Source organism: Cygnus atratus, chromosome 16, assembly GCF_013377495.2.
Source record: "Cygnus atratus isolate AKBS03 ecotype Queensland, Australia chromosome 16, CAtr_DNAZoo_HiC_assembly, whole genome shotgun sequence".
NCBI classification, from domain to species: Eukaryota; Metazoa; Chordata; class Aves; order Anseriformes; family Anatidae; genus Cygnus; species Cygnus atratus.
This window is the reverse complement of record NC_066377.1, coordinates 82,946-222,501: the sequence shown is the minus strand read 5'-3', so window position 1 is coordinate 222,501 and position 139,556 is coordinate 82,946. Positions and strand designations below refer to the sequence as shown.

The 139,556-nt window shown below is 45.8% G+C and overlaps 8 protein-coding genes across 19 annotated transcripts; 3 read left to right on the top strand and 5 right to left on the bottom strand.

Annotated features, from left to right (window-relative positions):
* Window positions 1–39,757: 39,757 nt before the first annotated feature.
* On the bottom strand, window positions 39,758–46,509 carry SLC35C2 (solute carrier family 35 member C2). 2 transcript variants are annotated; one of them, XM_035567194.2, is made up of 9 exons: window positions 46,372–46,509; window positions 46,150–46,300; window positions 43,184–43,247; window positions 42,890–42,962; window positions 42,539–42,707; window positions 42,168–42,251; window positions 41,649–41,824; window positions 40,807–40,936; window positions 39,758–40,660 (listed from the first exon to the last, which is right to left on the bottom strand). In XM_035567194.2, the coding sequence occupies exons 1-9, from the start codon at window positions 46,480–46,482 to the stop codon at window positions 40,542–40,544; spliced, it is 1,077 nt and encodes a 358-aa protein (XP_035423087.1). In that variant the 5' UTR covers window positions 46,483–46,509; the 3' UTR covers window positions 39,758–40,541. The 2 variants fall into 2 exon arrangements, with proteins under 2 accessions (XP_035423087.1, XP_050570012.1); XM_050714055.1 differs by having other exon boundaries at window positions 41,760–41,824.
* Window positions 46,510–46,715: 206 nt separating this feature from the next.
* Window positions 46,716–71,417, bottom strand: ELMO2 (engulfment and cell motility 2). 8 transcript variants are annotated; one of them, XM_035567185.2, is made up of 24 exons: window positions 71,312–71,417; window positions 70,542–70,620; window positions 69,893–70,048; window positions 64,885–64,987; window positions 64,164–64,289; window positions 63,981–64,021; window positions 63,435–63,507; window positions 63,058–63,108; window positions 62,096–62,277; window positions 59,098–59,197; window positions 58,721–58,872; window positions 56,040–56,118; window positions 52,325–52,375; window positions 51,870–51,992; window positions 51,082–51,216; window positions 50,595–50,699; window positions 50,398–50,506; window positions 49,634–49,770; window positions 49,143–49,306; window positions 48,948–49,060; window positions 48,525–48,632; window positions 48,097–48,179; window positions 47,687–47,764; window positions 46,716–47,131 (listed from the first exon to the last, which is right to left on the bottom strand). In XM_035567185.2, the coding sequence occupies exons 5-24, from the start codon at window positions 64,239–64,241 to the stop codon at window positions 46,931–46,933; spliced, it is 2,163 nt and encodes a 720-aa protein (XP_035423078.1). In that variant the 5' UTR covers window positions 64,242–64,289; window positions 64,885–64,987; window positions 69,893–70,048; window positions 70,542–70,620; window positions 71,312–71,417; the 3' UTR covers window positions 46,716–46,930. The 8 variants fall into 8 exon arrangements, with proteins under 8 accessions (XP_035423078.1, XP_050570011.1, XP_050570010.1 ...); XM_050714054.1 differs by having other exon boundaries at window positions 64,866–64,987; window positions 71,312–71,389; XM_050714053.1 differs by lacking the exon at window positions 64,885–64,987 and having other exon boundaries at window positions 71,312–71,389.
* A 486-nt stretch (window positions 71,418–71,903) lies between these two features.
* Window positions 71,904–74,675, top strand: SNRPB (small nuclear ribonucleoprotein polypeptides B and B1). Its single transcript, XM_035567228.2, has 7 exons — window positions 71,904–72,067; window positions 72,171–72,322; window positions 72,869–72,980; window positions 73,251–73,403; window positions 73,825–73,963; window positions 74,123–74,248; window positions 74,493–74,675. The coding sequence occupies exons 1-7, from the start codon at window positions 72,065–72,067 to the stop codon at window positions 74,528–74,530; spliced, it is 723 nt and encodes a 240-aa protein (XP_035423121.1). The 5' UTR covers window positions 71,904–72,064; the 3' UTR covers window positions 74,531–74,675.
* Window positions 74,676–74,927: 252 nt separating this feature from the next.
* DDX27 (DEAD-box helicase 27) lies at window positions 74,928–81,646 on the bottom strand. The gene is given in 22 exon segments (XM_035567227.2): window positions 74,928–75,283; window positions 75,538–75,612; window positions 75,823–75,907; window positions 76,184–76,310; window positions 76,414–76,508; window positions 76,609–76,714; window positions 76,883–76,989; window positions 77,133–77,310; window positions 77,384–77,465; window positions 77,575–77,728; window positions 77,803–77,944; window positions 78,057–78,156; window positions 78,310–78,460; window positions 78,787–78,960; window positions 79,056–79,161; window positions 79,917–79,961; window positions 79,963–80,004; window positions 80,166–80,215; window positions 80,591–80,744; window positions 81,043–81,102; window positions 81,201–81,335; window positions 81,492–81,646. Coding segments are annotated over 22 exon segments (2,274 nt in total). The 5' UTR covers window positions 81,582–81,646; the 3' UTR covers window positions 74,928–75,267.
* Window positions 81,647–81,710: 64 nt separating this feature from the next.
* On the top strand, window positions 81,711–94,601 carry ZNFX1 (zinc finger NFX1-type containing 1). Of its 4 annotated transcripts, none has more exons than XM_050714089.1 (14): window positions 81,711–81,819; window positions 82,378–82,470; window positions 83,176–85,269; window positions 85,786–85,917; window positions 86,165–86,313; window positions 86,519–86,662; window positions 87,079–87,196; window positions 87,416–87,660; window positions 87,804–87,943; window positions 88,268–88,422; window positions 89,063–89,208; window positions 89,577–89,687; window positions 90,400–90,495; window positions 92,057–94,601. In XM_050714089.1, the coding sequence occupies exons 2-14, from the start codon at window positions 82,416–82,418 to the stop codon at window positions 94,487–94,489; spliced, it is 6,018 nt and encodes a 2,005-aa protein (XP_050570046.1). In that variant the 5' UTR covers window positions 81,711–81,819; window positions 82,378–82,415; the 3' UTR covers window positions 94,490–94,601. The 4 variants fall into 4 exon arrangements, with proteins under 4 accessions (XP_050570046.1, XP_035423113.1, XP_035423114.1 ...); XM_035567220.2 differs by having other exon boundaries at window positions 81,711–81,826; XM_035567221.2 differs by having other exon boundaries at window positions 81,711–81,830.
* Window positions 94,602–94,695: 94 nt separating this feature from the next.
* CCNDBP1 (cyclin D1 binding protein 1) lies at window positions 94,696–103,685 on the top strand. The gene is made up of 11 exons (XM_035567151.2): window positions 94,696–94,844; window positions 94,966–95,025; window positions 95,600–95,679; window positions 96,359–96,440; window positions 96,884–96,980; window positions 99,624–99,697; window positions 100,005–100,081; window positions 100,539–100,792; window positions 101,748–101,808; window positions 102,849–102,895; window positions 103,285–103,685. The coding sequence occupies exons 1-11, from the start codon at window positions 94,778–94,780 to the stop codon at window positions 103,391–103,393; spliced, it is 1,008 nt and encodes a 335-aa protein (XP_035423044.1). The 5' UTR covers window positions 94,696–94,777; the 3' UTR covers window positions 103,394–103,685.
* Window positions 103,686–104,003: 318 nt separating this feature from the next.
* On the bottom strand, window positions 104,004–115,806 carry LOC118258431 (protein 4.2-like). The gene is made up of 13 exons (XM_035567226.2): window positions 113,876–115,806; window positions 111,879–112,064; window positions 110,956–111,186; window positions 110,231–110,349; window positions 109,400–109,522; window positions 108,826–109,003; window positions 108,308–108,446; window positions 107,829–107,932; window positions 107,356–107,598; window positions 106,045–106,362; window positions 105,547–105,704; window positions 104,983–105,116; window positions 104,004–104,412 (listed from the first exon to the last, which is right to left on the bottom strand). Exons 1-13 carry the CDS (start codon window positions 113,883–113,885, stop codon window positions 104,262–104,264), a joined length of 2,094 nt encoding a protein of 697 aa, XP_035423119.2. The 5' UTR covers window positions 113,886–115,806; the 3' UTR covers window positions 104,004–104,261.
* Window positions 115,807–120,345: 4,539 nt separating this feature from the next.
* On the bottom strand, window positions 120,346–134,691 carry LOC118258430 (protein-glutamine gamma-glutamyltransferase 6-like). The gene is made up of 12 exons (XM_035567225.1): window positions 133,924–134,691; window positions 132,900–133,139; window positions 132,298–132,416; window positions 130,856–130,984; window positions 129,419–129,596; window positions 128,443–128,578; window positions 127,388–127,491; window positions 125,313–125,555; window positions 124,290–124,634; window positions 123,150–123,307; window positions 121,310–121,443; window positions 120,346–120,499 (listed from the first exon to the last, which is right to left on the bottom strand). The coding sequence occupies exons 1-12, from the start codon at window positions 134,129–134,131 to the stop codon at window positions 120,346–120,348; spliced, it is 2,148 nt and encodes a 715-aa protein (XP_035423118.1). The 5' UTR covers window positions 134,132–134,691.
* Between the last annotated feature and the right edge of the window lie 4,865 nt (window positions 134,692–139,556).

The window sequence follows — 139,556 nt, the reverse complement described above, 5'->3', positions numbered from 1 at the left end:
CCAAACCCTCCCAGGAATACTCAGCTTTTTTGCTGGGGTGGAGCAGGGGCTGTGCTTTACGAGCAACACGGCTCACAGGGACAAGCAGGCATGCAAAGACAGAACCCTGCAAATGCTAGAGTAGCCCAATGCAAGGGGCAGAGTTGTGCGCCCCTGCCTACAGCCCAGGGCACAGCCACACAGACATCACCGAGGACAAGGTAACATGGGGGGAGCCCTCTGGATGGAGCGCAGAAGCTGGCAGGTGCCAAGGGTGCAGGGCAGGATACTCTTGGGGCTACAAGCAGGGTCCAAGGCAAAACTGGTAACATCCCTCCTTGTCAGTCACCCTTCTCTGTAATGGACATGCTGCAGAATAAAGTGGTGGTAGAGACAAAAGTGATCCTGGGAACAGCAAGGTGCTGTACACCACGTCCACCTACTACCTCAGGCAAGGAATCTTGTTGGGACTCACACCCACCAAATTTCTACATGCAAATTTACAAAAAAGCAGATCATTCAAAATGGGCTGTGCCTCAGGACATATGTGGACTTATCTGCAGAGAAGCATCATTCCTTGTAAACCTAAATACAGTTGCATAACCACATGGTTAAAGGATATTGACACATTCATATGTGGTTGTATTCTACATACAAATGCTGCTTAGTGACCTGATGGCAAAAGAAAACAAGTATCACCACACTATTTCTTCTTCAATGTGTTTTACTTTAGTGTTCAAATATGGGCTTTCAGAATATAAAAATAATTATTTGAAAATTATGTAATTATATTTCAAAGGAATAATGTCAGATTGAATCCATCTAAAGTTCAGTTTTGTTTCAAAGCTTTTATGAACAATCTAATCCTTCTAATAAAATAAAGTCCATGGGTAGCAAAAGGGATTGCAAACAAACATTCTCCCACTGTCTTTGTAACCAAATTTTACTACCATGGGCTAGTGCTGAAGAACATGAAAGTAAAAACTGCTAGGAAAAAAGCCTGATATCTTAATATCATTGTAAAAGTGAAAGGAAAAAAAGACTCAAAAGACAACATACACAAAATATACAGCAAATTATGCCCCCATTCTGAGGATCCTTACACATGAGCAAGGAACTATGAATTCTTAGATGTTATTACATTTTAAATTATGAAAATATCATGCTATTTGATAATGAGCTAGGAAAAATAGAATTTTACATTATTTTTAACCTAACAGTCTTTTTTTTTTTTGGAGACCTGCTAGCTTCTTTTTAAAAAGAGTTTTAAAATTGACCTTGTTTCAGTAGCCACTTGTCTGTTCTAGGTATGAAATCACTGTATCATATCATAAGGTGTCAATGCACCAAAAAGCAAAGTTTTTTTTTTTTTTCTTTTGACAGGAACAAAGCTGGTTCTTTTTTGCCTATGAAACAGCACATACCATTTTCTTTCACAAGCCCACCAAGTTCGATGTTATATTATTCAGCAACCAGCATTTCAGAGTCCAAGTCCTACTTATTCTGACCCCCCCCACCTCACTGGAGCAGAGAGATGTACGCAATACAAAAGCCAGTATAGAATCTGGGCCAGCTTATTCAGATTTTAGTTGACTCTACCTTGTGCTACTCTCAGGGTCCTGTCAACATTTCAGGGATTTCATCAATGAACAGCAGAACCACCTTTTGGCCTTGAACACAAGTAAACACAGTATCAATACACAAAAACCGTTTCAGACTCTTGTTTCCATTTTCCCCTGCTATGTGATACCCAAAGCCAGAGAAGCAATTTATTCTCAGCCTTTGAAAACTGATGTGCCAGGATCATGATCTCCAACCCTGATAAGTGTTCACTGCACATACTCCTTACCCAGTGCTCATGAAAAAAGGTGGCCAGCATTCACCAGCCTTGTAAGGGAAAACGTGGCAAAGCCTGGTCTCTGAGCTGGGCAAAAGATCTGCCAGTGCTGAGTCTGCAGGCTTCAGCTGTTGTCTGAAACTTACGTTCTCTGAAGGGATAGAAACAGGTCCCAAACTAACAGTCATCACCTGAGATTTCCTTGGTGGCATGCAAGACTATAGTACCGGCTGTTGCTGGAACGTATGGTATTATAACAGCATAGTACTGAGCCAGCAGCAGGGACAGAGGGAGGCACATCTCATTCCTCAAGCCATGCAAACAAGCTCTGGAGAACCAGAGCTTTGGTGGAGCCATTCTTCTTAGCCATCTCAGGTCCAAAGCCTTCCCTGAGATGCGTTGTGCTGTCTTAGGAAGTTATGTCTGAACTCTGAGCCTGCCTCTCCTTGCTGCTATCTACACCATCATCCCTGTAACTGGTATTGCTCATGCATAAAATGAGGTTAGACGAAAAGACAGCACAGATCTCCCCAGATTGCACAACTGAATGTTACAGATGTCAGAAATCAAACAAAAGGAGAACGGAGGCATCTACTCTATCTTTCCTTCCCCTGCTCGCACAGAGAGTGACTGTGGGAGCCTGGCTGCCACAGGATGTGCTCCTAGGACGCTCGGCAAGAAGCATTTAGTGCTGGCAGCTCTGGGCCTGGGCGAAATGCTGTGGAGGAGCAGACGTGGCTGCAGCACTTGCCCCAAGAAGGCCTGTGCACAGCCATTTGGGAAACGTTTAAATTAGGAAAGTGCCAGTTTTAGCACAGTTATTTTTAATTTGTTGTTAGAAAAAAAAACGGGGCTCCGCAAAGAGAGGTGTTACCCTGCCTGCTAAAAGGACTTGGGCAGGACTCCTCAAGCATCTCAGCTGCATGTTCACACACATCTCTGAGCAAAGCCTCTGTGGAAACTAGCATGGAGGGCTCGGTCTTACTAAGAAAAACTGTGGAGATCGTTCTTGGGTAGGAAGGAGCCCAGAGAGGCCGTTCTAAGATACCACCGGTTTGAAAAAAAGAGCTGCAGCGCTTTAAGCTCCCGAGCCCTTTATCGAAAGGTATGCTGAGCCATGCAGCTGACCGAGCTGGTGCCACAGCCCTGGGTACCACGCGTTAACCACCCCGGCAGGGATGCCCCAAGGCGCGTAAGATCCACGGCTTCGCCTGCCCTCCGAAGCCGAAGCCAACGCTACCGTCCCAGCGCGAGCCCCGGGGCAGCCCCGGGGTGCTGGCGCCGAGCGGCCCGAGGTGGCGGACCCCTGGCCGCAGCCCGCGGCCCCGGGCCGCCGGGGGCAGGGCCGAGCCCGCACTCACCTGCGGGGAGCGCCCGCCGCAGCCCCGCCGAGCGGCACCAAAGTTTGCGGCGCGGCGAGGGACGGGGAAGTTGGACGCCCCCGCGGTGCCCGCCCCGCCGCCCGCCGAGCCCCGCCGCCCGCGCCCGCTCTTACCTGGGGCGGCGGCCGCGGCGGCCCCCCCGCGCGGGGCGCTCGGCCTCCCGCGGCATCCTGCGCGGCGGCGGCGGCGCGTCCCCCCGGCACGGAGCGGCTCCCCGGCAGCCCCGCGCGGAGCGGAGCGCAGCCTCGGCTCCGCGGGCAGCACGGAGCCCCGACCCGCGGCGGCGGCGAGCGGAGCCGGCTGCTGGCACCGGGCGGGCACGGCGCGAGGCGGGGCGCGGGCGGCGGGGTGTGTGGCGGGGGATGCATGTGCGGCGAGAGCCGCCTTCCTCCCCCTCGCTTCCCTCGCTCCTTCCTTCCCTCCTTCCCCGCCAGCCCTGCCCAGCCCAGCCTCTGCTGGAGACTCTGAGAATGCAGCGCCGGGTCCCCGCCCGGGACCGGCCCCGGGGTCCCGCCCCGAGGACCGGCGCGCTCCTCGCCTCGGGAACCTGCCCCGGCTGCCCCAAGGACCCACCCCTGCCCTCGGGGCCGGCCTTTTCCCGGCCCTGGGGACCAGCCGCCCCCCCCCCACGGGCTGCCGCGACCCTCGGGGGGGCTGGGGGACGCCGCCCGGACCGCGCGCCCGTGCCCCCACCCTGCGGCCCCGGCAGCCCTGGGTCCTCAGCCGCGGGCACCCGCATTGCCTCCCCCGACCCCAGTACTGTGCCTGCCGGTGGTGTCGGGAGTGACTGGGGCCATCCCCAGGGGCAGGGGGCAAGCCGCGGTGCCCGGGGCACGGGGCTGACTTTGCCTCCCCGGGCTCCAGCCAGGCCCCACCGCACTCCAACGCCTGGCAGCGCTTGCGTCTGCGAACACACAAACTTGGTGCACGGGAGCATAGCAGTGAACACCAGGGGATCCAGCAGGTCAGGGTGACCCCAGCCCACACTTCCCCAGCCCTTGAATGAGGCCAGATCCCTATGGCCCAGTGGCAGCTTGGAGAGGTGCTCTGACAGGGGCTCTGCTGGGGCTGGAGCTGGCAAATTCCCCCCGATATGTACCTGGGCAGCCCTGGCAGCTGGCATCCTCAGCACCCACCTTACGTCTCAGGTGCCCCCTCCAGAGCCCTGCCCAAAGTGTGGCAGGCAGCACCCAGGCTCAGCAGCACTCTGGCGTCATGGGCGGTAGGAACATCTGCACTGCTCAGTGCCTGCAGTGGGAACCCATGTGCCAGCAGGATCCACAGTGGGGTGCCAAATTTATAGGCCACTCTGGGCATTATTAGGACAGGTAGAAAGTGGAAGCAGGTGAAAAGATCAAGGCTGGTGAGACTGCAATATCATTTTTGGACTGATAAATCTGATCATACAAGTCAGGGTTTAGCCACAATTCAGGCAAACAGCCCCCAGTGGGACATTTTTCAGTCTCCACTGTTCAGGGCCTCACATCTTATCTGAAGAAAATGCTCTCTTGCTTTCACATGAACCACTGGTACTAGGCCTTGGAGTTTGGCCCTTGAAGGAACAAGACAGAGCAGCAGAGAACAGAATGCCCTTTTGCTCCATGTGTGCAGTGCCTTATACAAGGCAGATGAATCCTGTGCTTGGCCAATAGGTGCAAGAAGCCACGGTAACCCAGCTGCAGAGTGTCCTACTCACTTACCACCAGGGTATGTATGGTGCTTCCTGCAGAGGCAGGTGATCTGCAGGTCAGGGAGAGGTGGATGGTAAGCAAAAGACAGAGGTTTATAATCACAGAATGAAGCCGGGATTGACTTCTCCTTTGCAGGACCAAGAGATGAGCAGGGCACAGATCTAGCAGCAGGCTCAGGCAGATGTCTTCCAGCCCTCTTGCTCTGGCTGGCAAAAAGCTTCCAATCCTCATTCTGTTGCTTATTCCCACCCTCAAAGGCCAATAAGGCCCTAAAAGAAGACCTAGAAAATGCTCCTTGCCAGACCCTTCAGACAGAGAAACATCTAGAAAAGTTCTGAATCCCTGTGTGAGTATGAGAAACCTTCCAGTTGCCAGCACTGCTGCCAAAGGAGATCCCACTCGTGCCTGATGCTCTTACAGGGAAAGAAGCAAAGCCTGGAGTGCAGCTCCTCCACTGCTAGCACTGTCTGCAAACAGAGACTTTGCTCAATGTTGGTGTAGCCCTAGGAGAGCTGCTGGGCTCTTGTGTCAGCATGAGCACAGTCACTGGCAACATCCAGATCTTTTCGCTGGGACAGCCCCTCACAGTGCAGCTGCAGCCCAGATGCAGTTCAGCCCACCTAGCAGAAAGCAGCCAATTAGCTGGCGACAGTTCCAGCACTTGTCTACATTTGTGCCCTTTTCCAATCTGCTTTTGCTGAGACCTCCATACCCCAGAGCTAGGGAATGTTTGTCTCTCCTGCCATCACCCCCTCTCCTGTGTCACGGCTGCTCCATGCCCTCTTGCTGCTGTCCTGCAGGGTGCCGATAAGCCCAGACAGCACTGTAACAAGGCATGTTATGACAGTCGTTCTGTAAGAACTGAAGCCAGCAATGCTTCAGAGTATGCTCAGAAGCACAGGGGGGAAGGGATGACGGTGGATGCAAGGCAGGAGAACATGGGCCACCCATGACATGATCACTCCCTTTGGGAATGTGGCTCCCCGTATGTATGAACAGTGAACACAGCTCCCACAGCTCTGTCCCACAGCCTCTTGCAAACATCAGCATGTCACTTTCATGTCATGTCTCGCATTTTCAGTGAGGCAGGGATGGATTGGTTATCCTTTGACTTTGCTGGCTTCTCCTTTATCTCCATGGCAATTTAGTCCCCATCTGGCTTCTCCTTTCCTCTTATTCCTATCATTGCTTTATCCCAGCATTCAAATAGCTCTTTTGTATGTCTTAGCTCTCCCGTACCTGCAGCACTCTTCCCTTATGCTGACGTACTCTCCCCATCTCATTGAGCTCCAGGCTCCTTTGCTTTGTTCTATCCCTATCCTCTCCATTTCTTTCTGTTAGTGGCTTGTTCCTTTTCTATCTCCCATGTTGTGATTTGTCTTCTCTGCTCTCTACCTTTCACTCATCGTTTCTCCTTATCTCTTTTTGCTCTTTCCTCTTCTTTTTCCCAGCCTTTGCCTTCCCCCCCCCCAAGCCTTTTTCTGTAGAAGCTGAAAGTTAAAAGCTTTTCCAACTTGATCCTGAGCAGCGTTCCTTGGTGCTTTCATCTCCACAGCAGATTTGTAAAACTGCTCAGACTGGAGAGCCATGACATGAACTAAAGAAATATCAGGAAAAACAAAACAAAACAAAATCAAATAATAAAAAAAAAAGATTCCCAACATAGAACAGAAATTTGCCTTTTCCATTAAAATCTTTTTGGTTCACTACCACTGAGGTTCCCTTTTCTGTTCCTGTAAACACAACATAAAAGCAGTTTACTGAAATTTCCTCTTCTTGGCCTCATCTTTCTCCCTGTTTAGTTTGGTGTTGGGAGAGGCAGAGACAGGGTTACTGAGCCCTTCCCATCACTTCCTGCCAAAAAGAGGTAGCCATGACCAACCCGTTCTCCCTCCTAGCAGCTCTCACCACATTTGTCATGCCTGCTGTGTCAGAAAATGCTGGCCAGAGGGAAGAGTAGATCTCACCAGGGAAGATGCTCTGGCTATTTATTGCCCAGGTCTGCTCCCTGCTCCTCCTCTATATGAAGATGGCAGAGGCCGAGTGAACTCTCCCAGCTGATGTGTCACCCAATCCTTCCAGCTGCCCAAAGAAGTTCTTAATCCTTTCTCATGTGTTCTGTGCAGGGTCCAGCATTGTTTGGGGCAGAGCAGCTGCAGACAATGACTTCAGGAAAAAATCAGGGAGCAAGTGCTCTCAAGCCACTGCTTTCTTGGTGCTTGTGTGCAGACTGTGCTTTGCAGGGTTCATGTTTGAGTGGGGAAGGACAGTCAATCCTACCTGTGACGAGTGGCAGGGAATTCCAAAGTTACCAGTACGGATCTATGCTCTGTCACACAAAGCAAGTCAAAATGCTGTCTGCTTACATGGAAATCTGTTGCTGAGAAGCACATGAATGCTGGCTATTCTCACAACTCTATGAGGGATTAATCTTGCTAAATCCTCCTACTTCTTCCCTATTGGAGAAGCAGATTCAGCACAGGACAGGCTCTGTGACTCACCTCTCTGTTGGCAGAGCCAGCTCCCATTAATCTAACTCCCTGTCTAATGTCCACATCTGGGTGGCAGGCAATCCATCTCCAGTCCAGCTCTCTGTCCAGGACCCAGCTCCCCTGTCAATCACAGCCCACCTAACACTGGATGCCCTGCAGAGCTTCTCCCTAGTGGGACAGGGGCAGTCTGCAGCCCACTACACAGGATGACAGCAGGGGACAGAATCTGGGATGGACATGTCCTTGCTAGGCAAAGCAAAATCAGGCCGTGGTGAGAGCTGGGCTCAGCATCTGCACAGCAGGCCATTTTTCATTCTCAGACCTCACCTGACACCATCTCAGAGGAACAAACAGAGATTCACATAACTCAGTCCCACCAGTCTCGCTCTTCACAGGGTGGAGGATTCAGTCTTCTGCCCTCCAAGTTCAGCCTGAACTTTTTTTGGGTGGTCCTTTGGGGACCCAGGAGTTGGACTCAATGATCCTTGTGGGTCCCTTCCAACTAAGGATATTCTATGAACACTGGGTGTTAGAACTGGCAGTGAAGGCTCTGCTCCCAGGGCTGCAGCTCAAGATGAAGGCCATGAAGTAAGTCCCTCTGTTAGATTCCCTGCAGAGGGTCCCTGGGTGCTCACATTTGCTCCTGCTGTGCTTAGCAGCCATCTTCTGCAAAGCACTGCATCACACTGCCTGTCTCTCAGGGACCGTGATGCCACATTACACACCAAGATTGCCTCCTGCCTTTCCCCAGACACTGCCCTAGTGCAGGTTTAGAAGGATTGACTCCACGGGCTGGTTGCTCCACGACTAGGGGCCTTTCTGCATACTAGGGAGAGGCCTCTGCACACCCAAAAATGCCCAGGAATCCCATGACTCCTGCTGGAGATGGTGGAAAGAGCTGAAGGCAGCAATTCTGTGTTCACACAGGTTGAGCCTCTCCTTAGCATACCACAGACCATGCCCTACATGAGGCCAGAGCCAACATGACATGGTTGGGATGGACACAGACCAGCACTGCCTAGGTCTTCTGGGCACACACTGGCCAAAACCCCCAATCTGTTGCCCAGAGCCAGTTCTCATATGCCACTCTACTTCTGCTAGACAAGCGGCACCACCTTGCTTAGGCTTGTTGGTGCTGCTTCCAGTCTTCTTTTGGGAGCATTTCTACTGTCCCACACAGTCAGGCACTGTGTGTCACCAAAGCCTGGAAGCTCTCCTCCATCTTTATTCTCCCCAAGTACTGTGTCATTTGCACACTCCACGGTGTCAGCCTTGTGATTAAATTTCAATGCCTTTATGAATAATTTGTTGCGCAATTATAAAGCAAATATTTAATTGAACTTTATGTAAAATTGCTTCTGCCTCTGAGCACTGAACCACTGGTTTTGGGTAGGGAGTCATGCGACTTCACATCATGCACCAGGAGCCTAGTGAAGAGCCCAAAGGCAAATTGGCAGACACCCTCCCCCGCACAGCCCCTTTGGCTGCGTGCAGACAGCTGGCCCGAGTCTCTCCCAGCTGAGCCAGTGGGCAGGAATGTGCAGGGGATGGCTCTGCTCTGGCCCCAGGGACTGCAGCAGGTGCACCAGCCACAAGGCTTCAGCAAAGGTCCCTTCCCTTGGGAGTGTGTCCTTGGGCACAAGCAGGAGAATGCGCCTTCCTCAGCTGAGGTGCAGCAGCAGGAAAAACCACCTGGGGCACGCCCACAGCTGTCAGCTGCTGTGTGACCAGGGTGACTCTGGAAGAACCCAGCACGAAGTACTTTATTGTAGGAAATGTCTGTGACAAGCTGGCAGTCAGGTTTCAGATCAAGGATGAGGACAGACACAAAGAGACTCGATTTCCGTCTCTCCAGTCCTTTTCCTTCCAGGCTAAGACTGGACTATGCAGATGGAAAATTTGCACTGCAGCTGACTCTGCAAGGGAGGGAATGCTTTTGCTCACTGGACACCTCTGAATAACACTGGCCACCAGTCAGAATTTATAATAAGACGTTTGTCACCAGGGTGGCAATCCTGGGAGCGGCTCCTCAGCCCACACTAGGACCAGCGCTCTGTGCAGAAATATTCTCTGTACCATGACATCGGCTACAGGCCTGGCTGGAAAAGTTGGAATGGAAGGGTCTGGACACAGCTCAGACTGGCCATGGCTTTGCCTCTGTGGGGAAAAACATATCTATCAGCAAAACCAACAGAACTGGACGAAATCCTAATTTACTACGGTCTGTAAAAGAAGCTGAAGTGCCTATTTCCAGTGAGGCGAATTTGAAATCGAAAGAGGAAAATGAGTGCATTGAAGATATCAGAAGCTCCTCTCCAAGTGCATATCTGGTGCAGGTAATTGCTAACTGACCTGGAGGGGCTCTTGAAATAGACCTTATGCAGTGGATTCTGCTGCACAGAGCAACTCCAGGACCAGGGACTGGCATGCACATGCGGCACCCCCGGCTGAGAGGCTGGCATGAAAGGACAGGCCGTTATGTGGTGGGGGTCTGGCAGGGGAATGTGCAGGGCCTGGAGCTGGGGATGTGTTGTGGGAAAGGACAACAGTGGCCCTGTGTAGTCCACCCCCGTAAGTACGCTAAGCATAGGCAGTCTGCACAAGTAGAAGGAGGGGACTGGTGAACTGCTTGAAGCTGGAAACCGGTCTTTACAGAGGGGCAGGCCTATTTGCAGTGAGGGCGGAAAGAGGGCTTGGAGCCTGGCTTGAAGCCCAGACTGTAGAGGCTGCGCTGACACACTGGTGTGGGGGACATACAGTCTGGACTCAGCTGAGCTCAGCAGCTGAGGCAGTGGGTCTGGACCAGGAGGTGGGAGCTGGTCCCTGCTCCAGTGCTGAAGGGGACAGAAACACACTGTACACTGGTGACAGCGGTGCATGGTGTTAGCTTCTATGCAGAGACCACGTTCAAAAGTAGCAGTTCCCTGTGCAAGCCCAGGAATATCCCCTTCCCCGATGGCATTTTCTTGCCTCTCAGCCCAGCTTGGGCAGTGCCTATGCTCAGCTTGATGACAGTCCCTGTTTGCTTTGCTTTTATGGCTACAGATGAAGCAGCACAACTTACCCTTTGGCTCCCTGCCACATGCTCCCTGCTGCCAGCTCACCCCAGGACCAGGTCCATCAGCTGCTGCCTCTGGCAGCTCCCGTTGCTTCACAGTCCTTGTTACTTTTCACTCTTAGGTGTTAAAGGTTCCTTTCAAGACACGCCCCTCTACTTCCTCTGCAATCCAGGCATTTCTTTAATAAATAGCACTTGTGCTGGTTCTGTGATGTCTGTTTGGCTTCAAGCTTTCATCTCTGTCACTGGTTGTGCCCAGCATGAAGTGCTGTCACTCAGACTATAAAAATTAATGGTTGGAGCAGTTACTTGTATCAGTGACTCAGCATTTGCCCTGCTGGTCCAGTACCAGACTGTGGACTGAAGAAAGCCCAATAGCAAGAGTTTGGACCTGCTAGTGGGCAAGCAGACAATGTGACTGAGATGTAATCTGGGGAGGGGGATCCACTGCTGTGGGGTGTGCTCACACAATATCCTTCTGCAGGCAGTGCAGGCACTCTATTCCAAGTTGTGTTTGCTCCTGAGATTTACAGCTGGATGCACAGCTCGCCACCTGGGTGGAGTAACAGAGTGGATAACTGAAGCCATCCCCTAGATATGCAATATAACTAACCAGAGTAAAGAAAATGGAGGAAAGGCAGATGTCTGGGCTATGGAGTCTGGGCTACATACAAGGGTCCCAGCTAGATGCAAAGCTTAGAACAGGGCTATGTCAGAAGAAGCATGATACAATTTCCTCTTGTCATTCTCTCCCTAGTAAACAGAAATGCATGCATACACACATGTTCATATTTGTGCTCGTCCATGACCCTGATGCCAGCTGAGAGCAGACAGAAACAGGGCTCAAAGCAATTGTAATCTTCCCATACAGACAGTAGGAGAACTGTGGTGCAGTCACACGCAGCGAAAGCCAAAATTTGGCTGCAAAAAGCTGTGGAGAGTATGTACGTTGGAAAATAGTAGTTGTTTATTTCTGGTACTAGAATGCTTTTTGGACTCACATCCCAGAAAGGCACGGCGATCTGACCACTTCTGGAATACACTGGTGCTATAATGGCTGAGTCCAGCACCCTGAGGAATAACGTGGTTGGGAGGGACCAGCAAAGCCCTTCTGCACCGCAGGGGAAGGGGCCTTCATCCAGTGGCCACATCTAGAAGGTGCAGCATCAGACCCACCTCCGCTCATCCTTCATCAAGTGTAGTCCCCTCTCATGCAAATCCTGTTGTCACCACCATCAGATCCACTGCCTTTAACAGATGACATCTGCGCATGTCCAGTCAGCCCACTGGCTTCCATCATCCCCCTGGTAGCCCTTGTTGTACCGAGTTCTCTTTAAACTTATGCTTTTCTTCTGCATGTATTGTTCTTCTGTTGTCAGTAGCAGGTTTCTTTGTGTATCGTTTCATGATAAGTGTCTACAACTTTTCCAAAGTACAACTGCAGGAATCTGAACCTCCCAAAAGACATGGTGCAAGCACATCATGTTGAGCTCCTCTGCTCACGCGATTACCAGGATCCAGAGAACGATCCTAACTTTCTAAAAATGTTAGTATTTCCAAACTGTGAAATTGTGTACATAGCCAAATATTCACCTGTTTAGCTGTTGTATGTCTTCCTCTCCTTTTTCCAGGGATACCATCCTACCAACCCACCTAACCCTTTGTCTTGAAGCTAACTGTTGGCATCTCTTGATTGTTTACACCACTTCACAGGGTAAAGTCTATCATATGCTTTTACTGGAAGAGAGCCCTCCAGAGGCTGCAGCCTTTATGAACACAAATTCTGAATCACATTTTCAGGCTTTTACAAGGATATATTTTAAGGCTACATTTGTTGCAATTTGGGATTTTCCTGGGAAATACTTCTACTTTCTGTAGGTGCTCAATATTTGCTACCAGTGATGGCTTCTCCTCTCCAATGGGTCCTCCTCTGGGTGGGCAGAGCAGTTCTCTTATCCAGAAGGCTTCTGCTGTTGCAGCTTCTGTCTCTTATTCATCATATACTTGCCTTTCCTTTCATGCTGTATGTAGAATTTCAAAGATTATTCTGTGTTCACAATTCTGTCAGATACTAAGCTCCATGGTTGTACTGCAGGTCCTCAATCCTGTCACATATGGATTGACTGCTTCTGCTTGCATGAAAAGGATGGGAAAGGTTAAAATGATTCATTGTTTTGTGGGATACACAACCACATTTTGTCATGTTTACATTTTCTCTTATACGTTCCTCTCCTCCTCTCACCCTAGGCGCAGAGACTGAGGCTTTCACGTTAGTGCTTCTTTCATCCACACTAATTGCTATTAAATGGATCTCAAACTGTTTGACAGTTTCTGTTCTCTACTGCATCCCAGCAGGGAAGAGTTTAACGCTGGACCCTGTGATATGCTTGTTAGTTCTTCCAAGAGCTCCTGGAAACCATGAAAGATCATACTTAAATTTTGTGAGCACCACCTTGCAAAAAGATGTGTATATCAGGAAAAGATTGCCTCCACAGTGGCTGCTACTGAACCAGCCTTGACAGACGTGACTTACCTTTCTGAACAGTAAATTGCAGGAGGTTAAAAATAATTTTCCAGCATATCTTTCTGTACCCCTTGTCTTGAGAACTAGCAACACTTGGCACTGTGCAAACACAGACCACAGAGACCACTGATGGTCTGACACGTACCCTGGGACCCGGTGAGGGATGTCTCTTCTGCTTCCTTACCCTGTGGAGTTCAGGGCACACTGGAAGAGCCAAGCAGAGTTCTGCTCTGCACTCAGCAAACATAAACAATACACCCGAATGCTCTGCATCTCCACCTCTCAGTCCACTGCAAACACTTCCCTCCTCCACCCGTGCCTGGAGACAACAGCACGATGATCCTGGAGGTATATCTTCTCGCCCAGCAGCAGCTAGCCACCAAGTCAGTTCTCCAGTTCAAGTCTGGAAGCATAGGAAGATGTGCCAAGTGATCTTCTCAGAGTGAGCAAGAAGCCACTGGCTGGACAGTAGCTCCCACTGTCTCATACCACCTGGTTCTGCCATCACTGCCACATTGCTAGCAGTTTCCTGGCAGTGAAATAGAGACACGTGATTCAGGAGTCCCACTTCCAAAAAGCAATGTCTGAGCAGTTCTGCAGTAGGGTAGGAAAGCACTGCCTCTTCCCCAAGATAGACTCCCCAAAGCCATTTCCCAGCGGCAGGCACCACTTGAGACAAACCTTCTTTACAGTCTCTCTGTGACCACCACCAGCCCTGTCAAAGATCCCCAGGATCCTTTCTGAAATCCAAAGAGGAACTTTGCAGTAGCCCTCCTTCTCCCTGTCTTAAAAACAGCTTCTGCTTGCAGAGAGTTCTCTGAAGACCACTTGAGAAGGGTTTGCTGCCAAGCGCGAGTGTCTGTGGATGTGGCTCCCACCATCTTTGTCAGGGAAGAATTTTCATTTTCTGAAGGCCCTTCAGCTTTGGGTTTATGTTCTACTGTAAACTTGTTTACAGCAGGTCATGTTTGCCCATTGCCTTCTTCACTACGCTTCAGAGCTGCCAGGATACACACATTGGTCTGGAATTTAACCCCTCCTGGACCTGGGCTGCCAAGCAGGGTGCTGTGGTTCAGTCCACAGCACTCTCTGGCCTTGCAACATTCTTCCAGTGCTGGTTCCAGGGAGCTGCCTCCCTGAAGAACAGCAGCCTGTACAAGCAGCTGGATGAAAACAAGCCTGCTGCCCTGTGGTGGCCTGGCAGCCTTAGCCTCCAGGCTCCAGGATCTGGAAAGGCCATGTCCGGGTAGGGCCAAGAAATGTTCAGTGTGGCTCCGTAGAGTATCCCTGAGATTGCCTTTGGAGCAACAGCATTGCACCACAGCCCTGGGACAGGTATGGGGGGGGAGCAGGCTACACATGCCACTTCCTTCCCTGAAACTTCAAATACATCATCAAACCTGAAATATTCACTTGTAATCCCTGGAGCTGGCAGCGGCTCAGAGAGGATCCAGTTCAGGTGCTAAGAAGGAAGAAAGAAAGAAAAAAAAAATGAAGAACCCATTAAATTAAAAAACCTCTGAGAGTCATAAGATGTAAAAATAAATTCAGGATGAGAGCCAGGCCAGGCCAGGGAGCCTGGGTGCAAGCATTGCACTGGCAGCTCTCTGAACGTGAGGGGTCATTACAAAGGTGGGGAAAACTGGGGCTGAGGAAGGTGCTGGGCTTGGTGGGCCTGGGTGCTCAGCTCTGTCATCTCTTCTAGTGCCTTGCAGTCCCTTGTCCTCTATCTGTGGTGTGGATGGGGTGAGGAAAGAGCAAAAGACAGACACTGAGGGAGCAGAACTGGGCAAAGTGTCCAAACTCTTTGAAATAGCTGAAGAGCAGAGTTCTCAAAGTGGCAGAGTCATGGGACTGCCCTCTCCCTTGCCACAGCCAGATTCCTGGCACAGTCTCTCCAGAAAATGTGTTGGGGGGGCTGGGGGTGGTCCCCAAAGCCAAGGTGCAGAGCAGCTGTCACTGTGCCAGAAGCACCCAGCAGTGGGTGCTGTGGGCACCTGCTAGCTCAGCCCTTCCCAGAAGCTCTGGGATAGCTTCAGGAGACACAAGAGAAACCTCAGTGTCCTGGTGCAATCTCAGTGGCTCCACAGCCACAGAGTTTGAAAACACCCCAGGAAAGGTCTTCAGGGTCTTCAGTCTGGACTCCATTCAGGCAGAGGGTCAGCTTTCCCTTCACCTGCTGCCAGTGGCACAATGCAAACAGTTGTGGTCCAGACTGGAGAGCCCCCAGCATCTTGCCTTCCCTGGACCACCCTTGCTGTTCATAGACCTCTGGCTGCAATCTGCTTGCTCCAGAGTGCTACAGGAGTGAGGAGGATAGTCAGAGAGCAGTGACACAGACACTGACCATGTCTGCCAGCAGAGCCTTTATCCCAGGTGTTTCCTGCCCTGGCAGACCTCTCAGAGAGGACTGTGCCTCATAGCAGTTGGGAGAAATTGTGGCCTTGGAACCTCAGCAGCTTTGTGCATCCTCTTGCTCCATCTCTCCATTCCCAGTGCTCTGAACCCAGACCCAGTCTGAGCTTTGTGTTTTCAGCCTCCTGCAACATAGGTCAAGCTGCCTGAGCTGACACAAATCCCAGGACTCCATACCAGCTCCCATCTGCATATCCAAGGTGAGAAGAGAGGCCACAGGCCCTCCTGGGGTTGCAACAAGCTGGCTTGGAGGGGTAAGGCTGACTCTGTCACTAACCAGCGTCACCTCACAGCCTTTTCTGCACCAAGACTTTACAGACAGCGCATCTGTACCTCCTGCCTCAGGAGCACCTGTGAGCGCTCCCTGGCACCTACAGGCAGTGTGGCTCACTCCTCAGAAGAGCAGCCAGATGGGAAGGGCTGTGTGAGCCCGATAACAGTTACTGCTTGGCTCCTCTCCCTGGCAGGCCTGCACGGGGCACACAAGTGCCAGCATCTGGGGCTCCAGAAAAAGGGGGGCCAGGTACCCCAAGGCCAGCCTAGCATCTTTGTCCTTGAGAGTACCTACCACAGCTCCTCCTGCCAGAACCTCCCCAGGGAGTGCTATGGCCGCGAATGCTCACCACCATGGCGCGAGGGCAGATGGGATGTTCATACCCTCAGTGCGGTCAGATGCTCTACAGTTGCTGAGCCAGGCTCCCTGTGCCTGTGTAAGCACAGAACTGGGTGCTGCTGTACAGGGAGAAGCTGGCACCTCACCCCTGCCAAAGCTCAAGGAATTTGTCCCTGTCCCAAGGCAGAGTGAAGGACACAAAACGAGCAAGTGTGGCTGGCTCTGCACCACCCAGGGCAGTATGGCAGCCCAGGGTCAGGCAAGTGCTTTGCTTGCTCTGAGGTGCCAGCAGAGAAGCTGTGGGTACAAGAGGAAAACCAGGTGAGAGAGAAGAGTGGCCTGGCTGTTAATGGCAGCAATGCTGAAACTCACTATTAAACTGCCTGCTAAACTGATTTTTAGTTCTCTTTTCTCTGGAAATAGTTAAAACACAATGACAAGTAAGCTGCCCCACTTTTCTACACTGCAATCAATAACCCATCATCGCATCAAACTAGATCATATTTGGCACCTTCACCCAGCACATGGCAATTCCAATTCATTCACCCCCCCAAAGGCATCTCAACAAGTAAAGCAGCTCTGTGCTTCTTCACCTTATGAACCAACAAAGCACCAGAGCAAAGCCAGGGTGCTGAGCAGGCTGGGGCAAGTAAGCAAGTATGGAGGATTTTTCCTGGGTGTGGAATGGAGAGGAAGGCCTGGGAAAGGTCTCCTGCTGCTCAGGAACCTCGGAAGACACAGGTAGCAGGACAAGCAGGAAAGTCACGCACTCAGCTAAAGTGCGTGCCCCAGTCAGACTGTTCTTCCCACTCAAAGCAAGTGACTTGGTTCTGCAGCAGCTCCATGCTGACATCCAGACCCCAGCAGAGCTCACCCATCTGCTGCAAATGGTGTAACAGCCCCCCCCCCCCCCACCCCATTACACCCTTATAACCCCCTCCTTTGCCAGTTCTTTTTGACTTGAGGGTATGTACCTCCCAGCACCCCATCCCACCCCAGCTGCTTGGTGCTGCAGAGCAAAGCCAGGCAAATAGCTCTTCAAGAACAAAGCCCTTTCCTGAGTGGGCTTGGCTGCCTTGCCTGCGACTAAATATTCAGAGGCACTGTGTGATAGCCCTTTGATCAGCAATTTATCTCTCCATGCCACAAGTTTCCTGGAACCTGGCGTTTCCTCCCCATGCTCAGCCAGGCTCCCAGGAGCCTGGGAGACAGGTGTGAGGAATTAGCTATAGGGACTAATGCTGTGACGGGAACCAGCACCAAAAGCAGAGGACAGAGTGTAATGTTTATTACACTCGAAGCAAAGCAAACGTGGCCTACTTATGTATCTACAGAGAATTAATTGGGGAGCTCCACAAAGCAGCAGATTATAAATTAGAATCATTTTCACCAACTTCAGCCCATTCATCTTATTTCACATCGGGCCTGTCAGCTCAGCCTGACATGGCCATGTGCAGCCCTGTCCCACAGGCTGCTGCCTGGTGGCAGAGGGGGGCTATCAACAGCCAGTCCCATGGGCACTGCATGCCTAATCCCACAGGAAGCATATAGGGTTGAGCTGAAGCACGGGCCTTGAATGGAAAGCAAAGTCAGAGCCTTGACAGCCCTAGAGGTGCTGAGTGCCACCAGCTCTCATCTGCAGGGGTATCCAGAGTACACTGCTCCAGGAGCTGGCCCCAGGGCCAGCAGAGGCACCACTGCCTGTCCTGAGCTCCTCCATTCGCCTTCACTCCCAGGCAGCCAGCAGAGGCAGCGGGAGTGGTGGGAGTCAGCAGGGCTGTGCGTGCACATCCTCATCCTCCCCAACCTGGTTAGCATCAGCTCTGGTTAGACCAGGCTTTGGGGATGTGACGTAACGGGCAACTTCAGGCTAAGGTCAGGTGCAGACCCCCTTTGCACAGCTTAGGGAGCCACTCCTGGGGATATCATCCATGATGTGCCCGATCCCTACCCAGAGCTGCTGGGAGTGCAGTGCCCAAGGCACTGGGGGCCTTGGACTCACAGCTCACTGGGACAGCAACTCATTCACAGTCAGGTTTCTGTGCCCAGAGCAGCAGCAGTCAGAAAGTGTCAAAGCAGCTTGTGTCTGAGGCACTCTAGCCCTTTACAGCCCAGGGCCTGGTAAGTGCCCCAGAGGCATTTCAGGGATTCTGGTCTGAGTCCAAAACAACCACTGTCCAAAAACAGCCACTGACCTCCAGATGGTGGGATCTTGCCAGCACATCACAAAGCAGGGGATTAGAATAACTCAGATGTGGCCTATAAATACTTACAGATTCCCAAGGGGTTAGCACACAAAATATCACATTGATGCTGGGATCATTTCTCTTCAAAAGGTCACTGGCTGCCTTGATGGAAGGAGCAGTAAAAGAGCCAGTGGAGAGGGATGGGCAACACCTGAAGAGCATGATCTGTTCCTGAAGGTGCAGTTTGGGGTCTGGCAAGCACAGACCACAGCCACTCCTGCCCTTCACAGTGATCAGAGGTGGACAGAATCAGAATTCTTCCTGACAGTCTCCCTGACTCCAACAATTTTCAGCTCAACAAACACCTGCCAATTTGTACTCAAGTCTTTTCCACAAAGCTACCCAAAAGCAGGATGCCTCAGGAGCTAGCGTGCTGCCAAGGGCTTCAGAGATACAGGTAACAGCCTTGCCTCTACTAACATGGCCAGATAAGCTCCTTCCCATGGCAGGGACTCATGTCAACCTGTTTTTAGCAGCTGTAGCAACTTACATTACATATGAGCCATCTGGTTCAGCAAGACCACAGGAGCCTGCACCATTAAGGGTGTGCAATCAGGACAGAGCCTCCCAGACACCCCAGCCTGGATGTGGCACGCCACATGCACCAGCTCCCCTCCCACTGCAGCACCTAGCTCTGAGCGTGCAGGGATGCCCAGCATGCAGCCAGACGAGGAGCACCGGCCCGCCGCCCGGCCCCATGCCAGAGCAGCCTCCCACCCCGTAATCGCTGCTCTCCACTTGTCAGCTGCAGCCCCCGCTCTGTGCCTCTCTGACTGGTAATTTGTATCATTAAGTGAGAGTTCGTTCAAACAGCATTACTAATTAGTACAGAAATACTATTAGCATTGCTAAAGCATTCCAAACATTTCTATTAACGCATCCTGACACCAGTAAAAGCAGCACTGGGGCAGAGACCAGGGTGGGGAAGCCAGGCCAAGACCTGGACTGAGCCCAGCTCAGTTCTGCTAATGCTGAGCAGTGAAATGGCATTGTCTCTGCCCCAGCACTGCTGGCCCTGGTAGAGCAACCAGCAAATGTTGGACTAGGACAGATTTATGTTCCTGTGTGTGCACAAGCACACGTGTGGTAGGGAATCACAATAACAGAAGCTACCCAGCAAGGGAATTTCAGGACAAAAGAGGAAACAGAAAGGAGCTGAGGCAGGGGGGTGGGGGCAATAAAAAAAAAAAAAGTGGATAAATTATTTACTGCAAGAAACAATTGTGAAGTTACTTACTCTGGCTCTGTGCATCCTAAATGGGGTTTGCGGCATTTCTCACATCTCCCTAGTGTGCTGAGTGATTTCTTACAATTGGATGCATGAGACTGGGGTAATCTTATAAAGGACTCCAGAAGATCAGTTTAGTATTGATCATGTGCTGAATTTAAAGGCTTTCTACATCCATCTGCTGCCGCTCTTCAGCTGGGACCTGGGTGCTCACTGGGTGCCTGCACCCCAGAGCCAGGTCATTCAGCCGCATGCTGTGGCAGGGCTGGTGCACAGCACCATGGCAGGGGCAAGGTGTCATGCTGGAGACCAGGTTATGGGCCAGAAGAGTCACATGGCTGCTCCCCACTGAGCTTTTTGATGAAGTCCCTCCATGGACCAGTATGCTGTGTTTTTCTCATCACTGTAGACAGCTGGTTGTGGACTGTACTGGACTGTAGGGTCATCTAACAGGCGCAGCAACTGCTACAGACCAACAGAAAAATAGTGATGTGGTACAGAGAACCATTTGCATGGAGTAGGACCTAACAACACCACCCTGTACCTGAGTGACAGCACCTGGCACTGTCCCATAGGAGGTGACACTGCAGGACAGCCACAGCACCCATTCCTCTTCGGCAGTCCCTCACCAACTCTCATACAGGTGCTGCTAGGAGCTACTGCCTCCTGCACAGAGCAAACAGTTGGTCCTGGGCACAGACAAAGGGGCTCAGAGCATCTGGTGCATCTCTGTGTGCAGCAGACAGGGACTATAAACTGAACAACCCTTCCCTAGCAGGCAAAGGCCCCTGTGCACTCTTATCTGTCATGACGTGATCTGATTACGGCTGAAGCACAAAGAGCCCTATAATTGCCACACTGTGTCAGCAACAGCCTGGAAGAACTTCCAACTCTCAGCAGACAAGGTGATGAGAAAATGCACAGAGAGAAACAGATCAGAGGGAGGAACAGACATAGAGCAGGACCTCTGCCCATCTCTTGAGAACAGCGTATCCTGGTGTTTGCCTTGGACTCTGCAGGTGTGGGGCTGCAAAGGGTGGGTGGGACCTGACTCCAAAGACAACAGCCTGGCAGCAGGATAGTTTCTGTGACATGCTCACACATCTGACAGGAAGAGACAATCCTGGAATTATGGGACTATTAAATATATTGCATCAGGATGTGATTTTTTAAAAATAATATGCATATTGCAAGTTGTTACAAAGTCATGAAAATTGAGAGTCATGACGTCCAAAATGCAACCTGCTTTATGATGCTAAAATAATACCTTATGAAGTGATTGTTTTGCAAAATAAGTTAAATGTATGAGAACTCTACTGATTTCCTGAAAATGGGGATGAACAAGGTAGGAAAAAAATGACTCTTCCAGGTCCATATTTACTCAACAGAAGACTTATATTCAAATAACTCTTAGAGTAGGTCACTGGCATTCTCACAGAGGTTGAGTGGCTGAAAGCAAGGCTACAACATGAAGAGGCCCTCTTAACCAGCAGAGAGAGCAGAAAAGTATGGTCGTGCTTTAAAACAGCAGGAGGTTCTTCAAAAATCCCAGACAAAAATTTGAGTCCAAAAATCTGTTTTGCAAAGCTGTCAACTGTGGTGAAGTGGGGCTGAGCTGACACACAGCTGCCCACAGGTGAAAAAGTGCTGAGAGGCAGCACTCTTGACACAGGATGCTGTCCAGTGCAGAGCTCCATGCACTGTACCTGAGAGACGCTTAAATGCAAATCTTAAATCCAGGCATTAATGAGGCATCCACTGCTTTTGGTGTTGTTGTTGCTGCTGCTGTTGCTTTGTTTTCAATAGCTGCAGCTAAACATTTAACCTTTATGTTGATGGAATGACCTGAACATGTTCTTCCAGCCTTGTCAGCATAAGACTGTCTTGCAGCAAGCAAAGAAATGCCTTTCCTTTCAGCCTGGCAAATCAATACACTGTGTGACTGGCACAGTTGCAGGTGTCTCCTGTTCAGAACAGGTGGAAGGGTCTCAGAGGCAGGACACAAGCATTTGACAACATTGCCTAGTCTAACACAGAGGTGGGCACAAAATTCCACATCCTTGGCAAGCAGGAGAAGAGCAGCTCACAATGTGGAAAATACGTAGTTATTCCAGCGTGGAGGCTGGTTCTGGCAGTTGCTGCCCCAAGCCTGTGGCTCTGCTTGCAGCTGAGGCACTTACTTTGCATCCTAGGCTTTCAGATGGCAAAGAAGGAGTTACAGGAAGGAGTAGCAGAGTAATTGTGTGTTAATATGGTCCCATGTTTTTTATTACACTCAGAGTATTAAATTGATAGCCTGGTACCAAAGGCCAGAAGTGCCACCTCTCAACTTGATGAAATCTGTGTAGCCCATGGAAGGGGAAAACTGCAAGATTCATAAAGGTGTCCATAAAATTAACATTTGGATGAGAATGGGAGAACAGAGACCACAAACTGCAGCGGCAGACTGGCAAGTACTTGTCCCCCCTACACTTAGAGATCTTTCAGCTCAGCAGACACCGTTGCCTGGGTGCATTCTCCTGCACTGATGCTCAGCTGGGTGAGGCCTCGGAGCCATTCCATTGCCAGGAAGGAGCTGCCAAGAAACTTTATGGAGAAAGGGGCATTTTGGCACTGCCATGGGGTTGACGGCCAGCTCCAAGAGTGGCTGGAGCTGGTAGGTCTGACTGAGAGGCTCTCCTGCTGAAAAAGCACTGCATCATTGCTCTTTACACAACAAACACAAACATAAAGCAACAACATGTCTCGTTCACAAATACACAGGTTTGCTAAACACATCGGTGTGCCAGGCTTCCTGTGAGCCTCGCAGCACAGCTGGAGCACTGCTTGGCCAACATTGTCCAAAGAGTAAACACCTGCACGCAGCTGCTTGCTGAGCTCCCTCTCCTCAACACGCGTCAGCAAGAGATAACACCAATGGAGGAAAGAGGGCAGAGCATGGTGAAACAGCCACACTTGCCTTGCCAGGGCATGGTCCTAGACAGCCTTGCCTCAGTGTGTGAGGGAGCACCAGAGGCTCCTCTCCCTTCCTCAGGCTCACAGGAAGCCTGGCGGTAGTACAGGCGAGAGCAGGCCACATCCCAGATCCCCTTGTGAGATTGCTCCCTAGCCCCAGCAGTGGAAACATCTCACCGGAGATTGGCTTAGACCAGACAAGAAGGCTTAGCTCCTCTCTCTACCCTCAGCTTTCTGTGCTGAGCAAGTACAAACACCGGCATGGCATTGGGAACCGGGGAACACACTTGTCCGTGCATCATAGTCCAGTGAGCCCAAGATAAATACTGCCCTGCCAGGAGCCACAAAGCAGGACCCTAGGCATACCCCACTGCCCGAGACCAAGACCCCCCCTCACCTATCTCTTGCTGCCCCAGAGCTCCATCTCACCATCCAGGGCCTGAGAGCTGTCCCTCAGCACAGCAGAAATGCAGGACACCCAGCTTCCAGGGTACACAGCGAGGTGACACGTCTGCCCACATGTCACAGTGCAGGCACACACCGAGGGGTAGAGTGAGGAAAGGACTGTGGACACTTGGGCCCTGTTCCTCCTCCACTGCTTGTGGAATCAGGGTCTCAGTACCTCTAGGCCTCCACCCTTCCTCCACGCAGCAAGGTCTATACTCCCACGCTCCCACAGGACTGGGGACACCACAGACCTGCTGGGATGCCACCACGCTCAGGGCCACTTATCCAGACTGGTTGATCCTGAATTGCACAGCACACATGTAGACACTGTGGCAAGTAATAACTGCATGCACTCAGCCGCATGCCATATGTACTCTGCTGCAGGCTCACACACCTGGCACACTGTCTCAACACCCAGTGTAAATGGAGCCATTACTACCACTGCCTGCAGTATGACTGCTTTGCAATTAAAGCAATAAAATGTTTATACAGGAATAAATCTATGTTAATGAGGTGAGTCCTGCTACTGCCCTGACAGGCTCTAATACGAGACTAGGAACGTGCGGAAGGTGGCTTTCAAATGTGTACTGTTCCCAGAAAGTACCTAGGTTTGGGAAGGGGAGTGGGGACTCAAAGGGGAACAAGTTCAGGCAGGTAGTTGGTTGTGCACAGGAGCCACCAGATGTTTGATTTCCATCTGTTTTCCCCCACAAAGGGATTAGCAGGAGAGATCAGACTATTGTCAGGCTTGCCCATGCTCGGAAGTTGTTTGAGCTGTTTTCTTCCCTGGGAAAGAGACTGTACCTGGCTCAAAGAATTATGAAGAGCATATGAAATTTGGGCAGCAACGCTGCCACAGAATGGGGACATGCTGCACCTTGAAAGCCTGTCCAGAAAAGTCCTATGCTGAGGCTAGCAGCAGGGGTTATACAGGAGGAAATCCCCATGCGGGCCATCATCCTCACTCTCCTCTGTTCCTCAGAAACACTGCACTAATCCCTGTCACCTGCCTACACAGGGAACCACAGAGACACAGAATCCAATTAGCTTGAAATCCTGCCCTGGCTCCTACACAGCATCTCCCTTCTAATAAAGCTGTGGAGCTGCAGAGATAAATGGTGCATTAGGATTCCAGTGGGGTATGGCATGCAAGGATAGCTTTGGAGCTGCAGCACCAGCCCAGAGAATGAGCGAAGTACCAGTGCAACTTTTCTAAGCATCTCTCCCTACCTCTTCCTCATACCAGCTCTTCCTCACTTGTCCCTCAGCTGAATTCAGGTACATGTGGTGAAAGCTGAGGACAGGGGCTAAAGCCAGCAGGTCTCCAGGCTGGCTTACTTACCAAGAGGCTTTCTCAGGGTGAGGAAAACCTCCTGGGGGCTGAAGTCTCAAAGTCTCTTGGCTGCAGGGGATGGCCAAGGTGGCATGAAGGACAATGCCAAAGCCCATCTCCTCAATGCTGCAACCCCCCAGGGCATCCCTGTGTCCAAAGGTCCCCACAGCACCAGCAGGATACAGGTGGCCCTCAGCTAACCTGTCCCTCCTCCACCAGGGGCTGGCTCCGTAGGGCTTGGGAGCCACTTCAGGCTGGCTCTTGAGATCAGTCTGAGGCACAAAGCATGTCCCACCCCCACAGAGACAACAGGGAAAGGGACTGAAACAGATAATCTGCCCCTGGACAGCCTCTATACCATGGCCAAGCAGGGTCCAAGGAGTAACTGCTGCTGGCCCCGTGCTACAGCCTGCTCTGCCTGCAGTAACTAGTCTCCCGTGCCTGATGCTACCACGCCTGCTGCACTCACACCCTCCCTTGCACCCGCAATAAATTACTTGCTTTGCATTTTGCAGCAACAACTTAACAGTATTAATTTATTGTGTCCTGTCTTTAACAAACACCATTATCATATCACCACCCAGGATTATGCAAATCCTGAGAAAGGAATTATTTCTCTCCCCAAAGTCACCTTGATTTATCAGTTTTAGCCCAAAATGAAATAGATGTTACTCTAACAGTTGCTAAACACATGACCACACACAAGGGGCTGTGACAGCCCCAGAGGGCAAAATGCACATCCAGGTCAGCTGGGTAACCCTTTGCATCCACAGGTGATGCAGGGACAGCCCTATGCTTGTCCCTGCCTTGACTGCCCCTGAGCTGGAGTGCAGATGGACCTGCACCCTCACAAACATGGCCCTGGACCAAGAGCAGGGCAAACATCCCCCTTCACAAAATACTCCTGGGAAAAACTCCACAGCTCCACTCCCTGGGGCCGTGGGGCACGTCTGCAGCTATGCAGAAGCATGTGGGGCTGAAAACAATAAAACTTCCCTAAACTATGTTAAGGATTGCTCTGTGGCTGCTACTGGGCTGCCCCCATCCCTGTCCCAGCTTTCCCGGCCACCACATAAGGTTGAACATGTGTCATGTAACAAAACTGGTGAGTCCTCCCATGCAAGCGTGGATGCTGCTAGGGATCAATGAACAATCCTGCATCTCACTCCAGGAATTAGCTCTTTAATAAGGTCCTCAAATAACAAAATACACTTGTCCCTAATTTCCTTTGCTGCAGAAAGATTGAGGCTCCCCACCCCTCTGATGTGACTAGGCCTGGCTGCAGCTGCCCCTGGGCGTGTACGGAAGCACTTGTATGATACGGGTAACATTTTTCCCATTATTTGTCAGCAATTTAAGTAAGTCCTTCAGCAGAGAGCAAATACCAGTACCCTAATAAGATGGAAGGACTTCAGCTCTTTCTCAGGGCAGACAGCAAGCTCTACAGCCTGCTCTTGCAAGAGGAACCAGGCCCTTGGCTAGGGCTTTGCCCTGATGGTCAGCAATTACTTTACATACTCCGGCTTAGTGCAGAGGGGCTACTCAAAGAGGGCAGTTTTGCTTCAGGCTTCATCAACCACAGATGGTAGCTTTGTCAGAGCAGCAAAAAAAAAAAATTAAAAAAAAACAACCCTCCGTAATAATTTTGTCCTAGTATTTTTCGTTTGCAAACTCCGCACGTTGTGGCAGACAAAGAAACAAGGGTAGCAACCATACCTAGGCAGAGCACCATGACTGCTGGTTGGTCCACTGAAAAGCCGTCAGCATGTGTATGCATAGCACCTCTCATGCTTACAGTTCACACATAACTCTAATACAGATGGGAAATTCCTCAAAAAAAAGCCTGTACTGTGACAGAGACAAAGATGAGATCAGGCACTGGTAAGCTATGGTCAAATACAGCTCAGGAAAATGGAATTATCCCCAAACCAAACACTGGAAACAAAAACCTTAAAAGAAATGCCTAGCGCTATGCCTGGACACTTACAGCCAGCACACCCGCACCCCTCAGCTGCAGCCTGCAGTTCTCACAGTGAGAAAGCGTCCAATCTGCATTCAGCCTAACCTGCTCCAGGCCAGGGGGGCAATTAACTGCCACACTCCGTGGGGACACCTGAGGCCAGCACAGAGCTGTGTACAGGCCAGCTGGTGGCGTGGAATGCTTCATACCACAAACAGACACGCGGCAATGAGGAAATGGCAGGAGCCACCTTGGCCATCCCAATACATAGCCTGAGTGCCGATGGGAAAGCCATGCCTCCACCTGGCACAGCAAAGACCTGGAATTCAGGCTGCTCCTTGTCTCACAGGAAGTCAGTCTCTTTCCTGCTCCAATGTGTTCAACCTGTTTTGTCCCCAGTCTGTTCCAGCTGCTCTCATCTTTCCCTCTGTCAAGCCCCTCCTACACCCTGGCTCCTCTTCACCACCTCTCATTTCCAGTTGTGCCCGTTGTCTTCTGATCATTTCAAGCCTCCACTCATGCTGCCCTATGACAGGCTCTGCCAGGCCACCAGTCCTTGCAGGGTCAGAAGGAAGCTTAGAAAGAGGGTCTACATCTTCCTGGCCTTTAGAGACCAGAGGATGAATCCTCACAGATGCAGCCAGTCCTACCCACCTTCCAGCTGTGGCACTCTCCACATACACATGACCCACTCATAGACAGCCCCTGCTCTGCTGAGCATGGGGACAAGGGAGACCAGAGACAGGGAAGGCGAGCACAAAGCTACAGCACGGGAGGGATGCAATAGCAGAGACAGAAACAGGGAAGCCAATTCAATTTTCAAAGGCTGTCCCACCAATTCAGCTCAGAGAGACGATAAGAAACCCATTTCCAGCGATAGGCACCCTAATCCCCAGCCATCCTGGATTTCCATTTCCGAGAGGTGCTGTTTCCAACAGGGAAGCATTTTCCCATCTAAGTTTGCTAGAAGAGACAGGACTGGATTAAATACCAATTTTCCCAGCACTATTTAACTCTTTCTGTGCCTACTCTTGCCATTTTTGCAAGCACTGTGGGTACATGGCAGCAGAACAGCTGCTGCAGACACCCAGAGCAGACAAACAGAGCTGGGGGCCTCTCACAGTCTTTTCCCAGAGGGCTGCAGCTTGCAGAGAGAGATAAGAGGGCAAAGGGGAAGAACTGAAATGCATTGGCAGCGTGAATTTAGATACGGAATTTTTTATTGCTCAAGACAGGACTCTCAGACACAACTGTGGGACAAGAGTCACATAGGAAAGCCTACATCCAGCGTTAAAACCATGAGACAGGCCCAAAGTATTGCACAACTAACTTAAAACTACAATTGCAAGAACACAAGCACGTGGAGGGAGAAGGAAGCAAACCATGCAGTGAAGGCCATTCCCCTCAAATGCCCACCGTGTACCCCACATCTTTTCAGCCTAAGCACTGTGGTGCAGGTGCAGCCTTTGACTTGAGATTACTGAGAACAGTGAGCACAAGGACAAAAGCACCACAGATGCAGCAAACAAAAGGGTACATTGGCTGAACAAGGACTAACTGGCGTAGCAACGCATACAGATCTCACTGTCTTGAAGAGAACCATTCACAACACTGGGCAATGGCTGCAGTCTCAAACATGTTGTGTCTTCCCTCATCACTGTATGCTGGAGCTGCTCAGGGATAGCCTCCCCCAGAACAGTTGACATGTGTTTCCAACAGTCCTGGATCTTACTATTAGAAATGGCTAGCTTAGAGGAGCCTTACCTCCACCATGAAGAAGGACTTCTCTGCCACCTGCAAGACAGTAGGCTGCTCCATTCTGTAGATGCCAGAACAGTTTTTCCCCAGGTGCCTGCAACCAGTAGCCCTCCGTGCTTCCATCACCCAGCCCAGCACCCTTCCTCTGCCATCCTCTCCTGAGACTCTCCACCCGTCCTTCTTTCCTGACATTAGGGCTCCTAACCACAATCTGAATCAGTCCCTCACAAGCAGCTGCAGGGCCTGAGGCTCCCAGCCCTGCCTCTGCAGCACAACCAATTGTCCTGGGCTTGGCACCCGACATAGCAGCTCTCTCCCCCCTCCCTGACATCAAGCGCAAAAATGTCCCTGCAGTACAGGAATAAAGACTGGATGTTCTGATTCAGCCTCTACAAAACCCTCCTTTGACCCATTATGAACTGAACCATGGAAAGGGAAGCCCCAGACAGCTGGTGCCTCACAACCTAACAAGGCCTCCAGTGCAAGGCTTGCCAAAGGGAGCACAGTCACTGTAACGGAGCTCTCCTATCCCTCTGCATGGCTCGACCACCAGTCACCCCTGTCCATTCATCATCCACTAAACAAATGGAAATTGAAGGACTCATGGCTCTAAAACACAGAAAACAATTCCCATTGCATTTTAAAGGTGTAATTTATTGGATCAGAAATGATGAATGGCAACATAAGGTGGCTGGGCCCAGTGCACAGGGGAGTGCTGATGCAGCGGGAGCCAAAGGAGATGTACAGCAGAGGGGAGACCCTGGGAAAGCTCCTAGGATCGATGTTGTGTGGGGCTGAAGGAACAACACTATCTACGTGGACCAATTCCCTCTCCCACTTTCACCATTCAATATAAAATTTGTAGTAGAGGCTTCTGTAAGAAGCATCCACACAAGAAAGAGTAGAGTTGAGCCCTGTGCAAGCTATGCCTGTTCTCTGTACTCCTGAAATACACACAGTTACACTTCCCATGCAGCCCTTGCTGGTGCCACTGCAGATCCAAGGCGCAAGCAAGAAACACCAAAACCATGTCAGCCCTGGGGGAAGAGGAGCACCTGGTGGAAAGACAGAGTAAACATGAGCATTACCGCTCCTCCCCCATGTAATCTCCTAGCTCTGGAGAGTTTGAGCTGTATTCAGCAGTAATTTAAACCAGGCTCTTTAACACAGGTGGCCATTACTGCCTATTAATGCAAGCAGCTCTGATAGATAAAGCAATCACCCAGTCCTGCTAGGCAGAGAAGCATAAGAGCAAACAAGATGGTAGGGATACCCATGCTACTGTGGGTTTTGTAGGACAGCTCCATGTCCCGGCAAACCCTCTTGCAGTGCTAGACAGAATGAGTTCTTGCACTTATGCCTTCTAGCTGCATAACTCACTGCATTTCTCACCTTCCTTGTTTTCTACATCCACTTTCTCTGCCCTTCCTGGTAAGCTGCCTTTTCTTCCTTTTCTCTGCTTAAAGCTCCCCTGTTTGCTTTCCTGTGGAAGATATAGCAGCTGGGAAGGTGGCTGATCCGCCTTCCCAACTGAAGGTAGCTTACTGATGATGGAAACAATGGTACATGCAATTCCCGGCAAAAGCTCACTGCTCCTCGGTCTTTTATTCTCCAGCAACTGCCAACCTGGACGGACAGCACTTTGGGAGAACCTCAGTGGGTATTGACGAGAGGACTGGCCCACGTGGACCAACATCAAAAAGAGGGGAAATTAGTCATTCATGGAACCAAGGAGTCTTTTTTGCTCTACACAGAGCACCCTTTGTCCCCTGTTCACACCCTCAATAGGGCAAGTGCTGGTAGCAAGCTCTGAGGTGTGGACAGGGAGCAGTGAGTGGGAGCAGGCTGGCAAGGTTCCCCCCTAGATGATACTGTCAGTCAGTTCTGGAGCCCACTCTCTAAAGGGATTTTGAAAAAAAACATAAGATGTGCAGAAGAATGACAAATGTGATTTGGAGGCTGGAGAAAACACTTGCCAGGGACAGAATGAAAGAGTTCAGTCTGTTATCTCACCAAAAAGGGAGCCAGAGAGGTGATTTGATTGTAAGCAGTTCATAGAGAGAAAATACTTGGTGTGAAAGAGCTCTTTAACTTGGTGAAGAAACAGGCTGGAGCCTGTAGTCAAGCAAGTGCAAATAGGAAACACGGCACTGGGCCACGCTACCAGGGAAGTGCCATCTGCTCTGCCTCGTAGCATACTCTACCCTGTCATGGAAAATACATCAACTGAGAGATACTGGGTTCATTACAGGCAAAACAGGATAATGACATTTCTCACTTGGAGATACACAGGGGCCATAGATATCTGAATAGTCACTTCAGGCCTTAAAAATCTATGAAACCAAGGGCACAAGCAACAGATGGCACTGCGTAAGGAGACATCCCTGACACCTGCAGAAAACAGGGAGCTTCCCTGCATGATGTCCCCATGTGACTGGACTAGAGTAGGGACAACCCCAGGCATCCCAGGTCTTCAAGCAGCCACTGGTCTCATCTGACAGGTGGGGATGGACCCAGGAATGTCAGCGCTTCTTAGTTTGGGCCCACCTCTGCCCAAACCCACAGCAGACAGTGCTAACACATGGGATGGCTACTGGGATGGCCAGGGTCACCCCTGGCTGTAGCAATGTCTCCCTTCCCTCTGAGGCTGGTGCAAGGAGAGGTATCAAGAACATTCCCTCAGGCCGTCTCCCCACATGTGCTCCTTTCTTATTGTGCTGTTCCTGCTGCCCACACCAAATCCCATCAGTCTGCCAGTGCATAACTGCCTATCCTGGCCACACAACCAGCAGGGAAGTGCAGCTGCAGTCTCTGATACCAGTATTAACAGAAAGGGCACAGCTGCTTCATCTGCAAAGAGCAGATGTACATCAGAATCAGAGCTGCAAGAGGAAATCCAACCCCACCCTGCACATGTAGGGGGTCAGATGCTGCAGCCACTGAGGGAGGTGCTGGCAGGTTGAGGGCAAGTGTCTGCGGAGAGACAGGGCATGTGGGGAGAACATCAGCAGTGGGCTTGTGCCAAGGAAGCCAAAGACCTGTGTCCTACAGCAGAAGCTATGCTAGGTTTGCAGGATTCAGTCTCCCACAAGAAATGGTTTTGGAGGACTGCTGGGCAGGAATAGCATCCATTTCCATAGAATATGCAGAGGTCAAGAAAAGGTTCACGACCTGCAGGCCTTTGAGACCTGGGAGAAGTCCCTTCCCGAAGAACTTACCAGCAAGGCCAGCCTGCACCCAGCTGAATATGGAGAACTGTCAGCCATGCTTATGCACTGTACGGTCTTGCAGACAAACCCTCATTTATCAGTCCTGGTTCCAATGTCACCAGGCCTAACTCACTGACTTTGCAAACCAAGTCCTCCAAAACCACACGCTGTTTTTAAAATCATGCCTGTTTTCTTTCTTTTGCAGGGAGATTACAGCCTTCAAGATCCTGTTTTTCCCCACAACGTGGTTTCTAGAGCCCAGGATCTTCATTCCTGACCTAACTCAAAGTTGAGATTCTCTGTGGGTCAGAAACTCCAGCACCTGGGGCTTGGATGGTATTGCTGAGAATTCACATAGGCTGCAGTTACTCCAACTGGTGCAAACACCCCTGCAGTGTCTGGGCTGTGACAGTAGCCTAAAACATGTACTGGGGCAGCCAAAGGCTCTGCGCAAGTACTTCCAGGACCATCCTTGCCTCTCCAGCTCTTCATCTGAAAAGAACCTGGGCACCTCAGTAGACAGCACATTGAACACAAGCCAGTAGCATGCACTGGCAGTAAAGGCAGCCGGCAGTATCCTAGGCTGTGTTAACATGAACGCAGCTGGTGGTAGATAAAGGAAAGTGACTATCCCTATCAGTGTTTATTAGGCCTCACGAAGAATACTGCATCCAGTTTTCCTCCCAGTACAGGAAAAGACATGGACAAATTGGAATGATTTCAACGGAGACCACCAAAGTACTCAGGGCTTGGAGCACTTGGTCTGTAAGGAAAGGCAGAAGGGCCCTGGGCTGGTTCAGCCTGCAGAAGAGATGGTTTCAGGGGGACCCCAAAGCAATCTGTCTGTACCAACACACAAATTACTCAACAAGATGGAACCAGGCTCTTACCAGTGGTGCTTGGTGGGAGGATGAGAGACAACGAGCATAACTTGAGAGATATTCAGACTTGAGAAAAGGAAAAACCTCTTCGTTATGAGAACAGTCAAGCACTGAGCAGGGGCCATGAGAGGCTCCCACCAGAGAGGTTTTCAAGATCCAAGTGGATGAAGCCCTCGGCCACCTTGTCTGATTTTACAGTTGACCCTGCCTGCATAGGGAACTGTTGAGGTACTTTTCTACCAGAATTATCCTGTGATCCCTAACAACATACAAGGAGAAAGGGTCTCTTAACATACCCTTTGAGTGTCAGCTGCCTGCCATCAGCTACACAATCCCTTCCTAGCACACACGTTTCTGCTCTCCCATACCACGCCATTCAGGACAACTGAACATCTGCTTCCCCAGCCTCATGCTTTCAGAGTCCAGGAAACTCCTGCTTGGCCAAGGCTGATCCATCTCATCTTCTTACACAGAAGGAGAATGCAAAAGCTGCAAGCAATGTGCTGTGCAGCGCAGTCTCCAACACCTGGCACCAGCTCCACCTCCTTCTCCCCGGGGAGTTCCACTGGAAACTTTCAACATCTAAAAACAAAGAAGCAGCTCCACAGGACAGATGACTCACCAACTTTCAAACCGATTATGTTTACCAGGCAGGTGGGTCTGCCTTGTGCAGGATGGTGGAGGAGAGGCTGAAATGTGACATTAGAAGAATTACTAGGCTGAGACCAGGAGAGTGGCTCTTAGCACATTCATGAGGAATGCTTCCAATTACTGCAATTACAGGGCTTGGACATATCTTCCTGCTTGCATTTTTCATTAACAATTGTGTGGTCAATTCTGCTACTTTTCACTGGGCAAGCAGCCAGAAGATGGCAGCAGCCTCTGCTCCTGGCAAGGTCCAGAGGAAGGACAGGTACAGGCTGCTCCACCAAGAGACCAAGCTGGCAACACAGGTCCAGCCAGACATACCAGCCAGTCCTGGCTCCTGACAACAAGACCACCATCTTGGAAAGAGGAGATGAGTGCCACAGTTAACTGTCCTGATGGAAGAGCACACTCCTCACATGAGGTTTAGCAGCACTGAGCACAGCTGGTTCCTCAGCAGGAAATGCCATCACAAACACTGCCAGTCTCCTAAGTCCCAGACACAACTCAGTTTCAGCTACATCAGCTTTCCTGACACAAAGCAAGACAAACAATTCCGTCCACAAGGCTATTCCCAATCCATGACTCCCCAGGCAACTGCAGGACACAACCTCCCAAGGTTAGCGTGGCTCCAGGAAAAGACACATGCTTTTCCATGCACAGGATGCAGACTAGAAGCAAATGTTCTTTCAGCATCCTTGGAGTGAAGAGGGTTAAGACCGTTAACATCAAAAACAGCACATTCCGGTGATTAAAAAAAAAAAAAAAAAAAGAGCCTCAGTGCAGAAGCAGGGGGTGGAGGTAGGGGGCAAGGATTTCCCACTACAAAGATCATGAATGTATGCAAGCCCTTTGCAGCCCTGAGTTGGGTGGAAACCAGCCCCCTAGCCATCTGCTCTCCTTCCCAGCTCTCCTTCCCCACTCTGTCATGCTAGTCCTGTATTTTGGAGCCAGGCTGGCTTTCCCACTATGAGACGGAGCTGCTGTAACACTACAGTAAGCTTGATGATGACGCCTTGTCTTCTGGACAGAACTAGGGAGTGCAGAGGGGTTTTCAGGGACACCTCCTTGCCCTCAGGGCGTTTACTATGTTGAAATTGCGGCAGGAAGGCAAGCAGCTGTTCCTCAAATATAGAGATCTCCCAGGGGAAGGTGGGGGGCAAAATCAGCACACATGTAAACACCTGGTCTTACAGGCAAGAACAGAGTTTGTGGAAGGAGTGCAGCACCTCTGAGATCCATTCAGCTTTGTTTCCACTGGTTAATTAGTTCAAACATCAGTAATATTCAACCACAGCCCGCTATTTTCTGTATCTGCCTGCGTGTCAAAGTGTGTGTGCACTGGCCTGCACAGAAAGGGAAAAGCCTCCCCAGTACAAACACATATGTGCATGTTCTCCCTCAAAAGATGCCAGTGTATCTGCGTTCCTGTACTTGCCTCTTTTTCTATTTCTGGCATTTTTGGTGCACACTAGGGTTTTTTTCCTTACAGGGGAGAAGGTGGGCAGGGATTCTTTTTTCCTCTCATTCAATTTCAGTGCCTACTCAAGAAAGAGGGACATTGTTAACAGACATGCAGGGCTCTTAGACACTGTTGCACTACCCTGCACCAGCACACAGCCCCTCCTGAGCTCCCCCCAAAGCTCTGCCACATTCCCGTTCACGACTAGCCTGCAGCCCTGCTCCTGAGCGAGACCACATCCAGGTACAGAGTGACTCTGCCTGAAGGAAGGGCTACAATTTCAGCAAACGCAAAGATGAGGTCCGTCAACTTCCTTTATAGACCTATTCCAGCATTTTACCCAAGAAGGTAGCTTCTGTTCCCTCACTAAGTCCCATCACCTCATCCTGAGGCTTCTGGGGAGGAAAGACAGAGTATTCACAGTGAGAAAGGAGCCGCACACCATGCCCCAGCAGAGCTGCCTAGACAGGAACACTGCCATGTTCCCAGAGAATCAAAAAGCTCTTACCCTATCCTTCTTGCCAGTTCGTGCATGGACCCCTGCCAAAGTCTGTGGCCACATTATAACTTTCTTCGTTGATCTCCTACACTCACAAGGCACTGCTTGTACTAGCCAAGCCTGCAAAATCAGGTACGTCTAACTGCAAGCAATGGAGATTTGCTCTGAGAGCAGAGATGGAGCACGAAGATATGTTCTCAGACTCACAGGGAGTCAGAGTCCCAGGAAAGAGGCACTCAGGAGAGCATGAGGCGCTTCAAACATGGGAGCACCCCTACCAGCTCCATGGTGGGTTTAAACAGGCTCTTCTGGGGCTCTCCATGCAGCTAGTGCTTCCACTTCCCAGAACATCTCTAGCTGAGAGAGAGTACTAAAGCAGTCAAGAAGAGGGTGTTCTGCCCAGCACCCTATGATGTCCAGCCAGGAGAGCTAAGAGCCAGCATTGCTCAAGCCTGTCGAAGCTCTGGAGTACAGGGAAGTCTTGCAGACACTGCAGTCAGACGTGAAAGAAAATGCAGAGTGCGACTCTATCCCTAACTTACTACTTTTCTAAATTGCAACTGCCTCTGGAAGGCTCTGAAGTGCAATGGATAGGCAAAGAGAACTGAAAAAAGACACCTCTGGCCAACAGGACACGTGTGCCTCACTGCTTTGAGTCATTCATTCAGTCCACTTCCCACAAGTGCCAATAGTGCTTCCCCATTTGGTTATCTCTGTATCTCCTTTATCCAGAGCCTCAAAATTTATGAGGGAGAAATAGTCTCAGGTCACTGTTCCACTCACCACAAATCACAGGATTTGCCCATCCTCCATCACAGTGCTCCCGCCATTACTGAAAGAGTAACACAGAACAGATGGACACAGTGGATTCAGGTGAACAAAAGCAAAGCAAGCAAATCTGGGACAAAGAACAGCAATACTGCCACAGGAAGCGTGGGGAATGACGAAGAGGGAAAATACAAGCTGTGCTCCCTCCCTTGCAAAGTTGAGGCTCTCCCCAGAAGCTGTTACAAAAGCAAGATAAACCCACAAACAATAGGATCCACTCATTTTCCTTCTATGTTTCCCTGGCAACACCAAGCACTCAATGACAGTTTAGAGTGCAAAAGACCCATCTGTTTGGTCAGTTAATGGCAGGAAGACGAAGAGACTTAAGCAGAGCTTCTCAGCACTTGTTGTTTGGTAACCCCATTGAGGCAACCTGCAGTACTAACATTTATATTCAACATTACCCTGTATTTAAATCCAAATCTCTATGCTGGAACTCTAAAACTCTAGTGAAGAACGTGTTTTTTCACTGATAATTTACAGATCTACAGCTACTCCTGCACACATAGATGGGAATGCATGACAGCATCATGAAGGTAGATGCACACAGATCTCAGTGGGAGTGTTCCAGGCAAGAGAAAGTAAATTCCAGGACTGTTGCCCAAATACACTGATGCGCAGATGCTAAAAGAAGCCCTAGCTGGACAAAGAGGTCTCAGTAGACCCCCCCAAAATGGTCAAGCTGCATGGTTCCAGACTGGACTCTAAGAAGTTCCTCTCTTCAGTCAAAGGGCAGGACCATGTCTTCACTATATAGCTAGGCCCACCTATTTAGCATTCCTGCTAGGCATGTGGGTTTGTTGGCATTTTTGTTATGGTCACTTGTGGAATAAGGTCCTGAAGGGCCAACACTGTCCATTCTCACCTCTTTATAGGATGCTGGGGCTGGCCAACGAGCCTTCACCTCACACAGCCCTGACTCAAGGCTAGTACGCAGATGGACCTCTGCTTGTCATACTACTCTTGATATAGCTGTTCAAGTAGAACCTTAGGCAATGAACCTCTATTCCTTAAATCACATGCAAGCTGACTTGAAGACTCTTAGCACAGGCCCCCAAAGCTATCAGGGCTCAAGAAGAAATTATGCCCACCCAGGTGCTTGTGTCTTCTCTATCTGATGAGTTATCACACAAATTTTTTCATGCCTCAAGTGTGTTCCAAGCATGCTATCCCAAACAATGTTATCAAATCAATGTGACATTTCACCTGAATGGTAGGAGTCACTCTAGCATAAAACAGACAAAAAAGAACTTTTAAAGCAGTAGAAAGGAAAAATAAACAAACAAACAAAAAGGATTCTGCCTATTCTGCACACCAGCAGTCACGGCATAGTCAACTCTACCCCAATGAGATTCCTGTCCTGCTGAGAGAACTGCACAGGGAAACATCATATAAAGACTGCGAAACAGCAGTGCTTTCCCAGAACCAGAGGTAATCTTGTGGATTAGTCTCAGGCAGGAATCCTTGCAGGACCACCTTCAGCAATTCCCAGCCACTCACAGAATGGAAAAACCCTTTCCATCCATCGCACTGCAGACCAAGATAAATAGCAAAAGTATTTCAGCATGAGCTGGATTAAGGCCTCCTTCCTGTGTAACAGAAACACCTTTAGAATACGACCTACCACGTACGTCCCTGCACCACAAGATCCCGACATGTATTTATTAGGCTGAGGAAAAAAATCTTCCTCCAATGAATCTCAAGGAGTAGTTAATAGTTAATTATCATCAAGCAACTCACAAGGGGTTTTTATCTTCCTGGGCAGGAATAGGACAGAGATCCTCTGCCATTCCTACCTGTATACTAGAAGAAACTAGAAAACTAGAATAGGATTTTTTCCATAACAGACAAATGATGCTCAGTCAGTCCCACAAGCAAGCTGAACTGACTATCCATACCATATACTGTGACAAAATCATGAAGCAGTAGACACTTTCACGTTCCTACTTTTGTGTTTCTCTTACCTTTATCTCCAAAAAGAACAACATTTTACTGAACAAGAAAATAGATCACAATCACAGAATTGTAGGGGCTGGAAGGGACCTCAAGAGACCACCGGGTCGAACCCCCCTGCCAAAGCAGGTTCCCTAGAGCAGGTTACCCAGGTAGGCGTGCAGACAGGCCTTGAATATCTCCAGAGAAGGAGACTCAACAACCTCCCTGGGAAGCCTGTTCCAGTGCTCCATCACCATAGATACCTACCAATCCCCACCAAAAGCAAGTGGTGACAGAGTGTCATATCTGTCACCAAAAAGTTGCGTTTAGATCAGAAACGCAAAGTATTGGGACACTAGGTTCTAGGGCATCCCCTTCACCTTAAAGAATCAATACCAGAACCAAAAGGCTACAGGGCCTTACAGTTCCCAAGCAGCAGCATTTGCACTATTACATTTCATCTTCCAGCACCATATAGGGTGCAAATCCTTGCCTGTGAACAAATTTTGCCTTTACCTTGGATTTACAGGGACCAGAAATCCCAGTCTAAGAGCTACACAGCAGAAGAAGCCTAAGGTTCAGTTCTAGGAGAGTGAAAAGTAAAATGCAAAGAGCAGTTGCAGTATTGCTAAACAGAGATCGCACACAGAATCACTGCCTCAGATCAAGTGCGAGCAGCATTCAGTGCTTCACCAAAAACGATGGGGCTTACACGTATCAGTACGGCAAACAGGCTGAATCCTGATGGAAGCATCACGAGTCCTAGCTATTGGAAAATTCGGCAAGGAACAGACCAAGCCATTCTTAGCTCCAGACAACATCCTGCTGATGCACAGGATCACTTGGTATGCCAGCCTGGCCGATAATTACTGGTTCAGAAGCTTTATATGAAGTAGTTGCACCACCTGCTGTCTGCTCCAAGAGAAGCAACCAGTGTTCATTAGATTCACAGAACAGTTTGGGTTGGAAGGGACCTTAAAGATCATCTAGTTTCAATCCCCCTGCCATGGGCACGGATGCCACCCGCTAGATCAGGCTGCTCAGTGCCTCATCTAGCCTGGTCTTGAACACCTCCAGGGATGGGGCATCCACAACTTCTCTGGGCAACCTGTTCCAGTGCCTCACCACCCTCTGAGTGAAGAATTTCCTCCTAACCTCTAATCTAAATCTCCCCCTTTTAGTTTAAAACCATTCCCCACTTGTCCTGTCATTATCTGTCTGAGCAAAAATTTGCTCTCCATCTTTTTTATAAGCTCCCTCTAAATACTGAAAAGTTGCAATGAGGTCACCCCCAAGCCTTCTCTTCTCCAGGCTGAACATACCCAGCTCTCTCAGCCTTTCTTCACAGGAGAGGTGCTCCAGCCCTCTGTCATCTTCATGGCCCTCCTCTGGACCCATTCTGACAGATTAGCAAGCATCCTTCATGTGCTGGGGGCCCCAGACCTGGACGCAGTAGTCCAAGTGGGGCCTCACGAGGGCAGAGTGGGGAGGGACAATCACCTCCCTCGACCTGCTGGCCTCTTCTCTGTTGATGCAGCCTAGGACGCAGTTGGCCTTCTGGGCTGCAAGCGCACGTTGCTGGCTCATGTCAAGCTTTTCATCCGCTAGAGTAAAAATCAGTACTGAGGAAAGCTTTCTTTAGAACCAGTTCTTTGTGGAACATGCTCTTGATTAAAGTCATCAAGAAAGACTTTATATCTGGAAACTAGGAAGCAAAATCAACAGAGGGACAGCTCTAGTCGAAATGGTTCAGGTTCTCAGATTATGAGAAATTCACTTTAACGCCCAGCTCCTCTCAGGAGAAAGACTGCAATGTTAACTCTTTGGGAAGCACTCATGTCATTACCACCCCAGAACTCTAAAAGCTAACATGGAACAAAAACTTCCAAAGAAATAAAAATTCTGCTGAGCAAAACAAACAAACAAACAAGCAAAAAAAACAAACAAACAAAAAGCAACAGCCATCACCAAACCCCACTTTTAGCTAAGCAGAAAGGAAGTAGACACATCTTAAATCCTGCACTATTCCACTTTCCTGGACAAGACTACAGCTCTAACTGATCCAAACCAATGGGGCAAAGAAATGACCCCTACAGCAAGACACAATACTAAAAGTGTTCTTAGGGTACAGGGTCTTGTGGACACATCCAGGCAGACAAGTCAGTCTGCTCTCTCAGCTGGCACAAACATAACAGATTGCAGGAAGATCCCCCCTAATCCTAAAGGTCAAGGAACCTGTTCATGGGCAAGTATTTGTGTACCTGGCCTCAAAATTAATTGGGCATGCAGTAGCAAGGTAGTGTGGGTCTAAAACGAATTCAAAAGAGAAACGACCTCTGCTTGCTGAAGCACAGGTGTATACTGTGCAGAGAGAAGGAAATCAGAAAATCAGTTTATTTAAAATTAAAACCAAACTACCAAAAACAAACAAACAAAAATACCCACATACTTTCTGATAAGCTTCCTGCTCAAGCTAGATCTCCCGTGATACTACTCTCTCCTCCCATGGCTGTGTGGCCAGCAGTACTCACGTGTCCCTGTTCTTCCTCCACCCAGCATCATTTGGTTATGTTCGATTGGTCCCAAATACCAGCAGACATTTACGTCTTCCCCTTATATGCACACATAGAGGTCACTAAGCACAAAGGCTTTTTCTTGCTGGGACAAGTCTTGGGATTTATGTGCAATCATCTGCTTCCATGAAGAAAGGAGCTCTCACTTGGCAGAACCATAAAACAAGCATGAGAAGATATATCTACCTTCTCCATTGAAGCCAAAGCCTAAACACCACTAAAATCATCCTTGAACCATTCACCCTGCGGTCCAGACATGTCCATGCTCAATCTACAGCTGATGGTCTACCCTCTCCATGTACATCCCTCAGCATTCCCTAGAAAGTCTTCCGTAGCATTTCCCAGTCTCACCACTCCATTCTACTTCCACTGAACTGGGGCTCATCTTCCAAGTTCACTCTCTGGGAAAGGGGTATTGCCTGTTCGCTGTGCAGCATCTACAGATCCACATTGCAGTAGAAGAGCAGGACTCTCACCAGGCACTGGCTTTCCTTTGGGAAGTCACAGAGTCTTGGACCTTCCTCCCAGACAGTTGTCAGACAGGTCCGGTTAAGAACAGAGAAGCAGCCTTTCTTTGTGCTTCATGTTCACTCAGTGTTGTTGTATGGTTTCAACATCCTCTTCCTCCTCCCCATGTTCAGTGTGGTGCAGCAGCAGCTCCAGGTCAGGGTCAGAGCTTGCCTCTTCATTTAGATTCAGTGTTTTTTCACCTGCATGCAGACAGCCCATTTACTAATAAGCTAACTCACTATAGTACCCATCAGTCCTGAACACTGGCAACGAGCTGGAAACTCGAGCTCAGTGAAACTACAAGGATGCCTACAGAGAAACAGAAAGGCATTTAAAACAGAATCACCTTTGGTATTTATGGCTTTGAGAATGACATGAAGGGAGATTCCTGACAGACAGACAGCAAAACCCAGCCAGTTCAAGAGACTGAGGTGGTCTCCCAGCAAACGTGTGGCGAGGAGTAAAATGCAGATTTCCTGTGGAAAGAAAAAAGATGACAAGTGGCAGGGCAGGACCCAGTGAGATACGCATGAGATGTTTTACAGCTCAAGCCTAAATCAAGATGCCAGGCTGCTAATTTCCACCAGCACGTTCTTCCATGTGCAGAAGTTCTAAAAACAGATTCCAGAAACAGAATGACCTGTCAAACTGGAATTGGGGATTTTAAGTCTCCTGACTGCACAGCTTGGCTACGTAGGATTAGACAAGTTTCACATGTCACCAATCAGCTCAAAAGTACATGTCCTGGACCCCTCAAAGAAGGGGAGAATGTGCCAAACCAGATTTACAGTTACCTCAAACCACTGGTTTGTCCTTATCCAGGTCTGATGCAAGAGAGTGCCCTTCTTAACCTCTCTTCCCTCCCACATCATCCGTTGCTCATGAAGCCCATATGCTTTAGTTTCTCCCACATCCCACCAAACTTTGGACTTCAATGGTATTTTTATAGAACAGCCATCAGACTCTGTCAAGCAAGGACCAAGGGCTCTGCTACTCTGCTGTCAGAGTAGCAGGGATCAAGGGCCTTCACTGCAGAGACTGCAAGGAAAAGCATCAAGCTCCTGTGCAAGGAGAATAAAAATCATAGGAGATTATTTATAAAGCTGTAAGGAAGTTCCCACCACAGGAAGCCCATTAGGGATAACTCAGTACTTGCCTTCTAGTATTAGCACAGGAACCATGCCTTACCTTAAAAATGCCAGCAATGGAAAGGGTGAGGCTAGATGTTCTGGAAACCAAGAGGAACTCAGAAAAGCCTAGACCAAAGGCAAGAATTCCACCCAAGAACAGCTTCCCTACCAGACAGAGCAGCATTCCTGCTTCATGGAAATGGAAGAGCTTCTCTGATACGGACAAAGGCAGGCCTAGGAACAAGAAAGTGAGTAGCACAGTACCCTTCCCGATTCCCAGGACTCCCCACAACAAGATGGGGGTGAGCTGCTCACATTCCAGCATATGGAGAACATGGAGCCAGTTTTTCACAGCCCTTACTTCCACAAGTGTGGCGGGCTACTATTCTTACGCACTCTATAATGTTCTGCCAGCATAAGTTCTATCTTGGTCCTTGTATCTCCAGGTCCCCAACTGCTTTGTAAAGTTCACAAGTGTTCACTTATCCATATGAATCACCTTTAACAACAAACAGCTGAGCACTCTCCCCAACCACTCTCTAAAGCTACCCTTGCTTTCTCTAATTAACTCACGCACCCTCAAACACTGCAAACAGAGGGAAGAGCACCAGGAACATGAGCGGCTGCAGGTGAAACATGATATCAATGGGGTTCTGGAGCCCTGAAAGAGGAGAATCAATAACAGACCGGGTAACAACAAGCCATGGAATAACATAGTTCCTTGAGTTTTTATTACCATATGTAGATGTAAACCTTATTTGAAATGCCCGTACCTAGGCTGCTGCAGAGGCCAAGCCATCTTCATTACCCACCAACAGATGATCCCCATCCCAGATTTCAAACACTGTCCCTTACACAAGAAGTTTTGTTTCTGCAGCAACAGTTACCATTTTCTTATTCCCCTCCCCATCACCAGCAGGGTGACCCACTTCTTAACTCCGTACATACCCAGTTCAGCCTTCTGCATAAGTATCTGCGTGAGAGTCCAGCGAATACCCCCAAGGAAAGAGGCACAGAGCACCAGCATGAACCCTTGTGTGTTGAACTGTGTGGACTTGTAGGTGAACATGAAGAGCCCCCCAGCGATGAGCAGAACCACCAGCACCAACGCTACCCTCTGGGCGAGAGCAAACACAAAATCACTACAGAGACTCCTGAAGATGAACCCAGACAGGCACCTCTTTCGCATTCATCCGCACAATTGCATTCCTCCTCTACTTAAACGTATCATGTACATGTACTGCCTGTTTCCCTAGGCCTAACATTTTGCTTCCCTAAAGCATTGCATTGGACCCTTACCATTTCCTCCAGCTTGAAGAGCAGTGAAAAAAGCAGGATGAAGAGAATGGCAGAGGATTTGGTCATCGTGTAGCTGTAAGGACCAAAGTACATTATCAGTATCCTCTAATACAGTCCTTCCCAATAAAGTACCTTCAAGAACTAGATCACCCACTGATACATAGCTACCAGCCAGGCTATCATATACCCTGCATGCCAACCCCAAGCCATATGCCTCTTCAAGAAATTGACCCTGACAAAGCATTTTCCAAGCCACACCAGAGGACTCCCAGGGAAGATGAGATTTGTACTCACAGGGAGACAGTGACATACAGGAAGCTCCAGTTACTCAGTCCAATATCCAATGAAGTAGACAAAGCTAAAGAATCAAAGAAAAATCCTGACGTTAATTGTCTTCCACCATGTAAAAGAAATCCCTGTTACTTGACCACACAAATAGGAAGGAGAGCAGATCCAGAAAAAAAAATTGTTTTCCTCACATTAACTCTTCAATACCAAAATGGCTCAGATAATCTCAGTTTGTTTCTATCCTGTTCCCTGTGATTCAAATTTGGCCCAGCACCACCCTTATTTAATATATGCCATACAAAAAAAACAAAACAGAAACCCCTTTCCCCCTGCTGTGACTGGAAGCCATCACAGATTTGCACCACTTAGTCTTTTCTGAATGCATCAGAGCATGATAACTGTTAAGTATGAAGGTCACTTCAAGAAACCTGAAGAGGCAAGCCCGGCAACAATCCTCTGCGTGCACCCTTAATCCTCACAGAATCATAGAATCACTCAGATTGAAAAAGACCTCTAAGAGCATCTAGTCCAACCTTTCACCTAGTACTAAAATCCACCACTAAACAATGTTACTAAGTTCTATATCTACATGTTGCTTGAAGACCTCCAGGGATGGTGATTCAACCATTTCCCTGGGCAGCCTATTCCAATGCTGCACAACCCTTTCAGTAAAGAAATTTCTCCTAATATCCAACCTAAACCTCCCCTGGTGCAACTTGAGACCATTTCCCCTCATCACGTGGTACTTGGGAGAAGAGTCTGATCCCCACCTTACTATAGCCTCCTTTAAGGTAATTGTATAGTGCGATAAGGTCTTCCCTGAGCCTCTTTTTCTCTAGCTAAACAAACTCAGATCCCTCAGCCGCTCCTCATAAGAATTGTTTTCTAGACCCCTCACCAGCTTTGCTGCCCTTCTTTGGACATGCTCCATCACCTCAATGTCCTCCTTGTAGTGAGGGGCCCAAAACTGAACACAGAATTCGAGGTGCAGCCTCACCACAGCTGAGTGTAGAGGGACAATCACTTCCCTAGTCCCGCTGGCCACATCATTTCTGATACAAGCCTGAATGCTGTTGGCTTTCTTGGCCACCTGAGCAGCCTGCTGGCTCCTATTCAGTTGGCTATTGACCAATTACCCCCTAGTCCCTTTCCACCAGGCGGCTTTCCAGCCACTCCTCCCTCAGCCTGTAGCACTGCACAGGGTTATTGTGCCCCAGGTGCAGGACCTGGCACTTGGCCTTGTTGAACCTCACACAGTTGCCCTCGGCCCACCAGTCCAACCTATCCACACCCCTCTGCAGAGCCCTCCTACCCTCGAGCAGATCAACACTCGTGCCTCATTTGGTGTCGTCTGCATGCAGCTCACTAGCTTGCTACTACAGAAAACAGTTTTAGTGATCCAGTGGCATGCTATGCTGAAAGGGAATACTGCTACAGAAATGTAGAAAAAAAATTTCAAGAAAGCACGGGACATGTTATGCAAGGTATTACAAATCTCACAGAAATCTTGAACCAGAGGCTCCGTATGAGACATTACAACTACAACTAAACCAAGATAATATACAACCAAGGAATTGCTAACATAGCTAGAATTCTGTATTCTTGAGTAGGAGCTTTGCTTCTCAAGATCTACTACAGCTGCTTTGTGTGTTATACATAAACTTCTGTATCGCAAAGACCAAGTTCTAACTAGAGAAAAGGGTTAAATTAACGTAAATGCATGGCTTAATATCAACATTACAGAAAAGAAAACTGGGAGGAGTGGCTCATTCACCAGACGGTCACGCTGCCGTCCAGAAGGACCTTGACAGGCTGTAGAGGCAGGCTAGTTCAACAAGGAGGAATCTCAACAAGAGGCTGGAGTTCAACAAGGAGAACTGCAGAGTCCTGCACCTGGGAAGGAACTCCAGGCACCAGGGCCTGCTGGGGGTCACCCAGCTGGAAAGCAGCAGAAAAGGACCTGGGGGTCCTGGTGGACACCAAGTTGGACATGAGCAGCTGTGTGCCCATGCTGCTAAGGAGGCTAAAGGTATTCTTGGCTGCATTAGGCAAGGTATTGTCAGCAGGTCAAGAGAGGTGATTCTTCCCCCTCTGCTCAGCTTGGGTGAGGCCGCACCTGGAGTGCTGCATCCAGTGATGGGCCCCCAGTACAAGAGCAACATGGACATGCTGGAGATAATCCCATATAGGGCCACCAAGATCATCAATGGAGCACCCCTCCTGCGAGGAGAGGCTGAGAGAGCTGGGATTGTTCAGCCTGGAGAAGAGAAGGCTCAGGGGAGATCCCATCAATGTCTATAAATACCTGAAGGGAAGGTGCAAAGAGGATGGAGCCAGGCTCTTTTCAGCGGTGCCCAGTGCCAGGACAAGAAGCAATGGGTGCAAACTGAAAAAAGACAGGAGGTACTGTCTAAACGGCAGGAAACACTTCTGCGCTGTGCGGGTGACAGAGCACCGGCATAGGTTGCCCATTGGTGCTAGAGTCTTCTTCGGAGATGTTCAGAATCTGTCTGGACATGGTCCTGGAGCAGGGCGACTTGCTCCTGGTTGGAGCAGGTGACCTCCAGAGGACCCTGCCAACCTCCTCTGCTCTGTGATTCTGTGAAACAACTTGCAGAGGTGCCTACAACACTCGTTGTATGTTTGCACGTGCCAGTTGTTCCTTAAAAAAAATACATTCCGAAGGGCCCGCCTGCGTTCTGACTAGCTCTCGTTATGACAACAAACGCAGCAGGTCTCAAGGAAAATCTGCGCCTGAAGCGCCGTTAAGGAAACGCACCGGACGCCAGCAGCAGTGCCCCGGCGGAGCGGCGGCGGCTGCTGCTCCCCGCGGCTTTGCGCCTACCCCCGGGAAGCGGCGGACCGCCGAACCGCCGGCCCCCGGCCCGAGGGGACGCCGCGGCTCCTGAAGCGGCCCGGGCCCCCCCCGAGACGCCGCCCGGCGCCCCCCGCCCCGCCGCGCCCGGCCGTACCTGCGGGGGCCGCCCGGCGGAGGCAGTCGGCCCAGGAGAGCGTCGCCCGCGGCCGCCCGGAGCGGCAGCGCGCCAGGGCGCGGAACAGCGCCGAGAGCGCGAAGATGAGCAGGAGGTGGAGCAGGGTGGCGAGCAGCGGGAACGGGAAGCTCTGCGGGACCGACAGCCGCCGTCACTGCCACTGCCACTGCCGCCGCCCGCCCGCCCGCCCCCGCCCCGCACCTTCACGAGCCACTTGTTGTAGAAGGTGATGCCGATGGAGAAGCCGTAGTAGAGCAGCACCAGCGCCGCCGCCAGCGCCGCCCGCCCCAGCGCTGCCGCGCCCGCCCCCATGCGCGCCGCCCGCCCACCCGGGGCCCCGCGCCGGCCGTAAAGGGGTGGGGGGGGTGGGGGGCCGCGTTCCGCGGCAGAGCCGCGCCCGGAGGGGAAGCGGGGGCGGCGGTGACGGCGCGGCGGAGGGCGGGGCCCGAGCAGGGCGGGGCCCGCGCCCGTGGCGTCACGGCGCGAGGCCGGGCCGGAGCTGGCGGCCGGAGGGCGCGGCGGCGGAAGGAGGGAGGCGCGGGGAGGCAGGGCCGTACTACTGGTTATTATTGGGACGCGTACAAAAGGCGCACGGGCGCGAGGCAGCTGCGCAGCCCGCCCCGCCGCGGGCCGGCGGCTCTGCCGCGAAAGGAAGGGGTGCGGGCCGGGCGGGCAGGGGGGCGCCCCCAGGCGGCTGCGCCCGCCTCAGCTCAGGCGCCCGCCGGCGGCCCGGGCCGGCCCAGCGCGGGCAGAGCCCCCGTCAGCCGTAGTGGTACACGAAGTCGTAGCTGCTCGGCTCCTTGGGGATGGGCGGCGGTGCTTCGGGGATCTGGATGTTCTCCAAGTCCAGGAGCCTCAGCTTCATTTCCATGCTCAGCAACGTGTCCAGGTCACTCTTAGTTAGCTCACTGGACATGTCCTTCCCCAGGAGAGCATTAAGCCCATCGATCCAGATACAGTACTGTAGAGAGGAAGGGTAACTGACACCTCCATACATAAGCGATAGATACTCCTTATACAGCTCCAAAATAGGTAACATAGGAGGGAGTTAATCAATGGGGCAGGGAAAAAAAAGGGGGGTGAGCAGAGATGCCCCATGTAAATTAAAAACTGAGAGGTAAGCACGAGCTTATGGCTTCAGTGAGAGGGCCAAGAGTTGTGATCGTAGCGTAACTGCAGAGAAAGCAAATCCATTTTAGGAATCGGTGTCTTACAGAACAGTAAAGAACGAACAACTGACCAGGAAGAAAGAACTTTTCATCATGCCTTTTAAAAGCAACCAATCCTTCTCAGTTTCCTAAAGTAGACCTCATTGTTTTTTATTCTATTCCTTCACGCCCCAGGGCAGTGGTCACAACATCAAGTCTGACAGCATTCAAGTGTTTGGACCACACTCAGAAATATGGGTTGATTTTTGGGTGGTCCTGGGGGAGCCAGGAGTTGGACTCAATGATACTTGTAGGTCCCTTCCAACTTGGGAGATTCTATGACACATATTAACCACTATGCTTCTTACCTCATATTTGTTAGGTGCAATGAAGTTCAAGGTCTCATCAGGATCATATAATATCGAGAAGGCCAATTCTAACACTTCCTGAATGGAAGAGAATCTTTCGCTCGTTAACTGAACAAAATATCACAGCACCTTCAACCTGCTAACACAAGAGCAGCTGTATTGCTGCAGCTCAGCGCACTTTCCCATAATAGTATTTTTAGTCACTGTGGCCTATAGCAAAACCAGACTATGCTCACGGCACCCTGCAATCACAAACTAGAACTAGGAAAAGGCAGAGATATTAGATGGATTTTTGTAAATAATACACCAGACAAGTTGCAGTTTGGAAAACAATTTGCTCCTCTTGCTTACTCCCAGTCTTCATCTCTATAACATTAGGTATTATGTATAGGCAAAAACGGAACACTTACCTTGTTCTGTTTCAACGCACTTTTCTCCTTCATGTGTGGACAATCCTTCCCTGTGACAATGGCTTTGATGTCTGCAACTGGAACTAACAATAAAAAAGTAAAACTTGCACACAGGAAATCCTAACCAGGAAGAGACAGAATTTTGTCTTTGCAGCTGTGCATTTTTCCTGGTTTTGTAGTTCATTACTGCAGTTTTCCAAAATATGTTACTCGTAGCACATCCCTACAGTTGGCTGTCATAAGAAATATCAAGCAATTGCCAAGACAAAAAGAATTTGTGCAAGGATCGAAAACTCATCTCATTGCAGTTAGGAGCTTCAGCCACAGCTCTTCTTCTCTCTTCTCTGAGATGGTACTCAAAACAGCCTCTAGATGGCAGTGCACAGAACAAGACATAGTGGGCTCAGAACATAGTAATTAGGACTTACTTTTTTCCTGCAGTGATTCAAAGGTCACTTCCCCCTGGGCGTTATCTTCCAGATCCCCATAGTGCAACACCTTGTGATTCAGAGCCAGGCGACAATACCAAAATCTTTCTGGAACACATAGAAAGTAGACTAAACTGAGCAAGATCATTCACATAAGATCTTATAGCCACTATGTTGTTACGGTCTCCCCAGCCCAACCCCTCTACTCCAATTCCTCAGCATTACTTCCTGTTCATAAGGGGATAGCTGTATTCTTAGAAATTAACTTCTGTTCCATCCCAAACTATTGGCTGCTACAGGTAATCAGGTAAGACCAGGTAATCAGCTTCCCTCTCCAGCAACATGTTACTCTCAGGTTAACCCATTAGGTATTATTTGCCTACAGTTCTTCACATGAAGAGATGCAGTAGACACTTATCTTACCTTGCCTTCTGCGATTTCCAATTTTTCGAAAACTACTTCCCTCACAAAGCCTGTTCAGGCGCTGTTGTTTTATCAGCTCCAAGATCTCAGGCTGGATTTTCTCTCTGAGCTCCCTGGTGATCAAATATGGAAAAGTAAGCAGGAACTAGAGATAACAGCAAGCATAGAAGGCAATTGTTTTTGTTAGACACTTACACAATAGGTGGTGACTGGAAGTCATCCTGGCTCATTCTCTCAGACTGGCGTAGTCGCAGGATCTCAGAATAGCTTAGGCTGCGCAGTTTGCTCTTGAACTGGTCCAAAGAGTTGGGTTTGGAGGGAAGAGCCCGTGTGATCTGTTCCCTCACAACCTGCATAACCTAAAGTGGTTGGGCAGGGTGAAAAGCAAGTCATATTCTTGCTGTTTAACAGCAGCAGAGAACCAGGGCAGAGCTCAGTGTCAAAGAACAGACATGAAATAACCATGGCCAGGAGTGTCAATATATCGGTGACTTTGAAGATCCAGATGAACAAAGGATGATCTCGGGTCATACCAAATAAAAGTTTGGACAATCCTCCCTTACAGCCCACATCAACACCCTGTCATACCCTTCTCTTTAACCAAAAGCATTTGTCACTCAACCAAGGCTGAGCAAACACACTGTTCTGCAAAAAAAATCTACAAAAACTGCTCTCCTCACTCTGACCTTATTAAAATCTTCTGCTGTTGCCCTCATTTCTTTCCAGGTCTTGTTCAGCAGCTGGATGCAGATGGCAAACAGCTCCTCAAATGCACGGTCATGGGTGAAAAACATGGGGTGATAGTCATTCCGGCCTTCATTGGCTTCAGGAATAAACAGAAACCACAACCATGTGAACATACAGCACACAAGCTACTAAGAGCATCTAAAATCCACTACAGTGACAAGAAGCCAATGGTGTACAATAGTACTTACTCAAAAGAGATGAAGACAGTTCAGTGCTTTGTCTCCCCATAGACAGTCCCTGTTGGGAACGGCAACTAGCCCCACACTTCATCATACAAGCCTCTGACACTAATGTCCCCTTTTCAGACTAGTCCCCCCAATGACTGCTTGCAGTTTTTACTGGTTTTCCTCTGACAAAATTTCTTCCAGTTGCTAATCGTCTCCAAACGCTTTTTTGAGACCGTCTGAGCTACTAAACATAAGTTTATTATGGTTTCTAGAATGGTTTTTATACAGTGCCCTGCTGAAGCCTTTCACTTGTGTCAGTTTTTAAGGAGAACTAGAGTCCACACAACAAAATTTCTTATTTAACTTCAATACTGGTATTATCATGGGGACACTGACAACGCAATTCCAAGCTCCCACTGTCCTAACAAGACAGAAATGAGACCAATGTATAAATGCTTGTGAATCTTGGTCAGCCTATACGTTACCCCAGCAAGCCTCAGCCCAGCAACTCAGGAAGATGAGGTAATGTTACTTACGGAGCTCCCCAACTTGCAGAATCTCACAAAGCATCCTGGTAAGCTCAATGGCACTGCGTCCAAAGGGACACTCATGCTTATCTTCTCGACTGCTGTTCTCCAGAACAATCTGCAGAAAGAGGATGCAACAAACAGTGAGCCGGAGGAGTTGCCAAGGTGTTCAAGGTGTATCTGCATAGAACAGCAGTTTCACTTACCCGGATATAGGTGTCCTGATGAAATTTGGCCAAGTACAGCATGTTATCCAATGCCAGCATCCCTGGAGGAGTCTGAGTAAAATCCATGGCTGGATTGATGTGATTCTGTGAAAAGAGCGTGCAGAAAGAACCCAAAGAAATTAGCCCAAAGAAATGTTGTAAGAACCTTTTCTGAATTAATTTTACAACAACCTGTCCATCAAGCACTCCTTCACATCTATCCAAGAGGTAACCATGGACATTTGCTGACAATGCTATCTGAACTTCCTAGAAGAGAGGCTGATTCTGAGTTCTTCACAGAATGGGTATGTAAGTGTCTTCAGAGGATGTGCCTAACAAGCCCTGGCATTTATCCAAACAACAAGTGCATAATAATCTTCTCTAGGAGTCTGAGTTTAGCTGAGTTTCTAAAACTCAGATAACAGAAGCATGGTGAAGCAAACAGCTGTTTGTTTCTTTTTCCCCACCACTCTCTCTAAATGCATACAGTGAATCCCAGCATCTTGTAGTCCTTGGTGTACATTGCTTTGCGTTTTTCTGTTCCGCTGCCAGGGATGGTGTTGCTGTCAGATTCTGCATCAAATGCAATTCTTCTCAGCTCAAATATGATGTCTCTCTGTGCCTGAGGGACAGAAGGGAGGGAAACAGTAACACGTAAGCAACCAGTAGGGCAGTGTTTTCACATAATGCACAGTCCCACCTCTCTCCAGAGCTCATGTACTGAACACAGAGGTGCCAAAGGTCATTAACATTACATAAAATAAGGCAATCCACTTCAAAATGGCAAGTTTAAGTATATTGGATAAAACAAAATGTTCGTTTGCATTTTCTTTTAACTGACCCAAGCTTACTTAAAGGCAATTTCTAGGCATTTCATTTAGATAACGTTAAGGTATTTTTCATTCAAGACTACTATGCATATAAGAACTAAGTAACAGACACTTTAATAAGTGCCTGGCTTCCCTGCATATTGCAAGGGAAAGTATCAGGTAAAAGCAAATGCCCTCAATAGAGGCAGAGGAATCAGTTTGACAGCTGGCATCACAGAGGTCAAGAAAGGAATACATGGCTTCCAGCGACCACTTATAACTAAAAAAGCCCCACAGAATACAGCAAGTTAGTCATGAGCATACCGGAATCTCAACGACCACAATGTGAGGAGTAGTTTCAAAACTATATGCAAAGTCTATACAAACTCCATGGAGCAAAGCATCCTAGGAATAAGGCCCCTTATAGCTTCTATTCTATCAACTCTTACTCAGCTCTAATAGTGACCTGATCATTGGGATCCATCTTGGTCATCATTCTCTCTTCCAGGAGATTAAAAGTCAGAACCTGTAGCACATACAGCTGATGTGCCATTTCTGTTTTAATTGGGCGGTTTCCTCTGATCACATGCTGCAAAATAAAGGATAGGGTAGCAATGAAAATAGTACAGACCGACACTGAGGTGTTAGCTGCAAGCACATGGCAGGTTGCATGTACATCTCTGTATACGAAGATTCAACTGTTTAACTTCCATATTTCATCAGAAGCATAGTGTTAATGCTCTCTAACAGCAGGAAGAAGCATGCTGATTAACTCTCTTTTGAACGAGTGACTCCAATTTCACCTTTGAAAGAGTCACTTTTCTGGAAATGCCCTGAGGGCAGCAGAATTTACACTCTGCACAAGGGACACTTTTATTGAGAAAACATTAGTAAGTACTCTGTCATTTTGGACATACTCACGTTCAGGATTATAGACCTCAGGTGCTTCTGGGCAAATGCATTAGCCATTTCCTGATGGGGATTTAAAGATGAAACAACAATGAGTGAAATATAAGAAGTCCACATCATATAGAAAGGAGAAAAAGAATGACACCTATGAATTGGAGACAGCACTGACAAATAACAAAGTGCTTTCACCACAGATTGTCAATTTAGCATGGGGTCTCACCACAAAGCAAGCATTAAGTTGGGACGCTAGGGTCATCTTTACCATGGCCGAACTCATGGATGGGCCTACAAACATCATTAATATGAAGGAAGGCTCTAAGGTAACCCAAGAATAGAAGAAAATTTACCTTAAGACTGGACATCTAATGATACCTCAGCATCAGGACATATGGCTGCAGGGAGTACACTATGGGCTGCCCAGAGAATGTGATCTATAAAAGGTTCCTTCCATGAGTGTTTTGCAGCTTTCTATAGCTAGATTCTATTTCTACACTCAAGAGAACCAGGACTGGAGGACATAGTGCTCAGTTCTCATCTATCTCAAAACCCTTCCTCTGAAATTTATATTTCCTTTTGTCTCAGTTCCTAAAGAGATGTTTAGAAATCAGTTTAAGGACAATTTTCAGAACCACTCCAGTGAACAACAACAAAAAAGAAATAGAGGAGGGGGGTAAGTGAATTTCATGCTTAAAGAAAACCTTCCAGTTACCACTTTTATTGTATGGCTTCCTTCCCCAGATGAGGAGGGTTTCCCAACCATCAAGTTGTGATGTGAAACAGATGCAAATATCTGCTGCTAGCTTTCAATTCGGGGACCAATTGCACGTGCACTTGCAAAAACCTAAGCAGTTGGACTTCCCTTGTGAATTGTGAAGATGCACTTTCTGAAATACCAGCGATCTCATTACACCTGCAAGGTGAACAGCGCAAGTGCTGATGTCAAGATGGAACGTTATCTGAAGGTTGCTGGTGTAAGCAACATCTTTGGGTAAGAAAAATCTGTTGGGTGATATGTCATCTGGAAGAAGTCCAAAAGAACTATCAGTCCCAGATCTCTTCAGTCTCATGCAGCACAGATTGAGAATTGGAAACAGATGTGCAGTCTTAGTCAATTCCATTCAATCAGCAGAACATTCTGAGCAACCCAAGACAGTTCCAACTGCTCACATCAACCCTGCTCTTCACAGGTTGCATAAGGAGTATGGTTAAAATACATATATTGACCTCATTCTGAGTCCCTATGATCATTTTTGCTCCAGGAAGAAAACTTTGAAAAGAAGAGTGCTCTATGCTGACTTATAGCCAAGCCATAGTGGCTGCCAAGTTAAGTGACACTCATTTTACAACCAAAATGAGTCAGTGCTTGGGTGGAAGATATCTAAGAAGCATCTAAACGAAGTAGGAAGCGATTTCAGATTGCCTTCCAAGTCATCATTTTTAACTATGACTGATAGGAAATATTACTCTAATAGAGTAATGCCTGCTGTTAGAATTTGTTCATGCATGCAACACAATTCTTACCCTAAAGGAATTAGTTTGCACATGGGACCAAGTAACAGGTGACTGAAGCACAAACAGTGGGAAGGATGAAGACAATTAAATGATTCTGAATAGCATAGTAAGAAGCATGAGGACACACACAGCCTAACCACTGCCAAAGGATCTATTTTTAGCAGAGTCCAATAATAACCATTTACTGCCTGACAGGGTCATGGAAACACAAAATCATTTACGTTGGAAGGTACCTATTGAGGTCATCTAGTCCAATCCCCCGGTTCAAGCAATGTCAGCTCAAGATCAAGTTGCTCAGAACAGTGTCTAGTCAGGTTTTCAGTATCTCCACTGACAGAGACTACACAACCTCTTTGGGTAACCTGTGCTAGTGTTTGACTACCCCCACATTAAGATTGCTTTCCCTTGTGCTCAGGTGGAATTTCCCGGGTTTTAAACTTTGACCATTGCCTCCTGTCTTGTCAGTAAGCACTAATGAGAAGAGTCAGGCTCCCTCTTCTTTATTCCCTTCCATCTGATATTTATACACATTGATAAGATCCCCTCAAGCTTTCTCTTCTTTAGGCTGAGCAATGCCAGGCCTATCAGCCTCTATATGAAAGATGCTCTCATCATCTAATAGTCTTCATTGCCCTTTGTTACCATGTGGATTGTGTTCAAGGGAGGGAAAGAAAAAGAAAAAAAAAAGATTCCTTGGAATTTTGTTTGCTATGAAGTTTATTATCTGGGCCAAATTACTAACAGAGGAGTAGTATGTTCTTCCTCATTTTCATGTGTTAAACATATCGATTAATTTTGGATATTATGTAAAGTTTACTGAGGCTATAGTTTCCCTTCTGATGGCACTCATCTTCGGCAAAAATAGAGCATTCTCTATGCCACCCAGAAAACCTAAGAAATACGCCAGAATCTCAAGATACAGAGGGTTTCAAATCAACCTATTAATGAGAGTGGTGATTCCCCTGGAAATGGAATGAGGCCAATAAAAAAAAAAAGAAACAACCCAAACTTTCTCATAGTACAACCCCCATGAAGGAGGTCATAGATTAGGCAGAATTTATGCTCTAGCCCCCAGAAAATTTTGTGACTGCTCTGCAGTATATTTTGTGACTGCTCTTCACAGTTAAATATCTACCTTCATAAAGAGTCAGGTGGATAAGAAACTAACACTAAGGCAGGCTAGATTTGTGGTATAGACTCAGGCTTTAAGTTTAAAGAGACAGATGTCTACAGAACTGTCTCCAGTTTTAAAATTGGTTCATGTGATTAGTCTTATTGTGTGAGTTTCCAAAGTAAAAGCAAGCCTTTCATGATCATCTTTAATATTCTGTGCGCACAACAGGTCATTCCATTTTCTCCTGCCACTGATTCTTCTTCCCTCAAAATCTGAGTCCATTCCCAGGAGTCCTCCCATTCTTTTCCCTAGGCTCATCCACTATCTGAAGCTTTTATGCATGGTCTCTATGACACAAGGAGGCATAATTGGAGAAAAGCTATCATGCCTACAGTTCCACATGACCAGCCCCCAGCCTCGAGTTACTTACAGTGATGGGCAGGTCTAGAGGGTTAAGCAGCTTGTCCTGCTGGCAGAAAGCAAAAAAGGCACAAAGAGAAGCAGACAGGATTTAGCTCAGAGTCGAGTCCAGAAAAAAAAAAAAAAAAAAGACACAAACAGGGCACTAGAGAAGAAAGGCTTAACACAGAAAAGCTACACAATACAGACATATGCACATCTTGCATGTAGCTGAGATGTCAGGGGTTTCCTCAGAGCAGGTGTTTCATTTCTCACATTTGCCAGCAGGAATATCCCCATATAACTTAAGAAAGGATTTTTTTTTTTTTTTGGTTAAGTAAGCACCTGGAACACCAAGGACACTACTCACAACCTCCCTCTTCCTTGGTCTCCCATACAGAATTCAGTTTCTTCAAGAAGTTTCCATGCTGCATAGATTTTTTTTTTTTCTGTCTCAAGGCCTTTCAAATCCCTTTCTGAGCATCTCCTAAACAAAAATGTGCAGCTTGAGAACACATTATTAATAGGATAGCATTTTTTACCCCTGTGCTGCTACACTGAAATAGCTGTTTAAGTGCTTGGCAAGGTCTGAGGCCTGCCTTGCCCAGACAATTCAATTTCTGAGGCATGAAGGTAAACCAGGAAGTATGAAGTAAGCTAGGAACCATCATTCAGGTTTAATGTCAGTTAACAGCTACAAACCTGTCTCTTGTCCTCAGGTGCCTTCAGAAAGAGGGCATTAATCAGGGCAATGGCATATGTCTGGATCTCTTGGTTTGAGCTGCAGAAAACAGTAATGGGAAGCTCATAAGAGGAGAACATACAGTATAGAAAAACTATAGCTTGCTGCTTTGCCTTCATGTAAAAACATTTACTGCAGCTCTCTTGCATTTCAGTGGACAGGCAGGATTCAGGTAATCTACTTGTATGTCATCCAACCTTTCACGAGAACTGCAGAGGCTCAGGGGAGACCTTATTGCTCTCTACATCTACCTGAAAGGAAGTAGTGAGGAGCTGAGGGTTGGCCTCTTCTTGCAGGTAACCAGCGAGAGGACTGGAGGAAATGGCCTCAAGTTGTGCCAGGGAAGGTTTAGGTTGGAAATTAGGAGACATTTCTTCTCAGAAGGAGTAGTCAGACATTGAAACAGGTTGCTCAGGGAGGTGGTGGAGTCACCGTCCCTGGGGGTGTTTAAGGCAAGGTTGGACATGGTGCTTAGGGACATGGTTTAGTGGGTGATGGTTGGACCGGATGATCTTGGAGATCTTTCCCAACCTTAATGATTCTATGATTATAAAATCTGACAGAAATTGTCAACTGAATAGAATAATTTATTTGGAAGGGACCTACATCAAGCCCAACTGCCCGACCACTTCAGGACTAACCAAAAGTTGAAGCATATTATTACGGTCATTATCCAAATACCTCTTGAACACTGACAAGCACAGGGCAAACACCTCGCTAGGAAGCCTGTTCCAGTGTCTGGCCACACTCACAGTAAAGATTTTTTTCCCCAATATCTAGATAGCTCCATTACTCAAAAGATTGTGCAAACTGCAGCCCACCAGAGCTCAGTGTCTATCACCACCACCAGTTAATTTTCTGTGCTGAAATTATCTCTGTAAAACCTAGCTATACTGCAGTCTATTATATAGCTACAGCTATAAACTTAAGTGGAGCACGTCATTTTTCTCACTGTGTTGATGGAAGCCACTGAACACTTTCATCTCTGCCAATGTAACTAATGTAGAAGCATGCCTCTATTTATGGCATTGCCCTCCAACCTCATGTCATGGGCCCAACCCATGCCTTTTTCTTATTGTCACTGAAGAGCCTCTTGAGGTAAAGGTTGCTTAGTCCCCTCCCAAATCACGCACAGCGTGTGGTTTCACTTGTAATGTTTTCAATAAGTTTCTGAATGCTGATCACACTGTTTTTCACCCTCATCTTGATTCAAGATTCTCGATCAAATTCAGTTTTGTTTTCAGTTTTCTATGACTCCTGGGAGAGTTCTGCAGAACTTCAAGATCTTTTGATTAACACAGGTCCAGTACACCACCTAAACAAATACACACACACATGCCTTTTATAAAACTTCTAAAGCTAAAACATCTTTTAGCTTAAATACTTATTTTCCCACTTTGGCATTTATCCACGGTATATCTGTGGATAACAACCATATTGTCTTTTCTACTGTTCCCTCCGAGTCTTCCTCATTCTGATCAATCTGCCGTATTTCAAACGGGCAAATGTTCTTGCATCATTCTAGGTTTACCCTGGGCCTCCAAGATCCGCAGGTCTCTGAAATGTCACTTCACCTGTTCTACCCTCCTTTCTGGGGCTTGCTTTCACCACACAGTTTGCTTTTTAACATAGCAAAACAATTTTTAAATTAGGTTTTCCTCTTCTAACTCAACCCTTTCAGACTTATTTCCATGGACCTGTTCTTCCAGAATCTATCCTCCGTTAAGTATTCTTCCCTATTCATACTCTTGCCAAACAAGCACCGCGAATTCTGGCTCACTGCGCATCCTCTTTCCACAGTACTCCACACACAGAAGCTATCTTCAGCAACCTACTTAATACTTCCCTAAGCTTCTGCATCTAGTCATCTGCCACCTTCACCCATCTTTAAACTGTGTCTACTAGAATCAAAGAGTTAATCATCCATTTTTCATCCCACATATCAAGGAAGAGAACATTGGCTTTTCTTGCTTTCTTCCCTCCTTCTCTTCTCCTCTTTCCAAATCATCTGTTTCTGACCAATGAATATACAGCTTTTACAGTTGTTTATCTAGTTCAGTTCTACTCTTCCACAAAACGAGAAACATGCACTTGATCTAAGTTAGTTTGTTTTCTCAAACCTTTTGACTTGGAAAACGTAGAAAACTCCATTTGTGAACATAATTAATAACTCTTAATCAAGGAACTGTATTTTAACTAAACTGTAGTGCAAATGATGTGTCACTGTGGGCATAAAATGCTCATACATTTGACCTTAGTTAACAAACAGAAAATTTGAAGAGGTTCTCATGAACACTTTGTTCTGCAAGGGGTATGCTATTTCAGCTTTTTAATTTCTATGTTAGTAAAACACTGAGGGGTTTGTTCTAACACTGAACATACCTTTGCTGCTGTTTAGGCAAAATATCTTTAAGACATATACTCATAAGCTTAAGTGCTTACAGAACACATTTTTCTAGGACCATCTCTTTTTTTTCCCTATTTTAAATGTTAGAAATCCTCAAGTTCAAATAAGACAGCATATCAGTAATACCTTCAAAATAGCACCTTTATGTATTTAAAACATAAAAGGATATATTTTCAAATTAAAAGAGATTTGTAAAATTGATTTAGATCACACCACTGTTTGGTGGATACTCACACTTGCAGATGAGAAATGAGCTGCCCCACGGTGATCTCTTCTGCTATCTTCTGATACAGAGTCTGACTGTTCAACACCATGCTTTCTAGAATGGCTAGGGATCGTTGGAGTATGGAGACATCTACCATAGGCTGACTCACATACCCTGCAATCTAAAACCAGATAAACCATCAAGTCAACACATGCCCATCCAGGAAATCTTGTGGTGAATGAGACAAGCTGAGAGAAACATGGTTCAGAAAGCTGGGCTAAAATTGTAAGATTGTACTAGGCTCTCAATCAATACTCAGCTTCTCACAGTCACCATGTAGGTCCTGGATGCTTCATTAAAGCTCGAAATGAAATAGCACGCACTCACCCCCTTGACCCAAACTCACCTGTTTGATGAAGGTTATTGAAACCATGTCCCAGGAGACAATACCATGGTCCATGAGCTCCAAGAAGGCAGTCAAGGTGAAAGCCAACATTTCACTGTAACTAAGAAAATGAAGAATGCAGTTACAAGCAAGTTAGTAGTTTGGTAGCAAGGAAGAAGCCTGTCCAAGTTGAATAAGTGAAAAACGCCACCATCTTTTCCTAATACAATAGACTGCAGTTTGTCAGCTAAGGGACCGATAAAGCTTTGCATTTAAGAAGAGAATTTTATTGTTCTGTGTAATCCTATTTTATTTTTTCTGATTACAATCACAAATTAAAACCAGCAACAATAAGTCCCTAGTCCTGCCACCAAAGACTCACAATCACCTGGATCAGTACCCGGCTAGTCAAAGGAATAACAGTAGCGATGCAAGAACAAAAGAAAGAATGCAGTATTTATTCCCGAGCAATGCACAGAATCACTACTCAAATTCAACATTTTCATGGGAGGAAAAGAACAATAAACAACAACAAAAAAAAAACACAGGATATTCATTATAGGGACAGACAGTGAAAAAAGACCAACTTGAAAAGGAGAAAACTTCTTAAGATGATCAACTGAAAATTTAAACCACCTGTAAATATTATATTTTTCAACAGTCATCATATTTGAGCTCCAGAGAAAATAATTGCATGAAAAATGCAGAAGTCTTTGGAAAGGATAAGCCCTTCACAAACGCACAAAAAACAACCAAAGTGTTTTAACACCAGAGAAAAAACAACAAAAAATGTCATGCTGTAAATAGTGGAACCTGGCTTCAAACAAAACTAAAGCACAGCACAAATTGTGGAAAATTTGATACAAAACCAGAACAGTGAAGGGAAAAAATGACCATGAGGTATGCTGAAAACATTAGTTGCTAATATATCAAAAATAGACGATCAATAAGTGTAACAACAATAATTTATCAAGACTTTTAAAGTGCTTCCAATGAAAGAACAACTAGAGTGGAAAAGCCAAGTAAAATTATTTGCATCAGAGTTCAGCATGAATGTGCTTGGAGAAACCTCAAGAACAAGCCATAAAATATGAAAAACAGATGTACAGGAACAGTCAATATTCAAAGAATTCCAAAAGAACTAAGATACACTACTGTTAAACTACCTGTTGTGCTGTACAGAAAGCAGAAAATAACATTTTCTAATAACACTAATATTTAAAGAGGACTCCAACAGGAACATGAAGGACGTATCAGCTATTTGTAACTAAGACGATATGGGGAAACTATAATAAAAGAAGAGAAAGAAGATATTTCACAGAAAGGAATTGCCACAGCTCTTCTAGAGGGGAGTTATGTTTCACATGTGTATGTTTATTGGGCTTGCACGGCAAGGTTTTTGGAGCAAGGGGGCTGCAAGGAGAGGCCGGGGCTGCTTGGGGTCAGACTCGGCCAGTCCCAGGCAGCTGTGTGATGAACGTGACGCTAGCCAAAGCTAGGCTGTCAGCAGCACTGGTAGTGCCTCTCTGGAAGCAGATGTCTCAAAGGGTATTAAAAACAACAACAACAAACCAAAAAAGCAACACTGCATGGCAGCTGAGAGGGGAATGAGAAAAATATGAGAGAAATAACTCTGTAGACACCGCGGTCTGTGAAGGAGGGAAAGGAGGTGCTTCAGGCACCAGAGCACACTCCCCTATAGCCAATTGAGAAGACCATGGTAACGCAGGTTGTCCCCAGCAGCCCATGGAAGACCATGACAGAGAGGCTACAAATACTACAGCCCACAGAGGACTGCACACCACAGCAGGTGGAAGATGTGTCCTAAAGGAAGGTGCAGCCCATGGAGAGCCCATGCTGGAGCATGCTCCTGGCAGAAACCATGGCCCATGGGGGACCCATGCTGGAGCAGTCTGTTCCCAAAGGACTGCACCCTGAGGAAAAGACCCACACTGGAACAGTTCTTGAAGAGCTGCAGCTCCCAAGTCAAGTCTGTTCTGCTCATGACAGTGACTGGTAACCTGTCTTTATCTCAACGCACAAGCTTTTTCATCTGATTTTCTCCCCCTGTCCTGTAGGAGTGGGGGAGTGAGAGAAGCTTGGTGGGCATCTGGCTGCCAGCCAAGGTTAACCCACCTCATAGTGAAGCACAGAAGAAATTGTAAGACAGGATGAGAACAGTTAAGTTTGACTCCGGACTTCGAAAAAGATTTTTTAGGAGGTGCTTCCATTAACAGTCCCAAAAACAAAACAAAAGCAAACAAAAATACCTGTTAGCAGATGGGGGTTGGTGAAAACAAAGCCCTTTCTTGCATTAGTAACTGACTAAAGGACAACAGATAAAAGGGTAGAAATTAAATAGCCAGGTTCCAAAACAATGAAAAGTTACAAACAAATTTCCCAACTAAGAGCCAGTAACAAGTAAACGTGAAACTTCCTTCCACACAATACTACTATAGATGCCAAAAGATGGAAGAAACGCCCAAAGGTTCTTAAGGAGATAAAAATTCTGCTCGGAAAATTCAGAACTTGGAAACTGTTGAAGATGGAGGAGTTATACTTTCCCTTATATACATTTCTTAGTCCTTTCCATTTCCTGAGATAAACAAACCTTTGGCCTTTATGTCAATTCTTCTGATGCAGATCAAAAAGTACCAACCACATATACAAGAGCCAGCAATGTGCTTGCTGCTGACTGGAACGTAAATACCGCCAGTTCTAAAGGAATGTTCTTGTGTGCAATTGTATGTGGGTTTTAAAATGGACTACTTTATTCATCTGCAGTCTGAAGCAGAACTGCTCTAAGAGATTATAAGCATAAGAAAGGTAATAAGAGTCTTTTAGTCATTACAAGGTTTACCAGAAGACTAAAAAAAACTTTGTCTATATTACTACACCAGCATTTGCTATGAGGTTAGCTGCTCAATGCCACTTCAGCAAGCAAATTAGCCCCTGATTGAGGCCTTGTTTTATTAACTCAATAGCCCCGTTCCAGAGTCCTGGAATACAGTAAACTTACTGGGACAGAAGCTTGGTCCCGCTCTCCACCAGCCGTGTCAGCACTGTAATCCCTTCCATGTTGATGAACTCTGTGGCAAAGGTCACATCTGCTGAAAGTTTAGCCAATTCCTTCATGGCATCCAGTCGAGTGTCCATATTGTGTGACTGGATCCTCTCCATCAGCTGGCGAGCTGCCCTAGACTGGGAAGATACAGGGATGATGCTTGTTACAGACTGCAGACTGAGTCCTGCCAACATCGGCAACATTCTGTGAGAAGACTACAGATGGGCAGAGCACAGAGCAAAGCTAGAGAGATACAAGCCATTGACAGAGTAAGTAGCAGGAATGATCACCAAGTCTAAGATGAACTAAGAAAAGGATGTTCTTGACAACAGTTGCGGACAGCCAGGAGATAAATAAATAGCATTTACCCTAATTACCAAAATAGCATGTTTTTGTTCTTCATGAGGTGATTGGAAGTGGATACAGAAATCTGGACTGAAACCATTAAAGAAATATGTTTTAAAAAATCTCTCTCATTCAAAGAGAAACACAAGTTCATTTTAGGTACCCACATGACATTCTGTAAGATTTCTCAAACACAGATCAATTATGTCCTCTCAATCATCTCTTGCCAAAGTAACTTCTTCATGTTCTACCCACTCTCAACTAATGACAGTTGCCCAAGAAGGTTTAAGAATTTTCTTAAAAGGAAGCTACAGCAAGTAAATAACATAAAATAAACATACTTTTTGGATTTATTTACAGAAAGACCTATACGAAGGCAGAGCATCCAAAAGAAAGATATGCACCACAACCAGGAAGGAAAACAAGAGCGTATGCTTCACTGAGCAGAATGGCCCACAATAAAGGTAAGCCCCCAACAATTCTGGGAGAAAAAGGAAGAAGAGATGAGAGGCAAGAAGAGCCTACCATAGTAGGACAGCTACTGAGAAAAAGGGATGTGAGGAAGTGTTTACCGGGGAGACTGCCAGCTGTAGGATTGTTCCATTCTTGATGTCACAGCGAGTCTGAAAGAAAACAGAAACTACAGAGAACTGGCGAAAAGTAATGTAACTGGATCTACAGCGCACATTTGCATGCACAAGTAAAGGGGTTCCTATACCACATAGCCCTGGTGAACATATTGAATTGGACCACTGGGTCCTTGCACCTATAGGCATTCAAAGGGAGAAGTGCAAGGTTCCTCAGATGAATGACACCATTCAAGTCAGTATTTTTGATAGTGGAGATGCTGCACCTCCAGGATTAGTAACAGTATTGCTCTGTGATACTAGTCCAGTGCATCTTCCACTTTTGCCTTGAATATCAGCAAATTGCTCTCTCTCAGACTGACCTGCTCTGTGATGTACAGCTGAGGACCATCAGCATATCGTAAGGTGTAGTATTCAGGGTTTGGCAGTGACCACCTGGAAGAGGAAGGATATGTGAGTTTCTTCTTCCTCTCAATTAGGAACAGCAGCTTGATTGCAGGAGGGTGAAAAAGAACTTCCAAGCAAAACCTTAGTACAGGAAACTAAGACTCCCAAAGGGAAGAGAAAGGATATTACTTTTGGGGAGAAGGGGCTTCAACCTACTCTAAGTCACATTCTGTGGAACTTCCCAAGATGCCTGCACTTGGGCCAATCTTCAGAGATGCCAAGGCTGGGGGCACACACATACACTCAGAAGTGGAATAAAGATGCAAAGCCTCGGTTTTCCAGGAGTACATTTCTTCTGACATAAACCCAGGCCCATTCTGCGGCCAAAACTGCAGCAGGCAGCATGGATCACACTAGCAGCACATCGACAACCATCAGCAGAGACATTCCACAGTACCCCAGCAAGACTTGTCAGAGGAACAGACTTTCTCCACAAGGGTTCCCAAAGGAACTAGACTTACCCATCACAGACCTCCTTGATGATGGATGCAAGAGGCCTTTTCTAGAAGAGAAAGAGAGAGTTCTCAGCAGCCATGTTCCTCTCAACCAGAAAAGAACTATTTCTATGCTTTCCGCATTCCAGTGTCAAAGTTGTAGTGCATGGAAGAAACAGATTCCTCCACCATCTGGTTACCGTGTCTCACCTGATCTATTTCCAGCAGCTGAGCATTGGCACCTGGCCACTCAACAGCTACTTTCACAATGTCTGAAGGTGGTGGCATTGCTCCAGACTCCTGCAGATGCCTTTACAGCAGCATACAACTCCACACCTGTTAAGAGAAAAGACAGTGAGAGCTCTCTGATAATTATTTGAATTGTTACATTGCACCTGACATCAAGTTTCAAAGAGATGCAGAAGACCAGCATTATAGTTTGCTGGGCCTGATCAATATGGACAAAACATCCAGTGTACCTGGGACCAAGGCCTCATACTAAAACAGTACATTGTGAAATGTTATGCCTAATGTTACCCCCTAAAGAATATTTCTGAGAGCTTGTTAGGATACTCATACAAGACTGAGACTAACTCTCTGATTAGCAAAGCCCCATCTTCCACCCTCTCTCTGCACTGCCAGGTCAGTTTTGAGGACTAGTAAAGCAACAGCTCCCTAAACTCAGCTACTACCTGTATGTGAGAGAAGGAGCACACAGACCAGGTAGCCTCCCTCCCATGGGCTGGTGATTTTTGATGCCCTTATCACATTTCTTAAGATACCTTGATCTACTCAGGATACCCAAACAGGCTCCTATGCAGAGTAGTAGTAGTTAGCTTTATTCCTTTCCCTTTCTATAACATCGTATTTTCAAAACACAAATATTCATTACAGAAGAAAAGTTCACTCAACATTTGCTCTGGAGGTCTACCTTTCACTCCTTTATCTGCCTTAGAGTACAAGCTTGCGTTCAGGGTTTGGTTCCAGACAGTTGTCAGACACGCTGGTTTGTGCTTCATCTGGTAGTTAAGAGGCTGTAAAGAAATGTACTTGTTCAGTTCCTTTTTAACCCTCTCCTAGGCGGAGGGAGTTGCCCTACTGTCTCCCACAGAGCCATGGAGAGAAAGTCACATTGGAGAGACATGACCCTTACCACCAGTTCTCAGGTGCAACAGCTTCACTCTTCCAAACATGAGAACTGACTGGCCGCAGAAGTCCTGTCCTTAAGAACTCTTCCTAAGACTCAATTTCCAGCATATCCAGATGGAGATGATAAGCATCTAAAGTACAATTCCACAGCTCCTATGGGAGCTGCTGTTGTGACAACTCAATCCCCCCTTTCCCAGAACAGAGGTGAGACGATACAGAGCAGGGACGCTGTTTCATGATTAACATATTTGCCTGACTTACTCAACTGGGAAAGAGATGTTAAGACAAAGGTAAAACAGCCACCTTTGGAGCTTTCCTGATGTGAGGCAAATGACTAATAGAAGGGAGTGCAGAGGAGAGACCTTTCCATGGATCAGAAAAGACCAAGCAGCCAGGGATACCTGGCCAAGGAAGCTGGTCTACATGACTGTCCTGAGACACAGCACTTCTAAAAAAATTTGCTGAGTCTACCACAGAAGGTGTGTATGCCTAGCCCACATAGGATGTTAGCCTAGAGATCCACAGATGATCTCAATTAACGAAGCTCACGTGCCTCTTCCTTCCCTAGCACAGACTGGTGTAACTCCACGGACAGATATAAAAACTCATGCATGCTAATGTTTCTCTGCTTCCATGCACACACAATCCCCCGTGACTATCTTCTCACTCCAGTTCAGGAAACTTCCTAGCCACAGTTTTAAGACAGTGTGCAAACTGTGTCTTTCCTTTCTCTGTTTCCAAGAAAAGAACATTACAGCCTCCTGCTGCAGTCTACTTAGATGGTCACAACATTACCATCACTCCAACCTGCTGGAATTGAGGACGAGGGGTGCAAGTTTAGCATTTCTTTCACAGCACCTCCTGGAAATGCTCAGTGTTACCACTGCAGCTAGCCTTACCCTCAAGTCCCCACTAGATCATAGATGCTTGCTTTACAATGAAGGCACTTTCTGGTGAGAGTTATTTTCCTATTAAACCAAGCATTGTTTACCACAAGAAACACTTCTGAAGGTCTCTGCAGTTCCTGCAGGACACAGGAATCCTGAACTCCAAAACTACCTGGGTCCTCAGCCATCCCAAAAAGGAGACCAGAATGACATGGGTACAGGAATACCATCCTCCTCCACTCTTATAACAGCTGGATCTGGTCCACTACCATCCCACCCATTGGAAACTATCTGGCAAACCAAGTTCTAAATTTCATGTTTATTCTGAAAATGCAGTTTAACCCTACTCACAGAGACGAATACAGTCACTGCTCCTTCCAACTTTCTCCTTTCTTTTTAGCATCAATGCCAAGAGCCATTTACATTTTCTTAGAACCCAGAAAATGACTAAGACTAAACGCAATTCATGTGGAAAAGTACCTGTCAAGTTGAACCACCCATAATCCACTCAAGTTAGGTTCAACTTTGCCAGTATCTCAAAATAACCTCTCCATCCTTTGAGACAAGCAGCACAGGACTAGTTCAGGCTAACTTTCAGAAAGAGACGGCCTTCGAAAAGCAACAGACTCAGTGACCCAATCAGGCTGAACAGGTAGGCATTAATGACAATGAGAGAAAAACGTTCATGATTCTTATCATACAAAATTGCGCATTAGAGTCAGCCAGTTGCACAAACAACACCTGGTATTTGACTTCCTAATAATGGAGGGAAGACAACCAAGCCATCTCCCTCTACAAGATTCTCTCTGGATAAAAAAATTACCCCTCTTGACAATGAAGGTGTCCCTCAAAGAAGGTACACCAGGTAAAAAACTCTAGCTTGAACAAGTTGAGGTCACGCAAAGGAAGACTGCTCAGCTGAGAGCTCAGTTAGATTAGTATTTCAAAGGAGCCTGTGCAGCCCTAGAGCTAGGCTAGTTCACAAACAGAAAGCACTGACTGTATGCTGTCCTTTGTAAACGTTGCCTCCAAATCTCATGAGCACACGGCAACATACTCCTGTTTCTTCATAAATTTTGATTATCATTGTCCTAGTCTCTCACTCCAGGAGGGAAACATACAGACATTTTACTCTTTGCTAAGAGACATGTTAACGTGTAGCAAACACATTCTCAGGATGCTTCTAACCGTAAACTCATACACAGTTGCTGGGACTATTTTCATGCCCATTGCAACCAGTAAATTGGACCCAACTCCTCTCTTCTACACTCATTCTTGAAGCAGATGACTTCTTTTGTCCAAACTAAATTAAGAGTTCAGGGAACAAAAAAGCACTAGGAACCCAGGACCAGAATAGCCCCTTGCCTCATTGAATAAGCAGAACAAAGCCTGTAGGGATCTGCAGAACAGGAATGCTTTGAACCCAGATATATTTAGAAGACTGCAGCCCTCCATACAGCACTGATTAATAGGGCTAGTATCCACAGCAAGCCTATGCTATACCCATACCCTATCCTCACTCTGTTCCTAAGTCAATGCCCAATACCTGCTATTTCCGAGGACATAAAAGGTCTCCCAAGCATGCCATATTACAACTGAGGAGTCCCTCCCGATCCTAAAAACATGACTTTCTCTAACATCCGAGTACACTGTAATAAAACAAAGTAGAACCAAGAATGTCTGCTGAAGCAACAAAGTCTGTAGCATCAGCCATTTCGTCCCAGAAATAAATGGATGAACCTAATAAAAACTGATTCAATCTTTCTCACTTCCTTTCCCTTAACCTTCCCTCGCCCCCACATCATTCAAACTTTCATATGACTTTTGCAGCAATAGCTAATGAGTTACACCTGTTTGGGGCTAATTCTTTAAGTCCATTATGACAATTACTAGTATACAAGAAGTAGCACAGCTCTGTACAGATTCTCTAGACAAAATACCCAACTTGCATGACAGCTCCAGATCTGCAGGACATACAGCTTTCTACCAATGAAGTATAGCAACAGACAGACAATTCACAAATGATTGCAATTTCCACTCACTGATCTCCATTCTGCAACTAAACCCTGCAATGACTTAAACCTGGAAGCCTGAAAAATCATAATTGCACACCATCTCTAATAATCAGAACCGCTTGCAATAACTGAGAGATAATTACTTCTTCCACAAATGAACTAACTCATGACTAGAAACCATCTAAATGCACGCTTGCAGCCCAGAAGGCCAACTGCATCCGGGGCTGCATCAACAGAGGAGTGGCCAGGAAGTCGAGGGTGGTGATTGAGAGCTGGGGCTGTTCAGCCTGCAGAAGAGAAGGCTCAGGGGCAACCTTAATGCATCTTTTCAGTATTTCAAGGGGGCTTATAAAAAAGATGGAGAGCAACTTTTTGCTCAGGCAGATAATGACAGGACAAGGGGGAAAGGTTTTAAATTAAAAGAGTGGAGATTTAGATTAGAGGTTAGGAGGAAGTCATTCACCCTGAGGGTGGTGAGGCACTGACACAGGCTGCCCAGAGAAGCTGTGGAATGCCCCAGCCCCATCCCTGGAGGTGTTCAAGGCCAGGTTGGACGAGGCCCTGAGCAACCTGATCTAGTGGGTGGCACATCTCTGCCCATGGCAGGGGGTTGGAACTGAGTAAGCTTTAAGGTCCTTTCCAAGCCGAGCTGTTCTGTGATTTTATGATTCACCATTCAGCTTTCAAGGCACTGCAAATGTGAAGAGGCAAGGCTCAAAGATCACTTACTTCCTCCACTATTAAGAACTGAATCTGCAACACTCAACTAATATATCCATAATTAATTAGCATCTGACTAATTACCACTTCTCCCTTTAGCCTCTTGCAGTACAGTCATAGTCCTTTATTTATACTGCAACTTACATTGCAAGTTGCTACTGAAGACATCCGCATAAGGAATTCAAGTTATAACAATGCCTGTCACAGAACGCAAAGAAATACAGTGTTTTATACACCAAAACAAAAATACCCAGATTACTAAACACAGAAGCCTTTACAAATCTTTACAGAATTTATCTATCTTCTCTCTTGTGAAGAACACGATCATTCAGGGAAAAGAATTGCATATTAAAATAACAACATTGATGCTCTGGGAAATTCTACACAAAATCTCCTGTTTCACTAGAAAAAGTACTACAGAGGCTACCTCACAGCTCCTACACACAACACACTCTACCTGCAGCTCCTTCAGTATCCTTGTCACTGAAAACAGAAACCAAACAAGTTTTAATACACTACTTTCATATCTCAAAAAAAGCTTTAAGCTGCATACAAACTCAGAAAATAATTTACCATGATATATTAAGACTGCGTGTGCCCCTCAGTTCTTCCATTAATAAGAACATACTCATAACCAGAATTCCTTATTCCAAACAGCATTCAAGGAGCAGCAAACAAAGTGAATGAAACATAGCTGACAGACTATTTCATTCAACAGCAGCACCACGGAACAGATACCACAAGAGCCTACCAAAGAGGAGATGCACACATCAAAACGAATCAGCTAAACAGAAGAACATAGAAAAGTAGGAATTAAAAATTCAAAAAGGTACAAAACACTTCAGACAGTCAGGTCAAACAAACTCTTGCAGGACCTACACAGATCAGTGGCTCAGCAGCATCTGCTTTCCGGAGAAAAGGAGAGGAGAATAAAGACTAGATTAAAAAAAGTGTACTTCAGGCCAGTCTCTGAACAGGAGATGGTCTGACAAGAGTGCTTTGAAAGATTTTACTGTATGTCTGCAGACGTGAGAGGTGACAAACATTAAACATTAGAAGAGGTATTCTGCAGTATCCTAGTGACATATCTGATAAAACAACTGTTCAGAAGCTCTGGGGAAGAAGCAGAGGTTGCAATTTTGCATAATTATTGTGATCAGTTACTTACTGGTCTCTCACAGCACACTCTTTTCAAAAACAGCATGTAAGCAATTCTCACAGTTTTATACTGGGGGAGAGCAGCCAAGCTGAAATCCATCAAAGATGAATTCACTCTGCTTCTGCAGAGTGAGGTCCTTCATACAAATCAGTGGTGTAGGGGTAGCTGCAAGGCAAGGAGAAGTCAGCAGAGCCACTCATAACACACTATTCAAGAGACTTCTGAGAAGCTGCAAGCTAAAACAAGTGGAGTATTTTAAACAGACTTTCTCTATTCACAAACTCAATCTTTTCGTTACAGATAGAGAACGAAGCGTGCTGCACACAGAATAAAAATGAGGAGGATGAAAGAACATTCAACGAAAAAGAAAAGCTGCCTGGTAGAATCCCCCAGTTAACTAGTGAATAGCTGCAGCTTCTGAATCCTGCAGATGCAAAAAGACATCCTAGTCAGTTTTCAGCAAGTCTCCAGATGGTGGTACCAACAGGTCAAACATGAGGTGGAAGTGACATTAGCAGAGTGACCAACTGGACGAGCAAGCAGAGAAGACAGCTTCCTTGACCAAGCAGCAGGAGAGGGCAGCAGACAGCAAAGTCCGACTTGAAGACTACATACAATCTCATAGGTTATTTCGTCTAAAAGGCAAAGACAAACGTACTCCACTAGAGAAGCCAACGAACCAGGTGGCTCAGATCCAATGCCTCTGGGGTCCAAAGCTGCCCACAGCTGCACTTCGGCTGTAAAAAAACAAACAAACAAAAAAAAAAAAAAAAAAAAAAAAAACCACTAAACTAAACGGTCTATGACACTAGACCCAGTCTTGCAACTTCCAACACAGTTGGAAGATCCGCTAGGAAACACGGAAACAGACAGTACCAGGCAGAAAGAAATAACCGCTTTTTTATTATTTTCATATCAGTCAAGTGAGCTGAGAGAAGGCTGCAAGGCCAGTCAGCAACACCCGGATCTTGGGCCCAATCCCCCTGTAAGGAGCAGACTATTTCTCCAGACGAGCCGCTGTCCCTTTTGTATTTCGGGTCCGCTCGGCTCCCGGGAACCGCGAGCAGCGCCCTTCTCACACGGCTTCTGGGCCCGCGGGCTGGAGGCAGCCGGGCGGGCACGAAGGCCCGGTGGCCCGTCCCCGGACTCACCAAGAGCCAGGGCGGCGCGGCCCCCTCGCGGCTCCAGCGCACCGGCCCCCCCGGCGGCGGGCACGGGGCGGGCCCGGCGGCACTGCGGCGGCCGCCACCAGGCCGGAGCCTCGCAGCAGGGCCGCCGGCTGGAAGGACCGCGGGCAGGCCCCGCAGGGCGAGAGGAAGCAGCGGCAGCGACCGCGCCCCCCCGCCCCAGCCGCCGCCCCAGCCGCCGCCCGCCGCCCCGGGGCAGCTCCCGCCCCCGCCCCCGCCCGCACCCGCGTCCCGCGCTCACCCGGCCCCGCCGCGGCCGCTGCGCGCTCCGGCCGCCCGGCAGCTCCGGCCGCCCTGCCCAGGCGCTGCAGGCCACTGGCGCCGCCAGCTGTCACTCAGCCGCCTTCACCGCCCATTGGCGGCGCGCCCACTAACGTCACGCGCGTCACGCGTCCGCAGCACGGTGCCATAGAGACCGCGGCCGGCCCCGCCCCGCCCCGCCCCGCCCGCCCCGCCGGGTCCGGCCGCCCCGGCGGTCGCTGCTCGACCCCGGCGGCCACCGCCCCCCGGCGGCCTGCCCGCGGTACGCGGGCCGAGTCGCCCTCGCCCCGGGCCCCTCCGCCCTTCCGGGACCGCGCGGGACAGTTCGCATCGGCTGCTCGGGCCAACGATGCCGGTCTCCGGGAGCGGCTCCAGCAGAGCAGCCTCCCCGCGGCCGTGCCGGCCGCCAGCCGCAGGGCTGGCAGGGAACGCCCGGGGGGCGCCACAGCCGAGCACGGCCCCGCCCGCTGGGAGCGACGCACGCCCCGTCGCCCCCCCACGCCCACCCAGCAAGGGAGCCCCGCCAGCCCGCCCCCGCCGCCGGCCCGCCCCCGCCGCCGGCGGAAACGCGTCCATCGCGCGGCGGAAGGGGCGGTGCTGGGGGCAGCCGCGTGCGGGCGGGCGGGCGGAAGTGGCGGCCGGTGCGCGGAGGTGCTTCCGGTAGAGCGGGGGCTGCGTCGGGAGCTGGCGGCGGCGGTGACGGCGACGGGGACGATCGCGGAGCGCCGCAGCCATGGTGAGCCGGGCGCGCGCGGCGCGGGGGGCGGTGGGCCCCGGCCCCGGCCCCGGCCCCGGCCCCGGCCCGCCACCGCGCTCCGCGTAACGGCGGTCTCTTGCAGACGGTGGGAAAGAGCAGCAAGATGCTGCAGCACATCGACTACCGCATGCGGTGCATCCTGCAGGACGGCCGCGTCTTCATCGGCACCTTCAAGGCCTTCGACAAGCACATGAACCTCATTCTCTGCGACTGTGACGAGTTTCGCAAGATCAAGTGAGCGGCAGCCTCGCGCCGGGTGGCGGGAGCGGCGAGCGGAGCCCCGGGCGGCGCCTCGAGAGCCCCTCACCGCGCTGCTGCGGCGGGGGCCCGCCCGGCGGGGCCGCTCCGAACGGCGGGGGTCGGCCGCGGCGCGCCTCTGCGTACATACCACCCTGCGCGAGTCTCGCTTCCCAAATCCCGCTGCCGCTGGGGCCTAACTGGCAATGTTTGGTTCTTACTGTCCTGTCCAAAGCGCTCGTTTCTGTTTCAGTTCTTCCTAACCAAAACGTACCCTTATGTGATGCCATTGTAGTCAGTGTAACAACTAAGCATCATGGAAAAGCTCATGGAGAAAATATGCATCTTTTGTTTGGATTTCTCTATGTGCGGGGCATGTAAAATATAGCTTCTCTATAGCTTGGGGCATGTAAAAACACTTTTTTTTTTACAGTAGGTTCTCAGCTCTGGAATAGTCAAGTCATATCTTCAGTTGCAACTTTAAAGAACAATGTGGATTTTTTTTCTTTGTCTTGTAATGTTTTCTTTTTGTTTTCTCCTTAGACCTAAGAATTCAAAGCAGCCAGAGCGGGAAGAGAAACGAGTCCTTGGTCTCGTGTTGCTGCGAGGAGAAAACCTGGTGTCCATGACAGTTGAAGGGCCACCTCCAAAAGATGTAAGGAGAATGAGCGTAGATCTAAGGAGAAAGGGAAGGGATGTCTGATAACTTTGTCTTCTTGCAGGAGACTGCTGCTACACCATTGTCCTAGATTTCTAGACACTGTCGTGACTCGAGGTGCAGCAAATTTCACTGCAGGAAGTTCTAGACTATTCACTGCCTCAGGCATTCACTGGACAGAGGAGGACTGTTGGGATTCCTAAGACCTGAGTATTTTTGTTTTGATAATTTTTTTTTGCGGGGGGGGGGGGCGGTATCTGTTTTCAGACTGGAATTGCCCGTGTGCCTCTTGCTGGAGCTGCTGGAGGACCTGGAGTTGGGAGAGCAGCAGGGAGGGGAGTACCAGCTGGTGCACCCATGCCCCAGGCTCCAGCAGGGTTAGCTGGCCCTGTCAGAGGAGTGGGAGGACCGTCCCAACAGGTGAGATGCTGTGGCCTGTTAAAAAAGATCTATCCAGTATTTTCTAGGGTGGTGTTTGCTTTTTGGTGCTAATGTGATGGAAAAAAATGGTGGAGTGAAAGAACTGCATGCAGTCTTAGCTTCTGGTACCAGGGTGCTTGAGGTTGCTTCTTTTTTTGTGTTTTTTTTTTTTTTGCTAGATCCTCCTAGGAACTCTGTATTTTATCTGGTAAAAGAAAATGCTTGAAAAGTACAGCTTCCTGCACAGAATTCAAGTGGTATTAAGGGACTTGTACTATAGGTTTGGGGCATTATTTAAAATGTTAAGGATGGGCAGGGATAATTTTCTGAAGGAATAAGAATGTAAGTTCTGCTTATTGTCTAGTTAGGCATGTAAAGCAGATACGGTGTTTCTCTGTGAACTTCTTTATGTTGTTGACAGGTGATGACACCTCAGGGCCGTGGAACAGTTGCAGCTGCTGCAGCAGCAGCCACTGCTAGCATAGCAGGAGCCCCCACCCAGTACACACCAGGGCGTGGAGGTCCTCCTCCACCCATGAGCAGAGGAGCACCTCCTCCAGGTAGGAATTACTCTGTAGAGTGAGGCAGCAAGAAGTCTTTATTATTATGTGGCTAGATCGGTGATGAAGAGCTGGTATTAAGGAAGATTATTCTGATATCCAGCTGGTGCCTAAATATCCAGCTGACTATACATATACTTGCTCTTTTTCTGGCTTAAGGAATGATGGGACCTCCTCCAGGCATGAGACCACCTATGGGCCCACCCATGGGAATGCCACCTGGCCGAGGTGCTCCGATGGGAATGCCACCACCAGGCATGAGACCACCACCCCCAGGAATGAGAGGTTAGTGGAAGCTATCTTAAATGCCTAGAAGCTATAAGAAGCTGTAGCATAAATGAAAACATTTAAAGAGCAATACACTTTAGTGGCTCCCTAGGTTTGCTAGTTGTCAGTAAATGTATCCATGTTGAAAGAGGATCCCAAGCCCAAGCTGGGAATGGGGAAAAAGGCCGTCTTGGTTTCACTTTGCTTCCTCTGTCCTCTTTGAAATTCAAGTTGAATATTCAATTCTTTCCTTTATTCTCAGGACCCCCTCCACCTGGCATGCGTCCACCAAGGCCGTAAGATACTCTCTAATGTACCTTTAAACTGTGAGAAGACTGATTAAGGGAATATACTGAGCAGTACCATTTGTTTCAACTTTGCTATGTATTATTTTCTATTTACTGCTTGTGAAGGTTGCCCTTTTTAATAAAGTTGGAAAACCCTATAGTTTGTCCTATAGTTTGTCACTGCTGTGCTGGTCTCTTTCAGGAGTGCAAGGGTTACCTTTCACTTCTGTAATTTGGTCATACCAAAAGCTCAATTCCTATAGCTAACTAAGCTGTGAACAGTTTTTCTGGCTCACTTAAATCTATGCTGACCTGTGTCCTTCATAGGAATTAAGGCATATTAAATAAATCTAGCAATTGGTATGGCTAGCGGAGCTAAGTAACAATAAAAGTTTAACATTTCTGCAAAATTAGAAGTTACTAATCAGAATTTGTGGTTTATTTCAGTGGTTATGTGGTTTATTCAGTGGAGTAAGTATAATGCTATTTCTATGATTAATAGTGATCTGTTAAGATGATGGTTTTTAGCCTGCGCCATCTTTTTATTGTACTGGCTGCTGAAGGTGTTTTTACACAGGCTATTCAACCAGGTATTAATGAACATCCCGAAGCTATTCCAGAACTTGATGAAAATCTATACAATTTTACTGAAGATGCTTTCTCATAGCAAGTACAAGGAAATCCAGACCCTGGAGAGAGTGCATCTGAAGTATCTGGATTGCCCAAGTTATCCATTTAGCAAAACAGTTCTTACTTCCTCTTGTACCTGGAAAAGAAGATTCCCTGAGGTCATATTCCACCAGCTTAACTATAAATGGTAAATAAGGAACAGCAATGACAATGCTCTCCCACAACAAAACCTAGAAACATGCTATTAAAAGCAGTATCCTTTATTTCTCCCAGCAACAGCCCCTTTGGTAGCAGATTAAGCTGCTGTAGAAGAACCAAACCTTTAGCAAGGTCCCTTAAATAACTGCAGTAAAAGGAAAGCAGGAAAAAAAATTAAGAAGGGAGCTATACCTGGATTTGGATTTGAAGTTTCCTCCTTTCCTACGACAGGGCATACCCAAGCGTTTCCGATCCTCAAATGATGGGCTAGTACAGAGAGTGGGGGGAAAAGAAAGCAGCAAGAGTCACTGATTTGGATCAATGGCACAGGTACTTCTTGAAAGACACCCTTCTCAGCTCTGCAAATGATGCAACTATAATTTTCCCCAGTATCAAGCGAAGTATCCCTGAGAAAGTCCAGAGATACAAAAGAACTGTTAAAGTCTAGACTAACACATTGCTGCTAAGACTTATTACCCTGCACGATACTGCTTCAGAGCCTTCCTGCTTGTGTTGGTAAGCTCTTCGTCAAATACAGACAGTTTTTTCTTCTGCTTGGGGCCTAGTACAAAGAGATAATAATAGTAAGAACACTGGCAGTAAAGAGAAGACTAGAGCATCATCATTTTTACTGAAGACCAATAATACTGACCACAATAATTAGCATGACAATCAGGAAAAGTGATGTCTCCTCTCTGCAAATGTGTTCCCTGGCCAACACCAGTGGCCATTCCTTCTAACTTGGTATTTCCCACTATGCAGATTACTTTACTTCACTCTTATGTAAGAAAATAAATGATATAAGGTAGGTCAGCTGTAAAAAAAGTATTTTCTCCACCTGCTGGTACTGCTGCTGGTTCCTCTTCTGGCAAGGCTCGGGCTCGCTTTGCTCGCCGATTCCTTTTTGCCAGCCGCTCAGCATACATTTGAGATTTCAAGATTTCAAATTGTGACCTCTCCTCTGGCTGGAAGGTAATAAAATGCAAGTTTACAGTAATGGGAGGTTTTGCTGAGGAAAAAAACAGGGCAATTCACTCTGGGATCCCACTTATCCGTAAATATACTCACTGTCATTTGGACTTTTCTCTGGGTGTCCTGCATAAATTTCTTCCTTTTTTTTTTGCCTCGTAATGCCAGGTCAAACTCCTGCAGGGCTTTAGCCACTAGAGAGAGAAAAACACGGAATAAAGAACCTCTTGAAGTACAGAGCACAGTCCAGTTGCACCTATGGAATTTAACATGACTAGCAGTGCCATGACTCACGCTTTTCTTTCTTCCTCTCCTCACGGGTCTGAAACCAGCTCCGCTCCAAACTCCCATTCATAGTTTCTTCTTTTCCTACCTCTAATTGCTTCTTTGCCCTATTGATCTGAGGCAATTCAGGCAAGAAGTAAGCTCATGGTTATCAAGGAATATGTACGTCTTCCAAGGAAGATGTACATCTTCCAAGGAACATGCATTTCCCAGCTAAAGTACACTAGGGTAGTCTCCTTATACACTATATCTACTCCAGATTAACATCCTAAAGAAATCTTACCTGAGCCTCTGACTGCTGCATCTCACGTTCCTCACGCTCCAAGCACAGAACTGCATACACATCTTTCTCTAGATTCTCGATCCTCTCACGAAATTTTAGTATGACGTCTGAAAAAGATCCATTGTGAATAACATCAGAAGCAGCCCATGCAAGGTCTGCTTTATTATTCGGCACCTCTTTTAGTAGCCCTTCTCTGTACAGTGACCTTCCCTGCCTGCTGCTCTCCTTTTTACCTCAGTGAAGTGCATACCTTGGGGGAGAATTCTGGCTTTCACTGGTGTTTTGGCAGACTTCACAATATCCTTCAGCATCTTGCGCTCTTCCTCACCCACAAGTGAAACTGAACGACCAGCCCTGCCTGCTCTTGCTGTTCGACCCACTCGATGAACATAGTGTTTGGTGGTATTGGGCATGGTGAAATTGATTACCTAGAAAATAAAGCGTTAGTAGGGTAACTACATTAAAGGACTCATTAAAGAGATCAACAGCGTAAATACTCACTGTTTTTACACCTTCAATGTCAAGGCCTCGTGCAGCCACATCTGTAGCTACCAAAATATCAATCTGCTCATCTTTAAAACGCCTGAGCAAAGATAGCAAGTATATTAGCAATGAATACAGAAATTCACTTCTGCCCTAAAACTTCCAACTTCTATTTTTATCCCGTGATGGCTGACTAAGCCTGGTAATACCTGAGTGCCTCCAGCCGCTGTGCCTGAGAGAGATTTCCATGAAGCTCCCCAACCCGTAAACCCATCAACCCAAGCAGGATGTGCATACGGTGAGCTTGCTTCTTTGTCTGGGTGAAAAGCATCACATGATCCGTGAAGGTCCGTGTCAGTAGAGCTGAAAGAAAGTCCTCTCAGCAGCCTGCTTCGCAGTCACTTACTGATTCCATCTTTTCCTTCCTCATCACTCACCTGATACAATGGCCTCACGGTCCCCCTCTCGGTTGGGTCTGATCCGGATAAATTCCTGCCTCAGGAAAGGGGCAACATCTGTATTGCTGTTCACAAAAATTCGTGTCGGATTTTTCAGGGAAACTGAAGCCAAATCTTTCACCTACCAAAACAGGTTAATAAAAAGAAGTCCACATACTTTCTGGTAAAAGATTTAATAAACAACTATCTATTAAACCGTCTGCCTGAATGTGCTTCCCAGCAGCCTGTTTTACCTCCTCTGTCATTGTGGCAGAGAAAAGCATTGTTTGGCGGTGGTTGGAGCATAACCTGATTATTTCCTTCATCTGTTCCTCAAAGTACTCATCCAGCATCCTACACAGGAGAAACACAGCAAGATGAGGCAGCTTTATCTAGTTCTAGCTAAGAACCATTACATAAGGCAGAGCAACAAAGATTGCCCTACGCTGGGAAATGGAGAGGAGGCAGCTGCCACCCCATTTTTCACTGCTGTTCTGCCTAGTTTACCTGTCTGCCTCATCCAAAATGAGCACCTCTACACTGGTCAGATGGAAGGAAGGGCAGTTGTGGAGATGATCAATTAGTCGTCCAGGAGTTGCAATAAGAATGTCTGGCCCAGAGCGCAGAGCTGCTTCCTGAGTCTTCACATCTAGGCCACCTGAAAGAGAGCAAACACAGGCTGCTGACTTCCTGAGCAGGTTGCAACAAAGTACACATTTCCAAACTGCCAGAGGAATGGGAAACAATGCAGATTAATACCACACTCAGAATTAGAAATGACCCTACCTTTCCCTTTTAATTAAAAAAGAAAAAAAAAAAAAGCATACTACATAGCATTGGAAAGTAAGATTTTAAACTATGAGCACACCTACTAAAAGCACGTCTGCAATAATTCTAAGTATCCAGGTTTAGAACACAGGATTTCCAGTTCTGTATAGTGTTTACAGTGACCTGTGCAATTCACATAAGCAACTTAATACACACCTACAGCAAGGCAAGTTGTGACACTGCTGAATTGTGCCAGCTGTTTTGTAACAGAGTGCACCTGAATACCCAGTTCTCGTGTTGGCACTAGAACCAACACCCGTGTAACTGGAGCTTGACGAGGTTTGTATATCAGGCGCTCAAGTACCGGCAAGATGAAGGCAGCTGTTTTACCTATGAAAGAAAATTAAGATGAATTATCAAGAATTACCAATTATTGTGAATACTCTGAACTCTCCATGTTCTGTATGCCCTGCTCTAGTCCCTACCTGTCCCAGTGGCAGCACAGGCACAAATATCCTTCCCCAGAAGACCCACAGGGATACAAGCCTTCTGAATTGGAGTTGGTTGCTTGAAACCAAGAGCTGTGATTGCCTTCAAAGAAGATAAAGCAGTTAAACACTGTCTCTACTCAGCTCTGTCGAGGCCACACCTGGAGCGCCGTGTCAATTCTAGGACCTCCAGTACAAGAGAGATATGAACATACTGGAAAGAGTTCAACAAAGGGCCACAAAAATGATGAAAGGACTGGAGCATCTCGTATGAGTAAAGGCTGAAAGAGTACTCAAGGAGATCTTATCAATGTATCACCTGAAGCGAGCACATAAAGAAGACTGAGCCAGACTCTTTTCAGTGGTGCCCACTGACAGGACAAAAAGGCAACAGGAGCAAACTGAAAGACAGGAGGTTCTGCCTGAACACCAGGAAACATTTTTTAATGTGGTGGTGACTGACCGCTGCAACAAGTTGCCCAGAAGAGCCTGTGGAGTCTCCATACTTGGTGATATTTAAGTTATTTGGACATGGTCCTGGGCAACCTGCTCTAGGTGTCCTTGCTTAAGATGAGAGGGTTGGACAAGACAACCTCCAAAGGTCCCTTTTGAAGTCAGATGTTTTATGATTTTGCTACAAGTCTCACTCAAGACAACATTTACATATATTGCAAATCAAAGAATGTTTTCTGTTATTTGGAAAAAAAGAACTCCTAAAGGGCTATCACACCCCCATCCCCAATTTCTTTTTCAGAGAGGCTGCAAAGAGAGAAGGAATTTGATGGTTCTGAGTGGTAGAGGGGAGGCTGTCCAACATTCTTCACAATAACATAGGTAGTAACCAAACTAAATAAATACCTTTAGCAAAGGTCGTGAAAGATTCATGTCCTGGAATGACAAGTTAATCATCATATTGAGAGGCATCTTCAAAAAAGCTCTCTGCTTCCTAGAAACAGCAACAACAAAACCAGAATGCTATAGACAGCAACACAGCAGGTGACCAAAGGGCTCTGGGATATTCTATGACCTACAGTTTGTTAACCAAACTCAAATGCCTCCAGAAATAATACTGGAGAATGACCTAGTGTCATTCTCTCCAACGCTTACTGCTTTTCCTCCAGTTTTTGATCTCCTTCTCTCCTTCACTTTAACTGTGTCTGCAGAGAAAAAGAAACATGACAGGAATTAATAAGCACAGCTAAATACATAACAAGATATAGCATGTACCCTCATCTTGTACTTTTTTGCTCTTAATGAGGTATTGACGGAAAAGCCTCAGAAACAAATATAGGCAAGGAGATCTCCTTCCTCAATGATCACTCCAAATAAAATACCACTGCTACCATTCAAAATAAATTTGACCAAAGTCAGAAGAACATCACAGAGGCCTGCAGACAAGACAACACGAAGTAAGAAATTCTTGTCCACACACACCAAGACTTCACTAAAGACTTTAAAAACTAACGACTTTTCTCCAGTCAACAGTCTGTCACATTCTCACTTCCGACCATCTTTCTATGTACTACTAGTACCTGCTTTTGTGAGGATAGTTTCATCATCCAATGAATACTGGGACTCCACATCTTCTTCTTCCCTACTGAAATCCTCACTCTCTGTTGTTTTGGATTGATCATCCCCAGTCTCTGCATCACCGTCTTTCACTTTTGCTTGTTTAGTTTCTCTTTCCTGTGCCGAAATACAAAGCAGTTTAGAAGAACTTCAATTCTTTGTTCGCTTTCTTTGGTTTGTTATGAGCCCACTCACAGACCCAGGGTTTTTGCATAACCTTAAGCGTTAATAATTCTACATTCTCATCACTACAGCAACGTATGATGTGTGGCTGAAAACCCAGCTGAGTTATTAAGCTCCAACTTGAGCACTGTAACTCTGGTTGCTTCCAGAGCCTACGCCTCTGAAAAGGACACAGTAGACGACCAAACCAAGCCTTTACATTAATAAGAATCACTAGGAGAAAGGCCCTGACCTGGAACTTCCTTTTTTGTCTCACTTTCTCAATCTTCTCGTCCAGCGTCGTAGCTGATCTCTAGACAGGAAAACGAAAGGAGCTGTAAGAGAAGCCCGGAAGAACACAACAATGTGACTGCGGGCACTGCAGCCCCAGGACCGGCCGCTGGGCCTCACCTTGCCACGAAGTTGGCGCAGAGCTGACGCCCAGGTACCTTCCCCACCGGCCTCCACCTCGCCAAAGACGAAAGCAGCACTGAAGTCTCCTCCCGCGGAGGCCCGCCGCCCGGGGCCAAGAGCCACGCGCGGCCCCTACAACAACAGCCGTGAGCGACGACCGCGGGACGGCCAGGCCGAAGCGAAGCGGCCCTGCCCCTGCTCTCAGCCCCTTGCGATCCAGCCCGGCCCGATCCAACTCGCCGCGGCCCCGCCCTGTCCCTGCGCCGGCCCAGCCCGGCCAGCACCCACCTCTTCGTCCTCGGAGTCCTCGGACTCGGGGTCCTCGGGCCCCTCATCCCCCTCCGCGATGGTGCCCACCAGGCCCAGGCTCTGCAGCATGGCCACCACCGCCCCCACCGGTCGCGCGGCGCCACGTGGTTCGGCAGCAGCGCGTGCGCGGAGCCGGCCCAACCTTGGGCGGGGCGGAGGCAGCCGTGGCCCCGCCCCTCGCCGCCCCGTCCCGCCCCGCCCCGCGGAAGGGAAAGCGAAAGCGGCGGCGGCCGGAGAGAGCGAGCGGCGCAAGAGGCCCGACGGCACCGGGGCGCTCTTTCCGTGGCGGTCCCCGGTGCTGCGGAGGGTGGGACGTAGGTGCTGCCTGCTGGGGGCGGGGGCTCGGTATCGGGGAAGGGTGGGGAGTATTCCCGGCGGGGGCTGGTACTGGAGGAGGTGCTGCTGCCCGCTGGGGACGGAGAGGGGGGAGCCGGTACGGGGCGGCGGTGGGAGGGCGCTGCCCGGAGTGGCTGGGGCGCGGGGGGACGAGGGGGACACGGGGGGGGGGGAGGCGCAGGGGGACCGGGACACGGGGGGGGCGCGGTGGGGGGAGGCGTGGGGGGACGGGGACACGGGGGGGGCGCGGGGGGCGCGGTGGGGGGAGGCGTGGGGGGACGGGGGGACGGGGACACGGGGGGGACGGGGGGGGACGGGGGGCGACGGCGCTGTAAGGGTCTGCCTCGGTGCTGGTGTCCCGCGCCGCCCCTGGGCGTGTTCGGTCCGGGGGCGCGGGGCGGGCCCTGCGGGGAACTGGAAAGCGAAACCCGGCGGCGGTGGCGCGGGCGGGGCCGGGGCTACCCTGGCGTGAGGGGCGCCGAGCCGAGCCGAGCCGCACCGAGCGCTGAGCAGCGTCCTCGCCCCGCAGAGCCGCGACGCCCCGCAGAGGAGCCAGCGGCCGGAGCGATGGAGGGGGCCGGGCGGGGGCCTGGCCTCCGGCTGCCCCGCGCGGGACGGAGAGGTGAGGGTCGCCCGGCTGCCGCAGAGCTAAGGCTGCGGGTGGGCTGGGGGTGGTGCGGGGGGAAATGCTCCTTCCCTGCCTGCACGCGGTGCAGCTTCCTCTCGGCTGTAAGCTCCTGCGTTTACTTATTTACCTCCAGCCTCTCGCTGGAGCCCACAAAGCAACGATGTACTGCAGTGATCTCTCTGCTAACTGATACTGCCAGCAGTCAGTGCCCTTTGAGCGTTCTGCTGAGCGTGTGAGAAAGGCTACGCAGCCTATGCTTCCTGCTACTGCGAGAGGCTGGGTCTTGTGCAGAAGGTTGCGTTTTAACTGTGCAATTTGAAGTCAGCTGCTGCTGCCTGGGTAGTTATTTCAAAGACGGCTAACTCTTGAGGAAAGCCTGTCCCGTGCAGGATACGTCATCATTGGCCTCCTTTAATTCTGCTTTGTGGAAAAGGTTTACTTTCTCAGTGATTTCCCAGCTTCACAACTGACATGGGCTCTAGATATGGTACTCTTTAGCAGTCAGGAAAAGGATTATAGAGGAAATACGGAGGGTCTGGATATAAGTGAAGTGCTAGTTGTCTAATGTGGTGCAAGATGCCCAAAATATGCTGACAAGCAGGCCAAAATACTTATACTTTTGTGTTGGGAGGCAGGTTAATATGGTCAATTATAATTAACGAATGTCTTTTTTTTTTTTTTTTTTTTTTTCCTTTTAAGGGCATGCAGATCATTGGGATACTGGGTTTATACAACGAGGGAGAAACAGAATAAACAGTGTGTCAGGCCGGACTCATAAAACAGTAGCTCAGGCAGGGGAAAATCCCCAAGCCAGTAATTATACTCCTCCGCTTGGGCAAAGAGAAGAGAGATCTGAATGTTTCTTCGGTCGAGGAAGAAGAAACCAAGGTGGACAAGCCAACAGTGGAGCCACAGGACATTGGAATGAACAGGAGAATGAGGGGAGAGGAAGGAGGTATCAAGGTGGACAAACACACGAGAGGGCCAGAGTACCCTGGAATGAGCAAGAAAACGAGGGTAGAAGAAGGAGGCATCAAGGTGGACAAGCATATGAAAGAGACAGAGGACTCTGGAATGAACAAGATAATGAAGGTAGGGGAAGGAGATATCAAGGTGGACAGGCATATGAGAGGGCCAGGGGACCCTGGAACATGCAAGAAAACGAGGGTAGGGGAAAGTGCTATCAAGGTGGACAAGCTCTGTCTGGACAAGCCCAGGAAGATGCTAGAGGGCTGAGGAATGGACAGGAAAATGAAGGGAAAGGAAGGAGGATACAACCTGGGAGGAATACTCACTTCTACCAGAAACCTACCCCAGGTGGTGCTCAGCTCAGTGAGCAGCCTCAGCAAGTCAAAAAGATTGGCTACAAATTCCTAGAAGGTCTCCTACAGAAAGACCCTTCTGAAGTTGTCATCACACTTGCGTCGAGTTCAGGTTTGAAGGAGCTTCTTTCCCAAACCGCTATGAAACCCAGTTTCCTTCAGCTCATTTGTCAGGTGCTTCGAAAAGCATGCAGCTCCCGAATGGATAGACAAAGTGTTCAGCAGCTTCTTGGAGTGGTGAAGGAGTCCAACTTTCTCAAGATCTGTCTGCCACAGTATGTGTCTGACATGGTAACAGAAGCAGTCCCTGCTGTCCGACATCAGTATCCTGAACATATTGGCAACATCATTTTGCTGCTTCAGGACCTGATCAGTATTTTCCCAGCTAGCTCTGTGCAGAAAATCTCCATTCTCTTAACAGTCTTGCCAGCATCCATAAATGCCTTGCGAGCTTCTGGTGTGGACATCATGGAAGAAACAGAGAAGAATCTAAATAAAGTCCAGATGCTTGTGCAGCACCTGCAAGAGAAGAGACGTGAAGGCACGCTGAGGGCTGATAACTACACTCTTATGCAGCCTCAGGCTGATGGTCAAGAAGAAACCTATCGTACAATGACCATTTATCCAACATATAATGAGGTACACCATGATGAGAAACCCTTTCTACGTCCCAATATCGTTTCTGGAAGATACGAGAGCACCAGCGTTTATCTTGACACCCATTTCCGGCTTTTGAGGGAAGATTTTGTAAGGCCTTTAAGGGAAGGTATCTCAGAGCTTTTGCAGAGCTTTGAGGACAAAGGTTTGAGGAAGAAAAAATTTGATGATATCAGGATCTACTTTGACACACGGATTATTGCCCCACTCTGCTCCCCAACTGGTGTCGTTTACAAGGTTCAGTTTGACACAAAGCCGTTAAAGTTTGTGCGATGGCAGAACTCCAGACGGTTGCTATATGGATCCCTGGTCTGCATGTCTAAAGATCACTTTGAAACATGCCTGTTTGCCACTGTTTCTAATCGGGATAGTACAGATCTTGCCAAGGGGACTGTACAGCTATGTTTTAATGCACAGAGCCAAGCGCTGCTGGCAGAGGTTCGGCCCTCAGACTCCTTCCTCATGGTAGAGACAACTGCCTACTTTGAGGCATATCGGCATGTGTTAGAAGGGTTACAGGAAATCCAGGAAGAAGATATCCCATTCCAGAAGTACATTGTGGAATGTGATGCACAGGTGAAGGAGCCAACATACCTTACAGTGGATACTACATACAACTTTGCACCCTTGACAGAGGATCCCCTGGCAGATGAAGAGAGAGCTCCTGATGGTTTGAGAAGGCAAAGTTTCCATGTTCTAGATCCCAACCAGTGGCCTTCAATGGAAACCTTGGGACTAGATGAGTCCCAGATGGAGGCATTGAGACTTGCACTCACCAAGGAGCTGGCTATTATCCAAGGACCACCTGGGACTGGTGAGAAACATTTGCTTTAAGTCTCTGTCATTTAAGGAGTTCTCCTTGACTTCCTCATTTAGGGAGACTATCCCCAGAAAAAGCCAGCTGCCCTGTGTCCAGAGCTTTAGTTCCATGCCTATTTGATGCTTGAGAAGCCCAGTTATTGTGAGCTGTGGGGAAGAAGGTTAAAATATTCTGAAATACCCATATGGAAATGTTTTCAACTATTTGATGCCATGGTACCTCTTGCTGCGCAACAGCTCTATTAACCTTCGTAGCAGGTTTGAACACTAGGAATGTTCAGGCCCTGATCCTCTGTATGAAGAAAGAATTGCAAGACTAATGGTAATTAATTTAAATGGTACCTGAACTCAGTACGCACCACTGCTTGTCTTCTACTAGTACATGAGTGTTTTATGTAAAGCCAATTGTCGTGTGTTAAGCTAGCTTCAGTGGCTTGGGAGAAGCAGTGGCGGGAAGAATCCTGCATACAGGGATGGATTACCCTTTTCTGATTCAGAGCTTGTTTTACAGGGAAGACTTATGTGGGTTTGAAGATTGTCCAGGCTCTCTTGACTAATAAGCATGTGTGGCAAACGACTGTACAGAATTCTCCCATCCTTGTAGTCTGTTACACTAACCATGCGCTGGATCAGTTCTTAGAAGGTAAGAGTATCTGGCAAGTATGATGGAATGGAGGGTAGAAATTATACTATAACTCTGTCATACCTTTTGTCATGAAGACCTGCCCTTTTGGCTCTTTCTTGTGATTCTAGCCCCATTGATACATAGTAAGAAAACTTCACACAGACCGGTCCAGTGTGTTGCGTGCAAAGACTGTTCTCCCTATCCTTTATCAGGCTGCAGAAAACAGTTAGCCTCTTTAGCACTAATATTCCTTTCTCATTCACAGGAATATACACATTCCAAAAACATGGGATGGTACGTGTTGGGGGGAGAAGTAGCAGTGAGGTCTTGAAGCAATTCACCTTGAGGGAGCTGAGGAAGAAGTGTGAGTTCCGACACAACTTGCCAATGCATCTCCGCAGAGCCTATGTGAATGTACGTATAGAGTCCACTGGAAAAGACTGGGTTACCTGTCCATTGGAGAAGCTAACTAAACTTCTTCCAGACCTATTCTTTCACATTGTTTTACACTGAAGTCAACCTTTTAATTCTTCTTTGTTCACAGTATCATCAGTTTCTTGTTCTGCTGTTTCTGAACTTTGTTCTTCTGCATATGATGTCTTCTCTCTATTATGAGTAGATAACCAGTCAGATGAAGCAGGCTGAGGAAGAGCTCCATAAAGGAGCAAAGCACTTAGAGTGCACAACATATGGAGTGCTGCATGAGCGCCACTTGGAAGCGTGCATTGCCCCCCAGCACTGGGACAGTCTGATGAAGGGTCTGGTAAGAGAGGTTCCTTTCTTATGAGTTGAGCAGTCCCCAAGTATACTTACTGCCCTTTCTGCAAATGTGTCTGAGCTTCCCTCAGATATAAGTCCTTTAGTCTCGCTCAACCACTGGGAAAGAAAGGGAGTGAATGGCAAGCTGTGTCAAAGTGACAGGAAAGCGGAGTTAAATTTTGCTCCTTTAAACTGCAGAGATTTCAAGTGATCTTTGTCAGTGTAAAAATACAAGTGCACAAATGAAAGCCTTAAGCTGAAGGAAAGGAGGGATGCTGTTTCTAGAGACCTGAGGTTGCCTAGACTTCTTGGCTCTGGAGGTCACTTGGTGGACTTGTCCTAATTGTCTTATGCTTCAGGGCACTGCTTTGTCATCATCCTGAGACTGATGAGGCTAACTGATTTGACTCTTCATATTAGGATCATGAGGAATTCTACTACAGTGCTGCACAACACTCAGTGATTCTGGAGTGGCTGGGCCTTGGTGTAACTGTCTTTACCCAGAGTGCTGCAGAGGATATAGAGGCTGAGAATCCAGGTAAAAAAAAAAAAAAAAAAATCTTCATCTTCTGTAGGCATTTGCCTAAGCAGTGTATGCATGCCAGAAAATAGACACTGCTACTTAACAGAGGCTGAAAGATGCATAACACTGTAAGGCAATGGAAAGATTAACCTTAGTTTCTACACAGTGATCTGCTGCACTGTGATTCTGCTAGAGTGGCTGTGACTTGCTGCATGTAATTGGTGACTCTCACAGGTGGTCAGCAGGAGAGAGAGGAGGAGCAGGAAGGTGAAGCAGAAGAGCTGTTGGAGATTCCAGAGGAGGCTGACCTGATTCAAGCTGATAGAGTGATTGAGGATGAAGAGGCAGCAAAGCCTCAGAAGAGGAAGGAGGAAGAGCACAGGGCTGTTCGTGAACTAGCCAGTGTGTTGTTGGCTATGAAGCTGGAGAATGAGGAAGAAGGAACAGCCCAGCCACAACAGAAGGCTGTACAGTGGGAGGTAACTGTATACACTAGTATACTGTGTCTCTGCTTGACTGTGTAAGTAATAACATGGGCATGCTAATACAGAATAATGTTTGTGTTTTAACTGCTTATTTTGGGGCGGGGGCCTATTTCCCTCCCTCCCCCCCTTCTCTCCAGATAACTGCTTCCCAGAGGAAGAAAATGAAACAGAAGATGAGGGTTGAGCTCCGTAAACTGAGTGCAATGACAGAGTTAGAGGCCAAATCTATTCAGGATCTGTGGCAACTAGACCTGAGCTCTCGCTGGAGGCTTTACAGGTGACAAATATATTTTACAGGGTCTGTCAAGCAAATGTGTGATAACTCTGTTAGAGTTCACAAATTCCTAGCAAGCTGGGGTATATCTGTCCATACCTGTTCAGTTCATTATCTGAACATGTCTTCCTGTAAGATATTTGCTTTTACCCTGCCTATATTGGCAGGGCAATGCTGTCATCTCCACTGTGTGTGTTGGGGACTGAGTAAAGATGCTAGTCATCTCTTGCTGAAAAAGCACGAAAGTTCTGAACTGAACCCACCCAAAACTTCTAGGTCGCTGTCCTGCTTCTCTTTCTGTGTGTGGTAACAGCTCTTTCTTCTCAGGCTTTGGCTGCAGACCTATCAGGGGTTTATTCGAAGGAGGATTCTTCAGCATGAACAGCAGTACCAGGCAGCAGCAGAAAGGCTAGCAGAACTAAGGCTGCAAGAAGATCTGTGCATTCTCAAGGAGGCCAAAGTTGTGGGGATGACAACTACAGGTGTGCAGCAGTTGGGATGCAAACCAGCATTGCGCTGCCTCCAGTAATGACTAAAGGACCTTATTGTCGAAGGATTAGTATTCTGTGTTGCTTGACAGCCTGGGTCAGGCTCCACGTTAGTCTGCAGCCACCTTCATTTCTGACTCTCTCTGCAAACATGTCTATCACATAAAGTTGTCAGTTGGCTGCACAAGCATTTTTTGTGCACTTTTGAGCAACATTATTTTAATAGTAATGCTCCATTTCTTGTGCCTCAGTTAAACACAATTCATGTCTCTGATATTTCCACATCACCTTTTGGTGAGCAGAGGCAGCATAAGTCTTGTAGTATCACCCTTTGGGGAGACAGTTTTGGGTTTTTATGTGTGGTGATCGATGTGTTCTGGATGTATTTTATGTCTGAAGAGAGTCAGGAAAGGGCCAAGGCAGGTGTAGCATTCTAATCCCCACCTGTCTTCCCGAACTTCTCTGCATATAGAAGCCATCCTTGGAACAGTGCTGTTTTAAAGTCCACATTCCACAAGACTCAGCATTTTGGAATCTTGGGAATTTTCTGGAACACAGCTTATACCTTCCTAAAAACTCTTATCATACCACCTGCACCTATACTTGTTAAGGCTTGTCTTCTCTCCTTTCTCAGGTGCTGCCAAATACCGTCAAATCTTGCAAAAAGTAGAGCCAAGAATTGTAATTGTAGAAGAGGCAGCAGAGGTGCTTGAGGCTCACACCATTACTACTCTTAGTAAAGCTTGCCAGCATCTCATCCTCATTGGAGATCACCAGCAGGTAATATCCGTGGCAGATGCCTCTAACTGTTGTGCGAATAAACTAGAACACTTTCGTCAAACATGTTTGGCAAACACCAGAACTTACTGCTTCTCAGTTTCCACAGATACCACGGGTCTTGTCTCCTTTGATTATGGAGCAGAGTTACTGGGGGACATATCTTTTTAGTTTAACTGACACAACGTGACATATGCTCCACTCCACTTCAGTTATGACAGTACACAACTTTGTTATTTAGCGCTTCTGCAAGAATCCAGTCTCTGGCCTTTCTACTGGGGACCAGTGATAGGAAAAAGACATAAGTGAAATCTTACTAATAGGTAAGAGTGCTGTTAAAAAAAAAATGGACCCAATCCCTTCTCTTTCAGCTGCAGCCTAGTGCCAATGTGTATGACCTGGCGAAGAACTTCAATCTGGAGGTGTCTCTATTTGAACGGCTGGTGAAAGTTAATTTCCCCTTTGTCCGTCTGAAATACCAAGTAAGGAACAGCTATAAAACACTCCCTTATTGCATTTGTACTTAGCTTGGTTTAAGTTTATAGTACATCTAAGGCTGCTCTGTGAGCGGAAGTATAAAAGCTAAAGTAATGTGCTACGTTGTTCCTGAAAGGAATGGTAAGAACAGTCAAACTGTCACAAATGGTATACTATTGTTTGACTAAGTGTCTGATTCATCAGTGATGTGACCCACAGCACTGTGGTTCCCACAATTTTTAGTGCAGAGAACGTGACTTATTGTGGCATCCAAAACTGTTCTAGAACTGTGGAGACACAGAATCTTCTTGAGTTGCCTCCTGTTAAATTGTTGCAGCCATATTTCTTGGTGCCTGGAGAAATTCTACCCCCAGCAGTCCTGTATTAAAATTGCCTGGAACAACTCTTAGGGGTTAGGGTGAGGTGCTGGCTTTTGTTACTAGAATGCTGTTGTTCTTAGATTTGCACTGAAACCGGTATTCTTATTACAACAACCTTGCAAAATGATTTTATTGAAGGTATTCTGATGCCGTTTAGCTGTGATTGGTGGTGGTGGTGGCAGCAGGGATGAGATAGGAGGCACTCTATTCTTGGCTTACTGAAAAAAGTCACCCTTGTCTTGTATTTAACTATGGTCTGTACAGTGGAAAAACAGATTATTGGCAGGGAAATCGGGTGCTCCTTTCTCATGACTGATGCAGCTGCTTTGTGTTTCAGCACCGCATGCGTCCTGAAATTGCCCAGCTTCTCAGTCCTCATATATACCAGGAGCTGGAAAACCATCCCGCTGTCTTGAAGTATGAGAACATAAAAGTGAGTTTTCAGTAGTGCAAGCACTTTCTCTTGCCCCTGTTACTGGCTAAAATAAGTTTCTCTAAAATGTAGTGTTAAAAGATTCCAACTTCTAAATCAAGTTCATCTACTGAAATAGATGAAGGAAATGTGGGATATAGAAATAGGCAAGTAATTTGTAGCTCTTCTGGTATTACTGATGGCAGACACTGGAAATGGATCCAATATTGATGATTATAAAGGAACAGTGAAATATGGAAGAAGGACCAAAAGAATTACAGGAGATTGAAAGCTAGGAGTAAATCTTAAATGAGACACTTGAGGCATAATTCGTGAAACTCCAGTGTAAGACAGGTGACTTCGCTACTGGAATCTTCCTTCCCTGAGTTCTTTGCTTGGGCATTTTACCAATACACAGCATCTGCAAGCAAGATCTATGCAGTATAAAAGTATAAAGCAATCTTTTATTGATTAACATGCATAATAAGCATCTAGAAATTAATGAACTAAAAGCATTAGTATGCTTGCCACACCATAAGACACTTGAAGAGTCTTTGCTGTTGTCAGGTAGGCATCAATCAGAAGGGTCAGCCTCTGCTTCTTCCTTAATGTTATTGTTCTTATCTTTCACTAGTTCCCTTTCTTAATTTTTTTTTTCCCCATCCTAATTACGACTTCATATCTTCCCATGTTAGTGCTTTTCTTGCATCTTTGAACTATTATTAATTGTATCACTGTCTATAACTTTACCTTTCTTATCTTGCATAGCCCTGTTCTGCAGACTTGCTCACAATACTGTCATAACTAATTTCCTCAGAAGTCTGAGCCAAAGTTACACTGCTATGCTGTATCAGAGTTAGGCTTTAAATTCCTGAAACAAGTGACTGGATACCTTTTGGAGAAAGAGAGGATTACAGTAGCTTAGCCTACCTGCATCTTTCATAATGAGAAGACAGTGCTAGTTATTTAAAAGCATTCTAACTTGTTGAGAAAAGCATACGAAAACCGGTAGAATACTGAAGATAAACAAGACAATAGTGAGGGTGATTTAATGACTAAAAATAAGCTATCTAGGAAACTGGCACTTCCTCTTGGTATCTTGAAATCCATATCAAGTATTTTGTAGAAAATAGTCTAGTTAAAAATAACCTACTTACGAGACCACAATTTTACCCAATTTCTCCTAGGGATAAGCTACTCTGGAGAATCTTAAACAAGTTCAAGATACCAAAAGCCATTGAAACTCAATCTTTTAATCTAGTACAATAACCAACATAGGTGACCGCTGAATTAAATTGTACAGCAATGGATGCTATGTGCAACTATGGACACCTTGGAAAACCAGAGATATGTGTTTGGTCCACAAAAAACATTATTTCCTCATAAAAGCAGTTTCTGGGTTTTGGTACACAGCCCAAGAAATCCTTATAGAATCATTAAGTTTGGAAAAGACCTTCAAGATCATCTGGTCCAACTATCACCCTACTACCAATGCCGCACACTAAATCATGTCCCTAAGTGCCAGGTCCAACCTTTCCTTGACCTTCTGCTTCTAAAATTCCTTTGTTTCCTCTTGTTTCAGGGAGTCCTATCTAACCTCTTCTTTGTGGAGCATGACTTTCCTGAGCAAGAGATTCAAGAAGGGAAAAGCCATCAGAACCCACATGAGGCCCAGTTTGTGGTGGAACTGTGCAAATACTTCTTGTGTCAGGATTATCTACCTTCTCAGATCACCATTCTCACTACTTATACTGGGCAGCTCTTCTGTTTGCGCAAGCTCATGCCAGCCAAGACTTTTGCAGGTGTGAAGGTTTATGTAGTGGATAAGTACCAGGGGGAGGAGAATGATATTATCCTGCTGTCACTTGTGCGGAGCAACAAAGAGGAGAGAACTGGATTCTTGCAGATACCTAATCGGATATGTGTAGCATTATCCAGAGCTAAAAAAGGGCTGTATTGCATTGGGAATATGAGAATGCTAGGTAAAGTTCCTCTCTGGAGCAAGATCATTCACACCTTGCGGGAGAAAGGCAACATCGGCCGCTCACTGATGCTTTGCTGTCAAAACCACCCTGAGACCAAGACGCTGGTATCTACAGCAGCAGACTTCAGCAAAGTCCCCGAAGGAGGCTGTAGTCATCCCTGTGAATTTAGGTTGAGTTGTGGCCATGTTTGCACAAGGGCATGTCACCCCTATGACACTCAGCACAAAAAGTATCAGTGTCTGAAGCCTTGTCAAAAGGTGCTTTGTACAAAGGGACATCGCTGCCTGCAGTCATGTTATGAGCCATGTGGACCATGCATGGTGATAGTAGAGAAAACTATTTCTAAGTGTGGTCACCTGCAGATGGTGCCGTGCTCTTGTCCAGATAGTGAGTTTGTCTGCCAAGAACCTTGCCAGAAAAAGCTGAACTGTGGGCATACATGCAACAGATTCTGTGGCCAGGAATGCACTGCGCGGTGTCCTGAACTGGTTGAAGTCACACTGCAATGTGGCCACAGCCAGCAAGTTAAATGTTGGATCACTGAAGAGATGAAACATGGGAAACCTGTTGAATGTAAAACTAAGTGTTCTGTCACACTGGAGTGTGGTCATGTATGCTCAGGTTCCTGTCATACCTGCTTTGAAGGAAGATTTCATAAGCCATGTAGCAGCCCATGCAAGCGCTTCTTGGTCTGCTCCCACAAGTGTCGGCAGCCTTGTACTGTAGAATGCCCTCCCTGTCAGCTTGACTGCCAGAACCACTGTGTTCACAGCAGGTGTAAAAAGAAATGTGGAGAGCGCTGTTTTCCATGTGCGGAACCATGTGAGTGGCGGTGCCAGCACTATCAGTGTACCAATCTTTGCAGTGAACCATGTAATAGGCCTCGCTGCAATGTGCCATGTACTAAGCTGCTGCGTTGTGGGCATCCTTGTATTGGATTGTGTGGAGAGCCCTGCCCAAAGAAGTGCCTTGTTTGTGACCATGAGGAGGTCACTCAGATCTTTTTTGGCTTCGAGGAAGACCCAGATGCTCGATTTGTACAGCTTGAAGACTGTGGCCATGTCTTTGAGTCCCAGGGCCTTGACCATTATATGGATGAAGATGATGATGTCATCAAGCTGAAGGTATGTCCTGTCTGTCAGACACCAGTCAGAAAGAATTTGAGATATGGTACCATTGTGAAAAGGCGGCTGGATGAGATAGAGAAGGTGAAAGAGAAAATCCAAGGCCCAGCACAGGAAATCGAGTCTAGCAGACAAAGACTACAGGCTGCACTCATAGGGAATGCTGTTCTGCAGAGGAATCTACCCCATAAGTACCTCATGTTGGAAGATAAACTAAAAGCTTCTGATCTCTCCATAAAGAGTATTGGACTAATTGAGAACCAGCTTAACTTCTACAAGCGTGTAGCTGACCTAACTGATTCCATGAGCAAAATTGATGTGAATGAGCGGAAAGGGCTGAAAAAGCGGCTGGATGAAGTCCAAGAGTGGCTGGATCTGCCACGCATCAGCTTTACGGGGCAGGAGCTCTCTGACCTGCAAGCTGAGATCCAGAGACTGACCTTTCTACAGAGCCTCTTGTCAAGGTGCAAAAGCACAAGTGGCGTGATCACTGCGGCCCTTGCAGCAGAGATTGCCAGTGTACGTGAGATCTTGGAGGGGACAAAAAAGTTCACAAAGGCTGATGAAGCTGCAGTGAAGGCTGAACTGGAGAGGCTCTGCACTGTCTTGCCTGTATCGGGGCTGGGGATCTCTGAAGCTGAGCGGGTGCAGATTGTCCGTGCCGTAGGCTGTCCCCGTGGCCACTGGTTCAAGTGCAGAAATGGGCATATCTATGTGATTGGGGACTGTGGGGGGGCGATGGAGAGGAGTAAGTGTCCCGAATGCCACGCAGTCATCGGGGGCACAAACCACACTCTGGACAGCACCAACAGCCTTGCCCCCGAGATGGACGGAGCGACCCACGCAGCCTGGTCCGAGGCAGCCAACAACCTGCTCAACTTCGAGGAGCTGCGGCGGCTGCTGTAGCCGGGCGTCCGTCCCCGCTTCTCACCCGCCCCAGCTCGGGGACGCGACGCCGGCTCTCGGGGCTGCTCGCTGCCCTGCCCGTAGTTAATAAAGTGCACGCACGCGCCCCGGCGCTGCCCGCCCGCCTCCTTTGTCTGGGCCGGGAGGGGGCGGCCACGGCTGCGGGCGGGTTGCCGTGAAGGGGTGGGGCCCCCTTTTTCCCCTCTGTTCTCCGGAAGCGGATGTGACGCGCGCCAGCTGCCGAGCAGCTGCGAGAGGGGCCGCGCGGCGGTGGCAGCTCGCGCAGCCATGGAGGCGCGGGAGGCGCTGCAGGAGCTGCGCGCGGCGCTGCGCGCGGTGTTGGCGCGGGTCAGAGGTGGGGGCCGGGGCCGGGGCCGGAGCCGGAGCCGGAGCCGGCTCGGCTGGGCTGGGCTCGGCTGGGCTGGGCTGGGCTGGGCTGGCGTTTTGCTGGCTGAGGCCTATGTCTGCCTTTACAGAGGGCGAACCGGGCGAAGGCCGCGAGCCGTTCGAGCCTCCGCGCTTCTGGGACGCGCTAGGTACGGGCCGGGGAGCGGGCTGGTGCTGCGGGTGCCGGGCTGGGGCAGGCGTGGCTCCGGGCTGGGCCGCCGGACGGCGGGGGGGTGGTCTCTGCGGTGCCGGTACGTGGCAGGGCTCCAAGCTGCAAGCAGGACTCCAGCCGGGGCTTTTGCACTTGCCCTCGGCTCCAGCCGTGTTGGCGTTGCAAAGTGGTAGGCAGCGTGGAACAGTTTTTATAACTACATTTTTAAAGCTCTTGTTCTCTGTTAAAGCCTTCCAGAACATTCTGGTGAAGGTGTCGTGGACTAGGAGACAAATGTGATTGTAGATATCAGTACTGGCTAAGTAAAAAAACTAGAAATGAACAGATACATAAAACATGCTGCGTGTATGGCACAAATACACCAAGGAAATTTTCTAAGTGGGATTTTAGCTTATGGCTTTTTCATGCTTGGAAAAAAGAAACGGTAATCGACCGGTAGATGTTAGGGTTAAGTAGTGTCAGAGAAGACATTGCTCGTTTATCTGCTCTGTTCTTTTGTCTTTTACCCAAGATACTTTCTAATGTCTTGTTCCCACTGTATCCTTTCTAAGGTCGGACATTCAAAGAAGCATCACAAGAAGCTACAAAGCTCAGTCTGGCTTTCTCAAGGTCTCCACTGCCTTCTGCAGAGGTGAGTAAAAGCCCACTGCAGAGAATGAAATTTCAGCGTATGTGTCAAGTTTCAGGTATCTCCCGGTTTACTTGACTAAAACAAAGTCTCATTGGGTTCAGCACAAAAAAAGAACATCTGTGGGAACTATGTGTTGTAGAGAGTATTCACCAAATTCAAGAATTGCCTAGAGAACTAGTTTCTATAACTTAGGGGGACATACCAAATAGATGTATTCTTACATTTTTTTTCTTAAACATCTGCAACTGGTTGCTGACAGACAAGATATTGAGCAGTGCGGACCTTACTGCTAACAAAGAATGGCAATATATTTTCTGTTAATTGAGAGAAGTTTAACACGTGGATGTTTGAAGAAGGAAGAAAAGACCTCCAACTCAGAGTAATGGTTTAAGCTACTTCTTCCTCTTTTCACAACCTTTGAACCAGGCTACTCATAATACATACAGTGAGTTTGGAACTCCAGAAAGTGATTTTCTTCTGTATTTGTAGGCTTCACAGAAACGTAAATACTGTATCTTTTTGTTCTGTATTTGTTTCTCCATTATTATGACCATAGCTATGCTTCCTCCTTTTTTTTTTTTTTTTTTTTTTACAAAGTAATGTGGATGGGATTGTTCATGAGATTTTCTAAATGAAGTATAGCCATGTGATATTGATACTTTTGCCTACCCTTTTTCAGAATTGTCAGAAGCTGAGCGACGATGTCCAAAATGCCATTCTTGCAGTTGCCACAGCGTACTACTGGCTCCCCAAGGGCCAAGGTGAGATAGTAACAGCAGGATAGTACCAATTCTTTCACCACTGTACAAAGAAACCCAGTATTTCAAATCGTAGTAGGAGATCAGGCATCTACAGGAAGGCAAGCTAACATGAGCAGAGTCCCGTTGTCAGCTATTCTGCAGACTTGCAACGTGGTTATAAGTGAACCACTTGACCATCTAATTCTGCAGATTTCAATCTGTGAATGAGTGATAATGTAGGAAGTGGTATAGTTGTTTGAGCATTCATAGTTATAAAGTGTTGATATCTTCATCCAAAGCCCTTTTGGAACTGGAGAAGGTATATTGCTTCCTTCAAAATACCTGCAACTTTATTTATATTGTGTATCCGCACAAACAGAGCATTCTGCATGTTCATCTGTGTCAGTTTCTTTCTGTCAGTGCTCTTTGTGGCAACATTCTTGCTGTTTCTCAATCTCAACCAGGTACTACTCTTCGGAAGATGGTACGAGATGCTACCACTGAAGTAGTGGAAGGAATGATCCAACTCACAGAAACTATTCTCATTTCTCCATTGGAGAGGTAATAACTTTCCATTAAGAAGGAAGAAAAAGTTACACATATATCTGTTAGGGAGCAGCAAGTGCAGACTTGGGGGAGCACCCTAAGGGAAGTGGGAAGGCAGGAGCTGAGCAATGTTATGAGGCAGGCAAAGGCAGCAGCTTCACCAAGAAGGGCCCATTCCTCCAATATCTGAGCGAGCAGAGCAGTGCTGGTGAGGGTAGACAAATGTAGTTGAGAGTCGAAATCACCGGACAAGTCCATAGCAACAACATCAAGCTGGAAAGTTAGGCCAGAAAAGGCAGGATCGGATCTGGAGAGAGTAACCAGCACCAGACACCATCCAGTGATTGCCCAGCAAGTTCATTCCAGTGAGACAACCTCACAGTAGATGAAATTTTACCCCGTATAAAGCACGGTGTTTTAATAACTCCTACCGAGTTTAGTTATTAATTGGAACGAAAAGCAGGAGCTTCTTAAAAAGGCCTCTGAAGATGGTCTTTTGTAACATCGTTACATTCCTAACGATGTTTTCCTTAGAGCACAAGAATTCTCCATCCCCCTGTGTCAGAAAGTGAGCAGGGAGGGCAGAAAACTGGGATGACTGAGCAAGGACCTGTTGGTTAAACTGAGGCACGGGAAGGAAATGCACAGGCAGTGGAAGCAGGGACAGATGGCCAGGGAGGAGTACAGGGATGCTGTTCATATACGCAGGGATGGGATCAGGAAGACCAAGGCACAGGTGGAACTGGGTTTGACAAGGGGATGCAAAAAATAACAAGAAGGGGTTCTATAGATACATCGCTCAGAAAAGGTGAAGGAGAGTGTACCCCCTCTGGTGGATGCAAAGGGTGAACTGGTAATGACAGAAAAGGAGAAGGCTGAGGTACTCGACAACTTCCTTGCCTCAGTCTTCACTGCCAGTCAGGTTTCCCATGTCTCTCATTTCCCTGAACCTGAAGGTGAGGACTGGGGTAGCAAAGTCCCTCCCACTGTAAAAGAGACCACCTGATGAAACTGAGCAAATACAAGTTTGTTGGGCCTTGTGACATGCATCCCAGGGTCCTGAAGGAACTGGCTGATGGAGTCACCAAGCTACCTACCATCATATTTGAAAAGCCCTGGCAGTCAGGTGAAGTCCCTGGTGACTGGAAAAAGGGAAACATCATTCCCATTTTAAAAAAGGGTAGAAAGGAAGACCCGGGGAACTACAGACTGGTGAGCCTCACCTCTGTGCCTGGCAAGATAATGGAACAGATTCTTCTGGAGGCAATGCTAAGGCACACGAATGCCAAGAAGGTGATCTGGGATAGCGAGCATGGCTTCACCAAGGGCTCTTTCGTGCCTGACCAATCTGGTGGCCTTTGATGATGGAGTGACTGCATCAGTTGACAAGGGAAGACTGACCAAAGTCATCTACCTGGACTTGTGTAAGGCCTTTGACATGGTCCCACATGACATCCTGATCTCCAAATTGGAGGGATATGGATTTGAAGGCTGGACCATTCAGTGGATAAGGAATTAGCTCGATGGCTGCACCCAGAGAGTAATGGCCAACAGTTCTATGTCCAGGTAGAGGCTGGTGACGAGCGGTGTCCCTCAGGGGTCTGTCCTGGGACCAGTATTGTTTAATATCTTTATCAACAACATAGACGGTGGGATTGAGTGCAGCCTCAGCGAGTTTGCAGACAACACTAAGCTGAGTGGTGCAGTTGATACAACAGAAGGAAGGAATACCATCCAAAGGGACATGGACAAGCTTGAGAAGTGGGCCCACGTGAACCGAATGAGGTTTAAGTGTAAGGTGCTGCACCTGGGTTGAGGCAATCCCAGACATGAGTGCAGACTGGGAGAAGAGTACATTGAGAGCAGCCCTGTAGAGAAAGACTTGGGAGTTCTAGTGGACAAAAAGCTTGACGTGAGCCAGCAGTGTGCGCTTGCGGCCCAGAAGGCAAACTGCATCCTGGTCTGCATCAAAAACGGTGTGACCAGCAGGTTGAGGAAAGTGATTGTCCCCCTCTACTCTGCCCTTGTGAGGGCATGCTGTCGTTCTTGCAGTGTTGTGAGGGCTCTGCCACTTGGAGTACTGCATCCAGGTCTGGGACAGGACCCAGCACAGAAAGGATGTTGATCTGTTACAACAGGTCCAGAGGAGGGCCACAAAGATGATCAGAGGGCTGGAGCACCTCTCCTGTGAAGGAATTTCCATGAAGGCGATTGATACCATTTGCATTGGCTGGCAGTTTTTGCCTTTGGAGTGAACATTGTGTGTCATGCATGATGACTGTGTGACTCTACAGCTAGTTAGCAGACCACTGTGCTTCAGGGGAGGTATTACTCATCCTCTTTTTACTGATAAATGCCACTGCCTGTAGGCAAAGATCATCAGCCTCTTCTGATTTGAAGAGATTCTGGAAGATAAATAATACACCTAAGCACCTTTGGAGGTCTTTGTAAGAGGCTTCTGCTACTTGTTCCAATTAATAACTAGACAGAGTAGGAGTTATTAAAATACCTCTTGCTTTATGCAGACACGAGATACCAGTGACAAGCTGGTTCGCTGACATCTTTCCAGCAGACCCCCTTCTAGTGCGCAGAAAATACAAACAGTCTAGCAGGATGGTGCTATTGAACCTAACTTTGAGGGTCTCTGTTTTGTTTCAGCTTGTCTCAGGAACAGCTTATATCAACTGGTGGTGTGTGGGAAGCATGCGAGCAAGTGTCCAGCCTGCCACGAAGTGAGTACTGTATATGCAGAACAGTGGAACTAGGATGCGTGATCTTGAAATGTTGATAGTACTTGCGAGGGGCATTTTAGCTAGTAGAATGGAGGCTTACTCATTCTGTAGAACCCTACTGTTCTTTGAAGTGGATAAGCATGGAAGACAGGTCGAATTCTCTGTATAGCAACAGTGCAGCTCTGAGGTTTGCAAAAAATTTGACCCTATGATCTCAAGTTCTGATGGTTGCAGACCTAGGTGAATGTTGTTGGAAGCTGATTTGAATCAGTGCAGCACTACAGTTGTCTTCCTTTTTGTTTTGCAGATAACCAGGCAGCAGTTGTGTCAGCTCTGGCTGCCTGTCTGAGTGTGGTCAAGGATGCTCTGGAGGAGATGGAAAATGTAAGGAAGCCCCTAAGCCTTTGAGGAACCTGCAGTGATAGACTGCAGTGATGGTTCAGTGATAGAACACAGAGATTGTTTTATGTACAGGCTTTGATGTAAGTTAGTTCTTATATGACCAAAGTTACTGTTTTATGTCTGGATCTTACTGAGTTTTCAAACCTGAGTCTAGTTCACCTTACGTGTGGTTTCCATGAAGCCATGTTCTGAACTGTATGTGTTTGTGGTTTTAGGTTGATGTAAGAATGGGACTATCTGCCACGTTCTTGCTGTTTGCTCTGTTGAATTAGTTTTTCTTAATGCAGTCTTATTAAGATTAACAGAATCAAGCAAATGAGATGCTGGTTGAAGAGGGATTCCTCCGTAAATTGTTTTCTAGATCGTATTTTACCTTTCCTCCTGGGTATTGCTGGAATGGATGTTAGGTTCCGAGTTGTCAGAGTATCTGTATTCTCAGGCTCTGGTGGAAGGGCAAGACCCCTACAGTGATATCACGGAAGATGAAGAGCTTGGCTTTCGGGGCAACAGAGATACCTATTGGTCAGAAGCTGACCGGAAACTGCTTAGCTCCTGCATGGGATTAATAAAGGCTTCCAAAGCTTGCCTGAAGAAGGTCTTGAGTGTAGTGAAGGCTTATGGCAAAGCTGAATCTCCAGAGCAGATTGCTCAGCTGGATGACCTTGCAGACATTGCTAATGAGATCAGTCCAAGGTAAGTAGGTCTCTCCCCATGCTGCGTTCTGCTCCAGAGCAGTCCCTTTCTTTCTCGAGGTCTAGAAAATGGACTAGAAAAAACATTATGATACTTAAGCTGTGACCAGGTGGTGGAAGGGGGGTATGATGGGAAAACTATTATATCATAGGCTGTTGAGAGTCGTGCAGGTTAAGAAAGGAGTATGTGCTGCTGCTTGGGGTGGAGCTGTGACTAGAAATAAGGTGGAAGTGCCACACAGATGCCTGAGAAGGTGGTGAGAAGTATTCAGTGGGTATAACCAAATGTCTCCTTGTCAGGCCGTGCTATTCCTGACTTGCACTGAGGAAGTGTTACCAGCAGGTCAAGGGAGGTGATCCTCCCCCTCTGCTCAGCCCTGTTGAGGCCACACCTGGAGTATTATAGCCAGTTCTGGGCTCCCCAGTACAAGAGGGACATAGAAATACTGAAGTGAGTTCAGAGGAGGGCTATAAAGATGATTAGAGGACTGGAGCCCCTGTTGTACAAAGACAGGTTGAGAGAATGGCCTGTCTAGCCTGGAAAGAGAAGACTGAGGGGAGACCTCATTAATTATCTGAGGGGAGGGTGTTGAGAGGATGGAGCCGGTCTCTTTTCAGTTGTGCCCAGCGACAGGATGAGAGGCAATAGGCACAAACTGAAGCACAGGAGATTCCGGCTGAATGTGAGAGGGCACTTCTTTACTGGGAGGGTGACAGAGCACTGGAACAGGTTGCCCATACAGGTTGTAGAGTCTCTTTCTCTGGATGTATTCAAAACCTGCCTGGATGCCATCCTGCACAATGTGCTCTAGGTGGTCGTGCTTGGCAGTGGGGTTGAACTAGATGATCTTCGGAGGTTCCTTCCAACCTCAGCCATTCTGTGATTCTGTGACCGAGATCTGTGAACTGGGCAATTGGAGGGCTTTCTTCCATTGCACTTCTCTCTTCTATTCTAGTGTTGATGAGTTGGCACTGAGCATGTATCCACCTGTGAACCAGTTGGCCGTGCGACTCAACGTAAGTTTCTGCAGCCTACATGCAGTTCTACTTGTTTGGCTGTAGTGAAGGGGAGGAAATTAAATTGGAGGAAATACCTTTGTCAGGGAGACAAGGGTATATTAGTCGCTGTCTAAGTAACATGCTCTGAGGGACCAAGAGTCCCCTTTAGTTCTCACACGCTCGTCTTCTTTCAGCTGGAAATGCATTTCTCATCTTTATTTCGGGGAAAAGGATGTCCGCTCTAGCACTGGCTCTAAACTCTAATCCGTAGAGATATCCAGTGACAGTACCTCAGGAAAGTGAGGTCTAAGGCTGCCAATGTACCTTATATCTACCTTTTTCCCTGGGTAATTTAGATTAGCTCAAATAAAGTGAACTAAATTAAAGAAATTAAAAATGTTCACGATGAGCATGGTTAAGCACATGTTTCACTTGTTAAGTGAAATAAGCTGCTCAGAGAAGTAATGTCCATTGCTTCCATGAGAAGCAATCTCCATCTTTGGAGATGCTCAAAATTTGATGGGGCAAGGCTCTGAGCAGCTTGACAGAACTATGAGGTTTGCCTTGGTTTGGGCAGGAGGTTGTACTTAGGTGGCTTTCAGGGGTCCCTTCCAACCTAAATTAAGTATATACTTTCTCATATCTGAAATTCTTTATTCTGGTTTCATACATTTGGCCAGTGGCTTGATTTTTTTTGTTGTTGTTATAGTTAATGAAGTATTGCTTAATATCAAATTGTATTACAGTGAGTCACTTATAACTTCATCCCTTACTATCAGTTACCAAATTCTAATAGACTTATCTTTTTAAAAGAAAAAAAACATACTAATGTATACTTCAAAAAACGATCTGTCTGTATTTTTACCTGTCCCAGTCAGCAACAGGTCAGGCGATACTCCCACCCGTGTTAGATGGCTTCCTTTTGCATCAGGATCTGTGGCAGTTTTACTTATTTTTGGCTGTGTCAGGCATTCTTGCACCTTTCCTTTTTTTCCAGTATTGCTGGACCCCCTTTTTCCATGTTTGGTGTACTTTATTTCCCTTTTGTTTCTTTCTAGGCTGCTAAGTTGGCCTCAGTGTTAAAGAAAGTCTTAGAGATTACAAAGTGAGTATGAGTTACAATTTATAAGCATGTGTTGCCTGCTATGGAAGTTGATATCTTTCTGCCTCCTGTCAAAGATGACTCATTTCTAGGCAGCAAACGCTGTCATTTTGGAATAATTCTGATGTTATACAGTTGCAATGGGATAGGAATAGGATGTCAGGAATTAAAGTGGTTACTGCTGAAGATGGACGTATATGTGTCAAAGTGTGGAACTAGAGACGTGGATGTTGTTTCTTCCTGGCTCAAAGTACTGTGGAGCTATAATGGTCCTGTTTTACTGATGTGGTAATTCGGGACTTCACAATATGTATGTGTTGTGGGGGTTTCCGGATACATATATATAAAACCCCCAAGGTGGCCTTCCTAATGAATTTCCTCCACTTTTGCAGGACAAGCCATGTCTGTCCACCATCAGAGGAAGGCTGGGTGCAGTTTCTGATTGGTGCGGTAGATCACAACATGGACAAAATCAAGAACTTCACACAGGGTGAACTTTAGCTCTTCTGTGTCCACATGTGTAGCTGCTACTGGCCCTGATGTATGCTCTTCCAGGGAATCTGGCCATTCTCCAGCTACAGGGAGAATGATGAGGACAGTGCTCTTAAGAGAGAACTTCGATGCCACCTGGCAAAACTCACAAAAAATCACCCTTTGCAATTGCAGGTGGTGTCATTTTGCTTGGACTCTTGGGATGGTGCAGTGCTGAATCTTACTGTTGTGAATGTGCCCAGTTTTTCAGACATTACAACTGCCGTGGGGTTCAAAGAACAATAAAATGCTGCTAGATTTGCGTGGTTAGCTGCATCTGTTTTCAGGTGGCAGAGAATATACATAGAAGAATAGGATCTTGCTGTTTTTGCAAGCCAAATGAGCCATTAAAAAATACAATGCTGATATTTTGTGTCTAACATTGAGAAGAGCAAATTATCTTCCTCTCTTCTGTTCCCTAAGAAAGCAATAGAAAATGCTGTCTGCTGCTTTACCAACTTCAAGGATCTGTAGGATATGAGTACATCTCTAGAGAAATACTACATCGATCATCACTTCAAAGTTCTAAGATATGCTTTTTTTGCCACAAGGGAAGAATGACTAAGCACTGGTGAGTTCAGCGGGTATGCACAAAGAAATACAGCATCTGCTTGAGCATTTAGCCCATCTTTGTCACAGGAAGGTTCAACTTGCAAGATCTGAGAGTGGATATAGTTGCATATGGGAGAGAGTTGAGTTTGTATGAATAATACAAGTCGGACATGGTTTTAAATATAACTTCAAATAAACTTTTAACATATATGCTTTCCAAAGGTCAGGAGGACAGATTGTGACCACTCTTGCAAATAGGACAGCAGGACTTGTTCTAAGCTGGGCATCAGGCAGCTGCAATGTTGATACTTCTGTAGCTCTTCAGGTTCTGGAGTTGAAGGCAGGTAAGATTCACAGTGAGTCTTCTGGGCCCTGCTTCAGTGGGAGTGAACGAGATACGCAGCTGTTGAGTGCTTCCAGGCTGCACAGAACCCAGCCTGAAAGGCAAGAGGGGATTATACAGGAAGCACACCTCTTTGCATTTCTTGTTCACAGGGCTCAGGAGATGCGCTTGTGAGACACGAGTGTGATGCCAAAAAAATAAGGGGTGGGGTGTAAATAGAAAAAGACTAGCAGTGTCCTAAACTGCCATGATGGAGTTGTGATCAGACAGCAATTTGGGAGGGAGTTGTGAGGGTTGAACTCCCCCATGGAGTCATCTACTTTGTCCTAATGCAACTTTCTGAGAAAAATGTTGCTTTTTCATGTGGAGAAGAGGATGCCTTTTTGGAGGACTCTTGGCTAAGTCAATTTTACCTGGCTCTTCAGCAGAGAAGGGGAAGATCTGCTGAAAGTTGTTATCTGGCTTTTCTCTTTTTCAGTGTGAAAATTTTCTGTATCACCCCTAAATAAGGGAGTGCTTGGGGCTTTCAACTGTAGTGGTCTATTTCTGCCTTGTTGTTGCCTGTTTATTCTGGGGGCAGGCCTTTCCAGGACAAGGGTTTCTCTAGCTTGTATTGTGTCTGTTTTTGCATTTCCTGTTCTTAGGTCAATCAATTTGCACTCACCTGTACTTCCTTTGTCTGTAAATGAGCCCTCGCCCTCCAACCACTATCATGCACTTCTCCAGGGGTTCAGTGAGAGGGTTCAGGAGGCTGATCTCCACTGTGGCTGGCTGGTACTGTACCATGTGTTCTGGAAACTGTTGAAAGAAGGGAATGAGCTGAAACTGAGAGAAGAAAAGAGAAACTTTTACGATTAAAGGGAGAGGTATTTTTTTGTGCCAGAGGTCCCAGCATGAGCTGCCAGTTGCCGGAAGACTCAAAGTCCAGCTCACTTTCTTTACTACTACAGTATTCTGTAGTTTCCTTTACAGCCTCTGATTTGCAGACTGGTGAGGGAGTTAGGAGTCATCTGGATTTCCTTGTCTTTGCACATAGACGAGATGGAAGTGGGAGGAGTATTGTATACAACAGTGCAGCACGGCACTTTTCCCAAACTGATGTCTCAGTGCTTTGAAAGAAGACAATATGAGGAAAGCCATGCAACATAGCAGGCATCTTTCTGCTGCTTGTGACTAGGAAAGCTGTTTTCTCACCACTGCAGTACAGAATGTGATGAAGCAATCTAACCTTAATAATGAGAGGGGGATCACAAATGCTGATCTCTTCCTGTGCAAAGCATATGTAGGAGTCCTTGTCTCTCAGCATGGCAGTCAGACGAAGCAGATGGTTCTCTCCCAACTCTTTTATGTACTGTGAGTAAGGCACAAAGGCCTGCAGGGTGGTAGCTGGAATACAGAGTGGTGAAATAGAGGTGACAATGCAACTAATATTAAGTTCTTAGACTGCATGCTTCCTAGGATTGTTTAGCACCCAACACTGCACTAAAAGCTGCAGTATTTAAAAGCTTTATTGACCCCAACTGAATCTGCAAATTCAAAAATCTGTAGGGTGATTCACCTAGCATGCTGCAGCTTGTTTTCCTCTTCTCCCCACCAAAGTGATTTGTTTGAATAGCCTACAGTCAGCTTTCCAGCCAGCCTTTTGCAGACTTAAAGCTAAGTGCATTTTTCCTAAATGAGAGGACAGGATATACTTTTCTGTCCTTGCGTCCAGTAGAGTCCTTACCTTCGTTGCTCTTGAGGATAAAATGAAACTCTTTCTTCCAAAGTTGGGTAATGGGTGTGCCACCATAATGTAGAGACTGGGCCCCAAGTACCAAATGAATTGCCTTCTCTCCACCGCTGGGGTTAAACACTTCAACAGAAATTGGAACATCTTGTCCCAGTAGCAGAGAACTATTGGACTGGAGTTGGATAAAAAGGTTAACTGGCTCTTCAAGGGCAGTAGTAATGGAGCTGAACTCTGTTTTGCTGCTGGTAGTTGTCTCAAGTGTCTTTGTTCTTCTGTAGACTTTGTCAAGTATTTTTTTTTCCTGAAGAGAACCTGTCACAAAAAAAAAGGGGGGGGAAGAGAGTGCATATTTCATTGTTAGTTCCTGTGTAGTAATTGTAAAGCAGTAAATGTAGAAGGATGGAGTCCTAACAGTGCTGTAGACAACTATTTCTTAGAGCATAGAGAGACATCTCATTGTGCTTCGGGTTGGAGCAGATTGAGAATTTCATCTGACAGCACGTTGGACGTGCCTGAAAGATTCTACTTTGAAAGAATTCTATTAGTTTTTGAAACACTTTAGTGCTAACATCTGTCAGAGTAAGAGAACAGTTGTGCCTCTGTAACTGTAGCTATGGTGCACTACTATCTTGTCCTGGGATAGACCGCAGCAAAGAAGACAGCATGCCATAGGCTAAGATGAGATTGTAGAGTTGGGAAACTGGGCAGAGTAATAGATTTTAAAGGGAGAGCTTCTTTTTGAGGGAGGGATGTCATAGAATCATTGAATAGCCTGAGTTGGAAGGGACCCACATAGATGATCAAGTCCAACTCCTGGGTCCCCAGAGGACCACCCAAAGAATCAGACCATGTGTCTGAGCGTTATCCAAATGCTTCTTGAACTCCAGCAGGCTCATTCCATGACCACTTCCCTGGGGAGTCTGTGAGGATTTAGACTATTTGGGAGCGCAGCAGTCCTTTTCAGAAAGCTGGAGTCTGAAATGTAATACAAGGATGATGGGAGATGAATGTACAGAGCTTACAGGTTAACAGAGGTCAAGAAAGGAAGTCTTCCGGACAGGAGAGTGTCTGGTGGAGAAATGCCTGGCCTTCTGGTAAGCTGGTAATTAAGCAGGATGAAACTTTGGGATATGACCTGTACTTTGATTCTGTAGACAGCAAGAGTAAGGTGTTCTTGTGCCGTTCAGGAAGAAGTAGTGAGAAGTGGATGACCATAATGCTCTGGTATGGCTCTGTAGTATAGTTCTGTACTCTTCACTTGTAACACTAGTAGGAAGTGTGTTTAGACACTTTTCCACCCCATACCTTCAGGATATTTGTAGTTGTGTGTGATATCCTCACAGCGTTCACTGCCCACACTCTTGGTGCTGATGTTGTTGCCGGTATACTTTGTGCAAATGCAAGCTGGCTTGAGGATGCCATCTGCTTTGTGTATCCAGACATGGCACTTGGCATTTATGGCAGCAAAGAAGTAGCAGACATCATAATCCACTTCAGTGTCCCCTTCTTTGATGGCTTGAACAGGGGCTGGCCCACAGAAGGATGCGCCTGAAGAGAAAATGCAGCCCAATTAAGAGTTAGATGCTTTACCAACTAGGCCCATGCTTAGAGCTCCACAGGCTGCACGAACCAAAAGAGTTGATGATGATTTAGTATGTGAAGTCCTCGGGGTGATTCCCTGCCCTTATGCATCCTCCCATTGGAAACTGAAGAAGGAAGGAATATTGAACTGCTTTATTCGCTCCCTTTTTTCCCCAAGTCTGTCTTTGATACCTTACCTTTGCTTTTCTCCTGGCAGGTGGCATCTAGTGCCTGCCATCCGCTGTACTCTGGTAGCAAGTCTGTTCGAGCCATCCAGCATTCGTTCCAAACGTGGAAGGTCCTGTGAGAGACAACATCATGTGCTTATAACAAGATGCTGAGCCCAGAGGTACAGGAAACTTTTAGCCAAACCACAGCAAATTAATACTCCTTTGAAAGAACTCAGCACACAGGAGGAGACTATGTTTTTTGATGTAAGTGTAGTTTCTCCAGATGGTTTGGGTTATCATTCTTCCTTTGCGGGCCCTAGCAATATAGCGCTCTTCACTTTTGGTTCCTGAGATTTCTCAAGAACAAGTCATGTACACTGCAGCTTAGCTAAGCTCTCTCTTATTGACCTCTCTGCAGCTGTTTACCTTTTCCTTTTTCTCTCAGTCGCTTCCTAGACCCAGGTATTGTCTCAAACTTTAGTTTGGACCCTGCCGTGTTTTCTTACCAGACTCGGGCACTCTCGTCATGTGTAAGCAGCATCCCATTTTCGTCATAATACTCATCCACATTCAGACTGCTGTTCGTGTTGTGAGCCCATGTGAAGCCTGTGACAACCCTGGTGGGAATTCCCAAGCACCTCAGAACTGTGCAGAAGAAAGAGCTGTGAATCAGTTGTGCATCCTGCCGTAAAGGTATCTTTGCTGGTAGATGTTGAGCTGGTTTTGATACTTGGCCTCAGAATGGCACTGGGCCTGATATCTGGAGTTTGCAAGAAGCACTGTCCCTTCAGGAAGTAAACTGTCATAGATGCATTCAGTGAATGGTGTGTACTAACACTCTTTTAGCCGAAAGCTAGCAATGCTAAATGTTGATCAGTAAACTCTGAGGATCTGCCTCACACCTAAAGATTAAAGGTTATGTTACTGGGATCTGTGCTTTTCCAGGAATTCAGGCATATGCTAGAGGTTCTGTGTACCAGGTAAGGCTTTACTCAACCCACAAGTCTTTGAACCACAACCGTACCTGAGCACATGACTGCAGCAAACACCCAGCACTGCCCGTAGCGGACAGGTTTGCACTGCAATGCCACCCACTGCCGGAGGATGGGGCTGCTGCCCAGCCACTTGGAAGGGGATGTCCCATCATAGTATTTCCCGCTCCCGTATTCTGTCATGATTCCTCTAACCTCATCGCAGTTCAGCTTCAGGGAAGGAGGAGAGAAAGATGAATTAAGGAATTACATCTTAGTAGGTAAACCATATCCTGTTTGATGGAACTACTTCCAAGGCAGCTGAAACAAAAAAGATTTTTTGTGCAAAACATGGAGATCATGACTGGCCAGAGCAGGTGCAACAGTCTCCCTTGAGATTTATTCAGTAAGCGTACAGCTACTGCTAAGAAATTCCTGCAGCACTACTTGTCTGCTGCAGGAATATCAGGAAGGGCTGGAGATAGGTGGGTGATGTTGTTTGGAACAGCCCCGGGCAGTCTTACTGATTAGTCGGTGGGTTGCTGTAAATTGGGATTAAGAATATACTAGCCTGTCTGCATTCAGACCTTCTCTGCTAGGGACTAGGCTGCTGACTACTCTCCTTACCATGGCAGCAACTGTGCGGCAGATGTAAATAGGGTCCTTGCGCTGAGTGTGATCCTTGTCTCGTTGATGGCGTTCACCTACGTCCAGCAGTGTGAAGCAGATGTCCACAATATCCTCCTCAAACTAAAACAAGAACACGACAGCTTGGGATATGTGGCCTTAACTTCTCTGGAATCCCTGCAAGGGCTTGTAACTGTGCAGACTTTCTCCCTTTCTACTGCTAGTCTTATATAGGTGGGCTGTGGAGGAAAGCTCCAGGCAGAGATTTGAAGATGGAGCACAACATTCTAAAGACAGAACTGTGGCTTTATTGAAGCATAGTGAGAAATGCACTGGCATGATACTGCATCCCATGACTGAGGGAAACTCCTGATTTTTTTCTGGAGCACTCTCTAGGTTGGCACAGAGGTACTTGTTTAATCTGTTGTCACTAAAGTGGAATAGAATCCAGGTCTCATCACTGGCAGATTAGTCTTGGGCAACTTGGAAAATCTTGTCCTCCCTTTATCTGTAAAACAGACAGTATTACTAAGCTCTGCAAAATGATTTTTTATCTGTTGATGAAAGGAATAGATAAATCCCAGATTGATGTGTTTCTTCATAAAAGGACTGGCTGAGAAAGTAGCTAAAATTACATACATTGGATTATGGGACTTCATACATAGGTCCCTGTTCTCCTGCGTGTTCCTAGAGAAAGAGAGTGGGTGCAGAGAACAGACTCTTTCATCAAAGTCACAGCACGGGAATGAATTGCATTCTGTACGTGCAGGAGATAGACACCCTTCCTCTGCTGGTGGCTGTAAGAGAACACAGACATATTGGACCTCTTACCTGATTGAAGTCCCAGGGCTGTGCCAGGACTGCATTTTCAGTCCCCCAGTAAATGATACCCTCCTGGTTTAGAATGTACTCCTGCCGCTGTGCCTCATTAGCCAAGAACACTTCATCATCTAGAATGGAGGAAAAAAGCATAAGAAGAAAAGCATTCTTGGTCTCAGATGCCCTTGCATCAGCAGACTATGCTACGCTTAGGCAGTCCCTGGCATTCTACCCTGGGGAAATACCACAGATTCTGAATTGGGCAGGAAAGAAAAATTTCATTGCAATCTCTGCTCAAGTAGAGGAACTTAAGAAAGATCCCACAAAGCTAGGCTATTGTATTAGCTAGCTCTTTTACTCTACTCGTTATTGACTTCTCTGTTCCTAAGAGAGATCCAATGGCATGAATCAAACCAGTTATAGTCTTAACTCATCCTTAAGTCTTTATTATAGGAAAAAAAATATTGAACTGCTTTTTCCTTTGCAAGACCACAGGGTTCTGGCAACAGAGTACTTCAGGAACAGGGTAGGAGTGCTGAGACAGGTTGCTTCAAGCTGTGCTACCTGTACAAGCCCCTGTCTCCTTTCTGAAGTGCTGAGAGGAGCAGGGCAGGAGTAGAGGGAAGCACTGGGTAGGGTCAGCCTTAGCCTTTCCAGAGGCAGAGTGTCAGAGCTCAAAACTGTTTTTGTGAAGTGACTGATCCTCCCAGACTGCCTTTTTGTTCCTGATTCCTCACCTTGGCACCAGGGATTAAAGAGAAGGATGAAGTTTCCCAGGAGACAGTAAGACTTGGAGGCATATAAAAGCAGAGCGTACTGGCCAATGGGAGCATTGGCAGGTGTGTTCACAGAGATGGTCCAGAAACATGGGTCCTGTTCTTCTAGTGCTGCACTCCACTGCTTCTGGTCTCCCAGGCGGGAGATAGGAAATTCAACTTGGGTTCCATCTGTTTTGGAAGGATTCGGTCCTGCAGCAAAAGAGATCTGGTTTCCACACATAGATTGCCACCCCCTGAATATTTTAGGGACCATGGCTAGGTCTGGAGTCATAGCTATCCTTTCATGTGGGACACTTAAGTTTAATGCTTACCTTAATGCTGCTGTCTTAAAGCTTACTGAACCTTCCTAAGGTTAATACTGGACTAAGGCCACCTTGTTTGATAGTGGAATGTGTATTTCACAGAGTGTAGAAAGGAGGAACAGCCAGAATGGTGCAGGCCTGTTGCTCTTGGGATTCAGTGTCTTGTGACAAAAGTCACGGTCAAATACTCAAATTGTGGTAGAGCAAGCTGGGAGTGGATGGTGCTGCCCTTCTCAGAGCTCTCGCTGAAAAACACTCTGTAATAGAAAACATCTGTAAAAGACTAGCTGAGTTTAAATATACCGAAACCAAAAGTCAGGAGTGAGGAGAGATCCCATGAGTACTTTCAAAGAGCAGTGAGCTTGCATTGATTATCGTGCTGCAATGTGTTTTGGGAAAAAGATATTTAGTTTTGACCTTGCAGTCCCAGCAGCAGGAGACTGCTCTGGCTTAGATAAACAGTTTGTTTGCCTCACTTCTAAATGTGGGCACATCTGTCCAGCTATGGAGATGCCTTTTGGCTCTGTTCTTCAGGTGGCTGTTGTACAAGAGCTCTAAAAAGTATGGTAATCATGTTACCTGTCTGTACTATGAGGAAGGTCCTTTTCAGCTGCTGCAGGTAGTTGTATACTGGAAATGAGAAGCTCACTGTGATAATGAATGACTGCCCACGTCTCACCATAAGCCTTTTAGTGCTGATTTCTTCTGTGTGGTGGTTATTGTTGTTCATTGTGATCTTGAAATCACATCTTTTGATGCTCAGACCTGTAGCATGAGAGGAGATAGAATGAGCTTGAGGCTGTGAGCTGCCCACACTCTGGCCCTGAGTCCCATCCTGATACAAGCCTGTTTCTCCACTCAGACAGTGCTCCATGCCTTTGAGACTTCCAGTCCAGTAGCTGTAAGGGCCTTCACTATGAGCTTGGTTGTCCTCTTATCAAGTGGCTAATGAGCAGCTTTTGCTTATACCTTAACAATGTTAAGTGAACCAAGTGACTATAAAAAAGCTCCTTCTGCCCAGCAATGGACATAGAACAAACGTGATCCTTCAAATGGTACAGCTATTGTGGTTAGCATTGAGCGTGCAACTGTGACTACAGTTGGAGTTTTACGGTGTGTACTCAAAGCAGCTTTCCGCCATGTGGATACGTGGTTGAAGTTGTGCACAGGAGACAAGTTGTCACACACCACTTACATTGTGGATGCAAGGTCTTCTAGCAATTACTGTTCTAGATATGTCTGCTGTGCATCAGAGGTCAGCAACTGGTCCAAACTTCACTGCTGGTGCAAATGCAAGGTGGCTGTGTAGTCTTGGAACTATATCGGATCACAGCAAATAAAACACTAGTTTTTCCCTCTTTGTACCACACGGTAATCTTGCACACAGAGGTACTACAGGAGACAGAAGAACGTCATCTGTCTCATATGCATGCATCATACACATACGTGCCTCTGTCTGGTGACAGAAAGAAAAAAAATTGTCACAATTTCAGGCACCCTGTTCTTATCTAATTTGGTGCTCAGTGGCCTTAGTGTGATCACCTACTTGTACTTTTCTTCTGGTTTTGGTGGTGTTCTTAATCTTCCCAGACTTTCTGTGGAGAAGCAGATGGCATTGTGATTTCTCTCAGCCTTGGGATCATCCTGACCTCACTTATATCTTCAGCTTTCAAGTAATCACTGAGGTCCTTGAATTTGTGAGTTGTAACAGCTGCCCTTTATATGATGCATCCAGTCATATACCTCCTCTTTCAGACCCAGGTTTCTCTCTTTGTTCCAGCTAGAAAAGATGCACAGAGCATTCCCCTCCTGCCTAAACCCGCTGCTCCCATGCAAAAGACAACTATTTCTCTTTGCAGTTTTCTTTGGTCTGCTTTCTCCTCCTGTTTAATTTGCCTTGTCTTCTTCATTGATACCTTGATACCTCCCATTGCAGTCCCTTCTCTGTTGGTTGTGGAAGCCCTGCTGCATTGTTTGCAGTTACTTCTTGCGGTCTGGAGTTCAGGTCCCTTTATGGCTGTTCCATACCTGTGCTGGTGTAAACTTTACAGCACCAACTCAAAGCTTGTGTGTTTTCTTCTGTATTGTGAAGATGTCTGTTCTGGCTGTCTTGTAGGCTGCTGAGTTCTATGCAGTATGGGAGTCTGGGTTCCTCTCCTTCATATGACTTTTCATGGATCTTATTGTCACTTTCTTTAAAGTTGCTTGGAACCTGGACCCTCTTCTTCTTCAAGTAGCTAAAACAGTCATCTCTCTGCTTCAGTTTTGTAGTCTGGCTTGCATTCCTTTTCCCCACCCCCCATGTTAAGGATAACTCTCTTGCTCTTGCTTCCAGTCTTTCACAGCTGCTTCTTACTGCTTCTCTCAATCTACTCTTAGTCATCGATACAATCTTTTGTTTTCCCTGTTTATGTGAAGTCCGTGTGAATTGACCTCCCTCAGACTTTGTCTCCTGCACTGTAAGAAGCTCCTCTCTTCCGCTAGCCTCGTGAACACTGTCTTGGAGCAGGGACAGTTGTTTTTCCTGACAGACTATCAGCAAATGCTTGGGATTAGCAGAGATGGTTTTCACTTACCTTGGCCCATGTCTGTTTCCCTGGTGCTGTGGAAGTCTTCAGCTCCTGCTTGCTCTGGTGGGCAATGCCTCCTTCCTTTTTCTTTGCAAATGGATTTTTTTTTTAAAGTTGTTTGCTCAATTTCTTTATGAGGGGTGGGACGTGATGTTGCCACCTCTCCTTCATCTTATCTTGCTGACCTGCTGTGCAGAAGTCGAAGAGTCTTTTTATCTCTCAGACCATACTAAAGAGCAGAAGGGATGACTTTTCCGATCTACGGATGAGGTTAAATTCCACAGTGGGATGTGAAGCCTTTAGAAACCTCTAGATGGCAGTTTCTTCAAAGAGCTGTGCTTTAGGGACCCCAGCGTAGGAAATGCAGATTTTGGCTTGGCCCTAAACAATGTACAGAATGTGCTTCAAATATTCCTGTTGAAGAGCTGCTCTCCAACTGTAACTATAAGATGCTCAGATACTAAACCCTTCAAGAAGTCAACAAGTCAATACATCCAGTGCCCTTGTTCCTAACTTTAAAATGTGAAAACACTTCAAAATGAGAAAACTTGTTTAAAGTAAAAACCTAAAGAGCAGAATTTCTGTAGCATAATGCAGTTTATTCAAAACCATCACACTTTAGTCTTGGACTAAATAACATATTGTTCTTAAAGTTGCCATAAGATAAAAGGAAGTCATAGAATCATAGAATGGCTTGGGTTGAAATGGACCTTAAAGATCATCTACATCCAACCCCCTGTCATGGACAGGGAAGCCACCTGACTAGATCAGGTTATTCTGAGTAGTAAAGATGAGGGAGACAGCTTTGGAAAAGTTGTAGAGGAGTATGAAGATACTGAATGACTACGCCATAAAATAGCAAGTAGAGATTAGTGTAGACATATGTACAATAAGAAAAATGAACCCGACCCTTATAAATGCATTGATGCATTTGGAGGTAGATGTAGTCATTCCAGAATGACAGTTGGATTTATATTAGATAGCTGATGCAAAATATGGTCCTATGTTCCTGGCATTTTTCTTATTATTTGCTTATTGAACTTTATGCATCAGGTAAGCTAAAGACAAATTCTCTTAGTAAATTAAGGCTACGCTATAAATATATAGATTCATTTTCATGGAATTCCTGACTGGTTGAAGTTAGAGAAGGGATCTCTGGAGGTCATCTTGTCCACCCCTCCAATGTGAAGCAGGGCTACCTAGAGCAGGTTGCCCAGGATCATGTTCAGATGGATTTTGAGTATCTCCAAAGTGGGAGAATCCACAACCTCTCTGGGCAACCTGTTCCATTGCTCAGCCACCATCACAGTAAAAGAAGTCTTTCCTGATGTTTAGATGGCACCTCCTGTCTTTCAGTTTGCTCCCCATTGCCTCTTGTCCTGTCACTGGGCACCACTGAAAAGAGCCTGGCCCCGTCGCCTTCATGTGCTCACTCATATACGTTAAGATCTCCTTGAGCCTTCTCTTCACTAGGCTGAGCAGTCCTAACTCTCTCGGCCTTTCCTCATATGTGAGATGCTCCAGTCCCTTCATCATCTTTGTGGCCCTTTGTTGAACTCTCACCGTTATGTCCGTGTCTCTCTGGTACTGGGGTCCCAGAACTTGACACAGCACTCCAGGTGTGGCCTTGACAGTGTTGAGTAGAGATGAAGGATCCCCCAGTCTGCTGGCAGTGCTCTGCCTAATGCAGCCCAGGGAATACCGTTAGCCTTCTTGGCAACAGGGGCACATTGTTAACTACTTCAACTTTTATTAGTAAGCATTGAGGTCAACGCGTTTGCAGAAATCAAGAAAGCCTAAATTTAAGCACAATGGGGAGATGTGCCAGAAAAATCCTTGGTTGTGTTGTTGTTGGCGGTTGGTTGTTTGCATATTTTTTCTGTATCGATTATATATGACTTTAATATGTATTTTGAACTTTTTAAATAAAGAGCTGAACACAGAATGTAATTACTGATTCATGGTCTTTAAGTGTACATATGTCGTAAGCCATTGATCATGCTCAAACCTCTGACTTTGCATGATCAGTGTTTTTAAATGCACCTTTGCAGAAATAATCTCTAATCCAAGAGGGTGGTTTAGATACAAGCAGGTATTTATCCCATCACCACTGCACTGTAGTGGCTGTGTGTAGATAGTACCATTTCTTCATCAAAACTGCAACTACAAGTAGTATTTACTAAGTAGGATGCATTGATGAACATGTAGTAAGTACTTCTCTGTTCACAGTTTACAGTCCCTTTGTGTCTCTCGTAACATCAAAAAGGGTCTAAAAAGGAAATCTGTTGAAAGGCATAACACACAAGAGAGACTTCCACAGGCAGTGCTCAAGTGCTTGTACTGGCATTCCACCTAGTGAGAATTTGCAATCTGAAATTAGATACCTGAGATCTTCCATCCAAGATCTGGGAGAAGTCCAAACCTATACTTGTTTCTAAAATGCAACAAAAGCATAAGCTTGTACAACTTGCTAGACTGGATCAGAATGGAGGTTCATCCAGTCTAATCTTGTCTCTGACAGTACGCAACATCAGATGCCTCAGAAGAATGTGCGTGAGCCCCACCCCAGCAAGCAAAGCATTGTCTTGTACTAGATGATTTTCAAGATTAAGTATGTCATGATAAACAAGATTTAATTTCACTCTGAGAGTTCTTGTTAATGATAAAAATTCTTTGTAGAAGTTTCCTCCTGTCTACTTTGCAATCTGACGTGTCATTAGTGGGAATCATAGAAACACGAGATGCTATAATCTCAGTTGAGCTGCCTGTTTTATGCTGTTTTCTTTCTGCACGTGATACGGTTGCTATAACACGCTGCATGATGGGTGACTGAAAATCACTTTCCAGCTGTGCATTTACTAACGTGAATCTCACTGATTGTTGTATTGTCATCTGTTCTGCCTTGTTTCGAACCCTCTGAAGCTCCTCACAGTTTTTTGGTCCTGATTTATTTAAATGGCTTTATGTCATGTGCAGATTTTCTAGTCTTTTTTCACTCACTTCTTGCATTGCTTCTTCTGAAGGACTTCATTCAGGTCCAGGCAAGTGTTGTGACAGTTCTGTGTCCACTATACACCTGAAATGCTCACAGAAATCTAAAGGAAAAGTGATCTGTAAAATCCTTGGAAGTATTCATTCTGTGTTATTATCTTTATAGTGCTTAGGGATTCTTGGTGTTTTGAAGGTCCAAACAAGAATCCATAAAATTATTTATCATCTTTATTACCTTTAAAAATGGAACCTTAAAATGTTACATTAGCATCTTTAATGACTAGGTCTCTTTCTGAATGTAGTGATTGAAAAGTACATACAGCTAAGTTTACCTTTTATTGTGTCTACATTTCTACCTCTGACATGGCACATCCATGAATTAGATGTGAATTTTAGTCTTGGGTGCAATTTCTTGTTGCCTTAGAGCAACAAGAAATGCTTACGTTGTTCCTTTTATTTTGTCATTTATATGAACAGCATCCTCCACATTCAGTACACAAGTGTGATAGATACCATATGCTAAAGCATAGAATCATGGAATGACTCGGGTTGGAAGGGCCTTAAAGATAATTTAACTCCAACCCCCCTGCCACAGACAGCGATGCCACCCACTAGATCAGGTTGGCCAAGGCCCCATCCAGCCTGGCCTTGAACACCTCCAGGGATCCAGGGGCATCCACAAATTCTCTTGGCAACCTGTTGCAGTGCCCCACTAACCTTACAGTGAAGAGTTTCCTCCTAATGTCTAATCTAAATCTATCCTCTTTTAGTTTAAGACCATTCCCCCTTGTCCTATCATTATCTACCTGAGTAAAGAGTCCTTCATCTTTTTTATAAGCCCCCTTTCAGTACTTAAAGTTCGAAATGAGGTATCCCTGGAGCCTTCTCTTCTTCAGGCTGAACATCCCGGCTCTCTCAGCCTTTCTAGCAATGCAGCTTTGGTGAGAGCCAAAGAGTCAAGTGATCTGAAACTACCAACTTTGGCTATTTCAGGTTTAAAAAACAATCTGTAAAAGGGTAGTCATTTAACTAACTGCTTGAATCAAGGCCCAAGAAACTTATCAAGAGAACAATTTAGGGGAGAAACATTTACTGTCCTGGAGACCATTCAAAACCAATTCAAAATATGAATGTGTGATTTCAGCAAGTGTTTACTTTTTTTTTTTTGAGTCATCACGGTGGAATGAGGGCTGGGCCAGCCTCTTGTGTATGTTCAGATTAAAAGAGCATATTTATAAGGAAAAATACTGATAATTAGCCATATTTTACTCCACTAGCACCTATTGATTTCTGACTACGGGCTGTGTAAAGATTGTAGGTTTGGCAAAAGGTCTTTAAATCCTCCCATGGGCACTTAAACATTTTTCTCTGTAATAATTATTAGTTTATTTGAATGGTTGTCTTATGTCTAACACAGGAAGAATGTGTGTTGTACATCACTGGACAGATAAATCTGCATTTTAACACTGAAACTGAATTGGGTGCAGTTGCTGTGGGCGGTTAATGCTGACGCCTGAAATCCCAGCAACCCCAAATGTTGCAAAGTTTGGAACTTTGCACAAGCTTTAGTGCTGATTTTCCTTTGAACAGCAGGCTTCCTTTACAAACAGTTAATTAGGATGAGGCCATGTCAAGCTCTTGTGAAAAACACGGTCTCAGATAATTTCCTGGCTTGTATTTAAGAAGAAATACTGAAGGACTTTGAATAGCCTAGCTGTGTGTTGAATGTTATGACAGTCTGCATTATTGCAAGATTGAATGAGATTTTGTGAATGTAATCACTACCTCCAGGCCCTTTCTGAAATGAATGGAGAATTGTATACCCTGACTTTCCAAGATCCTGCAAGACTTAATTGATAGGTGCAAAAGCTACCTATTCCCCTCTTTTGTGCCTGGAGAAATCCAAACTCCTCTGTGCGTGTGTTTGTGTGTCAGTCTCTCTAAGCTGACTGGTTTCAACACACTTCAGGAGCCTTTGTAAGTATATGTGTGGGTGGCAAAGTATTGTAATTGATGTAATAAAACAGAAGTTGACGTGTTTTGAAGATTTTCTTGGCTTTGAATCAAACAAATTTTAATGAGACCTCAGTTTAATCTGTCAGAGTTAGTTTGTGTCTGTGAAACATTATTTCTGAGGAAGCTGAGATTGCATTCTTGGACAGTGCTAGGTGTTGTCAGGAGGAAAGGGGCAAATTATCTCTTAGGAAAATTCACATCTTTGCTATTCTGGTTTGTTAACTCTGCAAGGAATATATTGACACACTGCTGGGATTTAGGTATGTGTGGCACAATGCCTTTCTCACAGAGGATGATGACCTACTTTAAGAAGCTTTGTGGAAGGAGGATATTTGACTATTGTGAATTTTCATATATCCTGATTATATTGTCCTGAGCCTCTTTTACCCATCATCTTCTTCCTGAGCACTTCTGGAAGTATTACCCAGTATCTCCCTTTGCAGACAGAAAAATCGGTCTTTTTTTATATTTTATTTTTTTCCCGTCTGATTGGTGATACAAGTGTGAAAGGGAACAGGTCATAAGTCAGGAGGGTGGATACAATGGTTTTGTAAGATACAGATAAAGGTTTGGGTAAAGCACAGAGCAGCAGGTCTAGGCAGGTAACAATCTTGAAGGTAGTGCCAGTACAAAACAAAAATACACATCACAGGCTGCTTTTTCTCAAGTGGTCTCTGACAAGTTCGTCCAATTCTTCAGATAGTACAGTGAGAAGTTTTTGAACTGGAGCAAAGTAAAAACACCCATCATTTCCCCCAGACCTCCACTGCACTTTAATCGAAGTGCATAATTCCAAAATAATTAGGACCAATCCATTGACCGATTTCCTGTGCTGATTATAGCTTCTGATCACTACTACAGCCTATTAGTCCTAGAATAGATTTAAACTAGAAGAGACTACAAAGCCAGAGAGCATCTAAAGCGGTATCTCTACGGACATTTATTTTTTCTTTTCAGGAAATTACTCATGTTTAGACTTAGCAAAGCCTTTGTAAATAATCCAAGACAATTGCTGCAGTTCCTTTATGAAGAGGATAAAGTTTGGTGTCCTTCATTTTGGGCCAGGATGATAGCTCAGCCAGTTTTTCCTGCAATAAATCTTCCAAATTGGCACCTTTTTCTTGCTGTCATTTCTATTAAAAATGCAATGAAACACAGCAGTCAGGCCAGAGTTGCATATAAGTCCTGAAAGCTTTTATCTGTGCTTAAGTCAGAAAAGTGCAGATAGAAAGTATTTACACCATTTCTATCAACAAAGCAGTATAGGTATCAGTTTTGGCTTTGTCTGAAACTTGTTTCCGAGCTTTGCAAAATTTGGAAAAGAATACTGTATAGTAGCTTTTAAAATTGATTTATTTTCATATCACATCTCGTTGGCCAAGTAATCTGCATGTCTATGTTTCTAGTCATAATAACACTTGAACAGTGCACCAGTAACTAAGACAAAATGAATGGATGTATAGGTTGTATCACTGGACGGGAGTCACATCAAGCATCACAAATCCCTTAACGTCTGAAAAATGGTTGGAAACCAAGTCCACCTGAAGCTGCCTTGTGCCACTCTTGTAGGGAATGATCTCAAACTCAGTTGTTGAGGACTCCATGGGGGCCATTCGTGCCACACTAAAAGAGAGAACGTGTTTGTAAGTTCAAGCAGCAGAGAAATTCTCGTCATGTATTCTTCAGAGTTCCCAAATGTAAGACAGTATGAAAAGGAAATGTCAGAGTACTTTACTGGTGTGGCTGTATACTCCACAGATGGACATAGCCTACCATGTTCACGGCCCCCTCAACACTAGACTTGAATTTCATGTTCAGTGTCAGTGAAATCTCAGTAATTAACATCATTATCCAGCTTCTCCTATCTCTTTTTTTTTTCCCTTTCAGTTTCTTGGTGCTAACTCCATCAACGTAAATATTTTGGAGATTTTAAAAATGTTTCCAAAATAATAACCGTAAAGGAGAGGGGAGAACAATTTCTTATCAGTATGATATCAGTGGATGTATTCAAATATTTCATTATGGTATATGTCCTGGCTCTTTAGTAATTTAATATTTGATGAAAAAATGATACCATCACTTTTCCTCTTATCCTTCGAGGTTTTTTTTTTTTTTCCTTTTTGCAAACTACAAAAAGAAGAAAGTTTTGAAATTTTTGCCTTTTATGTAATCCAGTCACTAACTACAGTGGTCCAAGTTATACGCTAATTAGAAGCAGGCCATCTCTCCACTCCTGAACCATTCTGTAATTCAGAGTTTGGTAGAGGAGGTACAAATTCCAACTAGATATGGAGAGTGCTAGCATGATGATATTTTGTCCAAGCTCACTGCAAACAAAAGTCATGGGTTGACAGAATCTTTTTAAAAACACAACTTGTATTCTAGATTTCTCACCAAAGTGAATGAGTTATTGGCCGGACATAATTTACATACTTGATTTGGAGCTGTTCTTTGAGCAAGCCACTACCTTCTGCTCTCAGGACACAGTCTGTCACCATTTCAGACAGTGGGTTGGTAAATGTGACCTGCACATTAGCAGCCTTGTGTACCACTGTTGGACCAAAGACCTACAGAGAGAAAACATTCTGCTCAGTCACAGCATTAGTCACACTTCTTTCTCATGGTTTTCTCTTTTCATTTCCACTGCAAACTGCTTACCTTCTTATGATCTCCTAGATAGGGAGGAGTCAGGAATTAATCCATGTACATATTTTCAGGCATCAGAGTGCAGAGCTTGATTCAGCCCTCCAGTGTGGCTGAGGAACAACAAACTACTGTAGAATCTACCATTCAGTCCTAACTTTTTAACTAGGCCAGAGTATGGTGTTAAGTATTATATAGTGTATGATACTTATGAAGAGTGATAACAGAATAAGAATACAAGTATTAACTTGGCATATATGACTAACTACTGTAGGCAGCTTAAGTGAAATTAGCTTTAGTTAGGCTAAATGGAAGGTTTAGGATTAGAAAACATGAGAGGTGTGAGACGGAGGTGGGTTGTGGCATCTCAGGCAATAGAATTAGAATGTGAAATAGCAAATAAACGTATTCATTACCTTATTCTGACTGAGATAACATAGAATTGGTGTATCTGGTTATCTTCATAGGTAATAATAGTGTTAATTAACATAATGGAGAAGTCCAGCACCCAAATTGCATTTGTCTGCCATTGAATGTATGTTTATATACAGAAGTTTCAATCAACAGAAAAACAAAACCCTTTTGAACCTTGGTCACTAAATTGAAGTAATTTAATTCAAGTGTCTGCCCTGGTAAGGTGACCTGCGTGATATAGTACAGAAGATTTTACACAAAGTCTCTCTAGAGCTTGGTATTCAGAACTCACCAGAACTAATAAAAATTCAGTTTTTTATTCCTGTGTATAACCTTCGATTTCCTGTATGCTACTGACAGAGTGGTTTGAGAGGTCTGATCTAGTCTGGAGGCTCTGAGATACTCTGAGAATTATCGCATTCCCTCTAGGTTGTTTACAATACAGTAGGCAGATAGGTAGCGTTTGATTCACAGAGCTGATGTAGCGTGTGAACGTGCTGAAATGTCCCAAATATTGTTAAACTAGTTTACGTGGATGTGATGGGCTGTGCAAACCCAGGACTGTTCCTGGGCAGACACGACACACGGTCTTTCCTGTAGACTAAAAATTGTTCTTTGCCTATTGTGCAGCATTTGTCAGAAGTCAGCCTTAAGTGAAAAAATGTCTACAGTTTAACTACTAATCATATAGAAAGATGCTACAGAAGGTGGAAAGTGCCACTTTTCCTAATAAGGTGAAAGACTATTCTTGAATATTAGTAATAACTAGCCTCGCATCCCCAGGCATTACCAGCTAGTCGGCTACTCTTTCGTAAAAATCAGGCCTCCTAAATAAAATCAAAGAGAATGATCAGACTTCCCTGACAAAAGTGTAGACCTAGATATAGACTAGATCTTTCTGTCTTTGTCTGTCTGTTTCTCTGGAGACAATCTTACCTTGTAACCCTCATAATACTGAGACATTTATCACTGCCATGTCAGCAAGCACTGTTAAGAACATAAGTGCACAGCAATGTCTTGGAGAGATTTGCTTTTCTATAGTGTATTTCATTTCACTTGTGTCATGTGGCTTATTACTGGAGCAACAAGATCAAATCACCCTAACGTATGATTTCGCTTTGCACGTCCCTTCTCATGAGGAGTAGATGGTGTGAAGGATTCTGGTTGCTTCTTCTCAACATGTCTCTCTAGGAACACAGAGGAGACTAGATTTTACCTTGATGGTGAGAAAAGGATCCTGAAGTAAAATATCCTTCTCCATTAGAAGTGAGGCTCCCTGTCTGACTTCACACAGAGCAGTCACTAGGATCTTCCTGTCATCCATCAGAGCATTTTTGTACTGGGAGTAGGAGATCTTGAATGGAATTTCTTTCACTGGAATGCAAATAGAAGCAGAAATTTCCCCCTTTATTTTCTGTGTCTAAGTACCATGTATCTTTAATATGCCTATATTTTAGGGAGAAACAAAAGTATCACCCTGGGACTGTACATTTGTGGATGTTGGCAGCTTGTAGACAGGAATGACGCTCATAGGTGACTTCTATTTACATTCACATCAAACACTAAATGATCAGATACAGGTCGGTAGTTGCTGAGGATGGATATTTGTGGTAACCCCTGCTGGTGGTTTTCTCATGAATCTGAAGCTGGGAATTTCATGTTCTGTCCTTGCAAAGGAGGCAGAATTGAAAAGATGGCCTGGTTTAAATGCCCTTTCAGATGCAGCTGTTCAGCCCCTTCCTGAAAGAGGGTGCACATTTGGTATGTGTGCCCCTGAGGAAGGCAATGGTTCTCAGTACACTGAGAAAAAATCCTCATCTACCGCTGGAGTAGTGAAAAGAATTGTGATGTCTTGGATTAGTTTGGGAGGGTAGTCACATTCATCTGTACTACAACTCATTTTTCAGTATTGTCCATATAACAGCAGGGCAAAAGCCCTGCATCTGCAGGTAATGTACCTGTCAGTGCAATTTGTAGTTACTGTCCTACTGCTGCAAAAGAAATATATACATTTCTCCCATTACTTTATCTCTGTACTTTGCTTACCGGCAGCTGGTAGCCGAGTAGTCTCCAGTGTCTCTCTTAGTTGTTTTCTCTTAGCAAAAAATGTCACAATGTAGAACTAATAGTGGCTGTGCTGGGTCAGACAAAGGGTCACCCAGGTCAGTATCTTTCTTGACAGTGTCTAAAAGCAAATGCTTAAGACAGGGCAAGTATGTATTTTTCTCTTCTCTCAAATAGCCTTAACCTCCAACCATTGGTAGGTCATGCACTGCTTGAGCCATTCATGATGTCTGTGATCTGGCCACAAACTAGAGCTATATCTTGTCTTGAGCTGTAATAAAATTAAAATTACCTTCTTCAGATCCAAGTTGAATAGACCTAGACCACTGCAAAATCTCTGCCTTTGGTTTTCTTGTGTAGAGAACAGCTGAAGCACTCAGTTTAACCTTTATGGTCTTGAAATCTGTGATCAAGTTCCTCAGTGACAAGGTAAGGAGGATATCCTGGCCAATTACAGGAGATGCATCCAGGTTCAGCTTCCCTGAGATAGTAGGTTTTCCTGTGGGCGCTGTCATATTTTGTCTCTGTGCTACTGAAAATCGTCTTCTACGTCTTGTAACTTTGGTTCTTCTTCCAGTGCTGCTCACACCAAGCAGCTTCAGTGCTTTTTTGTACACCTGCCTTTCTTTCAAGGATCCTGCTTTAAAAGATAACACGGTTAAGAGATCTCATACATACTGGACATAGTGCAATCGAGCCAAAATTGCTCTCAGTAAATACAGTTTGGGAAAGCTGAGGAGGGCAAAAATATATGAGAGGAAAAAGTGAAGCCTTACCTAAAGGCTAAATTTGACAAAAAGCAAATGAATATACCTAGCCACAAAGGCTGGAAAGTAAAACTTGGCTGTTAGCTTTAGCTGGCTGTTCATGGATGCCTGTTAGAAGCTGTTAGCAGTAGAAAGATAACTCCTGGGAGATCTCACTTCTCCTGCATAAGCTGGGTCAATTGCCATCTCCTCTGAAAGTAACAGTGAAAAAATCCTTCCTTTTGCAGAAACTCTGCCCGCATAACTCTCCAGAAAGGCTGTTACTGCATGTCATGACAGAAATATTCTCACCACCTGATCAGGACTGCTGGGACAGAATCTTTTACATAAGTAGCTTTGACTGTGTGTTAAATAAACCAGTATTTCATCAAGGGCCATAACATCTATATTTAATCACTGTCTTCTGACAATGAGTCCTGAGCCATTGAAAATTCACACTCTTTTCCAAAAGAAGCAAAGAAAGTAAGTCAGTGTCCAATCCAACAGAAGCCTAAATCCTTTTCATTTCTGACCATTGATGGCAAAGACACCTGTAATAAAGAATTTACCTTCTGGATATTTGTAATTATCAGTGACATCCACCCGGGAGTTGGTGCTCACTGCTTTGGTGCTGATAAATTTTCCAATCTTCCTAGTATTGGAGTAAATTCTCTCTTTTCTTTTGTTGCTATAGTGAATCCAAGTAACACAGTCAGCATTCACTGCTGCAAACACAAATGAACTGTCATAATCCAGGTTCACATCCCCTTCCTTAATGGCTTTGGTGGAGGCAGGGCCACACTGAAATATGCCTATATTAAGGAGAGAAAAGTTAAATGACTACCTATTGTGAAAGATCAGCTACAGTCCACAAATCCTCATGCTGACAGAAAAAGGTAGTCACTCTAAAGACATGTTTGGATAAAGTCCATTGTTTCTGGGTCTATACATTATGGTACAGCATGTCAGAAATTCCACATACATTTTCTATCAAAAGGTGCAGGCAGAGAGGAGGCTGTAAGGCTAAAAAGGTATAGCTAACACTTTCTGTGATGTGTGCTGTGTGAGTTATTCTAACCCTCCAAAGCTTGCAGGGCTGTATGCTAACTTGTCAAATGAAAGGTGAGGAGAGAATGGGAGCTGCGTCAGAAGTACAGTCAGACTTATGAGATGTGAGTCATCAATGCCGCACGTGCATTCAGAAGAAACAAGAAGTTAAATTCGGTAATCTGAGGAGTGGGGAATAAGAGGCAGCTTATCTGGCATTTGGAAGGTTTTAAATGGCTAAATTAATGAATCTTTTGATGGGGCTCATCAGATAAGATCAGTAAATTTGTCTGTATTAGCAAATAAAACCAAAGCAAGAGTGTGAGCCCAGGTGGTCATCCACACTGTTTACTTGCTAGCAAGCTTCTTAGTGATTTTTTTTTCCCTTGCCAATGTTCCCAGCGGGCTGTGCTGTATTTTTGGTTGGTTGGTCGGTTGGTCTGGGAGGGAGAGTTCAGTGCTGTGAACAAAAGCCATTCTATATCACTTGGTTTCAGAACCAGAGAACAATTTGTGGCCCTTATCATGTAGTTTTTTACCTATATTCTATGTTGTTGCATGTCACAGGAACACCGTATGAATTATCTTCCTACCCATTCCAGTGTGTCCTATGAAATATAGGCTAGGGTCATATGGCATATTTTCTTTTCTGTTGTAAAGTCTTTGGTTCAACCCTGTTACTCTAAAACCCTGTAAGCTCTGAAATTTTTACTTAGCATCTTACTAGATGGATTTTTAATTTGTTTTGCTGCTAAATCTGTCCAATGCAAGACAGCAAATATGTAATGCCAGCAGTGTGCCCTTGAAGCAAGGAAGGCAAACAACATCTGTGACCGCATTAGGAAGCGCATTGCCAGCAGGTCAAGGGGGGCAATCCTACCCCTCTACTGATCTATTGGCGAGACCAATTCTGGAGTGCTGTGTCCAGTTCTGGGTTCCCCAGTACAAGAAATACATGGACATAAGGGAGGAAGTCCTGCAGAGGGCCACAAAAATGTTTAAGGGACGAGAACAGTGACTGTTCAGTCTGAAGAAACTGGGCAGAATCTTGTCGATGTGTTTAAATATATGGTGGGAAGGTATAAAGATGACAGAATCAGACTCTCCTCAGTGATATCCAGTGAAAGGACAAGAGGCAGTGGGTGCAAATTGAAACACAGAAAATTCCATTTAAACATAAGAAAAAACCTGTTTTATTATGTGGGTGGTCAAACACTGGAGCAGTTTGCCAGAGAGGTTGTGGAGTCTCCATCCTTAGAAATATTTAAAACCCAACTGGACATGGTCCTGAGAAACCTGCTATGATTAACTGTGCACTGAGCAGAGTGTTGGAGTAATCAATCTCCAGAAGTCCTTTCTAACCTTAGTTATTTTGCATCATTTTATGAATTTGTGTAATATTAGGAGCTAAGGCAAGCAAGAGTGAGATGAATGAACCTAAGATGCATTTGTTTTTGTGCTGGCAGAGGGTCAGAAAAAGTAAGATTTTGAATGCTGGTAGGAATCCAGAGGCTGACAGAAAGGTTATCCTGCAATTCTAGTAGCAATGTTTAGGAGTAACAATATCTACATCTTTTTATATTTACAGCAGTGTTACCTTTGCTTCTTTCCTGGGGTGTTGCATCCAAAACCTGCCATCCATCATAAAAAGAACCAAGATCTCTTCTAATAAACCAGCTTTCATTCCAGACATGGAAATTCCTGTAAGGGAAGAAGAATAGGAAATCTCAGATTAATACAATTCATTCTGTGTTGAAAGACTTGGTACATTTGTGTTGCAATGCAAGAAATAACCCTAGTGGAGTGAACGATAACTCCTCTGTAGAGAGACCAACCGCTGCCTCCTTTCTTGAGTATTTCTTTCTCCCTTTTTTCCTGTTTTCTGGGTTGAGATCTCTCAGAAATATTGGGATGTTACATAAAAAAAAAAAAAAGAAATTAAAATGTATTTATTGCAGAGTCAGCTATTCAGATCTGTGTCACTCTTGTCCAAATTACTCCAAATGGTATAGGGTGCTTAGGGACTGAAATACTGGTACATGCAGTACAATGCACATTTGCAGTGTAATAGTTTCTGTGCACTTGTTTCTCTGAAGCATCATATTCAACAGCTAACTTCTCCGAGGTGAAAGAAATAGCATGTCCTTCCTATGATGGGGTGACATGGGATTTTTCTCTGCTGTATTAAACATACTGCTTTTACTTTAGTAACCTCTAATATGGTGCAAGGGGTGTGTAATGGTAATCATGAAAGACTGAGACAATCAACAGCATATAGCATAGGAGCTGGGTCTAAAACTTACGGACTTCTGAGAGTTCTAGGAATCAAAGACAAACAGTTAATCTATTTCTTTAACTTTCCTTTAGAAAAATTAAAATTGTTATGCAGTAAAGACAAAATTAGAAGTTATATTTTCAAATTGTGTGTTGAATAACAATAGCACCAATATCTCCACTAGTAATTCTTCAGAATGGTGAAACCGACTACACTTTGCATTTCTGAACACTCTGTTCTGTTGATTATTTTGGTATGGGGTTTTATATCTTTGGGAGTATGAGGTAGGCTTTCAGGAGTGTAATGAGTGTAATTCTACATCTTGCAATTAGAGGAAAATATAATGGAAGAAATATTAAGAAAAAAATAATATTTACCACACGCTGTCTTCAGTCAAGTGCAGGGTCTTTCCAGAAACGTCAATGTATTTATCAATACTCAGGTTAATATTCCTATCATGGGCAGAGTTAAAGTTTGTGATAACACGGGTAGGTATTCCCAAAGATCTCAGAACTGCAATATAGAATACCACAAAAGTTCTCTAAACGCATTTGACAGACATATAGAAAGTATTTCTCCATTTTTCTTGGTATAGCAGTCTACTGTATATGCTTTCAGTGGTGAAAGAAACCCTCAGAAGCATCCCTCAGATACGGTACAAGGATGTCACATAGTCATTGTACACAATTGTTTAGAAGACAGTTCCACACTCACTTGACATTGTTAGCTGCCGTGTTCTTTTTAAGAAGAGTTAAATTCACACATTTATTTTAATCTTTCATTCTTCATCTTGTTCTCTCCCCCATTCTCTCCCTGTATTTGTTTCTCTTCTATCTGCTTCTTTTTCCTCTCTGAGACATCTCTCTCAATTGCTTTATTTTTCCTTTGTGTTTTCCTCAAAGTGACCCTTGTCTCTCAGCGCAGCTCTGAGTGGAAACTGCTAGGATGAAATGCTTTTCCTCTCTCGCAGCTCCCTTTACAAGCCCTAAGCATTGTAACTTGTTTTTGTGTCCATTAGGCTAGACAAAACAGTAGAAAACTGTCAGGAGCCACACTTAAAAGAGCACTGGTTTTCTCTGATTTCTAGCTATGAAATACGAAACCTCATTCGTTTCTAGAGCCCAGCCTGGCAGACAGCTTTCCACCTTATGTGCTGACTGGCAATACTGGGCTGCCATATGACAATCCATGCCTGTATAAAAATGGAAGAAAAAGCCTTCATGCATATATAGCAGAGGTTCTTCACTCTCTCCATCAAAACTGCAGCAGCCTCTACAATAACATCACAAGGTTAAAAACTACAGAAATTCTAGTAAGCTTCCTTTCTGATAGCATTCTCCCTTTAACGTATACCTGTGCACATTACTCCTGCAAAGACCCAGCATTGGCCGTACCGGACGGGTTTGTATCTCCCTCTGTACCACTTTCGAAGAATGGTCACGCTTCCACTCCAGTGCAAGGGGTTGGTTCCTGAACAGTACTTTCCATTCCACTTCCCTTCCACTACTCCCTTTTCATCATTGCTGTTAACCTGAAAAAAAAGCCTTCTCATGAGAGAATTACAATATTTACAGAAAAAGGGAGAGAGGGAAACGGACAGAATCATAGAATCATACAATGGTTTGTGTTGGAAGGGAACTTAAAAGATCATCTAGTTCCAACCCCCTGCCATTGCCAGCGACACCTTCCACTGGATCATACTGCCCAACCCTGCTCTTGAACACGTCCAGGGAAGGGACCTCCAAAACTTCTCTGGGCAACCTGTTCCAGTGCCTCACCAGTAAAGAATTTCATCCTAATATCTAATCTAAATCTACCATCTTTTAGTTTTAAACCATTAGTCTTTGTCCTATCACTACACCCCCTGATGACTTTCATCTTCTTGTATGTCATATTACTGTTACATTGTTTATTCACTATCGGGTCACATTCTCAAGTCATTTTTATGGAAGCTACAAGAAGCATGTATTTTCTCTGAATGTCCATGTATTGCAAATATTCGTATAGTACATTTAGCTTGCTCAGACGTTTTAAATGTGCTTGCATGTATTCATACACATCCATTTTAATATCCTGCTGTCATATAGTGTCATCTACAGAAAAGAGTAAGTTGTTTTTTAATGATTTTTTTTCTTCGGTATTCCTACTTTCAGTAGTTTTGTACATCTAAGTAGAGTTATGAACTTCATACTGAAATTGAAATTGCCAAAATCAAGTGCCGTCTAAAAGGGTGAAAAAGATCAAGTCTGTAAAGTATCAGCCTCAGATAAGGAATGTGAAAAGGCATGTAGTATTTATAGAATGAAAATTTTTTAATTTGCCTGGTTGTGCGTTTGTAGGTGTGTGAGGATGGGGAGTTGTTGTGGAGAGATGTAACTATTTATTGAAGGAAATGCATCCAGGCCTCATTGAACGAACTCCCCTGAAGTGAAGAATACTAAATTAACACATTAAATGCAGCCATACCAATACTAGTTTTCCAAAATATTTCATGCCGCTTTTGGTATTTGAAAAACAGAGCATATGATTTCAGAGTGGACACATACTTTCTAAATGAGTGAAAAGATCTAACGGCCTGAACGGTCTTGGAAACATTCTTCATTCCTTCAGTTATGAGCAAACTTTTGGGAAGAAGGTAAATTAAACCTTTAGGGGCATTTTTTTCTTGAGAATAAAACTCTGTTTTACCACTTTTCTACCTATTCTTGCAGCAAAAAATATAGCACATTCTATAAAACATTAAGTATTGTGTTTTTTGTTAGTGCAGCTGTAACTAATTGATCACTTTACCATAGCACTAATAACCCTGCTCACATAGATGGGACTGTTTCTGTTGGATACATCAGTGGATGGATCTTTGCGGTGGTTCAAGCTTCGATCCAGTATAGCCAGAGAGATATCAAGGATATCCTCTTCAAACTGAAATCAAAACAAGCAATAGTATTAAAGGTTAATTTTATAATTAAAACCAAGGATTAATTCCATGCCATTTTTCCTTCTCTAAGCACAATGGGATGATGTTGGTAATATAAGATTTTTCTGTACTGTTAAAGAAGATAGGGACAAGAAGAAAGCAAAAGCACTAGAGTAATGACTCTCCATAGTATTTAATAACAAGCATGTTTACAAGCATGATTTAGGACCATAGCAACCAGCATTCGTGAAGACTGGTATGGCCTGGTGGGACAGACAAGACCACTTCAGGACTGGCTCAGCAGGCTTCACATCTTCCCGCATCCTGTCATGTCCCAGAAGGTCCCCTCCCCTTCATGGTACAAAAACCTCAGTCTGCCTTCACCTTATATCACATAATCTGAGCAGAGGGGAAAAAATAAAAAATAATAAAAAATAATAATACTAAAAAATTAATAATAAAAAATAATAAAAAAATTACTATGCATTAGAGTCACAGAGACACTGTGTTAAGCCCAGAAAAAAAACAGGGTGAAGTGTTATGCAATATAAATGTGGTCAGGCAAGGATGCCACCTGACCTCAGAGACAGAAAGCAAATTTGGCCTCGATTCATTAATTAGTATAAAAGTAGCCACATTGATTAGAAGGGTTAATAGTGCTGTCTGTGCGACTGTTGGTGCAGTTTTAAGTCATGAAGTGTTCACAAATGGTTTTGACTGGCCTCTCAAATTGCAGGATAACTGTGACTACAAATGGGCTGTAGTTATGACTATATTCATAGTAGTTGCATTTAGAAGGCCAAGGTGATATTTTAGAATTCCAACTTGAGTTGTTTCAGTTGAGTATATTTGGGCTATCCTTTCTGTATATTCTGACCCATTATTGGACCAACTATGTAAATATTTAGATGTACCAACCTTGCAATAACTAGAAGTTACTACTGGAATGGCTTCCTTTGCCCTTCACAGGGGACAAGAAAGAAGTAGAATTTCACCACTTTGTGTAATTTAAAAAAAAACACAAAACAAAAACACACACACACACACAAAAAAGCAACCAACTAACCAACAAGAACAAAACCCACCAAAAACTAAAATTAAAATTGTGCTTTCTTTCTCTTATTTCTTTTATTAGCATATGCCAGACAGGGGAAATGATCCTAATGCTGCTGCAATGTATCAATAACCGATAAGTGTACTGGCAAGAAAATCAAAAATGAAAGAGAATAACGAACTCTTAGACTATGATATAATGACTCTCTCCCCTCAAGACCCTCATCCAACCAACTGGTCTTATTTTCTTGTTTTCCTTGTTTACCTGTCCATAATTCCAAGCTTCTTGCTGAATATATTTTTCCAGGCCATGAAATATGATTCCACTATCATTCAGAACATACTCCTGTCGGTCCTTTTCATTAGCCATATAGACATCATCATCTAGAAGCAGAATGAGAAATGGTAGCTGGAAGGATTGCTGTTTTGCTCTAACTGAAAATCTCACTTCAAGGGGACTTCTGGGGAACAGGTGAGGTTATACCCCTGTAATCATTTACAGAGTGAATAAAATTAGCATGAAGTTCCTTTGAGGGGAACTGAATATACTTCTGTCCCTTCACAGCTTCCCTGATCACAGTGTGTCTTACTAGTAGACAGTGAGTCACAAGTGAATGCAGTATCAGAGGAAAAAATTACAGAATAAATATTTGAAGTAATACCGTCCTCTAATTTCTTACTCTGTGAGCAAGAGGCTGGATCTTTAATGCATTGGAGCACTGAAGAAGGATTAAAAACAACATCCCTGATGTTGAGCAAAAACATCATACCGCAGCTGTCACTGTCAGGTACATGCTTTATTGTGGCACCCAGATTTCCTGACTGATACAATGAGTCACCTGAAGGACATAAAACGTTAAAACATACTTGGACACCAGGGATTGAAGAGTAACACAAACTGGCCCAGGAGCGCTGATGAGACCTTGTTCCCAGAATCAATCTGGAGTTTGAGTTTGTACCGTCCAATGACAGCATTGGCAGGGCTGACTATTGTGAAGTTCATGCAGCCATGCTCACTGTGCTCTTGAGTTGCACTCCAGCCACTGGCACCTTCCTCAGAAAGGTTAAATATGACCTTGGTCTGCTGTGACTCTGCTGGAGATGGTCCTGCCAGAGGGAACAGGAGACAGTAATTCTGAATGACAGCTGTGTGTGACAAGCCGGAGTCAGTGACGATCTCAAATACTACATCGAAGGATTATGGTTTATCCACCACATACTCATTCAATGTAAAGTAGCTGCACTCCAATCCATAGAATCACACTATGCAGCCCTCTGTGTTAAATGCATGACCTAGTAAAGGCAAGTAGTCCCACAGTCATCTGAGACAAGTGAAGAAGCAAGCCCTTGTCCTGAAAACCTGATGGTTGAAAGCTACATAGGCAGGATGCTCCACACATTGTAATATGCATTTCTTTAAGAGTTAGCAGCTGCCTGGAGAAATTTTTGGAGGAGGCTTTTTGGAAGATACAGTTGGGAGTCTTAGCAAATGGGTCATGTGGGCTGTTCCAGGAATAGGGAACACCTGAAGTTAATCAAGGGGAATCTGAACAGGTGCAATAGAGCATCAGGTGAGAAGACAAACATATAATGAAGGTCTGTGAGGGGTAGAGCTGTGAAAAGTTTAGGGCTTAGAAGATGAAGACAGCTTGCAGTATTGCAGGTAGGTCCTTAGGAGTAAAGATATGGTGTGGGTTTTGCTTTGTTTTATTTTTAATGAGGATGGTCCATACCTTTCTAGCACTTATTACCTTAAGCGTCTATTGCTTTAAGATACAGACTAAGATTTAAAATGGGAGTTCCTAGGCCTAAAATGACAGTGAATCCTGAATGATAGAGAACAAGGCTTAATAACCACACAGGAAGCACTAGCGTTTTGAGCTGGAATTACCTGTGCTTGCAATAAATGTGAAGTTGTCCCAAGGCTGTACTATTGTTCGGAAGCATAGGCTGATGGTGAAGGCCTGTCCTCTCCTCAAGATTACTTCTGTGTTGTTGTAATCAGATGTGTGATGTGCAGCTTTATTTAGCTTGGATTGCCAATTGATGTTTGTTATTTTCAGGGCTAGAAAGATGCAAGGCAAGTTAGTTGAAAACATCGTTCCTTTAAACGTGTACACCTTGTCAGCTTGTCTAATATAGTCACTTCATTATAGCTGGAGTTATATCCTTTTAGGAAAACAGAAAAATCCATGCTGTTATTTTAAAAAAAAAAAAGGGTAACAATGAATGAGCTAGAAGAACAGCTGAAATATCCCTTCTGCGGGCATCTTTTAGAGACAGGAAAAAATAGCCAGGTAATTCATTTTTGATTTAAGAAACAAACAAGTATTGTATTGAAATAAGAGTTCTCAGAATTTGAAGAGACTGTTCTATTCTATATACTCCTTTTCTATGGGGATCTCTAGTTCCTACAATGCTGTATGGATGCAAAAAGAATATTAAAACTCTCATAAGCAAGTGCATGCGTGATCTTGCAACCACTGTAGGACAGATGATGAATAGAAGGCTAGTGTCATCGTTGTCAAACTTGCACGTTGTTTTGTCATGTACATTGTATCTCAGTTAATTTACAGACTTGTTGCTTGCAACTGGATGTTATTTCACACTCTGTTGGAAAAAAGATAGTCACCAGAGCAGATGGTAGGATTAGAAACTGCATATTCTGAGGCAGTGCTGTGGGTTTCTCAATCATATTGTTATCCTCTGTATTTAAAATAGGATACTGAAGAACAGATTACATAAGCTTTCAACCTTTCTCATTCACTGAATAATAGTAATAATAATAAAAAACACAAACATAAAAAAATGTAGATCCTTCTAAGAACATATATGTGTTCAAGAGGTGCCCTCTCCCCAGTATCATATTCCAGAGGAATTTCACTTGAAAATTTCCTGCTGCTGAGACTAGAATGTGTTAACACTTTGCAGGCTAATGGTGCTGAAAGCAATGCTTCTATTGTTTCACTGAGCTGAGATACAGGACTTGGTTTAGCACCACCTTGTGTCGCTTGGAAAGAGATTTGTATTTTGCAGCCCAGGAAGCCAATCGTATCCTGGCCCGCATCAAAAGAAGCGTGGTCTATGGATCAAGGGAGAGGTGATTCTTCTTTTCTACTCCACTCTTGTGAGACCTCCACCTATAGTACTGCATCCAGCTTTAGGGTGTCCAGCATAAGACGTGAACCTATTAGAGCAGGATCCAGAGGAGGGTCATGAAAATGACCAGAGGGCTGGAGCACCTCTCCTGCGTGCTCAAAGAGCTGGGATTATTTAGCCCAGAGAAGAAGAGTCTCTAGGGAGACCTTACTGCAACCTTCCAAAACTTAAAGTGGGCCTACAAGAAAGATGGAGACTCCTTATCATGGAGCATAATGATAGAACAAGGAGTAATAGTTTAAAACTAAAAGAAGGTAGATTTAGTTTAGATATTAGAAAGAAATTCTTTACTAAGAGGGTGGTGAGGCACTGGAACAGGTTGCCCAGAGAAGTTTTGGAGGTCCCATCCCTGGACGTATTCAAGAGCAGGGTTGGGCATTGTGACCTAGTGGAAGGTGGGAAGGTGTCCTTGCCAATGGCAGGGGGTTGGAACTAAATGATCATTTAAGGTCCCTTCCAACCCAAACCGTTGTATGATCTGTAGGAACAGGTAGGGTTCTACTACAGAAATGGGGGGGGGACCCAAATTTTCTGTTTTGTTTGCACCAAAGAGTTATATTCTGTGAAGCTTTGATATAGTCATATATATATGTGTGTGTGTGTGTGTGTGTGTGTTTTAGAAAGAAACATGAATGTGCACGTGCAATCCTAAATCTGCAGTAAGAGCCTGCAGCAAGTTGCTTTTCCATAGTCTATGAGCATAGATATATCTGAGTATTTTCAGTTAAATGAAGGGGTTTGTCTCTGGAAAAGTCACCTCGAAAAAAAGAATTCCATTGATAGGAGTGTAACATTTGAGTCGTGTAAAATGTCTAGGAAGCTTCTCATTTGCATCATTACTTTATTTTCCTGGCTTAAATAGGTTTAATTGAAAAGAACCTACAGCAAACAATAATCCTACCATCAAGTCCTCTAATTTAAGAGTGAATTAGAACATGTTTCTGAAGAGCACTTGGACTCAGAGTTTGAAAAGAAGTTAGTCTTCCAAAACTTAAACCTTGTATATCTTACCGCTGTACGAGTTAAATACCCAGACTCCTCACAGATTATGTGAGAGAGAGGTTTGTAAGACTGCTGAACTTGAGACCTATGTAAGCAGTCCAGGATTCATATGCAAGAAAAAGAGGTAGATCTTAGAGATCTACATCACGCAGTGACAAAAAAATGTAGCAAATATACAGAAAACGTAGCATGCATACATTAAATAACAGTTGAGCCATAGTCTTGAGGATACTAGTGGGGCCTAATAAATTTTGGAAGATTTTCAGAGTGGAACGTCATAAGTAAAGATAAGGTGTACAACAGAGTAAGAGATGACACATGAAGAAGGCTTACCTCTAAGAATTTACTGCATTAGTATTTTGGCATGTCTTGAAAAGTCAATGGTTTTAGAGGTATTCCTAGTGAATATGTCCAGGAGATTAGTAAAAATAATAATAATGGCCTCTGTATGTGACAAAATCACACTAAAACCTAATACTAGTCTTTGTCCATGTATACTTCAAATTTCTACTTATTTTGGTTTTTGTTACGGTTTCAATTTTAATCCTCTGTGTTTTTCTGACTCAGTATCTTTCTTTTGGAAAGGCATATTTTCAATAATCCTGTCAATGTACAATTGGAAAAACTACTAAAAAAAAATAGTTGTTTGGGAAAGTGATTATCCTCTAATGTATAGAGTTTGGGAGCATGCTCATAAGCAAAAGACTGCAGAATTGATGTTAGCAGCTGAAAATGCTGACCACTACACGCACAAGGTTCTTGCTTGTTAGCTCTGACAAAAAGCTGAAGCTATAACAGAAAAAAATTAATCCTAAAGACTAAATTGTGGATAGAGTGAGTGCGTGTGTGTGATATGACAGATCTATCTAACTAGAGAACTTTCCTGTCGGTATGGGAGTGAGAGCAAGTGCAAAGCAATACATAGATACTGGCACTGCACTTCAACCAAGGAGTACACAGGCCAACACACCCACTTTGTCGAGGTGAACGTGGGAGTCCAGAGGCCATTGAATTATCTTTCTGAGGCCATTCGTCAGTTTGGTATCAGAAAAGGACTAGAGCCTGGGATTTCTGCATGGCAGTTTGATTCTCAAGTCACTAACCAACAAAGTTGCTTACATGGCAGCAAAAGCACTGTATAGAGCAGTTAATTGATATGATTTAAAAAAAACATTTCTTACTCTATTTTTGTTACATGAAAAAAAAGAATACATTCAAGACACATCATACCAATAATAATAATTTCTAATAGCATAACTAATAAATGCGTTAATTTGCCAAGAGAAAAATGAGATGTAATTTGGCCTGTTCCCTCAGCAAATGTCACTTATCTGTATTGGAAGAGAGATGTCTGGAGGAATCAAGCTGTTTCTTTTTTTTTTTTTTTTTTTTTTTTTTTTTTAAACTTACCTGCCATAAGGTTTCTTTCTTCTTTTCCACCCTTTTGTGTAGTTCAGGCTATGGCTAAAAAACTGTGCAATAACTTTCTGAATCCTCTTCCACCAGCATAGGTAATGAAAGGCTTAGGACTCCGACTCCATTAAATAAGCTAGAGTTTATATAAGCAGGGTGTGACTTGTGGTAGCTAGTTACTGTTGTTTTAGTAATATCCTACAAAAGCATCTATTTAGGACTGATTTAATTGCACAATCTTGAATCTAATTATGACTATTTAAAATTGGTGAATCCCTGAGGAAATATTATAAACAGCATCCTTGTGTCTTAACTGCTAAGAGAGGGGAAAAAAAAAACAAACCAAACTGGATCAAAGAAATACTCCTTAAGGAGACCAAAGAAACTTCATTTTGGATAGTTTAGTTTGTGTCAATTTAGGTTTCTGGAGATGGCATGAACAGAGGGCAGGTGTAGACAAATACCCTGCACATATTCTACATCAAGTGTATATGGGATGTGGAGTAATCAGAATAGATTTGTAATTTATTAGTGTTACTATAACTCAGTATCATCATGACTTTGCATAGTATAATCCTTTTTTTTTAAAAAAAAAAAAAAAAAAAAAACAGACCTGCCTGAAGATCTTTCACGTAACTTCATATAATTGATTCTTTCTTGAAAGTATACCGAGTTGTGATATTCTCATTAGCTGTTTCTGACATGATTACCTGTAATATACATTTCTTATATAAGATACAATACATTCCACTGGGAGGTCATGGTTATACAGTCATTTGTGCATCAGGGGGTTCTATTACATACTGAGGAGTGTTTAGTGTCTGCCTTTGCTTTTAATCATTTTTGTTTATAATTTGCATTCATAATATATGTACATAATTTCTCTGTAGCTATTTGGCATGGCATCCTGAGCTGCACCCTGGAGGAAGCTACAGAGTTGTTTTTCTGGTGTAAGCCCTGCCCAGTCTAATTACAGACACTCCTCTCCACCCTTTAAGCTCTCTCCTCCCTCATCTTGTGCCAGGTCTTATCTAAAAAAATTCCCTGCCAATTTGTCCTGACAGGATGTTGCACACCATTCTGAATTTCCAATGGACTGTGACTGAGGAGTAAGGGGGATAGAAGAAAAAAGGGTGATCCCTTATTTTCCTCACCTTAACACTTCTACATTGTATATTTTGTCTCTGTAGCTGTTTTCTGTTTGTGTTTCCAATTTCATATCAAGGTTGCATGCAACCAAAAAGGCAACTTAGTTACCTGCAGCTTAAATTTATTTTAGAAAGGGACTCTAGAGTTTTGATACAGTTTCTTGTATAATTTTTTTTCAGTAAGAATTTTGTAGTAGTGTCTGGGTGTGTCAGACCCGAAATACCATCATTTGTCAGACACCAGATATCCATGTCTAACTCCTACCAGCTCTGTGGCTCAGAATTTTGGCTTTATTAACTCTGCTTTAAACATTTTATAAGCCAGAGAACAAATCTAAATTCTCAATCTTGGCAGACACTTTTCTACACCATTATTGCATCACACTTTAGTTCTGAAGTGTGGCTAGATAGTTACTGTGCCCAGTTAGCCATTAGCTTTTACAGCTCTCCCTGGAGAGGCTACGTTAGCTGCGGTAATATAGAAGTTCTGAGCCTATTTGAAAGGGTGCTGTTGGTGACATCTGGTGCCTGGCATTTTTAGGATCAGGAACCCACAAAAGGGCCATTTGTATGCAAACACTATGACAGAAATGTGAAGTGGGGGCTGCTCATGAACAAGTTACATTTGGAAGGTTTGATGGTAAATGTGTTTTTCGTTTCTAGTGACCTTACAGTAGTGGGCAAAAAAACATTAGTTACCTTGTGTTGCTGGGCTTCTATATTAATGTCAGATTCTCCCTGTCTTGTGCTTGGCAATCTGTCACATTACTGATTAGAATATGTATATGTGTTGTCTGCTCTG

Coding starts and splice junctions, on each gene's coding strand:
- SLC35C2 (XM_035567194.2), bottom strand. CDS start 46,482: ATGGGGGCGGGCGCGGCAGCGCTGGGGCGGGCGGCGCTGGCGGCGGCG. Junction 46,301..46,371: donor ACAACAAGTGGCTCGTGAAG/GTGCGGGGCGGG, acceptor TCGGTCCCGCAG/AGCTTCCCGTTCCCGCTGCT. Junction 42,708..42,889: donor TCTTCAAGCTGGAGGAAATG/GTAAGGGTCCAA, acceptor GCTCTCGCCCAG/AGGGTAGCGTTGGTGCTGGT.
- ELMO2 (XM_035567185.2), bottom strand. CDS start 64,241: ATGCCACCACCTTCAGACATTGTGAAAGTAGCTGTTGAGTGGCCAGGT. Junction 64,022..64,163: donor AGCTGCTGGAAATAGATCAG/GTGAGACACGGT, acceptor TTTCTCTTCTAG/AAAAGGCCTCTTGCATCCAT. Junction 49,061..49,142: donor TTCCAGTCACCACCTATTGT/GTAAGTGTCTAA, acceptor TTTGATCACCAG/GGAGCTCAGAGAGAAAATCC.
- SNRPB (XM_035567228.2), top strand. Junction 72,323..72,868: donor GACGAGTTTCGCAAGATCAA/GTGAGCGGCAGC, acceptor TTTTCTCCTTAG/ACCTAAGAATTCAAAGCAGC. Junction 73,964..74,122: donor CAGAGGAGCACCTCCTCCAG/GTAGGAATTACT, acceptor TTCTGGCTTAAG/GAATGATGGGACCTCCTCCA.
- ZNFX1 (XM_050714089.1), top strand. CDS start 82,416: ATGGAGGGGGCCGGGCGGGGGCCTGGCCTCCGGCTGCCCCGCGCGGGA. Junction 82,471..83,175: donor GCCCCGCGCGGGACGGAGAG/GTGAGGGTCGCC, acceptor TTTCCTTTTAAG/GGCATGCAGATCATTGGGAT. Junction 85,270..85,785: donor CCAAGGACCACCTGGGACTG/GTGAGAAACATT, acceptor CTTGTTTTACAG/GGAAGACTTATGTGGGTTTG.
- CCNDBP1 (XM_035567151.2), top strand. CDS start 94,778: ATGGAGGCGCGGGAGGCGCTGCAGGAGCTGCGCGCGGCGCTGCGCGCG. Junction 94,845..94,965: donor GGTGTTGGCGCGGGTCAGAG/GTGGGGGCCGGG, acceptor CTGCCTTTACAG/AGGGCGAACCGGGCGAAGGC. Junction 95,026..95,599: donor GCGCTTCTGGGACGCGCTAG/GTACGGGCCGGG, acceptor ATCCTTTCTAAG/GTCGGACATTCAAAGAAGCA.
- LOC118258431 (XM_035567226.2), bottom strand. Junction 106,363..107,355: donor CAACTACAAATATCCTGAAG/GTATGGGGTGGA, acceptor TTTTTGTGACAG/GTTCTCTTCAGGAAAAAAAA. Junction 104,413..104,982: donor TACAGACAAAGGAAGTACAG/GTGAGTGCAAAT, acceptor CTTGCCTTTCAG/GCTGGGTTCTGTGCAGCCTG.
- LOC118258430 (XM_035567225.1), bottom strand. CDS start 134,131: ATGTTTTCAACTAACTTGCCTTGCATCTTTCTAGCCCTGAAAATAACA. Junction 129,597..130,855: donor GCAGGGTTATTAGTGCTATG/GTAAAGTGATCA, acceptor CTTTTTTTTCAG/GTTAACAGCAATGATGAAAA. Junction 128,579..129,418: donor TGCAGGAGTAATGTGCACAG/GTATACGTTAAA, acceptor TCTATATTGCAG/TTCTGAGATCTTTGGGAATA.